Raw genomic sequence first — 124205 nt, 5'->3', positions numbered from 1 at the left:
GGCCAGGGGCCAGGGATGGTGGGAGTGGTGGTTCAAGGGCATCTGGGCAGCCAAGTACAAGTGTGGAAGGAGGCAGGAGAGGCCCACCCAACATTTTAACATAGGAAGGCCGTCGGTTCGGTTGAGGGCCCTTAAGGCAACAGCTTGTTGTGGTGTTAATTTAGGGGAGGGGGGAGAGGGACCAACCATGAGGTTGTTGTTGTTGTTGTTCAGTCGTTCAGTCGTGTCCGACTCTTCGTGACCCCATGGACCAGAGCACGCCAGGCACGCCTATCCTTCACTGCCTCTCGCAGTTTGGCCAAACTCATGTTAGTAGCTTCGAGAACACTGTCCAACCATCTCATCCTCTGTCGTCCCCTTCTCCTTGTGCCCTCCATCTTTCCCAACATCAGGGTCTTTTCTAGGGAGTCTTCCCTTCTCATGAGGTGGCCAAAGTACTGGCGCCTCAACTTCAGGATCTGTCCTTCTAGTGAGCAATCAGGGCTGATTTCTTTGAGAATGGATAGGTTTGATCTTCTTGCACTCCTCCAGCACCATAATTCAAAAGCATCAATTCTTCAGCGATCAGCGATTAACATAGGAAGGCCCATCTAGTCCAATATTATTTTCTTTGTTCATTAACATAGGAAGGCCCATCTAGTCCAATATTATTTTCTTTGTTCGGTTGAGGGCCCTTAAGGCAACAGCTTGTTGTGGTGTTAATTTAGGGGAGGAGGGGGAGGGGGAGGGGGACCAACCAAGAGGTTAGATATGTAAATAAGAGGAGGGGGAAGGGGAGGTCTTCCAAGTGAAGCTGATTTTCTCTGCTAGTGTTAAATAAACAGCTGCGAGAGGGGCTACTGGCCCTTCCTTTGGGGTGAGAGGCTGGCGTACTTCATTGTAACCATAAGTGGATCGCAAACTTTAGGCCAATGCCTGCCTGGTTCCATAAACTCAAACTCATCCCCAGTGATCCTTCTAAAAAGCGTTATTCAGAAGAGCATTTTGCACAGCCCACTGACGAAGACAATCACACAATAACATTCCAAACAGTAACAATTAATTGCATTTATTCAAAGTCCATTTAAAGCTATTTAGTTTAGTTAACGAAATGGGAGAACTTGATTAATACCAGCTTTTCAAAGTCTGCATGTTATTTACCCACCCTTAGCATCTGCCTAGATAACCCCATCACCACCTATTTTGGGAACCACTGATCTAACCTTTTACTAGACTGGTGACTGGGAGTGGCCGCCGGGACCACATAACACCAGTCCTGAGAGATCTGCATTGGCTCCCAGTACGTTTCCGAGCACAATTCAAAGTGTTGGTGTTGACCTTTAAAGCCCTAAACGGCCTCGGTCCTGTATACCTGAAGGAGCGTCTCCACCCCCATCGTTCAGCCCGGACACTGAGATCCAGCGCCAAGGGCCTTCTGGCTTGGTTCCCTCACTGCGAGAAGCAAAGCTACAGGGAACCAGGCAGAGGGCCTTCTCAGTAGTGGTGCCTGCCCTGTGGAACGCCCTCCCATCAGGGGTCAGAGAGATAAACAACTACCTGTCATTTAGAAAATACCTGAAGGCAGCCCTGTTTAGGGAAGTTTTTAATTTGTGACTTTGTATTGTATTTTAATGTTTGTTGGAGGCAGCCCAGAGTGGCTGGGGAGACCCAGCCAGATGGGCGGGGTATAAATAATAAATTTATTATTATTACTACTTGTATTATTTTAATCAAAAGTTAGATGTGTGGGTATGTATGTGTGTGTATATACACATACACACACACCTATGTATACACACACAAACAAAAATTATAGACTTATTGGGCATGATATATTGGGAGTCCAACTCCCATTAGCCCCAGCCAGTATGGCCATTGGTCAGGGATTTGTAGTCGATTGAGGGCCACAGCGCCCCCACACCTGTACATTAAATCATCCAAGGCAGGCTCCAGAACACCTCAGATTTTTTTGTCCTATGTTTGTTTGGCTCTCCTGGGTGCTTAACACTGAATAGTGGCCTGTGATGAGAGCCACAATCTGATATAAAGTCTTGGGTGTCTTATATAATCTGTGAGAGCCTAACTTCTTGATGTTGAATTCTACCCCTTCCTTAAACTATTGTTTCTAGAATACTGTGGGGTGGGGGTGGGGAGAAACATGTACATGGGCGTAGCCAAGGGGGAGCAGAGGGGGGCAGCTGCCTCTCCTAGATCAAGTAAAACAACTGACCAATCACATTGGTTCTGCCCCCCCCCCCAACAAAAATCCTGGCTATGCCCATGTACATATAGTTGTATATGTTTAAGATGCCCAAAGCAAAGCTTTTTGATTCTCGCAACATTCCTCTCAGATCAGCATCAAGTGCATTTTTTTATTATTGCAGCGGCAGAAATATACTGTCCTGCCCAAGCTCACATTCAAAATTTATAGCTCAGGTGAGATTTTAGGTTAAAATATTTTGGTTGGAGCCCTGTCTTCATCGTCACAGTTCTTTCCACACACGTTAATATGATGCTTCTGCGCTACCGTTTTAAAGGTGAGTGCACTTAGTCAAAAGGTGCAGGTGATGTAAGCCTCTGTCAGGGTGAATAATGCAATAATACCCATAGCAGCATGACAAAACACAGCTCGTGCTTCGCTGCATTTTGAATACTCTTACAATGACCACACTGGTTCCCAAGATCACACTGAAATCCCTGTAGTACTGCAAAGCTCCCATTGTGTGTGGTGGTATTGTGCACTGCAGCCTTGGACTGTTCCCTGCAGCACTGGCAAATGCAGAGTATTGAAGAATTTCTAATCATATTGCTCATGCCTTTGCAGGGTCCCTTCTTCACACTAGTTGCCCACCAGTGCAATGCCTGCAGCTCTTCATAGTCAAATCATGTATTTTATAGTTCTTTTATTCATAGGGAACAAGTCCCACAGGACTGTTGTGAGGACAAACAATATTAACTTTGCACATTAAAGTGAATTGTCACCATCACTTCATACACACTCTGTCCAACTACTGCCTGGGCTGCTGGGCTGTCATGGAATGTTCACAAATGGTCTAAGTTCTCAGGGGTAAGATATTAGCAATACAACGTTGGTGAAGAGTGCAGTTTCTGAGAGTGAGGTGAAAGGCTCATTTTGACCATGAGAAAAAAAGCTTAAGGACCAGGAAGATTTTTGATATTCTAATAGAAATACAGGAAGGAGGACAGGATGCCTGGAGCAACTCAGAGGCTGACAGGTGCAAGATGAGGGGGAAGAATGGAAAGAGAGAAGTGCTTTGAGGCTGAGGGACTATAAATCAGGAAGACAAAAGGGAATGCAACAAAAAAGGGGGGGGGAGTCAGGAGAGAGCGCTGGGACTGAACTTAACAGGTTGATTTGAAGACATATTTTGAGCCACTAATCATATCGTATCACTCAGCATTTTTTTCATCTTTTGTTGACTTGGCTTGTAACGCTGCACGTTCTCAGGGTATGGACGCCGCCACTTTAGTCCCCGTACATTCCAGGAGTTCCCGAGCTTTGTGTTGCTTGTCAAATGACACACACGCAAAAGTCTGACTCAGTGTCTCTCAGGAAGCAAGTGGAAAATTAAAGGTTTCCTGTCCCGCTGCACGTGAACTGGGGCCCATCATCTCGTGGGCGTGCAGGTGCCTCAGGGAACAAGAAAGGAAGCGGCAGGTGCCTTCTCCAGTTCTACCTAGCGGCAGCTGCCCTCAGGGCTGAAATGGTCGTCTGTAGGGCATATTGTCTTTTTGCCAGGTAGGTGTGAAGGAAGTTTTCTGTTTCTCAGTAATGTGATGGAGTGGTTGACTTGATTAGAGAGAGAAAACATATTCATATTCCTGCCTAGCTATGCAGTTTTATAAAGCAGACCTTGGCTCAGCCGTTCTCTCTCACGCTAACCCAATCTCACACGGCTATTGTGATGAGCTCTTTGGGGGAGATACAAGATTGTGATGTGATATGTATGAGGTCTGTATCAATCAAGGGTCACCACCCTTTTTGGGGTGATGGGTACATTTGTGAATTGTACTAACTTGTGGGCAACACACACACATACCACAACCCATTCTCTTGGCTACAGTTTCTTTCATGCCTTATTTTGGAGGAGGGCCCTGTGTGTACCTGGGAAGGCCTCTTGTGTGCCAGTGGGCTCCATGTTGGCAACTCCAAATCATCTTCAGGAGGAACAAGTCCTCCATTGAAAAGTTGATTCAAAACTTTTTTTTTTCTATCCCGGCAGGGCTGCTGTAGCTGCAATCACGTCATGAAAGGGAAAAATTCAACAGGTGAAGCTTTTATCCCACCACTTTCTTACCTGGATAAAAAAGCAGCACCTGGTGAAGGTCTGCCTGTCACACAGCAGCTCAGATACAATGTGATGGTGGTGGGGAACACGTTGACTGTGTGTATCTTTTTTGTAATATATAGTTACTGACTCACACTTAACTCTAGCCTGAAATTGAGCCCTAATGACAAAAGTGCCTTGGAGCACATGCAGAGTGTCTTTGCTTCACCGTGACAGATTACTCAGTCTCTTCAGAAATTAGGGAGAAAGACTTCCCTGTCCAATAAGGTAATGAATAAGGCATAAATAAAACATTTGAAAAGTAACAGTGCCAGGATAATTTATAGGTCTGCTGCACCAGCCTTGCTCCTGTACCTGGTACATATTTATCTAGTGGAGCTTTTCTAACTTCTCTAAGCCAAGGAAACCTCCTTAATTTCTGTGCTTCAGGCTGATGTTCGAGACACGGCAGTGGAGCAAGTTTAAAGGGAAAAAGGAAATGCCATTGCCAAAAACCCTGTGTAGCAGATCTGCATCTGTAGTTATCTCCAAATGCCACCTGACTTAAGCACTGGCCATGAAGGCTACTTCCATTAGACAGGGAACTGGGAACAGATAGGACTGGCTCCTGCAATTGTGGCAATCTTAAAATTACCCTTTTGTGTCGTAAGTGGGAGTGAGTACAGGGAATTGAGAGTCCCTGGAGGGGTCTATAAGCCTTTATGTTTTGAACCCTTCATTTCAGCTTGAGGGCCGCATGCCCTGATGGGCAGCTTCCCAAGGGCCACATGGCAGCCGGAAGCAGGTGGGGCAATGGTATGTTACTTTTATGCTGTTTCTATACACGTTCAGACAACAGGACATTATCCAGAGTTCAAGGACGCAATCCAGCCAAGCAAAAACAGTGTGAAGCAGGACCCAGAGGCATGGCCTAGGGAGGTGGGGCATAGTTAAGGAGTCTTGAGATCCAGATAAGAGTCATGGGGGGGGGCTGCATTCAACCCATGGAGCCTGATTCTCACCCCACAGGCTCCTCTAAAGCTTCACTTCACCACTCTTCTTCCTCCATCAATGCTAGTCTTCTTCCTTGCCTCTGTCCTGCCTCTCTTATTTAACAAGGAAGGTCCACCTGCTACAAATGGGCTGCAATACCCTGTGCTCTGTGCCTCCTGTCTAGTAGCCAGTCCATATATGGGACTGCAGAGAGGAAAGTATTGTTAGGATACGCATCGGTTTCTAAATTTTCCAACCCGCAGCAGTGAGGCAACGTTTTATGAAGTTGACTTTTCCTTGTTCCCTGTGTGAGACGTCATATAACTGCAGGCCCCAAATCACTGAGAGATGATAAATTCTCCCTTCAGGAGGGAGCGAGCCTCCCACCCCATGGGTTTTAAATTTTTGTATGTGGTTTGTTTGAGATTTGTATGATAAAGTGGAGGAGACTTTTTTCTGAGGGCAAATAAGGGCACTTCACCAATTAGGAAGTGAGAATTGGGTTACGCCAACACAATCAAAGAGATGCGGGTAAATGCAAGGGCATTCATTGATGGGAGGAGTCTCCCTCTTCAAAGAACCATAATCAAATTATTTTATTTAAATTAAAGCTGGGAAAATTTCTAGCATTTGTGGAATCTGACCTATGGGGCACAGAAGCTATTTTTCTCCTTTTTGGGGGCGAGAAGCTATTCTCCCTCCCTTTTCAGTTTTTCACTTTGCTACCCCTCCCCCCAAAAAAAACTTCCCATGGGTGTCAAGTGTCAAGAAGATGAGATTTTAAAATTGGGGATCTCCTATGTGCCACCTATAGGCTGGGACTACCAAGCCTCACCCCAGATTGAAGTGTCATATCCCATTCTCCAGAGCCAGCATGTGCAATAGTTAACAGAGTGCGAAAACACATTTGTATCATGCACCCATCCAAAAAAGTATGTCACCAACTTGAAAAGTTTGGAAAGCTCCAATTTAGCCAGTGTCCTTCGATGCAATGCTGTATTACCCAGAACTTATTTAAGGAAAGGTGATATATAAATGTAATAAATAAGTCTTGGGATGGATTGTGGTTATATCATGTTTGGACAAGTATTAACATAAAAGGTGCTGTAGCTCAAACATTCCTGGGAATCTCTCCCATTGCGGGTGGCCATTCTGCTAATACTCAATAGGATGTGAAATGCAGTCTCCCACCTCACCTTATCTCCGTTTTACATCTCCAGGACTGAAGTCTGGCTTTCAGGGCTGAACTTTGCTGGGCCCAAGTTCCCACAGTTGTTTTCAGTGCTCAAAAGACTCTCCCAAGAGGCCTTTACTCAAAATTACAGGTGGCACACATCTGGGGGGAAGGACTCAAATCGATTGCATTATTTCAGCCAAAGTTCATTGTGGCTTAATTTAAGAACAGAGAGTTCTGCTGGATCTAGTCGAAGGCAGTTCAACGTCTTGTTCTCAGAGGCCTATGGGAAGCCTGCAAGCAAAACACAAACGCAGCAGCTTTCTCCCCCCCCCCCCGCAACGCAGGAATCCTGCCCACAGCCTTCACTGGGTGGGTTTGACTTTGCCTAATTCTCTTTTAAAACAATCAAAGTTGGATTTGAGCCCAAGCAGCCTCGGAACATATGTAATTATAATACATGGGAGAGTACCTTCAAACATGCAGAGCATCACCACCCACCCTTACAAGAGCAACATCTGGGATTAGGATGGTGTTTTCGGGTCTAAGGTCCTTACCTTCAAAGGCAGCTGCATCCCTATAAAGATGATCCTTGTGTCTACCTCCCCACCACCTTTTCCAAATGAAAGCCAGGAACCCACACAAGGTACAAGTGGCAAATCCAGTTCTTCAGCACAAAACATACCTCTCCCCTTCACCCCAGGACTAGTGTGCTTATCTCCATTCTTGGTCTTGGCCAAGAATAACATTTTTCCAGGAGCCACTAGAAACTGGTTTTACAAGCCTGGATGCACAAAGACCGCATGCCAGTTGAATGAATGTACCTTAAGGGAGAATAACTTTGGGTAATGATTACAAAAGCTGCCAAGTTTCTTCTGACACTTTGCTTAGTAAAGGTTTTATATACATGCCCACAGTGAGCATAAGATAGAAATGAAGAAAACCAGAACTTCTGTGTGTTGTAAAAGGAGTTTTCAGCCGAGCAAGATAATTTGTCCCAAAGAGAACTTAGTTGTATTACAGTCAAATTCTGTCTTGCCCTGCAAAAGATTGGTCCTTTTAAAAGTCACACTGTGGGGCCACTTTCTTATCCCTCCTACAACCATGAGTTGCGTATCACTGGTTCTAACTTTGATCTCTTAAAATGTAGTAGCTAGAATGTTGGGCCAATTCCAAAATTAAAGAGCATTGTGTATGACGCCTGATGTTCTGCCTTTCTTCAAAAAAGTCTGCTAGCTTAGGCTGAAGGTGCTTCAGCTGACCCTCACTCAGAGGTTCATGGCCAAGCAGGTATGTGAACCCAGCTATCTGATCTAAAGCCCACAATCTGTTGTTACATCAGTGATCATTGCCACAACAACCTGCTCCTGTTGTTTTGAGTCTACTTAATCCTCAAAAGATCCACCTTACCAAAATCCCCCTTACTCTGCCCTTAGTCACAAAGGGTGTTGGTGGAATGCAGAGGGTTAACATGACAAGTGACATCACCACTGTTGTTACATAATGTCCAAAGGCAGACCGCACAGCAGATTGGATTCCCCGACAGCCGGAAACGGGCTATTATAGAACATCGTGGCCTCCAGTAATTGAATAGTTAATTTACACGGCATCACTATTAACATCTTCCCATCTTGGAAGACGGAAGCAATTAATTGTACAGATCTGTTCCCAGGCAGATGCAGCTGTCTCTAGGCTAAGAGGTGGCGGCTTTTACAGAAGGCTGGATGCTCTGCCCAAAGCTAACCACCTCCGGGGAGGAATGACCAGGCAACAGCTGAACACAGAGAAAGTCTTATCATAAAACTGAGGTTATCACTTGCATCCAGATTGAAACAATGGGGAGGGGGTCAGTTTCCCTCAACAGATCTACTGTTGTATTCATATGGTCCATGCTGAACCTGCTAGGCCACTGATGTGCCATGTAAAAAGACAAAACATTTTAAGCATAGTACTGTAACTTGCGCAGGGTTTCAGAAACATGTCAGAATTTGAGATTTCTTACATGCTCCAGTAGGGATGGTGGAATGGCACAGGCACACTAGCTTATGTAACACACCAACACCAGAGAATCATTGATCTGAAAGAATCTCCAGGCCTTTGGGCTGTGTGTGTATGTATATATGTATGTACACACACGTTCTTAAGTACAAGCTGGACACTCTTAATTTGGGATGGCAGGGTAGAACTTGTTCGGAAGCGCAACAGTTGGGAATGATTTTAATACAACAGGGCCTAGTTGAGGGTAATGAAACCACAAACCACAAAGGACCACTGAAGACTGATACAGGTAAAGGAAATTTTTGAGGAAAAGCTGTACTTGGGATGTTGTACTATTTCAGTTGACAGGTTGAGACTTGCATGATTGTTCAACCCAACACCAAACCCTGCCTACAAGGAGCATGCCAGAGAGGAATTTCAGCAAAGCCTTTTCCCTGCCATGTCAGTATACAACAAGCAGCACAAAAACGGCGCACACAAATCTACCAAACCATTCCACGTATTGAATTCTATATTGGTAGTCCAATCAAAAAGAGAGCAATGCAAAAAGTCAAACAAAGAAGCCACAAACAGAAAACTCATTCAAGTAAGTACAACAGGACAATTTCAGTCTTTAAATGTCTTTAGCCAGGCTCCTGTAGATAGTGATGAAAATAGGTCCAGTCTGATGATACGCACAGATGTTAATAGATGAAAGCAAGTCCAATCAGATGGAATATTGAAGATGTGACACACAAAAATTAAACAGGGTGCCGGCGTTTGTCCCCTGGACCTATTTTCATCACTATCTACAGGAGCCTGGCTAAAGACATTTAAAGACTGAAATTGTCCTGTTGTACTTACTTGAATGAGTTTTCTGTTTGTGGCTTCTTTGTTTGACTTTTTGCATTGCTCTCTTTTTGATTGGACTACCAATATAGAATTCAATACGTAGAATGGTTTGGTAGATTTGTGTGCGCAGTTTTTGTGCTGCTTGTTGTATACTGATTTACGACGAGTATTGGCAGCATAGGTTTATTTTTTCAGCTTTTCCCTGGCATGAGCATCATTACTGCTTTTTGTATGGAAGATAATTTAGCAACGCGAGCCTTCATAGTCAAGGCCAGATTACAAATTTATCCAAGTCAAGGAGTGCCCAAAGTACCTGTAAAGAGCCCACTCACGATGTTATTAAAACCAAGAATCAAGTAAAATGAAAATACAAGGACTGGTTTGTGACTTAAAAGGTTTGGCTTTAGGCATCAAGCTTCATTGCTTGTTCATTTGAGTCAGTCACAAAGGTCAAAGTACACAGTACACTACTATGCAATGCAAAGCGTTAATGAACTGTACTAGCTGCACACAAATGTTAAAAGGAATTCAAATTAACTTTGCACTCTTCTAAATCCAGTCTTTGCTGTCACTGCTGCTTTAAGACTACAAAACAGCTGTTTAACACAGAGGATGTAAAAAGGCTTTAGCCTCAATACCCAAGTTTCTGACAGTCAAGTGCAATTGTAATTGGGACTATGACATTTATATGTATTTTTTCTTTAAAGAAACCCAACCAGCAATTCCAGGATAGGATAACAAGAGTATTTTAAAGAAAATATAATAAAACTAAACAGCAAAAGAATTGCCTTCCCCCACCCCCATGCTTTTGAGGCTTTTGTATGCAAATAACTTATGAATAGCGTGCATTCCATGGAGATTTCAGCAGCAGCAGTGTATACATTGAGTCAGCTCCATCAGTTAACAGTGTAGCTAGACTTGCGCTTATTTATGTATGAAATTAGGCTTCAGCCATAGGTATGTGAACCTCATAATGGCAAGGGAGGGACTCTTAAGAACGCCACATTGAAGAATTTTGACTGCATTCTTAAAAATGAGAAGTATCTTAAAGGAAGTGAAACATTTCCACCCACCATATAACAGCCACTGACTTGGTATGCAAAAATACTTAATAGCAAAGGCTTATGTATTGAGATTTACCAAATCACATTAAAAGAAGCACTCACATGCTCTTATCAATTCAGACATTACTGGTCTTGAGTAGTAAGTAGCATGGACAGCTATACAACCCTCCTTTCATAAACACTACCAGATGATTCAAGAGTGAGTTGTTGAACATCACATGCCTACCATTAAACAGATTGTGCTTTTAGCTATTGCTTGCTAAATCAAAACTAATGAAAGAGTCAAAAAGTGAGTTTTTCAGTTGAATGTAAACCTCCTCCCATACTACAACAGTTGAGATACTGTGCAGATTTGTTTTATAGCAATTCACATTTTCAAAATTATGTTTTAAAGTTGGAAAATTTATACAAATACAAAAGCTTTTCAAACAATGCTTTTTAAACAGTCTTGTTACTTTTACAAAGTCAAATAAAACAATGTTATTTTCAGAATTGACTGAAAAAATCTTTATTATTTGAGTGCCCTATCCCACCCCGCCCAGCAGTTATACATGCATGACTAAAACATTTTGGCTTTTAAATGTATAGGATAACTTCCAAATACAGTCAACATAAAATAGAAGGGAATACAAAGTTTGTACACAAACGCAGCAAGGAATACACAGGTTTGCAACGAAGTTGGACATCATACAAAATAAAAAAAGTTTATAAATTCACATGGTCTGGGATCCTATGCAGGCTCAATAGGGTCTCTCACGCCGGTCCTGCCTGTGGTCCCCTCTGCAAAGGAAACAGGAAAGAGTACACATTTTAAATTTGCATATTTGTATTGTTTGTTATACAATAATTATCAATAGCCCCACGGCTAGGCTGCAACCCCAGCAAGTGGATCCAACAGTCACAACAAGGGTAGGCAAACTAAGGCCCCGGTGTTGGATCTGGCCCAATCACCATCTAAATCTGGTCTGTGGACGGTCCAGGAATCAGCGTGTTTTTACGTGAGTAGAATGTGTGCTTTTATTTAAAATGCATCTATGGGTTATTTGAGGGGCATAGGAATTTGTTCACCCCCCCAAAAAAATATAGTCCAGCCCCACACAAAGTCTGAGGGACAGTGGACTGGCCCCCTGCTGAGAAAGTTTGCTGACCCCCTGAGTCACAACCTCAGCCTCCCTCTTTCACTCCTCAGAAACAGAATCCCTATATTCCTATTCCTGAGCTTTTACAACATCCACCATTGAAGTAACCTTTACCTCGAATCCATTTTTCCTGGTCCAAAGCTGCCTCTGTCTCCGCCTCTTCCACCTCTGAATCCTCCCCGGTCTCCGCCCCTGCCTCCCCGGAAGCCACCTCTGTCAAAGCCTCCTCGGCCCCCGCGTCGTTCTTCACCAAATCCACCTCCTGGGGGAAAAGCAGATTTGTATTATACAACTATTCTGAAATGAGAAAAAAGCTTTCTTCACTGATGCTGTTGTGCCAAATAGGCAAACTTTGTATCTCACACGGACGAACAGAATGAATCCACCAGCAAGGGAACAGGATATAATTTGTTTCACACAGAGAGAAAAGTAAAACCTTCAACTCACCCATGTGTGGTCCTCCAGGCCCATCGGGCTTTGGTGCCTTGCACTGGTTGCATTCATTACGCCATGAAAAGTTCATATTTTCACATGTCCTAAAAACACATTTGGGGAAGACAGGTGATTTAGAGTTACAAATAGTCATTAACCCCATTTCTACCTTCGTATCTAAACAACTAAGCAGACTGCTTACGGGTTGGGGCATTTCCAGTCTCCTGCACGTTGCTGACCACCTCCGCCGCTGGGGAAGCCCCCCCTGCTGCCCCCGCTGGAACCACTGCTGCTGCCACCACCTCCGCCACCACCAAATCCACCACGGCCCATGGGTCCTAAAGGAAAGAGGCATGTAAAAACCAGTGGCAGCAGCCAAGTGAAAAGGGTTTTTTGCAGAATGTTTCCTTGCTGATAAACATCTCATATTAGGTTACCTTTCTTCCCTACACAGACTGCAGTTGTCTCCAAAAAAGTTTACACATCACTTGGGAAGACAGGCAAACTAATATCAGCGTAATGGAAGAAGCAAAGATCAGTGTTGAAGCAATGATTCTTCAACATCAACTTTATTGGACTGGTCATGTGTGTATTCCTGTTGATTGTCTTCCAAAGCAACTACTATTCCAAACTTAAAAATGGAAAGCGTAATGCTGGTGGTCAACAAAAGAGGTTTAAAGACTGACTCAAGGCAAATCTAAAAAAATGTAGTACAAACACTGACAACTGGGAAACACTGGCCTCCAAGCGCTCCAGTTGGAGAACAGCCTTTACCAAAGGTGTCATGAGCTTTGAAGACACTCGAACTCAGGACGCAAGGTAGAAACGTACTAAGAGGAAGGCACGCTTGGCAAATCCACACCATGATCAACTTCTGCCCGGAAACCAATGTCCCCCCTGTGGAAGGACGTGTGGATCCACAATTGGCCTCCACAGTCACTTACAGACTCATTGTTAAAACCGTGTTTATGGAAGACAATCTTACTCGGCTACGAGTGATCGCCAAAGACCATACCTAAACTCCCCTATTTCAGAATGGCTGCACAACACAAGTTGGTCCTCCTCCCCCTCCCTTGCTGAAACTCAAATACAGGTTTAACAAGAGCCAATACTGCTACAAGCAACATACTTCACTACTTTATCAACCACAGCACTAACATGGCATATACCTCCTCTGCCGCCACGGCCTCTTCCTCCACGGCCATTGCCGCCACCGCCACCTCTGTTGAAGTCTGCCCTCCGGGTAGCAAATGATACTTTGATAGGGTTGCCTGAGAATTCTTTTCCTGGTTAAGAGAAGAGCAGGGGAAAGGATTACATTTTCCCGATATAAAGTTAGAAGGCTATTATTTCACTATTGGCATCTCTCCTCTACTGCACTTCTATTTCTCTTTCAATATTTATTCATCAATTTATATCTCATCCTTCCCCCCCCCCCAGAAGCCTAGTAGTGGAGACAAAAGGAAGCCTTCCAAGTACAAGTATAGGAACTCTTTCAAAATCCACCTCAGCAGCCAAAAAGTAATTCAAAGACAGCACCATACCATCAAACCAGTCAATTGCTGCCTTTGCAGATGGGGGATCGTCAAAGGAAACAGTGGCCTCTCCTTTCAATTTTCCTGTCTCGCGATCGGTGTACAGGTTGATCATAGGCTGTCCTGTTTTCTTGTTTGTCTGTTTACAAAAAAAATGTACAAGATCAATCTACTGGAAAGATCTAATCCAATGTTCTTTCAGCTAATTTTCAATACATTCACAGGTGCAGACTACAACTGTTTAGGGAGCTGCAATTGATGTGCAATACTACTGCATGGAAATTACCTTTAAATGTGAAAGGTAACTTGCTTTAGCTGCTGAACATTTGTCTATACAGCCCTGAAAATAATTAAAAGGTTAATGAATGTGCTCATGAGGTTCTGGGCAGATTACTGCTGCCATCATGAATTCTCCCTTGGAATGTAAAGACAGCCCATGAAAGGTTTGTCTACCCATTACGTCTCTGGTTTGTTAACTGATGTGGTTAAGAGATTTTGAAAAAACCACCTGAGCACACATGAAAAACTTAAAACAAATCCTTATTTCCTGATTATAGCCTTTGGACTATAATGTAACTTAAATAGAAAACCATCTTTAGAACGATTTTTCCTCCAAAAGCATTTTATTTTAAAAATGCAATTTAAATAAAAAATAATCCTTGATGCATCCTACCTAATGCAGGCTTTTTGCAGCTCAGACCATTCAGTGTTTTGTGATTCTACTTGCCAACAGCAATTCCACTAGCAGCTGCTTTTTTTCTAGCCAGCTCAGTCTCTCAACCAGCCCTTCATGCTACCAGCCCACTACTACACTGCACACTTTACAACCAGAGTATAGTGCAACCTACAAAATGCAGCCTTATTGATAATGGGATCATCTCACAGGCATAACTAGCACAATTTACCTTAATGATGCCAATCTGTTTGAAGTAATCTGCTACCGACTCAATGGTTACATTTTCACCAAGTCCCTGAACAAAGATGGTGTTGTTGTCTGAATTATCCTGCTCGCCAGCTGCAAAGAATGAGAATTAGCTCTATCTTCCATCATAATTTCGGCTTCCCAATGAAGTTCTTCCTACAGCTTCTAAATGAAAAGTTCCAAACTTGTACTCCAATGAATACTGAACCACATGAAGCAGTTTTCCAAAATGAGACAAAATTGTGGTTACACTGTCCAAAGACCTCAGTTGAACAGAACTCAAATCCGCAAATATCTTGCACATTTCATATATTTTGCAGTTTACAAAGTTTGTGGGTTTTTAAAAGGCAACTTGCTTACATGAAACTCTGTGCTGTTCACAATACCCCCCCCAAAAAAGGTTTTAAGTGTAGAATAGCATTCTAAGGACACCATAGGTTTCTCTGGTTTTCTTTTGACATTTGTACCCCTTTCTTCAAAGTGGAAGCCTGGAAATACTTTCCCACTGGCTTCACATTCAGGTTTGCAGCCACTTACCAGAATCATGGCGTGATCCTTGATCCCGTGGTCCTTTTGCACATGAAAATAAGGAAGGAGAGATTCAGTTAACGAGTGAGAACTTCCAACCTGTTTTCTCATATCAGCACCACCATCACGACCACATCAGAAACAGGCCAGTGTTGGAACATGTGCTGTTCCAAGGTGAGTTTTAGTGCAAAAGAAACACTCCCATTCAGTCAGAAGTGATCCACGTCTTAATTACAAGACTGCTTACTGCAAAACCAGTTTACAACTCTTTCCTCCAGGTCATACTAGACCTATTTTTTGCAGCTCTGCAGGGAGGAGCATGGCCTCCAGACACACACCCAGAACACCATTGGAGAACCACTATTTTGACATTTTTTATAGCATACATTAGCAACTGCTACCCAGAGTCTTCTACTGACCCTTGTTCAGTCTTTTAAGTGTCCAGCACCATTGCAATCTATTCTGGATTTGGTTCATGAGACGAGACACTTTAACTTATGCACAGAGAACAAACCATCTTACACCATAGTACACATTTTGAATAAGCCCTTTAGAAATGAGAGCTTTATGTTCTTAGAAACCATCTGTTTACTTGCATCACCACTCTACTATTAACATATTCTACACATATATATTTTTACCATTTTGACACCTTTTATTGCACCCAATCTTAAATTTTTGAAAGCATATGCCCAACACTGGTCTCAAATGCATTAACAATCCTATATAAGTGTGTTTTACTGTTCATGCCAAGCCTTTTTCAGCAAACCCTATGGGAACGTTCCTTAAAAACAATTCTTTTGATTTGGTACAATCATGTTCAAAATGACCATTTGTGAAACTTCGTAATGTTAAAACCAAACTCTCTTAAAATAGAAGCCCATGAAACCACTTATTTGTGAAAGAGCTCTTAAGAGTTTCATACAAACAAAGTTACACTTCCAAGTTTGAAGGGAGCGGTCCCTCCCTTGATTCCTGTACCAGTAACTTTTTAAGCAAGGTACCATAAACCTTTGTTTTACCATGTTTCCTCAGGACTGCATGCACTTCCATTAACACGCTTGAACCCAACGTTCTCATGTGTTTTTTAAAGGAGAGACAACAAACAAAACCAACACTTACGAAGTGATTTTCTCTCTCACATTCTCCCACAAAACACGTCTTTGGATTATTGATTTTCTCCCATCTTGTTGCAAAACATACAACCAAAATGTACTGTATTGGCACCAAGAACTTGGCTGAGTAGAAAGCCCCATAATGTGGAAGTCAACACCACAGATATAACCAACCATTTTGGCATATGTGCCACAACAGGGGGTGCTCCCATAGGTTTTTATCTGATAAACGGTGGCTTTTCAAACCCTTTGGCATACAAACATCAGTCTCTCCGAAAAATAATATATAGAAATACACTTTTGCGGTTCAAGTTTTTGAACTCTTTGGACTTACCACCAAATTTATTGAAGCCACCACCTCGCTCACCACCGCTGAGGAGATAAGTTAGAAGATAATGATGCTTTTTTTCCACGACTAAAAAGTTTTGTTGCTAGAAACTACACCAGATCCATTAAGATGCTGGCCAACACTTTTGTTTGGTTCTTCCTGAAGATCTAAAGACAACCTGCTCCACCTTTTCCTTGCCCTCAGCATTGTTTTTTGTTTTTTTTTAAAATGGATCAATACACCCTTGAGAAGGTTTGCAAATGAAACAGCTCTAGTGTTTGTCATTCTTGCTTCCGATCTTGAAAGGTTACATGAGGCGTCGTGATGCAGCTTTCGAGACAATGTTGGTTTCCTTGTTGCCGTCTTATTCTTGGCATGATTGGTGAACCAAGCTCGTTTTTAAAATATTGTACACCGTGCACGCTGTTAATTCCACTTCACCCTTCTCAAGTTTGCGCCTTGTATTTTTGCAAAGCTTTTGTTGTTTACAACCCTAAATGCAGATAACTGCTTTGAAAGCACGTAAAAACCCATTCCCTCATCATAGCATATTCGTAATAGTATGTTATTTCAGCTCTAAAGACTGCATTATCTGCCTGACATAAGATCTCTCTCCCTTCCTCAGACCCTTAACTAACATGTGGAAGGTGGAGATTTGATTAAAGTTCATTGACTTTCACACCTGTGGCACACAAAATGCAGAATTTGTTAACAGAGCAGGTATTGTTAACAGATCAACAACTTTTCATAAGCAAACAACACTTCAACTGCCCCCACCTATACTCACCTCTCTACTATTTCATTTCTCCTAGTCAACAGGAGACCAGAGCCAACGTTGCTTAGCAACCATTGGCTCGTCAAGTACCAATTTTAACCACCCCTTCACCGAGGCATAACGCATACCCAACAGCATTAAGGATACTGCTTTGCAACACATAAACCACAAGTATGGAAAGTTCAGCTGCTATGTGGGAAAACCAAAACACATCCTTTTAGCCTACACTGGCACCCATTACATGGCTAGACCACAGCATTATGAGCCCAATGAAAGCTGTGTTTACAACCTGCATAGAAACTTTGTCTTGCAAAATCTCTCACTTATGAGATTCATATAACCTTCGATTTATCAGCATATACAAACCAGGCCCCCTCAGTGCACCTCATCAGGTTAACACTGGGGGGTTGAAGGATAACCCTAGTGCCTAGATACCGATTTTACCCCATAAGAAGTACTAAAGTTCTTGTATATATTGTATGGAACTGCAACATTGCTCAAAGAGGACCGTAATTCACCTCTGAGGAACAGTAATTATGTTCATATCAAGTGCGCCTTTTGAGGTTGTAAACAGATCCAAGCTGAATTACAAGATGAAAATACGATGTTTTGCCCCATGCACAGACTTGTTACGGCAATGGTTGATTTTCAGAAATAAGAGTTTTTAACTCCTTCACATGCAGACAAGGAACAAAAACCATTTTGACATCCATTTAGATTCACCCCATAGAGAAAAACACACTGACCCCTTAGTAGCATACATGGTGGTAGCCCACCCTTGATTACCAACAATTCTATATATTTCAGCTGTTCACACACTGCACCCTCCCTGAAGAGGTTAGCTTTTATGGCAAGTACTAGGAGAGATGCTAATTAAAGAAACCCACTCCCTCTCCCACAACTATAGACTGGACACCTACCCCATGCCTCCACGACCACCTCTGTTGCCACCTCTTCCACCACTCCGATCAAAGCCACCTCTACCGTATCCGCCACCGCCACCTCCTCCACTGCCTCTTCCACGGTTGCGGTCTTGCTGGCCGCCATATCCTCCTTGATCCTGGCTGCCATAGCCTCCTCCGCTACCACCTCCACTCATGGAAGACTGATCCTGTCCATAGCCACCAGCTGGAGAAAGTTTAAAAATGGGGGGTTAGCAATAGCTCTTAGTTTCTGCTAGCGAAGAGGCCTGAGTTTTGGGGGGGTGGGGGAAAAGAATGAAGATTCTACAGATGCCCTTGCTTCTCACTGGGGGGCAGCCATTGGCTTCTACAGGCTGCACTGCACAAAATTTGGCTCATATTACTCATGTTTGGCTTTTGGAGGTGAAAGGAAAGGAAAAAGTACTCACATCCACTACCACCGCCACCTCCTCCACTGCTACTGCCACTGCCATACTGACTCTGCTGGCCGTAGCTTTGGGGTGGGTTGTAAGAAGGCTGCTGCCCATAGCTGCTCTGCTGTTGGCTGCCATAGCTGGATTGCTGACCATAGCCTCCACTCTGGGGTTGTCCGTAGGTAGAGGTCTGAGAGCTGGTACCGTAACTGCTGATTTCAAGGTGGCACAAACAAAGGACAAAGAGTTCAATACACAGACCATCCTACAATACCGCTTAAGAATTCAGGCTGACTGTATGACTAAAGAGCAGAGTACGCCTGGGGTTTGATCAGACAAATTTCAGCAGGAGATTTAATGGGGGGAAAGTACCGCCTAAAGCCTATGATGAAGATTTACAGCACTATCCCTGCTCTGAGATGTTGTTGTTTGGAATTTCTCAACAGTTACCTTCCAGTGGTGGAACTGGCTGGCTGTTGTGAGTAGCTGGGATAGGATGACTGCTGTCCATAGGACGTTTGAGAAGTCTGACTGCTGCCATATCCTGTTGATGAGCCGTAGGCCTGTGGTGTTGACTGGGTGCCATAGCCAGCTGTTCAGAAAAAACAATTCACTCTTGTTAATCTCAAATGGCATGCAATTTGTGTAGCAATAACTAATCAGTTCTTCAATCATAATATGCAACCACACTGATGCACCCAGAAATGTGACCATAGAACAACAAATTAAACAGTGCTGAGATGAGAGCATGTTAGATTCGAATCCCTGCTTGTGTCACCGTTCTGCTACTTAAGTGCCTCACAGGATTGCAAAATGAAAAGGCTGCACATTACAGCGTCCGGAAAGGACACTTAAAGTAACTGTGTTTTCCTTCCAGTCTCCTAGCTCCAGAGATGTGCTTCACAGCTTAGCCAATTTCCTCTCATATTTTCCTATACAGTCATGAGGACAAAAGACAAGATAAGCTAAAATACTCACAGCTTTGAGTCTGGCCATAAGAAGAACTGTAACTACTTTGACCATATCCAGAAGTATCTGCTGACTGTCCATAACCACCATAGCTCTGCTGCCCATAGGGCTGGCTGGTTTGCTGAGAATAACCTTGTGTGGGTGGAGTTGGGTAGGCCCCATAACTAAGGAAAAGCAAGAAAAAAATTTTTAGCAAAGAAACATATAACTAAACTGTAAACTGAATTCACAATCTTGTATTCCCAACCAGAATCAAGCTCGTCACTACCATTGTCACCTATCTTTTCAAATCCAGTGTGCTATGTCAAGTTGTAGGCATCTGACTTAACTCCTACTTCTGCGAGTGTTTCAATTAAGTCTGAACAACCACAAATGGGTAAGGAAAATTACAAGGAATGTTAAGACTAATTACAGTGGTACCCCGCAAGACGAATGCCTCGCACAACGAAAAACTCGCAAAACGAAAGGGTTTTGCGAGTTTTTAGTTGACTCGCGAGACGAATTCGTCTATGGCTCTTTTTCGCAAGACGAATTCGTCTGGCGAGGTACCACTGTAAGCACCGGAGCCTCGCTGCCCGCGTTTTAAAGCTGCAGGGAGCGAACAGCAATGCTTCTGTTCGCTCCTTGCAGCTTTAAAACGCGGTGCAACGCGGCTCCAGTGCGCGGGGGGGCGGAGAGGGATCGCGCACGGCCATCCAAAATGGCGGCGCGATCCCACTCCGCCCCCCCGCACACCAGAGCCTTGCCGTGCCGTGTTTTAAAGCTGCAGGGAGCGAACAGAAGCATTGCTGTTCGCTCCCTGCAGCTTTAAAACGCGGTGCCGCGCCATTACAGGGACCTGCAAAGGCTTACCTTTTTCTCCAGTCAGGAGGTGTGTTGTGCATTGCATCCATCTGGGATCGACTGTGCATGTCTGCGACTCCCAACTGGAGAAAAAGGTAAGCCTTTGCAGCTCCCTGTAATGGCGCGGCGCCGCGTTTTAAAGCTGCAGGGAGCGAACAGCAATGCTTCTGTTCGCTCCCTGCAGCTTTAAAACACGGCACGGCAAGGCTCCGGTGCGCGGGGGGGCGGAGTGGGATCGCGCCGCCATTTTGGATGGCCGTGCGCGATCCGACGCCGCCCCCCGCGCACCGGAGCCTCGTCGCCCGCGTTTTAAAGCTGCAAGGAGCGAACAGCAGTGCTGCTGTTCGCTCCCTGCAGCTTTAAAACGCGGGCGACGAGGCTTCGGTGCCGGTCGGAAGGGGCCCCCGGACTTTCCCCCCCATAGGAACGCATTAATTAAATTTTAATGCGTTCCTATGGGAAACGGTGCCTCGCAAGATGAAATTTCCGCAAGACGAAAAGCCTTGCGGAACGAATTAATTTCTTCTTGCTAGGCACCACTGTAATTGGTTCATTGTGGCATGAAGATACACACACCAACAATTCACTTTGTTCAAAAGACTAATGGCCAGAAATAAATTCCAATGCTGATTCTATTCAGAGTAGGCCCACTGAAGTTAATAAACCTGACTTAGGTTCATGTATTTCAGTGGGTCAAGTATAGGATTTGTTGACAATAAACCACAAGTTTTTTAAACTGGCCTACTTTTTTAGGTCCGACAAAAGGCAAGTAAAAGGTATGTGATTGAAGTTTATAAAGTTATGAATGACATGAAGAGAGTGGAGGAAAAATTTTCTCCTCTTGAAACCAGAACTTGTGGACAGCCAAGGAAGCTGTATGTTGAAAGATTCAGGACAGATAAATGAAAGCATTTCTTCTCTTCCACAAAAGGCAACAATGACCACAAGTTTGGATGTCTTTAAAAGCGGATTGGACAAATTCCTGGAGAAGGCTATCAATGGCTACTAGCCATGATGGCAATGGCAAATTAAGATTAAACAAACCACAGGTCTGATCTTGTCTATCTATTCCTTTGGGAACAGCTCACGGCACCCTAACATCCTTCATGTTTTTACAGAGGTGACTAGCATGACCTACTTCAAGATTACAGAGACAAGAAAAGCACTACTCGCATATGGCTAACACTGTAGTTATGTGAGAAGAGTAGCACAAGCAAAAAGCCTGTAAACATGCAATACATGGAGGATGAATTATACAAGGGTTTATTTACCTTTGTGTCGCTGACTGGCTATAATCTGCAAGGGGACAAAACAAAAATGTTTGAGCTATTTTAAGAGCAGGATTCCACACAAGTTAGCTAACTGCCACAGAGAGTAGAAATGATTCATATGGGATGGTGGATAAGGCACATTTGTCAAAATTGACATACAGGGATGCTTACTTCAGGCATCTACGCACTATGTGCATGCACAGAAGCCCCATTCAAATCAAAAGTCAAAGTGTGGGGGGGCATGTGCACCACTGCCTCCCTACACACTTTTAACTTTCAAGAATTCAGGCAAATACTAAGGAGAGAGTTCAGAATCCCATTGTAACACATGTTCACCTATCCAATGGGTACTGCACAAAATATACGTATGTATGGAACACTCTTGCTAGCTTCATTGCGGGCAAGAGAAACTATTTTAAAAAGCAAGGCTGTGAGGCATGAACTTTGAAAGAAGAGATCAGGAATGAATAGCAACTCTGAACGTTGACACTTCTCATGTGAAGCACTTATTACTTAGTTACATTTATGCTACTGTTGCCTTATTTTCAGGACTGTTCACAATAATCAAAACCAGCAGCGAAGAAAAACCCAAAAATTAATAAACAAAACCCAATAATGTGGGCAGGAGGAAGTTGTGGTGTCATCAGAAAAAATGTGTATTTATATATTCCCCTTCCCCCAGGGTTTCTCAAGCCATAAATAATGTTCCCCCATTCAAAAAACCGGTTTATGTGATTGTTAAGAGTCATAGAATCATAGAGTTGGAAGAGACCACAAGGGCCGCCTGCCAAGCAGGAAACACCATCAAAGCATTCCTGATAGATGGCTGTCAAGCCTCTGCTTAAAGACCTCCAAAGGAGGAGACTCCACCACACTCTTTGGCAGCAAATTCCACTGTCAAACAGCTCTTACTGTCAGAAAGTTCTTCCTAATGTTTAGGTGGAATCTTCTTTCTTTTAGTTTGAATCCATTGCCCCGTGTCCGCTTCTCTGGAGCAGCAGAAAACAACCTTTCTCCCTCCTCTATATGACACCCTTTTATATATTTGAACATGGCTATCACATCACCCCTTAACCTTCTCTTCTCCAGGCTAAACAACATACCCAGCTCCCTAAGCCGTTTCTCATAAGGCATCTTTTCCAGGCCTTTGACCATTTTGGCTGCCCTCCTCTGGACACGTTCCAGCTTGTCAGTATCCTTCTTGAACCGTGGTGCCCAGAACTGGACACAGTATTCCACGTGAGGTCTGACCAGAGCGGAATACAGTGGTACTATTACTTCCCTTGATCTAGATGCTATACTCCTATTGATGCAGCCCATCCTCAGTATGGAGGGAAAGAAAAATAAAAATCTGCGTTTTCAAGGGGTGCAAGAGAGGATAGTTACCCACCCAAGGAACTAAGACATAGAGGAACAGACTTTAATTAAACTCACATTAAGTTTGTTACGGTGCCGGGTTGTTACAAATAGAGCAGCCTAGTCCTTTTAGGACCTAAACCCGAGATTTTAAGGGGAGGAGGGCGCTCCGTGGGCGAGCGAGTGGCAGTGGAGTACGCGGGCGACTGACGTTTGAACTAACGAATGATAGGTGCAGGCGGCGGGGAAGGGGGTAGGGGAAGCACCCGGATGTAACACTGCGACAAAGGCAAGCCTCACACGCAAGCGCAACAACATACGCGTTTCTCGCCTGGGCAGAAAAGCGCATGCGTGATAGCATTTTTTTTACCGCCTCCACCTCCAATAAACCTTGCTACGCCGACCATCACGTCAGTATTTTTTTCACTGCCCATACGGCCCCCCTCGTCCCGCTAGCAGCTCCGGGGGCGACCGCGCGCATGCGCAGCTACATAACGGCCTAAACGCTCCGTGCCCCTGGAGTCTGACTAGGAAACCCCGTCCGCCTCTTCCCCTGCTCCCTAGTTCTCACGCTATCACAAAATGGCGGCAAACTGCGCAGTTATAGAGATTGCGGCGCAGGGTGGATGAAAGAAAGAGGCCCTTCCTACTCTCTAAAAGGCGGGACCGTTTTTCATCCGGCACTAATTCTACAATAACGTCCACCTTTTGCCCTCGACTTTATCGCCACCCCGCTATTTTTGGAACGAAAACCACGAAGCCTCCATTTTAAAAGGGTCTTCTAGAATATTTGTCCAAAGCAGACGGGGGAGGTCGGAGAACCCTCCGCCCACCATTCCTACCCCACTAACGGAAGAGGGAAGACAGGCAGCTTTCGCCTCCTACCCTGGAACTGCAAGAATAAAAAACCCACGCAAAAGCCTCGTTCCCCTTCACCTGCCACGTGCAGTGATTTCCCTATCGAAGATTTAGCCTGAAACCCACCCAAGCCCCTAGGAAGGAAGCCCCGAGTCTCCGTCAGGAGGCGAAAATAACCCAAGACAAAAACGTAACTCCTCCTTCGGTTTCCATTTCGCACTTAACAGGCCAGAACCAAGCATTAAGTCTGCCCCCCCCCCACATTACCCTTCCCTTTTTAACCCTCAGGTTAAACCCTTTTTGACATAAATCGACCTCCCGTTCCTCATCGTCTACACAGCCACGAGGCCCAAAAACTTAGCTCCCGTGGAGGAAAGAAAGCAAAGGCTGCGAGGGGTGTGTGTGTTTCCCGTTCTCCCCTGTTGTGACCCCGGTTGAAACGCGCCCAACGTCCTCCGCTGCGAACTCCCTTCCCGCGCGGCCCTTCTTCTCACCGTTGGATGCCATGGCTGCAGCCCCCTAAGCTTCACTCCTCGAACGGGCTACGTAACAGCAGCCTCTCCGCCCGCCTCGCAGCTTCGTCTCTCTTTCCCGCCCCCACCCTTTGCCCCAAATATACCCTCCCCCTCCCGTTCCTCTGGGCTGCACCATGTCACATCGCATGGGGGGAGAGAGAAAGGAGAACAGGCGTTTCTTTTATATATATAAAAGGCAGGACGCCTACGCTTCTCGTCGTAACCATGCCTTCGACTACCGAAGTGTCTTTCACATTTAGGATATGTTTGAGCCCGTCTGTTTAGGAATTAAGGGACGGCGGTTGCAATGAAACGGACTTCCAAAGGAATGTCGTTGGGGTCCCGGCTCATATGTACCACTGGCCTCCCCTGCTGCCCAAGAATGGTACAGTCCAGACTGCAGAGTGGGCGTGAGATTACGGAGCGAGCCTGGAAGCAACCAAATTAACAAACGAGGGGAGAGGAGAGGGGGATTCAGGAAAGAATAAATGCATTTTATTGAGCCATCTGTTCCAGCTAAAAAAAAAAAGTGGGGGAAGAGTATTGTGGCATCTTAAAGCCTAGAGATTTACTGTAACCATAATCCTTTCATGAACTAGATCCCACACTTAGATCTGGTGATGAGGACTCTATTCCACAAAGGCTTGTGTCACTCACTATAATTGTAAAATTAAAAAATTGTCCAGAGCACCTTAGAGACCAACTAAGTTTAAAAAGGGGCTTTCAAAAGGGGCTACCTACCTCACTATAATTCTGTTAGGTTCTGCCATAGGACTCTTTCCTTTGTTTTGCTGTAACAGACCAACATGTTTGCCAATCAGGATTACTTTTACGGAGTTAACGGGTCTTTACAACAGACATGCAGTACTTCCAACGGGCAAGGCTTTGCAGTCTATTTTGTCACAATAAAATACCACTATTGCTATTTTACAACTCTTTTACACTGTGATTGCTACTCTTCATATTTCACAGGTGGGGATCTGAGAAAGTTTGGCTTGCCAATTAAGTTTAGCATAACTGATCAAAGCAAATGAAATTTATAAAATGCAACAGAACCATTCATGACTTCACACTTTCAAAAAACAAAGAGACCATCAAGCCAAAGCAAGTACCGGTAGCTGGTGGGATCCCTCACTTGGTTCTCTCTCACAAAATCACAGAATTTGAAGAACCCCAAGGGTCTTGGAGTCCAACTGCCTGCAATTCACGAATCACAGCTGAGATGGACCCAAAAGCCTTTCCTCCAGATCTAAGATGGTTCATTGTGGTTACCATATCCTCCAACATTTCTCCGATGAAAATAGGGATGTCTCATTCCATAATGATAATTTTACTATTTATACCCCACACATCTTACTGGGTTGCCCCAGCGACTCTGGGCAGCTTCCAACATATATAATAACATAAAAAAAACATTAAACATTTTTTTTTAAAAAAAAACCTTCCCTATACAGGATTGCTTTCAGACGGCTTGGGGCTCGGATAACTCCATACCCTCCAACATTTCTCCAATGAAAATAGGGACATCTTAGGGGAAAGCAGGACATTCCGGGATCTAATCAGAAGTCAGGACGGCTTCTCTAAATCAGGGACATCCCTGGAAAATAGGGACACTTGGAGGGTCTGTCATAACTTCTCGCTTCTCCGGCAGCATGGCACCACCCCTTGGAATTTGCTACCCAAGGCAGCTGTCTCAGTCCGCCTCATGGAGGGGCCGGCTCTAGGCATCTTGCTTCAGACAGGGTACAGAGAACGCAGAAATTCTGGCTAGAAGCCTCAGACGGCCTCATGCGCCATGAATTTCTTGTATGATCCTACTAGGGTATGGTCACATAAATCTACCAAGCTGTTGGATCTCTTAAACACCTGTTTATGAGTTGGGGAAGCTATATCTGTCATGGGTGCTTTAATTGAGATTCCTGCATTGCAGTGGGTTGGACTAGATCCTTCCAACTCTACAATTCTATGATTATTTTTTTTAAAAAAATTATTACCAGTGACATTTATGCTACTGAAAATTTTTCCTAAATATTATTGTAGCAGTGGCCCAAATGCCCAATGCAACATTATCATTTTTAAATTTTAAAATTTTTATTATCAGCAGCCGCTTTACTCATCAAAAATCTGATTTCTCTGTTGCAAAATCTGTCATCTCTCTTCGCTCCCTTTTGACATTAGAAAACTTGTACAGTATAATATTCGCAAAGGATTCAGACTTGAAGGCTGCTTCCTTTCCACCTCACCCCCCCCCATTCTACTGCTGCGAAATGGTTCCTCCCGCTGAACTGCCGCTTTCTCTCTGTCTGCGTCCTTGAAACCGGTTCGATCTAGTTTAGAGGCCCGGCCTGTCGGCTTTTGAATGGCCTTCGGGCGTTGGCATGGTAACCGTGGAAATTAGGTCAGTGGCTCAGACAGAGAACATGGCTTCTTCGCCTTGCATGGCCATGGCATGAGTCAGACGAAATGAATCTGCCACAAACGCAGGATATTTTTCTCCCCCCCAGCCCCGCCCCACGTATTGTGCAGTAATTAATAAGAAATTAACGACCTGATCCGGCAGAAATGAACAGAAAGCTTCTTCCCAGCGAGGAAATGCAGTGCTAAGGAGAAAGATTTGCCAGTTATGCTTCTATTCCAGACACTGGGTTTCTGTTCCTGAAGGTGGCAAACCACCTATAAAATTTTGTTTCACCTCTTAACAGGCATTTCAAAAGTGAAAATAAAACACAACGATGTTACAGTTTTTTGTGGCTGTTTTTGTTTTTAAAAATAACATGACTGATGGGCATAATAACTTATTTGCAAGGCCCACTGAGTATTTATTGAATTTATGTCCTGCTGCCTTTCCTCTGGAGGGAGAAAGCATATCCACAATTCAAAAACCAAACAACTCCATTCTGAAACAGTTAAAACACCCCCAAAATGCTTAGATTAGACTTGCAAGTAAGTGTGCTCAGGGCTCCACTCTATGCTGAAAAGCTGCAGTACATTTCTGTGGTTAATGTTTATCAGAAAAGTAAGAAATACAGATCTCTTGTTGTGACTTTAAGTTCTGACTTGGGAAAGGAATAGGGCTTACTTTAAATGTATGGCAGGGAGAGCAAAGAAATGGGGGTTCTGGATTTACTTTCCTGTTGTTGAAAGTTGCCCCTGGGAACCAGAAGTGAAGGAAGAAAGGATCAAGTATAGTAGCATCATAGAATTGTAGAGATGGAAGGGACCACAAAGGCAGACTATCCAATGTCCTGCAATGCAGGAATCACAGCTAAAAATCCCTGACTACCCCAACCTCTGTTTAAAAACCTCCAGTAAAGGAGAGTTAACCATATCCTTAGGCAGTCTATTTCACTGAATGGATAAAAGGGAGAGAACAAAATAATAAATAAATAAATAAATAAATAAATATTTATACCCCGTCTATCTGGCTGGGTTTCTCCAGCCACTGGGCAGCTTCCAACAAAATATTAAAATACAATAATCTGTCAAACATTAAAAACTTCCCTAAACAGGGCTGCCTTCAGGTGTCTTCTAAAAGTCTGGTAGTTGTTTTTCTCTTTTGACATCTGGTGGGATGTCAAAATAAGCAAATTACCACTGAAATCGATAGTTCTCCTTAACTGATACATAATATTTGGACTGGTCATTACTTCCATTTATATACAGGTTTCATATTGGTTATTCAACTGTTATTCTATTGCTATATAGTTTTGGACTATACTATGTATTATTTAAGTGATGCATTTGTATTGTTTATTCCTCCCTCAACTGACACTTAATATTTGGACTGCTTTATTACATCTGTTTATATAAAGATTTTACATTGGTTGTTTATTTCACTGAGAAATAGTTTTGTACTTTCTTATTGAAATTTATATATATGTATTACATTACCAATTTATTATTATTCTCATTCATTGGCTTATGATTTCATTTTTCTGCATTTTTTTTTAATTCAGGGCTCTCCTCCCCTGCTTTATTATTCTGAGTAGAATCACCCAGCATGCAGAATAATGCACCAGGGAAGTACAGGAAAGGTTTCTGTCTCTTGGAAGGCTGAGCAAAAGCCATGACTGCACTGAGCATGCCCACCAATGAAATTTGGGTGGAATTTCCTGCTGTGTTCCGCAAGGGGGGACAGCTACCTACCCCACATGCTCAGTGCTGAAAGCTATTGGTTGGCACATGTGGCTCTGATTCTTCCAGGTCCTTCCATATTACTTCTTTTTTTCAGTGCTATTTTTCTAGAAAAAGAGGTGCTGGAAATCATCCTCAGCTGCTGAGAGAGGTTTGCAAGTTTTTGGTAGCCTCTTTCCATCATCGAAGACGCGGGTGGCGCTGTGGTCTAAACCACAGAGCCTAGGGCTTGCCGATCAGAAGGTCGGCGGTTTGAATTCCTGCAACGGGGTGAGCTCCTGTTGCTTGGTCCCTGCTCCTGCCCACCTAGCAGTTCAAAAGCATGTCAAAGTGCAAGTAGATAAATAGGTACCGCTCCGGCAGGAAGGTAAACGGTGTTTCCGTGCGCTGCTCTGGTTCGCCAGAAGCAGCTTAGTCATGCTGGCCACATGACCCGGAAGCTGTACGCCGGCTCCCTTGGCCAGTAAAGTGAGATGAGCGCCACAACCCGAGTTGTCCGCGACTGGACCTAATGGTCAGGGGTCCCTTTACCTTTACCTTTTCCATCATCAAAGCCAGACTGAGGCAGGTAAGCAGCTACTAATGAGTGGAGCAAAAAAAGTATTAGCAGTTTACTGTTCAGCGAAGACCAGGCTCAGATTTTGCAGGGCTCTTGGCCAAGGGTGGGAACCTTAGGCCTGGGGAACCGAATCATGCTGCCCTCCAGACCTTTTTGTCTGGCCCTTAGGTTTCCCCCGTTATAAGAATTCTAAAGTCCCAAATATAAAATAAACGTTCATAAATGTACAAGGCAAACACATACGTAAGTATATAAACCACATGTCTGAATAGTACAGGAGAGCAATGCTGAAGCCATGTTGACTCTCCCAAACCATATTCTGTTTAGGGGTACTCTCATTTTGATGCAAGAAAATAACCATTTTATATCTTCAATCGGGGAAAATATAGTGCTGTATATTCTGGCGTATAAGACCACTTTTAAATCCAGGAAAATCTTCTCAAAAGTCGGGGGTCGTCTTATACACCAGGTGGAGAATCTGCGGTTGAGTATATCTCAAACTCTATATTTTAACTGGAAAAGTTGGGGGTCGTCTTATACGCCCAGTCTTATACGCCAGAAAATACGGTAAATGGACCAAAAGTACAAAGAATATACATTATCTCATATAACACAGCTGACAGCTCACAGTAACTTCCACATTGCCACAAGGTTGTGTGCTTAACATTTTCCTGATTCCTCTGCATGCTGTTGGTGTCCATCAGTGGTGGTAACAACGAAACTGACCAATCAGTGTGCTAGATTCCAACTCCTACTTCACACATTAAACGCTCACTTCCATCTGAGACTCAGGATAAACTGTGACAGGAAATGAGGCTGCCATCGGAGGTAGCAACGGAACTGACAATTATTATTTTTCCCGTTTCTTCTCCTGTTAGATTCACAAAATGTTTAGGGGTATGTGTACCCCGATAAAAAAAAAGCACTGGACATGACCAAGCTAATATAGACATCGCTGAGACAGGAGTGCAAACATGCTGGGAATGTGGGTTTGGGAGAGCATATGATGCCCAAAATCTTCCTGACACAGCAAGAAAGATATCATTCAGGGATTTGGAGGCAGGGGTAGATAACTTGGTGCCTTCCAGATATAGAAGTCCAATGCCCATCAACCCCAGACAGTTCCTCATCCCTGCTGTAGTGAGTATTCTGTTAGAGCCCTTACAACAGATACAGGTAGATACCCAATATTTTCTCAAAAGGCATCAACCTCGCCACATCTGTTAATAAGTTCCATTCTTCATTTAACCCTTCCTACAGGCACCTGTAACCCCCATCTGCTTAAATGATTCGTGGTGTTGAAATGTCACCTTGATAGAATGGATACAAAAACTTATGAAATATGCAGAAATGGAGAAACTTACCAGAAGAATAAGAAATCAAGATAACAAACTCTTTATAAAAAAAATGGAAATGGTTTATTAAATATTAAATATTTAAATTGTAAACAGATTAAAACATTAGCAGGATTATTATAATAACCTGCAGATTTATAAGAGTATATATATTTACAGTAGATAATTAAATGAGTAAATTAAAATGAATTTGGATATGTAGAAGATAGGAAAAAAATAAATGTAAGGAACCACAGAAAGAGTTGAAAGGAAGTCAAATTCTGAAATGTTAAATGGATTGTAAAACTAATGAAACGTAGAAATTTGAGAAGAATAAAAAACTAAAAAGAAAGAAAAAAATGCCACCTTGATAATGCTTTATGCTGACCTTCCTTTGATATCAGGTAGAAGAGATACAGCATACGGTGGTACCTCAGTTTATGAACTTAATCCGTTACGGAAGTCTGTTCTTAAACCAAAGAGTTCTTAAACCAAGGTGTGCTTTCCCATAGAAAGTAATGGGAAATGGATTAATCCTTTCCAGGTGATGAAAAACAACCCCTAAAACAGCAATTTAACATGAATTTTACTATCTAACGAGACCACTGATCCATAAAATGAAGGCAATAATCAATGTACTGTACTATAAAATAAATAAGACAGTATTGTAGCTGATAAAAATAAAAATTATTATTTTTTCCTTACGTGCACCGATGATGATAGTCATTGTTTCATCCATTTCTGCAGCCATACAATCAACCAGTAGCTGAACTGGGTTCCACACAGTCACAAAAACAAGTCACAAAAATGAAGTAACAATCCACAGTTAACAAAATGAAAAAGCCACACAAACAAAAACACAAAAAAAGCAAAAATCAAAGCTCCAAATATCACCGCTGTGTTGCATGGGTGCTCGGGACTCAACAGCTGACAGACTCAACAGGAAGCCTCTGATTAGCAGCAGGGGAACTCAATTTACAGTAGGAACACACTCAACAGGAAACGGAACATGTTCAGCTTCCAAGGCAAAGTTCATAAACCAAAACACCTACTTCCGGTTACAGGTAGGTAGCCGTGTTGGTCTGCCATAGTCAAAACAAAACACTGTAAAATTAAAAATTCCTTCCAGTAGCACCTTAGAGACCAACTAAGTTTGTTCTTGGTATGAGCTTTCGTGTGCATGCACACTTCTTCAGATACTTCCGGGTTTGCAGCGTTCTTAATCCAAGTTATTCATAAACTAAGCTGTTCTTAAACCAAGGTACCACCGTATTTCAATTTCTCTGTCTCTTCCAACACACCACATTTGTATGTTCTTTTTCCTCATTTAAAGTTAGTACAGTAATAGCATGTTCTTGAGAGAGTTCTTCTTAAACCAGGTTCCAGTAAGAGTTGTTATAAAAGGGATGTTGATTTTGTTGCAGTTTCTCCCTCAACATAATGCTTAACCTGAAAATATTGAAAGGCAGATCGTTTGTGTGGGTTGATTTAATGGTAGATCTATACACTGAGTACTGTTTTAACTTAATGAGATTGATGGACCTGTGCAAAGGAGAAGAACTTCACAGCAGCCAAGGATTGCCAGGCAGGGCAATTCATTTAGCAGTTATGCCTAATAAAGGTTATTGAATTCATTTAGCATTCATTACCAAATTTACCTCACAGTAACATGAAAATATGCAGAATTCATCATGCGAAAGGCTGGGCTGGATGAATCCCATACCGGAATTAAGATTGCTGGAAAAAATATCAACAACCTCAGATATGCTGATGATACAACCTTAATGGCAGAAAGTGAGGAGGAATTAAAGAACCTTTTAATGAGGGTGAAAGAGGAAAGCGCAAAATATGGTCTGAAGCTCAACATCAAAAAAACTAAGATCGTGGCCACTGGTCCCATCACCTCCTGGCAAATAGAAGGGGAAGAAATGGAGGCGGTGAGAGATTTCACTTTCTTGGGTTCCATGATCACTGCAGATGGTGATAGCAGTCACGAAATTAGAAGACGCCTGCTTCTTGGGAGAAAAGCAATGACAAACCTAGACAGCATCTTAAAAAGCAAAGACATCACCTTGCCGACAAAGGTCCTTATAGTTAAAGCTATGGTTTTCCCAGTAGTAATGTACGGAAGTGAGAGCTGGACCATCAAGAAGGCTGATCGCCGAAGAATTGATGCTTTTGAATTATGGTGCTGGAGGAGACTCTTGAGAGTCCCATGGACTGCAAGAAGATCAAACCTATCTATTCTCAAGGAAATCAGCCCCGAGCGCTCACTAGGACAGATCCTGAAGCTGAGGCTCCAGTACTTTGGCCACCTCATGAGAAGAGAAGACTCCCTGGAAAAGACCCTGATGTTGGGAAAGATGGAGGGCACAAGGATGGAGGGCACAAGGACGACAGAGGATGAGATGGTTGGACAGTGTTCTCGAAGCTACTAACATGAGTTTGGCCAAACTGCGAGAGGCAGTGAAGGATAGGCGTGCCTGGCGTGCTCTGGTCCATGGGTCACGAAGAGTCGGGCACGACTGAACAACTGAACAACAACAAACATGAAAATATCACGTAATAAAAAATATTAAGAATTTAAAGTAAGAATCTATCTGGAAAGATTAAGGAACAGCAATAGCATTATTATTTTTTTTGGAAAGCTTCTTTCGAACAGCCAAGAGAGCGACACAAAAAGTTGAATTAGTTTAAAGGGACAGGTAGGTAGCCGTGTTGGTCTGCCATAGTAGCAACAGCAAAATGTGAAAATGCTATTGCGACTAGAAAATTCTTAGCCATCAGGCAAAAGTTACCTGCGATATTACTAGGTGCTTCCTGGCCTCTGGTGAGCAGATCTGGTTTGGCTTGAGGGAGGGAACCTTCACCCCCCATGGGAATTCCATTGTCTTGGCAACCAGCAAAGGGACTTTCAGTTGTCATGGCAACAAAGTAGTCCCAAGTCCTAGCAACTGTCCCCACCCTCCAATCTGGTAATAATAGCTTTTAAAACCACCACAGGTGTTGTCTGGATGTGGAGGAAACTGGATGTGAAGGCAATCTGGGATGCTAGGAATCTTGATCTTGCAAATCATTTAACATAGGTATGTATGTTCACGTAGGAACCAGTTTAGTTTGGGACCAGTGCGCTGAAGGAAGCAAGACTGATGTAAAATTGTGGTGATTTGTTCCCAGTTCTGGAAGGCAGAAAACAGTGAATGCGTAAAACCATTGTCTTCTCTGTCCTGTTTCCTGATAAGGCATGAATTAGGCTCCCCTGGTTACATTTGCTTCCCGTCTCTCTTACACTCACAACCTCCTTTCAGCCATGGCATCTCCTTAAGTGTTGGTGTTGACCTTTAGAGCCCTAAACGGCTTCAGTCCTGTATACCTGAAGAAGCATCTCCACTCCCATCGTTCAGCCCAGACACTGAGGTCCAGCTCTGAGGGTCTTCTGGCGGTTCCCTCACTGCAAGAACGAAGTTACAGGGAACCAAGCAGAGGGCCTTCTTGGTAGTGGCGTCCACCCTGTGGAACGCCCTCCCATCAGATGTCAAGGAAACAAACAAGTACCTGACGTTTAGAAGACATCTGAAGGCAGCCCTCTTTAGGGAAGTTTTTAATGACTGATGTTTTAATGTATTTTTAATCTTTGTTGAAAGCCGCCCAGAGTGGCTGGGGAAACTCAGCCAGATGGGCGGGGTATAAATTATTATTATTATTATTATTATTATTATTATTATTATTATTATTATTAAAGAATTTGATCCATTTTGAACTTTGTTGTGGGAAGGAAGGAAAATATCATTAATTCAAATTAGGTTATACTAACTCCTCACCAAGAAAATTACTCCAGGCAAAATAGTAAATGCCTCTGATCCAATTAGTGAAGTAATTTATTTCCCTTTTGTAATTACTCTCAGTGTAATATTTCTTTATTGCATTTTATTTATTTATTATGTTAACCTTTTACAAAAACACTCGGCACCAACACCCTCTGTGTTCCCAGCCTGTTGTGCGAGAATTGGCAGACCATCCCTTTTCCTTAACCCCTCACAGGTACACTCCCCAGTCCTAGGTGGGAGAGCGTTCCAGAGGGAATGCTACCACCAGGTGGCCTTCCACAACTCAGGCACCATCAGTGTGCTGGGCCCGGGGGTAATCCGAGGAACAAGGTCCAGGTCCGGTTCAGCAAGGAGTCAGTCCGACAGCCAAGGCAGAACACTGGGCAGGAAACCAGGCAGGATCTAGCTTGCAGCAATGTTGCTCCCACAACCTGGGGCGGGGTCCGAAAGCCTTTTACAGTATCTTTGTTGGGTCAACGGCCGGTCCTGCTCCCCCGGCGACTCACCTCCCTGTTTCGCCCGAAGGCGAGCACTCCTCCTGCGAGTTCTCAGGTCTCTCCATCTCTCAGACCTGAGTCTCTGCAGCTCGGGAGACGCCGGAGGGTTACTGGACCCAGGGGCAGCCTCAGCCTCCCCTGACCCAACCATTAGTGGAACAGCTGTAAGTAATGGCCCAGCTGAAGGCAACGAGGTAATCTCCGCATCTGGAGCCAGGACTCAGGCCCCTGACTCGACCCAGCTGGTGTTTGCTGCAGGGGAATCTGTGCAGACTGAGACTCTTCAGGATCAGGCCCCAGACTTGGTTCAGATGATGTCTGAGGCAGAGGATCCGGTGCAGACAGAGACTCCTCTGGTCCAAGCCCGAGTCCCAGGCCATCACAATCAGCAAGGCCTCCTCTGACAATCTCAGGGATCTGCTGGATGCATATAGAGAAAGGGTGGGGAATCTCACCCATGCAGTCAACCTTAGGGCACTTAGCAATGATGGGAGGAGCCAGATGCAGGAAGTGAGGGGTGTCAGAGAAGCAAAAAGGAAGTACTTTAATGGATACCATTTTCACATGTTTACTGTGAGCAGGGTCGGATTTAGGTTTGATGAGACCCTAAGCTACTGAAGGTAATGGGGCCCTTTATATGTCCAGCTGTCCTTTGTCAACAACAAATTGTCGCCGTTTTTGTGTGTTTTAATATATGCTATATGGTAATTTATGGACCTGACCTGATAGGTATCTAAAGCCATTTGCTGTATGTAGATTTTATTTTATTTGTTTTTTATCTTATATTTTGGAAATGTACATCCAGGGTTTTTCCCTTTAAATTTTTTTGGGGGCCCCAAGAGAGTGGGGCCCTAAACTATTAGCTTGCTTAGCTGTAAGCTGCATTCCAGCAACATGAAAACCAATGGCCCATGCACAAGCACAGCCCTTCATCCATGCAAGCAAGAGAGATCACTGCAGTCGAAGGCCTGGCAAAAGCAGTCGAAGGCCTGGCAAAAGCCACTGAGGAAGGGGTGGTGGAGGGTCAGTGAGGGGTCCAGGAGGGAGGGCAGCCTGGGGACAGGAGGGCCCGAGGTCCCCCATGCCTGATATAGTAGAAGGCAATCCTTTAGGTAAACTGGTTCTAATTTTCCTAATTTCCTCCCCAGAAACTTTCCTTGGTTTCCTACCAGCTGTGTGAGCCAGTGCCAAGGTGTAGAGGTTGCCCTCGGCTGTTGTGGTGGCCGCAATCCTTGTACGAAAGAATAGCTGATAACCAGTTCCACACCTTGATAACCAAGGCTTCCTCCTGTCCCGTTGCATCATGGATTCCGCCTCTTTCCAGTCTGAACAATCATTACATTCTCCTGATCAGCTCCCATCCAGAGGTGCAGATCCCAGGGAGCTGCCTCAGGTCCACCCAGAAGATGCAACCAAAAGACTTGGGAAGGAGCCAGACAAAAATAGCCAAGAACCACAGGGCCTGATGAGGCTCCGCCACCCCCTGAGAGCACTGGCCAAGGTAAGAGCAGATGTCTACTGTCAGTGTCTGGATCCTTTTGCCCCCCCAGTCGAACCGTGCTATTATCAAGTCAACTGGCCACAAGGAGTGCTACAGAGGTGGGCAAAGGAGAAGGAGGACAGGGAGAGAAATCTTTGCCTGGATGACTACCAAGACGCAGCCGTCAGGAGAAGCAACACATTGGACGAAGCCCCTGGGGAACAGCCGTCAGGGTATGGGGAGTTGGAGGCTAAGAAAAGCGACCCCTGGAGTACCAACCACTGAAATGAAATTCCGACACAGGTGCTTGGACAAGAAACAATCGTGATAATATTGCCTGGTGTGGCGAGTACATAGTAAAAAAAATTCTGGTTTCTGTATTGGCTCGTTCTAGTTTAGTCTTCTGGGATTCAGGGCAGACCTGTCAGAGTGGCTGGGTGTAGTGGGGTCTCAACAGAGAAATGCACAACCAGATACTGGACATGCCAGGCTAATCTCAAGTTTGATTGAGTTCCTTTGTTCTAAACATGTTTACACTGCACAGAATCTGCTTGAAAGCAGGCCTGGTGACATCTCAGAACCAGAAGAGGCTTAGCAGGATTTGGTGCCAGTGTCAGGCCTCAGGGCTCTGCGTGGCCCCTGCCTCATCCCTTTGTATAATCATGAAACTGATTCAGTCGGGTAAGTTGTGCAATTAAAGTTGCTTTGCAACTCTTGCACAACAAACACACTCTCCCCACCAAAAAATCTCAGGCTTTTTCTGATAAGTGAAATGTTTGTGATTAGGAGAAGGAAATGCAATGGAAAGAGTGGGACAGCATTTGCTTGATGCAACGTCCTGTAACTGCCCCACAGTCAAGTCAGAGTTGTTATAAGAATTCTAAGGTCCCAAATATAAAATAAATGTTCATAAATGTACAAGGCAAACACATACGTAATCACATGTCAGAAGTACAGGAGAGCAATCCTGAAGCCATTTTGACTCTCCCAAATTGACCTCAAATATTTCTCTGCAAGGAGGAAGGAAATGGGAAAGCCTTCCCATTGTCTTTTGCTTACCTGTCTTAAGTGCATATTTGTGCAGGAATACGGTGAGCCTGTGACGTGGTTTCAGGAATTAAAGTATTTGCACAACTTACCTGACTGAATCCATCAAAAAAGCAACAGGACAATCAGAAATGCTGTGCTCACATTCATAACAACTTGTCTTCAGTTGTGAGGAGACTAGCTTAGCTTCCAGATCTGCTTATCAGCCATTCATCCTGGTTTGTTTGCAGACAGGTTAGCCAACACTGGGTATCGAATGAGCACTCATCCATATTTATTTGTGAGGAGGTTAGATGGATTGTGAGGCTAGCAAATGTTTATCTCTCACTTTCTGGGGCATTTCCCCATCACTGCAAGAAATCTGATCTTTTGAGGGATTGGGTTTGTTCTACAAGAGGGGTCATTCCATATTAAATGATCCAATTTTCAGATAAGATTCAGTCACATGCCAGCAAATTCAGGCTGTGCAATTAAAGCTGAATCTCACCTGAAAATAGTCACAGGCTAGAAGTGCCCTGGGACGCGGGTGGCACTGTGGGTTAAACCACAGAGCCTAGGGCTTGACGATCAGAAGGTCGGCGGTTTGAATCCCCGCGACGGGGTGAGCTCCCATTGCTCAGTCCCTGCTCCTGCCAACCTAGCTGTTCAAAAGCACGTCAAAGTGCAAGTAGATAAATAGGTACCACTCTGGTGGGAAGGTAAATGGTGTTTCTGTGCGCTGCTCTGGTTCACAAGAAGCCGCTTAGTCATGCTGGCCACATGACCTGGAAGTTGCATGCCGGCTCCCTCGGCCAATAAGGCGAGATGAGCGCCGCAACCCCAGAGTTGTCTGCGACTAGACCTAATGGTCAGGGGTCCCTTTACCTTTAGAAGTGCCCTAGACTTCTCTCACCTCTCTCAGTGAAAGCTGGAGTTTTTAGGGGCCTCATAGATGCACCAAGGTCTGCACCAGAAACCAAATGCCACAATGTGCATCAGGAAATGCAACCAAGCAGAAGGCAGTGTCCCCACCCACATGGAATCAAGCATCCAAACATACAGCCAATGAAATTATAAAACACTTTTTCTTTATTAGTGCTGCTGGAAAAGGCAAACCCCCTGAGGACATTGGCTGAGGTGAGCCTTCGCTTTTCAGGGAATCCTCTTAAGGGATTCTGACATTGGACTTTTGGCTCTCAGAGCTCCATGGTGAATGTCAGGGTAGTATCAGCCATCTTTCTTTGGTAGTCTTCATTGAACCACTCATTCTGAGCCACCGTGAAGTGATTCTTCCAGTCCCCAACTGTCCCTATAAAAGAAACACAATCCACTCAGCGTAATGGGTAGAAGTTTTCAGCAGCACTGTCTGCTATTATGCCCCATAAATTACCAGGGTGGGTATATTCACAGCACTCAATGTCGTTAGGATGTAGCAGTAATCCCTCAATGAGAGATTTTGCAAGGGTGCGGGGGGATGTTAGAAGAAAGAGTCTCTATATGTTGGGGACTTGGATATCCTTCTTGCGTTTTCATGATTTGTGGTCACATGAGATACCACTTTCAATGCTGTGTGCCCCCGCAAACATTTTGCAGCGGTCACACTGCTTCATTTTCCACAACTGAAATCCTGCAACTTTTTATACCACAAATGTTCTGGTTCATTTTTGTTCCAGTTTTGCCTCACTATACCCCTCCAGACAGCAAACACGGCGTAGCATCACAGAACAATGAATAAATCCACCACCAATGAACATTAAAACACCAGTCTGGAGGGCCCTCTAAGGCAATGCCCATTTCCTTCAGGTGGCGTGACTTGTGGGATTTCAACGTTCTGCCTGTTGAGCATAGTTGGCACCATCCAAAATAAAGACGTTGAGGGAGAAGCCATACCTTTCCTCATGAATGGGGAAATGGACAGGTCCATGACCGAGAGGGGCACACCAGCCCGGTTAGCCATGGGGTTGTCCTTCATGACTTCGAAGGAAGTATGGCGGACAATCTTGTCCACCGTCGCCTCATCCAGTTGCTTCCCTATGAATTGCATCACCTTCTGGATCTCACGCTTTGGGTCCTGTGTGGAGATGGAGAAAGTGTGGCAGGGATTGGCCTGAGAAAAAGGATGCTGGGAAGGGGGTAGGGTGGCGCTGAGAACAGGAATGTTTAGGAGAAGTGCCTTGGTGTCCCAAGCAGACAGATCTGCTTGTAAATCTTTCGCAATCTGCCCATTTTTTTCAAACTGGCCAACATGGAGACCTCCCTCATAATAGTGTAAAAGCCAGAAGGAAACCACGTTAACAGCTTTTATTCCTTGTTCGCAGGGCTTATTGCTGTGGTCACTGTATTGTCCTCCCTCAAATGCAGTCCCCCTCAACTGTATTCTTGTCCTCCCTCAAATGCAGTCCCCCTCAACCTTGAGTCTTCCCATCACCCCTGGCCATAGGCCACACCGGCTGGTGGTGAAGGGGGACGGGTTATAGGCCACGGTGAAGGCTGCTGCAATGTCAAAGGGTACCTGGGACATGTGAGCAGTGTCTGCAGGATCAGGCCCAGAATCGCTAACATAGAAGGAGGAGGAGGAGGCAGGCAGACAAGATGGGAAACCAGGGTTGGAGACACAACACAGGATCTGTTAAAAACTTACAACAGGCACAGGCAAGCTCGGCCCTCCAGATGTTTTAAGACTACAATCCCCATCATCCCTGACCACTGGTCCTGTTAGCTAGGGATGATGGGAGTTGTAGTCCCAAAACATCTGGAGGGCTGAGTTTGCCTATGCCGGGCTTACAAAGTGGCAAATGAAAGTGGGGAAAGAGGACCAAGGATAGGCAGGCAAATATGTTTGTGGAGCTGTCCCACCCCCAACTTATTAGCAGCCTCTTCCTGCTTCCTTTTGGCAAAGAGATGAAGGAGAGGCGATGACAGAGCCGCCATCTGATTCTCACCAGCAATTCATTCTGAGTGTGGCGGATGGGACAGGCTTTTTGACACTTTCTCCCCTTTGCAGATTCACTCCACACCATCCCTGCACTATTGCCAGGGTGCAGAGCAGAGTCTGATCTCAGCAAGGGATGCTGCCCAGAAGGCCCCACCGCCTTCCTGATCTGCTCACCTTTTTTATGTCTTCATAGAAGAGGTAGAGCACACGGTGCGTGTCTTTTGCCTTCCACCAGCCTTTCACGTGATCGTACCACGGGCCCCAGCCCACTGGAAGACACAGAGTGGGGGCGATGAGGGGCACAGTGACAAATCCCCCAGCAGGAGCAAAAAACCACAATGCTACTGCTGCTAATATCACTAAAAGGTAAAGGTAAAGGGACCCCTGACCATCAGGTCCAGTCGTGTCCGACTCTGGGGTTGCGGCGCTCATCTCGCTTTATAGGCCAAGGGAGCCGGCGTTTGTCTGCAGACAGCTTCCGGGTCATGTGGCCAGCATGACTAAGCCGCTTCTGGCGAACCAGAGCAGCGCACGGAAACGCCGTTTACCTTCCCGCTGGAGCGGTCCCTATTTATCTACTTGCACTTTTGATGTGCTTTCGAACTGCTAGGTGGGCAGGAGCTGGGACCGAGCAACGGGAGCTCACCCCGTGGCAGGGATTCGAACCGCTGACCTTCTGATCAGCAAGCCCTAGACTCTGTGGTTTAACCCACAGCGCCACCTGGGTCCCCGCTAATATCACTACCAAATGCAATTTACAAACACTGTCACCAACTGCATCTGACCTTTTCCTTATTCTAACTTTCTCACACATGCAAAGTGTTGTCACTGCTAGAATAAAAAAGATTAGGAGGGAAGGGTGCGTTGTTTTTCATAGAATCATAGAGTTGGAAGAGACCACAAGGGCCATCCAGTCCAACCCCCTGCCAAGCAGGAAACGCCATCAAAGCATTCCTGACAGATGGCTGTCAAGCCTCCGCTTAAAGACCTCCAAAGAAGGAGACTCCACCACACTCCTTGGCAGCAAATTCCACTGCCGAACAGCTCTTACTGTCAGGAAGTTCTTCCTAATGTTTAGGTGGAATCTTCTTTCTTGTAGTTTGAATCCATTGCTCCGTGTCCGCTTCTCTGGAGCAGCAGAAAACAACCTTTCTCCCTCCTCTATATGACATCCTTTTATATATTTGAACATGGCGGCTATCATATCACCCCTTAACCTTCTCTTCTCCAGGCTAAACATACCCAGCTCCCTAAGCCATTCCTCATAAGGCATCGTTTCCAGGCCTTTGACCATTTTGGTTGCCCTCCTCTGGACACGTTCCAGCTTGTCAGTATCCTTCTTGAACTGTGATGCCCAGAACTGGACACGGTACTCCAGGTGAGGTCTGACCAGAGCGGAATAGCACTCACCTTTGCCTGCCATGAAAGTCTCAAAATATTCCTGCCATGTTCCGGGGGCAGGTACCACCTTGCTCATCCTTTGGAAATGGAAATAGGACACCATGCAGTCCTTGGCATTCCTTGCCACGTAAAGGAACTGATTGGGGAAGACAAACGGGAGACATTAATGCATTTAACTAGGAGATTCAGTCATTAACCAGCTTTTGCTCCAGGAAGCTCCAAGAAGACAGATCTAGGACACACCAGAGTATCCACTTTCAGCATCTCTACCCTTTCTCTCCTTCCCTTTGGTTGCACAAAGTTTAGACAAGACATTAGACAAGGGGTGCTTCCAAACTGAACGCCATCCAAAAATAACGACAGCCGTGTAAAGAAATATTCAGGTTGCATGATTATAGTTGTCTTGGAGGCAACACACTTTCCACAGACTTAAAGCAGCTCCCTAAAACTTGCCAAGAACTCAGGGAAGCGTTGTAACTTTTCCTAAACACGACCCCAGACTCCTCAGCTGGACACAGCGGCAAATAAAAGCCCTCCAAATGCTACGGGTTGCTTGCAGCTGTGATCAGTCTGCATCCCCGCAACTGTTTGATTTTTTGCAATAAGGAAAGTGAAGGGGAAATGTACTGGAAAGTGTGGGCTAGCACTTGCTTTGATGCAACATCATCTAACCTCCACAACAAGTCAGGATGAATGATTACTAAATCTATGTCTGCTAAGCCCGCCACAAAACTAATCAGGATGAATGGTCAATAAACAGGTCATCTGGAAGCACCAACATTCCGGTCTTCACAAATCATTTGTTCTGATTTGTTTGCAGGGAGTTTATACAACAGTGGCATCCATCCTGTTTTGTTTGCATGGTGGTTATACATTTCCCTGCTGATCATTCATTCATCCCAAACTTTGCAGTGTATATCCCCATCACTTTGCAAACTGCAAAAAGCACTTCAATCTATTTTAACTGCTGTCAGGGACTGGGCAGAGGAGGAGTGGGGGAAGGCCACCTCCCCATCCTGAACCTTCCAGGGAGGAGGAAGAGGAAGACAGTATAGATTTAACAACAGGGGGTTGAGGGAGGTTGCAGCTCAGAGGCAGATGGGGAGGGGGGAAAGTTGGGAAATCATGGAAGAGCCAGAGCAACACCTGGTTGACATGTAGTCGTTAGAAAGCATTCCAGACCCTCCATCACCCAGAACCGGGCGAGCCTTAAAAGTAGGAGAGCAAAGAGCTCAAAGACAGAGGGCACATCGCAGCACCCACAGAAGTGACGAATGAGGAAGTGGGAGAGACGGGGGTGGGCGGGGTGGAGATTCACTCGGGACAACGCCTTTATCCAAGAGGCTGGGTTCTATAGCCTCTCTCTGTAAAGACTGAAATGAAAAAGAAAACTCTTCCTTGTCTTTATACTTTCCTGGGCAACCAGCCAGGATCTGCTGACAGCACCCTGACAACTGCAGAGATCTAATGTTCTGGTATGTGTCTGAATCCCTCAAGCAGAATACAGACAGTCTGGAGCTGACCTTGCCTAGCAATGCAACAGCATCATATATCCTTGGACCATTCTCTTGCAAAGGTCACAAGAGGCTGAGATGCACCCCATGGAGTCCAGACACCTGTTTGCCACGTGGTGGCCGCTGAACCACATAGGACATGTGCAACTGTCCCACAACAAAAAGACTTTCATCGCATCCAGACAAACATCTGGAAATGGGAAGTAGCTGCTCTGGCAGTTGGGTTGAATCTGGTTTACAAGCCAAGTGGTAGAGAGTTGCCTAAGGGCCAAATTCGGGAAAAGGGAAACCTGTGCCCCCCCCAAGATGTTATCAGATCCCAACTCCCATCAGCCCCAGCCAATGTAGCCAACCATCAGGGATAATGGGAGTTGTAGTTCAACAACATCTGGAAGGCCCCAGATGTTGAAATTAATTATGCGAATGCAATTAATATGCACATTTTTTTAAAAAATGTAAAGAACAGGTGCTGAGGGTGCTGGAACCACAGGGGGTGGAAAGGGAGAGTTTAGCTCTCCATCCTTCACCATGGTCCCAATTAACATTGCCTCTGCAAAGCTATTTGCATCAGAAAGACATTTTTGTTGCAACATTGCAATGGAGAGGAGGAGGAGTCCTGCTTAGGGTTATCTCACAGCAGTTACTGATATTTTTATATTTTTAAAAGCATACATGCTGATTGCCTTCCTGAAATTAGCGTGGCACCTAGTTTAGCCTAGGATCTACCTCTCAGAATGAAGCAAAAGGTTGTCTCTTCCCAAAGTGTGAGGCCCCCTTTTCCATCCCTTACCTTGCAGTTCTGCTCCCAAAAGGACCGAGGGAGCAACTGCACGGGGAGATGGGTTTTCAGAGTCCGTGGAGAAGGCATCGCGTTTGCTTGATCAACCCCTGGTCAAAGAAGAATGAGGCATTAGTGGCGGAACAGGGATGGGAGATCATCTTGTCCCATTTTGGAGGGCAAAACACAGCGAAAAATGAATCCATTTCAAAATCCAAATCAAGTTACATGATTGGCCTTTCAGGGAGACATGGGGAAGGTAGGTTATGCTGAGAAACCCATTTTATGATGTTATAGGATTGAAGGGTTGGTTTGGAGGAAACCTATGGGTTCCAACGCAGCCTGTGGTTTTGTATCTACAATATGGCAGCCTTTTATAAGAGGGAACCTGCTGAACTGGTCAGAACGGTCTCTTTTTCAAAATAAGGGCCCTGGCCAAGTCTGTTAAGCATCCTATCTGCACATGCCTAGAGGTTGGCAAAGACCAGGTGTGTTGCCATAGAAACAACTGGAGATGCTTCTGGGAGGAGAAGAGTGGGCCTTTCCCCATCTCACCTGGCTGGATACCATGTCATCTTAGAAAGGAGGGGAGGGGAGGCCAGGGGGGCTAGTCTGGGGTGAGTTTTGCCTGGGCTGGAAGCTAGAGAAAGAAAGGGATAGAGGTTCCTTGGAAACCTAAAGGGGAGGCCAAGATCTGTTGGAGTGTTCCTGCTGTGAGCCTATGCTCAGGTTGCACACCTGTGGAAGTAAAGCCATATATCCTAAAGATGCCACAGTCTCGTGACCTTCATTCCAATGAAACTAAGTAAAAGCAGGCACTCCAGAAATCTCTCCCCGCCCAGAGATTGGGTTGGGCACCACAGGAATATGGATGGTGCGGTATTTGTCACCTGAGGGCTGGGGTGGCCGTGCCCACTCAATGAATGGGTGGCGATGATGCACAGGGGCCCGCTGGCATTTCTCCAGGTCACCTTCTTGTTGGATCATATCCACTATCTCTTGTATCCAGGTGGTACCTGGCATAATGCACAAAGAGAGAGAGAGAGAAGGAAAATCAGCACTCATATATTCAGGCCCAGTCTTTTGCCCAGGACCTCAGCTCTCTTGCCCTGTCTGCTATTTGAAACTTAAAATCCCCTTTCCCGTTTGGCTTACAGGGCTCCTGTGCATGCCGTATACAGCTCAGCACCTGTGTGACTTCAGCCACTAATGCATATCACTTTCCATCTATCACTATGAACTAGCAGGTGCAACGTTGTGGTTGTGGATCTGTGCCCAGAAAGTTTACAGTAATCAGTAGCGCAGCAAGCTAACTATTCTGCATATTTGCATATTTACCACTATGTGCCAACTTTGCACACTTTACAGTCATACCTCGGATTATGGCCGCTTCAGGTTGTGCGTTTTCGGGTTGCGCACCACGCCAAACCTGGAAGTACCGGAATGGGTTACTTCTGGGTTTCAGCGCTTGCGCAGAAGCACTAAATCACACTTTGTGCATGCACAGAAGCGCCAAGTTGCGACCCGCACATGCGCAAACGCAGCGCTGCGGGTTGCGAATGCTGCAGGTTGCAAACATGCCTCCCGCACGGATCACGTTTACAACCGAGCGTCCACTATATACTGCTTTTGCTAGCTGTAAGAAAGGGAGATACAGAGACCTTTAAATCCCTCTTTGCACACATGGTTTTAAGCACAGCATTCAAACTCACTAGGACTAAGAACTTGTTTTTTTTAATAATAATAAAAAAACACAAAAATGATGAACCTAGAGATTCTGAAAATAAAAAGAACAAACATTATTGCATGGACTGATCACCACCCGCAGAGCTGAATGTAATAATTGCCTACCTAGCAGAACCGAATATAGGACTTTGCTGGACTCATCCTGAGTTTTGTGCTCCTGAAACTCCCAAACTGGGTGCAGCTTTGTCCCTGAATTCTTACCTGCTTTGGGATATGTACAAATGAGCAGGTCATCTGGCTTTGCCTGGAAGTTCTGGATCCGGCCCCATTCCTGACAAGTAGCCTTTGCCAGGGGAATCCCGTCCACTTCGCCCAGCTCTGGGCGGCCCTCTGGTTGGGCATCCTTCCCTTGTCCTGTAGGCATTGCTCTCTGCTGGGGAAACAAGACGCAAGGAAAATACAGCGCCCTGCATTATTATGCGTCTCTGTCTTTGAGGGAACAGACCTTCCATGGTTGCCAACGTATGCGTTCGGTTTACGGTTGCCACCTCTCTCTTTGTTATATATATATCAGGACTCTTGAGCCTTTAACAACAACAGGCATGTACAACACAGCTGGATGTGGGTTTCCTCAGAAGGGCTTCAACACCTTTTTAATTTCTGCTTGCCAAAAGGTACAAGAGCCCTGCCAGAGAAAAAGGAAGGCAGGAAGGGAGGAGGATAATCACAGGCTCTGTGTACCCCCATTGGACCCACAGCCCCCCCCCCCAGATAGCCCTGCTCCCTCCACAACCTATTCCCCACCTTGGCCTTTCCCCACCTTTCCATCCACCAGGGTGCTGGGTATTATAGCTCTTTGAGGGGTAAACTACAGTTCCCAGTTTTCTTTTTTGGGTGGGTGTATTAAATGTGTGGTGTGTGTTGGAATGCCATGCATAGTAGGAGAGGATATATTGATTAAATATGATCCTTTCTCGCTCACACTTGTGAGTTAGTAGCAGAGTACATTCCCCAGAATATTGCAGGAAGCTAGTTGATAGATCCGTTGGACTCTCTTTACTTAAGCAATCCAATGTGGCTTGTCCAGATTGGGTTTGATCCTGGTAAATTCCCCCTTTATCCCCCCTAAAAAGAATAAAGACACAACAGTCTTCTTTTAAAAGTATAACTGGAAGTTTACTTACATTCAGTTCACAGTAGGTTCCCTGAAGGCAGGCTTTACCTTGAAGTTACAGAAAACAGAGTGGGTTCGTCCCATGTAGGGATATAAGCCCATGTCCTGCAGGCTGAGAGCCAGCAGACAGCAAAATACATCAGTATCGGAAGAAAGCAGCAAAAGAAAGGGAAGATGGCTGCATGACCAGCCCTTTTACAGGGTCTCACATGGTCACGCCCATCTACCTGGTCACATGCAGGGGGAGGATGCTCCAGACCAGGTGTGATAGGAAGTCCTCCTGGCTGCAGTAACATCCTGTGTCCGCTCAGGGCAAACAGGAAGTGTTGTACTTGACTGTTTATGTTACATCCCACAGCGTGTCTGCAGAAGAATCACTGTCTGTTGCATCTAGGTAGGCAGAGGCTGTGCATCACACAAATGGCTAGATCATATATTGTGCTCCCTCCCCCCCCCCAAAAAAAAACTTAAAATGTTATAGGTGCAGAAAAATGTAAAATGAACGGGGCGGGGAAGAAGGCTCAGGTGTGAGTTTGAAACACCCTAAAATCCCTCGCCCAAGCAGAGAGTGGACACCCATTTGGTGTTTAGCAGGAACCTCTTGAGACAGACCACTTACATTTAGATTGTACATCATGAGGTTTATATACTGCTTGATTGTAATGAAGCCCCAAAGCGGTTTGCAAAAAGAATTATAAGACAATCAAATCATCAGTAAAAAAAAACAACCAACCAATTCAGTTAAAAACAGTATTTTAAACATCCAACAATTAATTCAAACTGTAAGCTAAAAGCCAGCACATGTCTGGGTCATAGCTGTCAACCTTTCCCCCCCTTTTTTGTGGGAAATTCCCTTATTATAGCAGCGGGGAACAGCAGGGAGGGTTGACAGCTATGGTAGGTTTGCCTAAACAGAAATATTTTCACCGGGCACCAAAAAGAGTACAGGGAAACCAGGGAGCATTTCAAAGTGTGGCAGTGCTGCCACTGTAAAGTACCAACTCATTGCCAATTTTTTTACCTTTCGTCCTTGCAGAGTTGATGTTGAGCTTCAGAGACTTCCCTGTTAGCTCTTTCCCTGCAGCAGCCACAACTGGAAAGGAAACCGGGTCTGATTGGTTCGTAGTTGAAAAGCTTGGAAGGTCCCTCCCAGAAGAGGTGGATTATAAAAGCTTCTCCCTTCAAAGCTTTGTAGCGTGAAAGCTGCACAGTTAAACTTCCTAAGTCCTTTTGGGTTGTTTTCTTAACAATTTAACCAGGCGGTTAGCTGCCGTCTGACTCCAGCCTTGACAAAAGGGATTCTGCTCCTCAGAATTAAATAGGACCACTGCAGGTGACATCAGTTTTGCATTCCTGGAACTGTGAAGGATCACTGAGCTGGACTTATGCGGAGCACTGCCAGTAAGTTTGCTCTTCAAACCTTGGAGGAAGGGAGTTTGAATAGCTACATAAAGAAGCAAAAATGCTTCCCGTCCTCCAAGGGGGTGATGGAGGAAACTTGAGGAGGAAGTGGGAAAAGCTATTTTGGGAGGGAGGTTTGTTTGTTTTTTGGAGGGGAGGGGTATTTTCAGAGGAAAATGATTACGGTCTTTCCCACACCATGCCAGTCTTTTGCTGGAGATCACAGGGTGTTTTGGGGAGGGGGGTGTCTTTTGAGAGATCTCCTAGCAAGTAAGTACCATATATAGTTTGGTCTCAGGGGGACTAGAAGCACCCAAATTTCTCTTAAAACCAATGCATGATTTTTAGAATGCAAAATTCTTCCCCATATTGCCTGCTACTCTGGAAGGCTTGCTGTTCCTTTTTTGTTTGGAAGGTCTGGATCTGGCGCCAGTTCAACAGCAGTGGACTTAAGATGGGGAATTGGCGAGCGTTGGGGGGGTGGCACGGCGATGTCACCCGCCCTCACGGCTGACACCCGGTGCGGATCACACACCCGGCACCCGCCTTCCTCCACCAGTGCTCACAACTGCCTCATAGAGGCAATTTCTGCTGGGATGAGTGGCTGTGCTCACTCACTAGGCCTGGCCTCCTGAGCTGACTGTGCTTTATTGAATAAAGAGTTAATTTCATAGATGCTGAGTGATTTATTGCTGACCTGCTCCTGGCACCCGCTTCCGACAGCCACCAGCTCAGAAACGATTACAGCATGATTTTTGAACTGGATCATTTCAAAATGTTGAAACCCGCACCCCCACCCATCCCTGATGAACTGGCGCCTCTGCTGTGAGGTAGGTTAAGCTGAGAGAGATAACTAGGCCCAAGGTCACCCAGTGAGCTTCATGGCTGAAAGCAGGCATTTGAACCCGGGACTCCTCAGTCCTGGTCCAACGCTCTACCGCTGCACCGCCCTGGCTCTCTTGTTCTCACAGTGGCCAACCAGATGCCTAGAGGAAGCCCACAAGCAGGACATGAACACAACAGCGCTCTCTTAATCCTTGGCAATTCCCTGCATACTGCCTCCAACAGCAGAGGTGGACCCAGCTATCGTGGAAGTTGGAAAATGAGCTGTTTCCACCTCTGCAGCTCGACAGCACCCATCGCACACTTGGCGCCTTGAAGGGAAACATGTCTCTTGCTTACGCACAACAGAGGACTAGAGAGACTCAGTGATCTGAAGTGACAGGCCAGCATCAGGCAACACTGCGTTTACAGGCACAAAACCGCTTCAGAAATTTTTCAGAAGAAGCCCTGGTGAACTCATTGGGAGCTGCGGTCACACCCAGACTTGCCTGGTTCCTGTTAATTCCAGTGAAACTTGCCTGAAGAGCACTGAGTCCACAGGTCTGGTCTCTCTCTCTTTCTCTCTCTCTTTCCTTTCTCCCTCTTGCCCCCCCCCCTCCAAGCTTAAGCAGAAAATTCACATCATGGTAGGTCTCTGCCTCTGGGTGGAATTATTTGCCTCCTAAGACACCCTTTTCTTAATTTGCAGCCTATCACACACAAAATTTAGCGTCGCATACTCCTGTAACATCAGACTTGCTCAGTTCAGTCTGCCAACACCATTTAACAGAGATTTTAAAAGAGAAGGTGGCAAAAAGTCTCCCAGACGTAGCTACTTACATGGATCTGTCCAACAGCCAAGCGCTCTGGGGCTCCTGGAAATGGCAAGTGTGGCCTCAGCGGCTAATCCTTTTTACACTGAAACATACTGTAGGTCATATGATTGGCAGAACCCCAACCCAATCACCATTGCTAGCATCCAAGAGACTTCTCTTTCCACAACCTGTTTGAGCTTAATCCCGGTTCCAAAGTCCATCTGCTTAGTTTGATCAGTGATATGGTTATGAATTGTATCAAGAACCCCCTCTTGTTTGTTGCTGGGCAAACCTGCCTAGATCACCAATGATTTATAGCCATCTCTTTGCCTTTGACGCCTTTCTGCATTCAAACTGCACCTGCTGTTTCATCTAAAGCGGGGTGTTGTAGTTCTGTAGAAAGGCAGAGAAAGTTCTGTATGTAGGGGAAGGGGCAGAATCTCAAGATGGGCACCAGTGATTTTGCTGCTGCAAAAACACACACCACAGTCTGTTTCTGACTCTCTCATATGGAAATAAGCCCTGCTGGACCAGGCCAAAGGCCCATCTAGTCCAGCATCCTGTTCTCACTGTGACCAACCAAGGGAACAAAAAGGAACCAAGCCTGACAGTGCTTTCCACATTTGTATTCCCCAGCAGCAGGTATTCGGAGGCATACTGGCCTCCGGCAGTAGAGCTAGAATTGTTAAAAAGGGGTCAGGGGTCCCTTTACCTTTTTATGACAACATTTAAAACTTCCCTATACAGAATTTAGGGACATTTGGGGAAAATACAACACTCCCCACCCCCAAATAACAAACTTAACTTAGCCCAAGTTAAAATACTTTACCAACACTCTTTGTCCCCCAGAAGAGATGTTGCTCAAGGCACCTGTCAGGAAAGTGCAAACTTTTCTTTAAAAAAATAACAATTTTTATTAAAGATAGTTTAGTTTACACAAGTGCGTGCATTGTCTCTTTTTTTCAGGTCGTCAAGTCTTTTCTGTAGATCAGTAACATTCCATGTGCGATATTAGTCCTGTATATAGCATAACATTAGGGGAGAGAGGGGTGGGGTGGGGTGGTAAAACCAGGAAAGTGCAAACTGAAAAGATGAATGAAAAGGGACAGAGAAACAAATATAAAATAGTCTCCTGAGAAAGGTTCATGCCAACCTTGATTTTATATTTGACTGGCATTTTATCCAATCTTAACTGCTCAGTTTGGTTGGCAACTGTATCCATTTCTTATGCATCCATTACTTTAGAAGTAATGTTTTCTTTAAAAAATGGAAAGCTTATACATACCTAGACAGGAACACTAAATAGATCATTGTTTAATTCTAATTTCAAATCTTCTTTAAGGAACTTCCCCCATTCTCTCGACTGCGTTCAATACTAATATACTTTCTTATGTTGTTTTAATGTGTTTGCTGTGTTTTTTGTTTTTTGTCAATTGTTTTTGGTTATTTGTTTGATGTATTTGTTGTTTATTGTAGAAAATAATAAATTTTTTATAAAAAAAATAATAATGGAAAGCTTTCCACATAGGGAGTAAAAAAGATAGCAGCAGAAAATTGTGTGCTTTGGATTCTTTCTCCCTGACTTCAATGGGCTCTTTTAAAAAAGAGCAATCGGTGCATAAGCCACCATTTTCTAAATATTCAGAAATAGGCAGATCTTTCCAAGCTCAGAGCCTTAGCTTTTCCAGACAGTAGAGGAATAAGTCATGCATGAATTCTATTTTTTCCAGCACCGTGTTGACCAGGCTCTCCACAAACTCCTGTGCATCATTCATCTGACTCAGGCATAAACACTCGCCCTTTGTGAGAAGACCGTCCTCTTCTGCTATATTCAGGAATGCCTCTCGGTCTCTTTGAAGAGCAAAATCTTCCCTTAACTTCGCTTTAGACTTCTTTATACGATCAGCAGGCTTTTCACCAGGAGGCAGAGATTCCAAACAAATGGAGCTGAGAATCAAGAGGAAGCAACATTACAACACACACACAATCTGTTTCCAGGGCCTCCCACCTGTCAATCACCTGAAATCACAGTAAGATCATCTTACTGCCCTTTCAGCAGCCTCTATCAATCAAACCACACAGGCAAAGACACAGAGGTGTTGCTTTTGGCAGGTGGCTGCATCTTGACCTGCCCCACACCTGATGTCAAGCACAACGTTACAGGCGAGGGGGGAGCACGTAGGGCAAATGGGTTTGGCTTGGCCAAAATGACCTCATGGGCCAAATAGAGAGGCCTAATTAGGTCCCCAACTGCTGCCATAAATCTAATAATAATCTAAACAGCGATAAAATCCAAGGATCCATAGTACAAAATCTCCAACCACCCATTAAAAGCCAATAAAAAATGGGAGGTCTTCAATCCCTCTTAAACACTTCAAGGAACGAGGCCTGTGTGGGATGTAATCCATTGGAGCACTCAAATACAACATTCCTTGTTTCCCTAGAGTGGACACAGACGGGGGGGATGTTACACCAGGCAGTATAACTACCTGTTACACCAGGTAGGTGGGGGGGTGACCCTTGCAGACCCCACAAAAGGTCCAGTCATGCAGCCATCTTTCTCTCTTTTGATTCTCTTGGACTGCACTGCTGGCTCTCAGCCAGCAGCACATGGGATCAATCCCCATATGGGATGAATCCACACCTTTCTCTGTAACTGTAACTACAAGCTAAAGCCTGTCTTCAGGGATCATGCTGTGAACTGAATGTAAGTAAACTTCTTGTTACTTTTAAGGAAATACTGTTGTGTCTTTATTCTTTTGAGAGGGATCAAAAGGGGACTTACCAGGAATAAATCCAATCTGGGCATGCCAGACTGGATTGCTTAACTAAAGAGATTCAAATGACTCTGCAAACTAGCTTCCTGCTGTATTGAGGGGAATGTGCTCTGCTACATGACTCACTGGCGTGAGTGAGGAAGGATAACATTTAATCAATATATCCTCTCCTACTATCTACAACATTCCCACAGCCTGCTACACAGCCCTTTTCTCTCTCTCACTCTTTCCTCCTTATGCTGCTGGTGGGGAGACCAGATTACTCCTGCTAGCTTAGAGATGGCAACAGGTCACCTCCTACCCACCCTAAACCTCATTTCTGTCCGGTAAATCCTCTCCACCCTCTTCCAACTATCAAGTGTCTACAGCCACCCCAACTGCCTTTAAATGTTCCTTTCAACTCCCCCCCCCCACTGCCCCGGCCTGGCCCACTTACTGTGGCATCTCATACTCTCCTCTCCACTTCAGGTGTGTGCCCCAGACACAGTTCCTTACAACATCATTCCAACCCATCCCAAATGTTTAACTCAGCTTCTGAAAACCATCCAGTAGCCCCACATTTACCATAACAACACCAATGCATTCCACATGAGGCCTCAACCATCCATCTCAACAACACCACTTCCTTGCTGAGGATAACAGCCCTGTCCCAATCAAACAAGTCTTTGCCCGAAACTGACCTGTATTTCAGTCCCCCACATCCTTACTACTGTCTGCCCCTGGGACACAGCCACGGCAAATGAGAGAGAGAACAGAAGAAGAAGGTGGACGTCCAGTCCTGGTGTAAACATGGTCCTTAGCGGGGTCCTCCAGCAAAAACTGCACGATACTGGGCAATGCCTCAGCTCATCACTTGAGCACAGAAATTACCCTTTGGTAGCTGTTCTTGAAGAAGCGCCTCTCTCTGAATCCTCTTTTGTCTCCACGGTACAGGGCATGGCACAGTCCACTTCTGACCAAGGCCGCTTTATTCTACTCTGATGTCTGGCCTGGTCCTCAGCAACTCTTAAAGGGAGGGCTTTTGCTAGAAAACAAACACAGAGAAAGAGCTTTATTTAATCAACCCAATGGCATATCTGCCGTGGGGAAAATGGCCAATTACATGCTCACCAGCAACAGCTGTTTATGAGGAGAGTGGCTTCCCCGCTCTCTGAACCAACAGCAAAAGCCATGGTGGTTGTTAAGAGATTGATTCAAAATGCTGGTTATTAGTTGGGACCTAATAGCGAGGTCCCGACTAAAGAAGAAGAATGGCAACTTAAACTGATGGAATATGCGCAGCTTGCGGACCTAACATACAGAATAAGAGAACAAGAAGAACATACGTTTAAAGAAGATTGGAAAATCTTTACTGGATATATGGGGTGCACTTGAAAACACTGGCAGCATTAAGATAAATTCAACAGTGTAAATAAGTTTTGATGGATGGAATAGTGGAATACTGAATGGTCTGGTTTATATAAAATATGCAGGGATTTATGTTATGCAAAATTTACCATGGAAAGAGAAGAAGGGAAAGTTTTTGATATTTTAAGGTTGCTTAAATGAATATTCTAAATTGTAAAACAGAAAATCTAATAAAAATAACATATATGATTAAAAAAATTTATATATAGACACACACACACAGAGAGAGAGAGAGAGAGAGAGAGAGAGTATATATATACGTAGTTGGTTATTACTCCCTAGCTCAACTCATTTGGCTCCTTCACTGTTGACATCTAGTTAACATCGTCCTGCTCAAATGTGCTTTTGGTACACAGAACTGAGATTGGTATTATTATTATTATTATTATTATTATTATTATTATTATTACTGAACCAAGGAGCTCAAGGTGTGTTTCTCCTCCTCCCCATTTTATCCTCAAAACAACCCTATGAAGTAGGTTAGGCTGTGACTGGCCCAAGCTCACCCTGTGAGCTTCATGGCTAAGTAGGGATTTGAACCCAGGTCTCCTAGGTCCGCGTCTAACACTCTAACTATTATACCACAACGGTCTGTTGTCCCTATTTATCCTGAGCTTCTTTTGTTGCCTTATTTTCTGCTGCAGTAATCTTTTTTTAAAAAATTGTTCCATTAAAAAAAAAATATTGCCAGGCACCTCTGGCCTACACTTTGAGGAACAGAAAGGCGTGATAAATTTATTGGTACATTACTGCTACCTAGTGGATGGTTGAGAATGCAAAACTGATATATAACATGGTTTTACTACCTTTTGCCAAACGATCCTGGACCTCACAGACAGCAGTCTCAATGTGCGGCATGTAGCAGGAATAGATTTCCTCCATCTCTTGGCTGCAGACTGAGCAAAGTTGAAAAGTAAATAAAAAAGAACGACACACTTTTCCTGCACAGCTCTGACAGGGTTTTCTATGCATTCAAAATGGCACTAGGGTCAGTCCCAAAGCACTTAAAAATTCACTCGCGGAGTCACGTTTGTGTGCTTTGACTTCTGACATTAAGTCAGGGTCACCAGGGCTCAGCCCCAAAATCTGTTTTCAGTGCCTGGGTTTATCTAATGAACAAGAGGACCTTTGAAAACGTGTCATCTGCCGCAACACTTTCCCCTCCAGAAGTGCATTTCCTTTGTCTCACAACTTCTAGGGTTAAAGAAGGGCTTCTGAATCAGAAGACTCAACTTTTGAAGAGGCTTGAGGTCTAGCACCTTTAAAATAGTAAGGGGCAGAGGAGAGGAGAGGTGACGTTTACCCTTGAAGGATGGTCTCTGGGCCTTGTCTTTCTGCCAGCACCTTTTCATTAGGCTGATCAGATTTTCCAGTTTCTCCACCTCGTGTATCTTCCCCTCCAGCTCCCCGGTGTTTGGCCGTTGATTCTCTTGGATTTGCATTCTGAAGATGGAGTTGTCTCTCTGAGGGTTGGCTGAGCAGGGATGGATACATATAGAGGCATTCGGCAGAACGTTTCCAAGACATATCGCTTGACGCAGTCGTAAGCAGGGGTGGGGAAACCTTTGCCACACCAGGCCTCCCTATTTGGCCCACCGCCCTATAGGTGATGCAGCAAAGGGGGGTTGCAGCCACCAACTGGCTAATTGCCGGAGCCTGCCTGTTGCCATGCACAGTGCTTTGAATGCTCCAACCATCAGCTGATCACATGGGCAAAAATGGGCCACCAGAACACAGGTGATTGACAGGCCAGCAGCCCCACCCACTTGTTTCACTTGGGCCATGGGGGTGGGGGTAAGAGATGAGAATCCAGCACACCAGCCAGATCCAGTTCCCCTCCCCTGGCCTCAAGGCAGCTTTAATTGCACAAGCCACCTTTTCCCAGTATGTGCTTGACTCCCTGCCACAAGATGCTGTAGACGCCGTCGTAAGGGTGCCCATTTTGCTCTTGTGTTGGCTTCCCAGGGCACAACTGCATTGAATATATATTCTCTGTAATAATTCAGACAGGCAGAAATAAGCCATAGGCAGAAAGAGCACAACTCACATGGATAAGGTTCCTTGCCGGTTAGCACTGAGAACATGAGGATCCCATAGCTGGAAAGAAAAAAGCAAGTCGATTAAAAGCCCCTCCCAACTTCAACTGAGATCCTTCCTCTTCCTGTGGGACAGCAATATCTCCTGGACTTCTACATTATCCTGTACTATAGGTTAGTCAGCAGAAGGAAGGCGGCAAGAGAGAGGTTCAGCAATGGCAGACTCACTGCCTTCATTCACACACACAAGAAGCAGCCTTAGCAATCTGGTGCCCTCCAGATGTTTTGGAGTACAAATGCTGCAAGCTCCAGCTGGGGCTGATGGGAACTGTAGTCCCAACGGCATCAGGTTGTGCAAGAGTATCCGACCCACAATGTGCTCCTAAGAAAGGGAAGTAAGGAGAGCCAATGGCCCATCTAGTTGAGCATCTGGTTCCCACAGTGCCCGACCAGATGCCTATAGGAAAACCAAACGCAGGGCCCAAGCACAAGACTGCTCTCTTCTCCTGCAGTTTCCAGCAACCGGCATTCAGAAGCGCTACTGCCTCGGGCTGCTCCCGCGAGGAACTGAGCTGCGTGTCATGCTAACCTTTTCCTAATTCTATAGTGCTCGTGTAATTGCGCCAACCCCCTTGTGCCCCACAGCAGACGCTTCTGTCCACCTGTAGATATCCGTGGCTGGGTCTGGCTTATAGGAATCGGCAAAGGCTTCGGGGGGCATGTATTCGAGGGTCCCGCCAGATACTTCTGCGCTTTCAGAGGGGAGAGGGGAGCGCTGAGCCGTCCCAAACTTGGACAAGCCAAAATCGGCCACCTGAATGGGGGAGACAAGGCAAAACAGTTAAGAGAACTCCCAACTGGGACAACCTAGGAAGCTGCCTCCTGCCAAGTCAGACTATTGGCCCACCTGGCTCAGTCATGTTCACACTGACTGACAGGCAGCAGGAGCTCTCCAGAACTTCAGAAAGGGGACATTCCCAATCCTACCTGGAGATGCTGGCGACTGAACTGCAGGTGCTCTGCCTCTGAGCCACAGCTCCTTCCCAAGGTATTGAGTTACCTGTGCTTTGTCCTCTTTAGGATCACTAACCACGCTGATGCTCCACAAGCAACTGGGTTTTGCACCACTGCTCTGCACAGCAGGCAGACTCTCATCCCTGGGGGGGAAGGCAGCTTTCTTCGAGTGCAGCATCCCCTCTTCTGGTCTCCAAGCAGAAGACACTCGTAAAGAAACTTTATATTACAGAATTGAAAAGTATCAGAAGACTAATAGTAGGGTGGGAGATTGGCTGATGCTATGACTGACCCTGCAGTGGCACAGTTTTTAATGGGACTTATATTTGTTATGCCAGAAACATTCAAATGAGTGTTTAATTCTTCCAATGTATGAGGGCTACGTTACAATGGCGAAGAATCTTGCCATTTTTTTGCTGAATATTGCAAGCTTCCAACAATTGTAAGGAATTTGCATCCCTTGTACGATGGATGTGGTCATTTGCAACAGCACCATGGACGTGCAAACTGCAAGAGCACATGGTCTGGTGTGGACTTGCTTCAGGAGGAGTTAGCAGGAAGCTCGAGAGGCCTGCCTACACCCAAGAACAGATTTCAGAATCTCAGCAACTTACAAATGCTCCATGACATGGTTGCCTGGAGTCACTCAGCCAAAAGAGAAAAACTTTCCCAGAAGCAGAAAGTTACAGGTAGGTAGCCGTGTTGGTCTGCCATAGTCAAAACAAAATAAAATAAAAAATTCCTTCCAGTAGCACCTTAGAGACCAACTAAGTTTGTTCTTGGTATGAGCTTTCGTGTGCATGCACACTTCTTCAGATACACTGAAACGGAAGTCAACAGACCCTTAAATATAGTGAGGGAGTGGGGACGGGTATTACTCAGAAGGGTGGTGGGAATGGCTGATCAGCTGATAGGTGTGGCTGCAATTGGTCTAGCAGGGAAAGGCAAGGGGTGAGATGGCTAAAGATAGTTTTGTCATGTATAATGAGATAAGAATCCAATGTCTTTGTTCAGACCAGGTTTCTCCATGGTTTTAAGTTTGACTATATTTAAGGGTCTGGTGACTTCCGTTTCAGTGTATCTGAAGAAGTGTGCATGCACACGAAAGCTCATACCAAGAACAAACTTAGTTGGTCTCTAAGGTGCTACTGGAAGGAATTTTTTTATTTTATTTTGTTTTGGCCAGAAGCAGAAAGGGAGCACTGACCTTGACTGGTCTCAACTAGAGAGAGAGAGAGAGAGAGAGAGTATGGCTCACTTTCACATTCAGAGCTTCATCCAGCAGGATGTTGCTGGGCTTGAGATCCAGGTGGAACCGCGGAGGATGGAGGCAGTGCAGGAAGTCTATCCCCAGGGCTACCTGGTAGAGGATGCGGATTCGCAGGGGCCAGGGCAAGGCACTGGACAGCAAGCCAGACAAGTTGCCGTTCTCCACATACTCCATCACCAGGCCCACTTCATTTCCCTTCTCGTAGAGACCATAAAGACGAGGGATGGGGGCAAAAGATGCCTCATCCATGAAGCGGGCTTCATTCAGGGCTTGCTGTCGGATGCAGGACACATTTGTGCTGGGTGCATTGGTGCTGGAGGGTGAAAAAGAGTCCATGGTGAGAGTCGAAGGGAAAGTTACAAAATACTGTTGAGACAGGGACTGATTGAATGATGACCTCAAGATGGGGTTGCCTGCTCAGAAGGTCTCAAGAGCTCCTGAGTAGGTTGGGAGGAGATATGGAAAGCTGTCTCACATCAAGTCAGATCAATGGTCCACCTAACTCAGTACAATTGAGACAAGCCTTCACCAACCCATTTCCCACCAGATTTGTTGGACTATAACTCTTATCAGCCGCAGCCAACATCTGGAGGGAACAAGTTTTTGTGAAGGCCAGTCTACACTGACTAGCAGTGGCTCTTCCAAGGTCTCAGGTAGGGCTCTCTCCTGGCCTGACCTAGAGAGGCAGCTCTTCCCCCATGAACTCCATGAGTAAAAAGCATTAGCTACTAAACTCTGAACATGGAACAAGAGAGTCTAAATTGGCCTGCCCTTGGGGTTTCCTATGAAGGATCCAGGAAACAACCTGGCACCATCCAAAGAAGTCACAACATACATTCCCAAGCCCTTAAAATTGCTGAGGGCAGGGGGCCTGGGATTTGGGACCTTGTGGGTGCAAGGCCGAGGCTCTGCCATATCTGTATAGCCAATTCCACCCGCAACCACACACCCAACCACCAGCTTTACCGGTGGAACATCTTCAACGCCACAGTCCCCTTTTCTTTGTGCTGAGCTCGGAAGACGGTACCAAAGCCCCCTCTGCCGACGTGTTGCAAGTTCTCCAAGCAGTTCTGGGGGATCCACTCGTGGAACAGCTCCAGACCAGGCGTCCTTTTCGAAGGAGCATGTGCCCCTAGCGAGGTCTCTCCATTCTGACTTGTGCACAAAGCAGATCTTAAGGAGGGAGGAGGAGAGGAGAGAAGACCATTTACATATGTTAAGATATAGCAGGGATCAGCAACCTTTTTCAGCTGTGGGCAGTCCACTGTCCCTCAGACCATGCGGTGGGCCGGACTATATTTTGAAGGGGGGGAAAATGAACGAATTCCTATGCCCCACAAATAACCCAGCGATGCATTTTAAATAAAATGACACATTCTACTCATGTAAAAACACCAGGCAGGCCCCACAAATAACCCAGAGATGCATTTTAAAGAAAAGGACACATTCTACTCATGTAAAAACACGCTGATTCCTGGACCATTCGTGGTCCGAATTGAGAAGGCGATTGGGCCAAATCCGGCCCATGGGCCTTAGGTAGCCTACCCGTGAGATATAGTATGAAAACAAGTGTGTGATGTGCCGGATAGACTAGTGAGTTGGAGCAGGGGAAACCTGAGTTCAAATCCCTCCTCAATTTGGCAACTTGACAAGCCAAAGAGGTGTACCATCTTGTTGCCTATAGTAGCCAACCAAATGCCACCAGGAAGCTCTAGCAGCGCACAAAGAAGATGCACTTTCACAGCATTGTTCCTTGGTATTTGGCGATATGCTGTCACCACACGGCTAAACCATCATGGCTAGCAACTTGTTGCAAATGAATGAGCCTAATCCCATTGGATGGCCATCATCATAATGTTCAGATAAGCTAATGGCCTTTGCCACATTCTGTGACAGTGAGCTCCACAAATCAGTTATCTGAAGATGTCCTTTTATCTCCTGAATCTACCAACACTCACATTTCCCTGAGTTGTTGTAACGGATCTGCCCTTAGGCAGGGTATGGTCAGGAGCCCCAGCGTGTTAGGAGTTAACATACACTCTATGTGACTGGCAGCTCACTCGCAGGAGGCGGGACTTTTCGCCCTTTAAAAGGAGGGAGCGGCAGTTGGTCAGGAGGGAGAAAGAGGGAGGGAGTGGTGACTGAGGGAGAGAGGGTTAGAGACCAGGATAGTGGTGGGTAGGTTAGGCTAGGTCGAGGGTTTAGTATGTTATACTGAATAGAAAACCTTTTATGCCGTTATGAAACTACGTTTAAACATTTGATTCTCTGAAACCATTATGCTCTAAAAAGAAAATAAAGACTAGTTTTGTTGCTATAAGTCAGGCGTCGTCAATTTTTGGGTCCAGCGGGTTATAAACTGCTCATGAAGAGGTGAACCCAGGGAAGAGTCCAAACTGTCCTGCGGGGTGTTAGTTTGTGTCTTAGGGGTTTCACTCAGAAGGGGCTAGCGGGCTGAAACATTGTGAATGCCACTGAGTTGCTAAAAGGGTTTAGCAGACTGATACAGTGAGGGATCTAGACTAGAGAGAGACCCTGGGGCTGTAGGCAATAAGGTGTTTAACCCCTGAAGCCCAGGGCAAGGATTATAAACGGCCGCGGCAGCTGGACAAAGAAACTCCAGTTACTAAGATACATCTATTTTATAACTACAAGGGAGTTAACTTCATTGACGGACCTCCGAGGGACAGGTGGGGTGGCTAATTAGTCTGACCCAGAACACCTGAGCAAATAAAAATAAAAATAAATAAACTTAGTAACAAGGGAGGGGAGTGTGAAAGGGAGGTTTGTTGCAGTTGCCCCTTCAAATCCCACCTGAAAAATCTACCTTTCCCACAAAGATTATGGCAGTCGGCATACCCTGCTGTAAATAACCCTAAGAATGTTTAAATGAAATCGATGCACATTCTTATTCCGTACTCTCCCATCCCAGCTATGCCACATGTATCAAATTATAGATTGCAAGCCCCTCTTGGCCTCCATAAATTATCATGCGTACCGAGGGTGCTATACAAGCCCAAATTAAGAACCACATTTTGTCTCTCCACTTTCTCCACCATGCAAAAGCACCAGGAGAGAGAACGGCAGACGCCTAAGCTAAAGCTCTGTTGTAGGCATAGTCTTCAACAAGTTGTGATGATTGGCAACACTTTAACTCATTGCTTAAGCACAGAGATCACCTTTCGGTGGCTCCTCCTGATGAAACTTCTCTCCCCAGATCCTCCCCTTCAGTTACAGATACATCTCCTGCTAGTGCGTGGGAGAACTCATTTCTTACATTCTGGAAATTTGCAGCTGCCTCTGGAAATCTCATGATTACAGGAGACCCTGCTGAGAGAAATTGAGAGAGCGCAGAAATAAACCAGACTTACAGTGCCATCTTAACCGGTCTACTCATAAGTAGGTCCCACTGAATTCAATGGGCCTCCCACTAAAGTTAGAGGAGTTAGGATTGCAGCCTTACTTGAATGATGGCCTATCTCTCCATACATCATGTGTGTGCTAGAGTAAGCTGGTTAATATGTTTCGGATATATGCTTAGTACACTCAAGTCTCCCTATGTGCTTTTGACTAAGCACATGTTGTAAACTTTTATGCTGTAGTGTAGACTTTTATAGACTTGAGTCTGTAGGGCTGTGAAGTTGATGAGGTTTCACCTCTTCATTGCTTTACACAGCCCCCAAAATATGTACAGCTAGGAGCACTCGGGTGGTGCTGTGGTCTAAACCACAGAGCCTAGGGCTTGCTGATCAGAAGGTCGGTGGTTTGAATCCCTGCAACGGGGTGAGCTCCTGTTGCTTGGTCCCTGCTCCTGCCCACCTAGCAGTTCGAAAGCACGTAAAAGTGAAAGTAGATAAATAGGTACCGCTCTGGCGGGAATGTAAACGGCGTTTCCGTGCGCTGCTCTGGTTCACCTGAAGCGGCTTAGTCATGCTGGCCACACGACCCGGAAGCTGTACACCGGCTCCCTCGGCCAGTAACGCGAGATGAGCGCGACAACCCCAGAGTCGGACACGACTGGACTTAATGGTCAGGGGTCCCTTTACCTTTTTTAGGAGCACAACTGAGCACTGCCCACTCTCTATCCCCAAAATACACTTCTTCTTTTTTAAGTTTTGCTTTTCATTTTCATACATTGGGTCTGCAATGAACACTTCTGACAAAGGCATGCACTGAATAACCGGCTATTTAAAAGTAGAACTGTGTCTTACCAGTTATAGCCAAAGGGTTTAACTCGTCAATGTCTTCAACTTCTTCATTCTCTTGTCCGTTCTCAATCATTCTCTTTCTGATGCGTTTTCTGCCGCCAACCATTTCGGTTGAAGTGGATACACACTTGAAATCTCCCGCCCCAAGAGCATCAAACGATACAGAGAGCGCGAGAGAGAATGAAATAAGACCCCCTTGTCTCAAATAGCGAAGGGAAGTAAAATCCCTCCCAAAGGAAGGAAATCTACAGGAGGCGACAAAGGACCCACTTCCATCTCCGTTTCTGTTTCCACACTGCCATTGTCCATGACCACAGCAGCCATCAAGGTGGCCTGGGGAAACAACAAAAATCATAATGAAAATGCTCTCCATAGATGTCAATAACCTGGGCCTTAAAAAAAAAAATCCTTCCTAAATTAGGATTTATTTTCTACACTGGTACTATGAAACAGAATCAAGGGGGAGGTGAGGGCAAAACAAATATGGAAGTATGGAATCAGAGGCTGTTGGTGTAAGAGCTCTTCTCCCTCCACTGTCTATTGTAATAAATCTGTCAGGAATGCTTTGATGGTGTTTCCTGCTTGGCAGGGGGTTGGACTGGATGGCCCTTGTGGTCTCTTCCAACTCTATGATTCTATGATTCTAAAGAGTTCTGATGCACCTGGCCCAGGTAAAATACAAAAACGCCTCCTTTCTCCGAAACTCTGAAAGATCCTATTTCAAGGTGAGATGCTCTGGACTACCAAGAACAGTTTCCCTTCACCTCTCAGACTCCCCTCACCCAGCTCAATGTGCACCCGGGACTCCTCTCTCCTTACCGCCGTTCTCTGTGATTTGCAGGAGATTCCTCTCCAGATCTCTTCGGTTGACGGATTTCAACAACATGAGGACCACCTCCACAGCGTAATGCTCGTTGTAGTAGCCAAGCAGCAGGTGGGTCAGGTCAATGGGATCTGCCTTCTCCAATCGCCCTCTGGGGATGTTGCTGTAGCCCTCCTTGACTGAGAGCGAGTTGAGACGCCACCTGAATTCCTTCAAACTGTATTCTGCCAAGTTCTCCAGGGTGTCCAAAAGGCGGCTGCGGATGGTCTTTGCCACTGTACTCCTTCTGCAAGAAAATGGCAAAGCAGAAAAAAATGTCAAAGTTAGGCAGGATGGGGAACAGCCTCAGTCTGCTGCAAAACCAACAACTGTGTGTGATGCTGGCTGGAGGGAAAGGACACGAGGTCTGCATGAAACCTACACTTTCTCAAGCTTTCTGTCCCCAGGGATATGCCAACAACAAAATAGTGGCAGACTGAGGCAGAATTCACTGTAATCAGCTGGCAGTTACTGGCATTATATCTATTCCAGCTTCGAAAATGACTAAATTATTTGCTGCTGCATTTTCCTTGCGGCTCAGTTTCCACCAGACTAAGTGCAGGTATCTGCTCTGGAAGTATTGTGACAGCGTCCCCATTTTAGGCAGAATTTGCAGATCCTGGGGGTTATTATAGCCAACGCTAGTCTCAATGGGTCAAAACAGGTCCATAGAAACTGATGGATATAATTAGTTTAGGTTTGGAAATTACAATAGGTTTACTCTGAGCAGAACTTATTTGAATACAGACCAGTAGTTCTAAGTGAAGAGAGCTCTTCTTTTATATTTTCTTTCCCTTCTCACCTCCACGTGCCTCTCAAAGTACTTTTACCCACCTCCTATAATTTCTTCTCCAATTCTCATTACACATGGCTTCCACCTTATTCTACTTAATACAAAACACCAACGGAGAGGGACGGTGTTGTAGCAGTAGCCGAGGTGTAAGTGTGGCATGGAACAAGGAGCGCAATAAAGTTGTGTGGTTCATGGTAACAGTTCCGTCCATCGCTTAAGTACTGAGAATACCTCCTGGTGTTTGTTCCTGATGAAACCTTTCCTGCCATATCGTCTTTCGCTTCTACCAAATGAGATAACTCTCCATCCAGCACTTCAGTAACCTTGATTTTTAAGTTCTTGCAATTGGCAATGGTCTCTGTCTCTCCAATGGTTGCAGATGATCCTGTTGATAAAAAAAAAAATGAAAGAGGAAAAACTCAAGAGTTTTCCTGTGCAGGTAGATCCTCACAGAAAACAAATTCAGAGCCCACTCAAGATTACTTTTCATCTGCAATCATGTAAAATAAAAAGAGAGTGTAAACCCCCCCCCCCGGCGCCCTATTCGGATAATCACAGCAGGTGGAAATCTTAATCCCCCGGCAATTAAGGTGAAAACCAGTATCATTAGTGCCAATGAGCTGTTTATAAGCACTTTACCTTAGCAGCCATTCCAAAATGTTGCAATGGAATGCTCAAACTGGCGTTCATTCAACATTTATGTTAAACATCTGCATTTAATAAACTAATTTAAAAGGAGAAACCACTTCTTACCATTTATAGCTAAAGTATTTGATTGGTCGACTTCAACATCTACTCTTTCTTGTCCATTTTCAACCATTCTCCTTCTAGTAATGCTTTTGCCACCGACTATCTCAGTTCTAGTAGATGCAAACCTGAAGTCTCTCATCCCACAGCTGTCAAATGAAGTGAAGAGCCACAGAGAGAACAAAGGATCTCTCAAAGAACGAAGTGAAGCAACATCTCTCTCAAAAGGAGGAAATCCACAGCAGGCGACGGAGGACCCTCTTCCACCAATGTTTCTGTTTCCTCCCTGCCATTGCCCCTGACCAAAGCAGCCGTCAAGCCAGTCTGGGGGGGGGGGGAGGGCAGGGGAACATTAGAAGAAAAGATCACACTGAAAAGGGTCTCTGATTAAAAAACCAAACAGCAGCACAGAATTCCCCCTGTAGGAACCGGCGGATTATAATCCATAAGGGAAAAAAAACCCTCGAACAAATCATTAATGAATGAAAATGAAAATGCAGAGATTATAGAACAAAATTAATCTGGTAGGTGAAGTGAAAGAAAGGTTAAGTTCTAAGCAGGTCTGCTGACTTAGGGGTTTTCATCCACATCCACCTGCAGCAAGGAAGAGTGATGCACCTAGGCCAGGTAAAAACCCCAAACTCTCCTGCTTTAGCCACTTTCAAACGAGATGATTTGGACTCACGGAGAGCAGTTTCCCCCACCACCCATGGGCGTACCGAAGGGGGGGAAGGAGGGGGCAGCTGCCCCCCCAGAAGCAAATAATAATAATAATTAAATGGTTATCGGCAGCCTAAAAGGGAAAAAAAGCTCTCCTAAAAAGCTCAACTACCGGTCTTTCTCCCCCTCCCAAAATCTAAATAACAATTGAGCTCTGCCGGCCACTGCATGTGTGTGTTGCGCCAGCTGATTGTTGCAAAGGAGCTTTGGAAACAGTAGGAAACTGAATTTTTCAGCCATTTGGGGCTTTCTGTTTGGGGGGGGGAAGTTTTTCTGTTTTTTGAAGCTGTTTTTGTTTGCTGTTTACATAATATGGTCAGTAATCTAAAAACGAACTGAACCCATAAAAAACGGGGCATTCCTCATCCCCCAGAAAGGTCAACAACTTTGAGCTGAACCCCCCAAAACGGACGTAGATCACTGCTGAAAGTAGATCACAGTCTCTTGGGAGTTGGCCACCCCTGGTATAAGACATGTAACTAGAATAAAAATAAAAATAAAAATCAAGCAAATAATTGTAATAACTACTGTAATAAAGCACTGCTATAGTTATATATAATTTTCCTAAAATGTTGGTTTCATTCGCCTTTCCGTGCTGAAATGTCACAACCTGAACGACCATGGCTTGCCCCCCCCCCCAGTTTTGATCCTGGGTACGCCCCTGCCACCACCACCACCACCACTAAGACCCCCCCCCACGACCCCTCCACCCGCCTCAGTGTGCTTCTGCGACACCACCCCCGCCCCTCTCCTTACCACCACCGCCTTTGACTTGGAGGAGCTTCTCCCGCAGGTCTCTCCGGTTGATGCATGCCAGCAGCTTGAGGGTCACCTCCATAGCGCCATCCTCGGCGTAGTAGCCGAGCAGCAGGTGGCACAGGTCCAAGCGATCCGCCTTCTGCAGCCGCCCCTTGGGGATGCTACTATAGCCCTCCTCGGCCGGGAGCGCGTTCAGATGGAACTTGAACTGCTTCAGATCGTACTCCTTCAAGTCCTCCAAGGCGTCCGCAAGGCGGTCGCGGACGGTCCTCTTCTCCTCCTCCGCCATCGCGCTCTCTTCCTTCCTCGTGGAAAGAAATGGCGAGGAGAAAGGGAAGTCCGACTCCCCTGCAAAACTTCTTCCCCCCCGACGGCTGCGGGGGGAAGAAGGCAGCAGCTTGAAACCCCGTCGTGGGCCAAAGGCAGCGGGTGGGGCGCCGTCTGTTAAAAGGCAAAAGCACCAGAGATCCACTTTCGCTTTCAGATCTCTCCTCCCTCCTCCCTTTATCCCGGAAGGACAAAAGTGAAGCGGGCTGGCAGTGTAAACAGAGGAAGAAATTGGGCCCCGGGCAAGCCGGTGCAGCAAGAAGCGGAGCGCCGGATTTGGGCAGTGAGGGGGCGAGTTCAAGGAAACGGGTTTTCTTTTTGTTGCAGCCTGGAAATCCAAAGCAGGCTTAGCCCCCAGCGCCTAACGCCGGTATAAACCACGGACTACATTGCAGGGTTGTCGTACTTTCCCATGCCCTCCGACATTTCTCTGATGGAAATAGAGACATCCTAAGGAAATGCGGGACATTCCCGGATCAAATCAGGAACTGGGACGGGCTTCTGTAAATCTGGGACTGTCCCTGGAAAACAGGGACACTTGCAGGGTCTGCTTTCTTCTCATTGTCCACCCAGTTGCTGGACACTGGGCTGAGCTGCAGGACTGTCATTGCTAGTTTGTTTCTATATCCATAGGCAGGGAAAAAATTTTAATGGTAAAACAGGAAACATTACTTACATTGACACTTAAAGCACACAACTTCCTCCAAAGAAGCCTGAGAGCTTTCCTTGGTTTGATTTTGGTTGTGGCTGATGGAAGTTGTGGTCCAACACATCTCATCTGGATGGCACCAAGTTGACAAAGGCTGGTCTGGAACCTATGTACTTGGGAGACTGTGTCTCCCAGTGTTTGTGTTGGGGGTTAAGCAACAGCACTTGCAATGTTACCTGAACCAGTGGAGGGCGACCAGACAGAAAGGCAACCTTGTGGAAGTACCATGAGGAATGCAAATGCCAAGGCTACAAAAAGCACTGATTTTATCATAATTCAGAGAACTAGGTGGGTCAAGAGCTTTAGACAAACCCCTTGCGATCTTTTGCAAATTTATCAGTTCTGTGCAGATTGAGAAGATTGCACGTTGTGCAAAATCATGCTCTCCAGCTGCTTTGAGGGTGTGGCAGTGCTCAGAATTGTGTGGGGAAATTACCTGTTCCTGAGAACAGGTCGGAAGTTGTATGCTTTAAATCCCCGCTTCTCAAACTTTCCCCCCTCACAGACCATTTAAAAATTGCTGGTGTTCTTGGTGAATCACTTGGGTCCCCTGCCTGTTGCAGCAGTTGTGATGTGCTAGATGCTGTAAACGGCGTTTCCGTGTGCTCTGGTTTCCATCAAGGTGTCCCGTTGCGCCAGAAGTGGTTTCATCATGCTGGCCACATGACCTGGGAAGCTGTCTGTGGACAAATGCCGGCTACCTCAGCCTGAAGCAAGATGAGCACCGCAACCCCATAGTCACCTTTGATTGGACTTAACCGTCCAGGGGTCCTTTACCTTTTTCCTAGATGCTGTATGTGCTGAGAACCATTGTGGTATTGTGGGAATACGTTTTTGTGGACTTCCCGCACTTTGCCGCAGCACAAAAACCTTCCACGCTATGCACGGAAGGCAAAGAGATCCGGCAAAGGTTTGCTGTCTGGATTACTCCGTGCTTGCAAGAAAGCGCCAGAAAAGCCTCTAGTAACGGTCGGAAGGCAGTTTCCCGCCTGGAAACACAGCCAAATGCAATGTTGTGATTGGTTTATGTAAATGCTATGACGTTGTTCAGTTCATCAATAAATGGCCCCTGCTCTCTGTAGCGGTGTGTAGAGTGCGCGAGACAAGCCAAGAGAGAACAAGCGTGCGAGACAAGCAAGAGAGAAAGTGAAAGAGAAACCAAGCCGCACAGAGTAGTAGTCGGGAGAGCGCAACTCCACCATTGACTGCAGTCTCTTAGTTTCTTATTTCTTTATTTTATTTGGCCGCCTTCTTATTTTTGGCCGCACTTTCTGCTGTTCTTTTCACTGCCTATCCTTTCCTCTTTGGAACCTTAAAAGCCTTCGTAACGACCTTCCAAACTCCAAACAACTTCTCATGACCTTCAGCTTCATAACCACCGGACCTAATCATAACCAGTGGGAGCAGGCACTCCAGAATTACTGGCTTATCCCAGAAGTTGGTTGTCCCCACATGGTATAAGGGTTAGAGCATTGGAATGGTGCATAGGAGACCAAGACTCAACTCCCTACTCAGTCATGAGGCTCACTGGGTGCCCCTGGGCCAGTCACTGTCCCTCCGCCTAACCTACCTCACAGGGTTGTTGTGAGGATAAAATGGGAAGGGGGACACCCATGTATGTCACCTTGAACTTCTTGGAGGAAACATCAGTATATAAATAGCTAATATTTTAGTTTTATTGTTTCTCTTATTATATTGTACTTTATCGTATTACCCATTTGAATTCCATAGAATTCAGATTGCGAGTGGTCTTCCAGGATGAAGCTCACCAACCACAGTTTGCAAACCCCACGTCTAAACAACTGCTGTGCACCATTTCAGCAAAAAGCTTGCCCTAAAAGTTGCCCGCAGATGTGTGTTACAATGGGCATGTCTGAACCCACGTTTGTCCAGCATGGACCTAAAACAGGAATGTAACTTTTGGCACAGAGTCAGGGTGTGCACTCATTAAAATGCATTAATACCGTCAACCCTTATACCCAATAAATAATTTGTCACACCAGGTAAGAGTTGAAGATTGATTTATTACACTTGAAAAAGAAAGACAAAGAATATATGTGCTGCTTTAGGCTGTGAATTACAAAATATGGGGGCAGCAAATAATCATGGATACAACCACACACCTGAATGCTATAGAGTAAAAAAGTCCCTCACTACCCCAAAAGGTATGCGGTATATCAAATAATTAAGCGGTTATAGATAACTAGAAATGCATATCGCTACTGACTAGGACTACTTTAGCACAAGGCATTTACACTTTTACCATAATCTGAAAAATGAAAACACATCATTGTTTTACTTATTTCAACATGCAACCTTGTCATATTATGCGCAGAGTCACATTATGTTTGGTAGTTGTGCATAACATCTGAGATTTTCATACAAAAACGGCATACATTTAATTAAAAAAGGATGCAATCTGTGAATGCAAAAACTTTTTTGAAACCACTTTTGTTTCCAGGTCTTTACGGCAAGCATTCTAATGGTAGTTTTGGTTACAACTTGTATCTATCTTTTAAGGCCTGAAGTGCCTGTTCTTTGGTTATATTTCCCCAGTCCTCTGGCAGATCAGCTGGTTTAGCATTGTACTCTCTGGCAAAGTCATCATTGAACATTTTGAAAATGTACTTCCAGTAATCAGAAGCTTTGATACTGGGATCAGGTTGGATACGCCAGTCTGGATAATACGCACGATAATCTTTGTATGGATGCCATTCCATATTTGTGTCCTGATTTCGGAACACTCGATTGGTGGACACATCGGTGGAGCACAGAGAACATATCAGCTTTTCTGAATCTATATATCTGAATCTTCCAAATCCTTGAGGTCGATGGATTGTTGCGAAATGCTCCCGATGAGCGCTCCCTCCAGCTTCACAGGGAGTGTAGCAGAAGGGGCACTGCTTCCCACAGCCAAACATTTGCTTGAAGATTTCGTCTTGGGGCTTCACAGGCAGTTTGGAGAGTTTGGATTTGATATCCAAGTCTCTAAATCTGTGTAATACTTGTTCTTCCAAATTGGGAAGGAAGCTTTCAACAAAAGCAAAAAAGTCGCCAGGATCAAATGCTTGTTTCATGTGTGTCCCCACTAGTCTATCCTTAGGAATGACTAACTCCTTCTGCATTTCTTGGGAAAAATTCTCCACGAATTCTGAGATTGTTGCAGCACCTTGATGCTTCAGCTTGTTCAATGTTTTTCTAATTCTGTCTAGTATTGCAGATAAAATCTTTTCCTCCAGATTCTTCAGATCCTCATTTTTTTTATAGTAATCCACAATTCTTTTCCATATCCAACTCTTGACAAACTTTTCATAGGTTGTGATGTATTCAACATATTGGTCAAAATCCCACTCATTCAACAGATCCTTCAGGATAGTAAACTGGAAGAAACTCCGAGAGCCAAAGTCAATGGACTGCTCACTGTTGTGAAAGTTGTCCATGATTTCCACCCCAAGTCTATTGTTGACATAATTCACTATAGCAGGATAGAGGCACATTTCACAGAAATCTTTAGCTTGGATCTGATGGGCATCTTTTTCCTGATAAAGATCTCTGAAAACTGCAAAATAGTAGGGCTTCAGTTTTCCCAGGCGCATGTGAGGATCATTTTCCTTAACAAATTCTTCGTGTCTCCTTTGAAATGCATGAGCTGCTTCTCCCAAGACGTGGAGCTTAAGGTCCACTTCAAAGCCAGGGGTTGTATGAAGATTTTGAACATCAGGCTGTTGAAGCTCCTCCTTGATCATACACAAAAGGTCAATGCAGTAGGTTTCATCATAATCTCCTTTAGAATTGAGCTTTTCATCAATATATGAAGTGCATTTGGACAACAAGGAGTTAGCAAAATCTGTTAATACAAGCAAACACTCCTTTTGAGAATCGGACTGAAATATACGTTTCCAAAATGGTGATTGTACTTGTACATGGTCATTTTTAGTTTCAAAAGTGTGTATTCTGTAACTTAACAATCCTCTTTTTCCTGCTAATTTTTGTGTGTATAGTTTCAAATGAGAGCAGAAATTCTTTCTCAGATATGACTCAACTTCTGCATATATTTCACGTTTCTCTAAGGAAATGGGTGGTATTTCCAACAATGTTTCTCTCCACATTTTTTCAAACTCTCTTTTTAATTCTTTTTCTTTTAATTTCCGCTTTTCGCCTCTGCATTTTTCAAGCAGCCTGTCAACCTTTCCTTCAGTTGTTTTCTTGTATTCTGCTTGAAGAGCATCAATTTTGTGCAGACCCTTTCTAATCTGAATGGCATCTCGCAGTTTGTTAGAAGAATAATTTTCAAGTTCACGCTTGAGGCTGTTGGCACTCCTGACAAAATCTTCCTTGTACTTTTCTACCAGATGCAGATTTGCTGCTTTGCTCCCGAAGTATTTATTCAAACTCTCCAAAATTTGCTCTTCCCCACATGATAGTTTCTTTTGAAGTTCACATTTCAAATTACTGAAAGCAATTTTATCAGGTGACACATTCTGAATCAGAGTTTCCTGCTCAGATACCCAGAGGTGCACCTCTCTGCGGAAATCCCTGTCCCATTCAGAATATTTAATGGAGAGGTTGTTGTATGCTTCAGCTATAAGACTATTTTGGAAGCTAAAGATGAAGTTCTCATGTTTCACAGCTTTCCACAGGCTCCTCATCCATTCAATGAAATCAAGAATATTCTTGGAAGCCCTGTCATGTGCATGGTCTCTTAGGAATTCAAAAAGGCACTTCTTTAAATCAAAGACCTTTTCGCTATACCCCCTATTGACTGGGGCCATGGGTGGGACTCCATGCCAAAGACCAGGGATATACCAATTATTCATTTCCGGGTCATAGTCCATGATGTCTGAGAACTTGATATCCCTCCCAACATTTTCCATTTTTGCTGCAGCCTGGGTCATTTCATTCAGCTGTTCCAAAAGGTGCTTCCTGTCCCTCATGTTTTGGTCATGTGCAGAAACGTCACTGACGTTCTGATGAACAAACTGGCAGCTAGGGCTTTGCCCAATCTCTTCCATCCTGAGGAAGGCATGGGTCACAATTTGCAGGATGTCCTTCATTTCGGTGGCATTCTCCATGGCCATGTTGACAATGGTGATGTCGCTCAGCCCAATCACTAGAGTGGCCAACTCGTTGTCATGCTGATAGCTGTCTTCCAGTTTGGCCAGTTCAGGGGCTTTCAAGCCCTCTGTGTCTATCACCAGGATGAAGTCACAGCCAAGATCCTGAGCCAAATTCTCTCTGACATTAAGAAGCGTCATGAAGGCACCTCGGGTGCACCGCCCACTGCTGACAGCAAACTGCAGGCCAAACATGGTGTTCAGAAGGGTCGATTTCCCAGTGCTCTGCACCCCCAGAACGGTTATCACCTTCATTTTGGATCGTCCTCTTAGTTTCTTATGAAGCTCGGTCAGAACATCACTTACCCACTTCAGGGGGATGTTGGATGCATCTCCATCCATCAGTTCAAGAGGAAACCCTTCTAGCATTAGGTCAGCTGCAATGCTTGGGAAATGAACAAACTGCCTTTTGTGTTTTGCTGTTTTGCCCTCATTAACCATTGAGCATTCTGCCTCATAAAACTGCCCCAGCTCACGCATGAAGTGCTCAACTCCCAAGGAAGAGGAAGATATCAGTCGGTCAATTTCTGCAGTCTTCTGGGTATCATCTCCTGAAGTTTTGTATTTCTCTTTGTACTCAGCCCTTAACTTGGAAAGCTTCTCTCTAGCAATATGATCCAGGTTGAACTTCATCCATTTCAGGAAGTAGTGCTTCTCCGCAGACTTCAAATGACTGATGGCATCAACAAATTTCATCAAGCCAGTGGTGAGTTCACATTGACTCTGCTGTTTACGCAGTTCCACCCATTTGGCATTCAGTTCAGACCTGTATTTTTCTGAAGGCTTGTCCCCCTGTCTTTTCATTCTGCACAGTTCTTTCTCCACTTTGGCCAGGTCTTTCCAGGGATCGCCCTGGAGTCTCAGCATTTCTTGCTTGTACCTTGCTACATCTTTTATTTCTGCGGTGATTCCTTCAGCACATTGGAGGGCATTCTGACATTCTTGGCCATCCACGTCTGCCTGAATCGCAAGTTCACAGGCCACAGCACACATCCCTTGTACACTCATACACGTTGGATGAGAATTAAGTATTCCTCTCACAGTTGACCGTAACTTTCTCACAAACTCTGCCTTATTTCTCTTTGCAGATTGCACTAGTATGTTTGAATTACAGAGGTTAAGTATTGGAGCCAATTTATCTAAAAAACCCAAAGCTTCACGGCATTTGTTGCTGTCACGGTCCAGGATGAAATAGAACTGAGTTGATGTTACCTTCAGTGAGGACAAGAGCTCATGTTGTCTTTCATCAATGGCTTCAGCAAATATGAACACGGCAGAGGAGACCTGTGTTAAAAAGCTAAACTGCACCCAGTTTGATTCAATGTCTCCACGGAGATTTGCAACTGCAATAGGCTCTTGAAAGAGATCTGAGCTTTTCTGCCCACCTGGGAAATACCAGGCAATCTCCACAAGCCCACCAGCAATTTCTCGTGGGATGTCTCCGCACTCCATATCTCGGTGGAAGAAGAAATCATGGTGCTGTTGGACAGGGCTGAGGAACTCACTGAGCAGTTTGGACTTGGAGAAGCTCAAGCTCCCCATCCTCACAAAGGAAATGGTTGGCATGGATGTCAACACCAGGCTCTCCTCCCTGAAGCCTCTGCTTTCAACCAAGGAATGGGGCCTCCATATTTTCACGATGTCCCTCATGGCCCAGAGCATGAGGGTGCATTTGGGAGTTTCCAAAGGAGGGAGGAGCAGAGGCAGAGCAAACTGACACATGGACATTTTGAAGAAGATCTCCTGTTGGAGGAAACTGTCAGAGCAAAGCAGAACAGCACAAAGGACATCAAGGGGGTTGACAGAATGACTCTCACCCATTTCATGAGTAAAGAAAATGTCCTTATCAATCCTCTCACCCCCTTCATTTCTTCTAAGTACTTGATCATCAGAAACAACCTCCTCGAAGCTGGTGCTCCTGGCTGTTACATTCAAAGCCAATATCTTCCTCAGAAAATGCCAAGGCAAATCTTCCTGGGTTTGAGGTGTGAATTCCTTCAAGCTCTCCAAACTAATTTTCAGGACTTCTTGGAGGGAGAGAACCTTGCTTTTCTGCTTTTCTAGATTTAATTTGCGCAGAATATCCATAACTGCCTTTCTTCTCTCTGTAGAAAATGAGAAACGTATTTACTAATGTATTAAAATTAATAATAACATACAATAATAACAAACAAACAAAAAATTGCCCCCTCACCCCCGTTTAAAAGGCCATGGATTGTTTAATTAGCAAAAGGACTGAGAGAAGAAAAATGTTTTTGCCCGGAGCCTAAAGATATGTAACAAAGGCACCAGGCAAACCTCCCTAGGGAGAGCATTCCACAAGTGGGGAGCCACAGCAGAAAAGGCCCGTTCTCATGTTGCCTCCATCCAGACCTCTCATGAAGGAGGCACAAGAAGATGGTGATTGCAGGATCTCTGTTGCTTTATATGGGGAGAGGTATTGTGGTCCTGAACTGTTTCAGGATGGTCCTACTCGGTGGTTTCATGTAGATGTTAAACAGCAAAGGAGATAAAATTGAACCCTGAGGAACTCCACATTGATGGTTCCATGGAGCTGAAGAGCACCCCCTAACATCACTGCAAAACAGTGCCACCCACTCCTAGCTTGGACAGCTCCAGAAAGATACTATGGTAGATGGTATTGAAAGGTTGAGAAGAATTTACAAGAACACATTTCCCCAGTCTCCTTCCTGACAGATGTCATCATACAGGACAGGCAACCCCAAACTAAGGTCCACAGGCCGGATGCGGCCTGCCAGGGTCCTGGACCCGGACCTCCTGGGGCCAGGAGGGGATTGCGGAGGAGACAGGCACCCTGTGCGCCCTGGACCCCGTGCGCCCACCTGCTTGTGTGCCGCCTGGGCAACCTGGGCCTCTCCCCGTCCGGAGGCTGGCGGTGCGTAGTTGGCAGCCACACCTGCCTGCCTGCCTGCCTCGGCCGCCTCTGCCTCCCTGGGCACCCGCTGGACGGCTAAGTGTATGTGATTTATTGTAGTCTATTTTTTGTGGGGGAATGTTTGTTTAAAGGTGGTTGAGGGTAGAAGTAAATATAATGCAGTTTTAATGTGGTTGGAGCAATCACCATTCTACTTAATTCTGCTACGAGAGCTTAAGATCTCTCTTCCAAAACTCTCTCTCTCCAACACACCCTGCATTCCCTTTCCACTGTGATGATGATTAGAAGGGATTACCTGTGGTGGGATGTTGATTCTCTTCCTCAAATTCTTCCTGAACATAATCTTCTTTCTCTTGACTTGGACAACCTAGAAACAAAAGCTCACATTAGCACAACCATCTAAACCTGCCTTCCCCAATGTGGCAACCTATTTATATATTTCTTGGTTTAACAACAAAAGCTACATGCTGGGATAAAAATCACCACTTAAAAGCCATGTTCTTATTAAGGGACAAACAATAGGATAGACCTTGCTGCAGGCTTGACCAATCTTCATAACAGCACCTGAGACCACACTGCAGCAGCGAGGAGCAGCAAAGGTGTACTAGTAAATTCTGTACTTCAGGAGCTCTTCAGCTACCCATGTACTTCTCCAGCAGATCATGTCATTGCTCCTGCTCTGGAAAAAAATATCGCTGAACTGCAACCCCTCACTTTTATTACACCATTGATTAGGTGGGAATACCAATTTCAAGATCCATCTTCTCTTCCTCTGGGGGTTTCTGAATTTCACCTTCCTCTTCACCAACTGAGCAATCTAGATACAAACAAGTTGAAATAACAAAATTGGGTAAACATTCTGAACATTTGCTATTGTACAGTATGCTAGATCAGGCAACGGGAAACCTGTGGACACGCCCTCCCAAGGTTCAACAACTTCCATCATTCTTGACCACTGGCCATGCTGCTTGGGGGTGATGGGAGATGGGAGGACCACAGGTTCCCCACTCCTGGAAAGAGATGCCAAGGCTTTGCTGCGGGGATTAGACAGACTCTTCTTTAATGTGATACAGCTCAGTAATTTCCTTCCTTCCCAGATCTTTGTGCTTTTTGGTCCCTTCGGTATTGACTTTTTAGATGCACTCTTGCTTTACGAAAGTAAGTACCTTTGAAAACGTCTTCATTGGCATCCAGCAGTGTTCCTGGGCTGTCATCTTTCTCCTTGGGGAGTGAATGCTCTAGGAAGGAACACAGAAATATGCTCCTGGTGAAGGTGTAACTTCTGCATATATTCCAGTGAAAGCAAACCCAGGAAAGCCACCTGCCAATGTGACGCCATGGCATGGCCAATCAGTGCCCTCTGCGCCACATGCAGGTAAGATCTCTGTCGGCAAAGGCCAGGCTCTCCACTTGAAATGTCGCCTCTGCTGGCCAAACACTTGTGAGCAGGTTTGCTTTGCAGAATCGAGGTGAGCAGAACAGAGAGCCAGTGTGAACACAGTGCTTTTCAGTGATCCCCCAAGGGGGAAGAAGCAGCGCTGGTCCAAGATACTTTGCTGCCTGAGGAAAAGGGCAAGATAGTGCTACACACCCTGTATCCTGACTGGACTGACTGTTGAATCTGACATTCCCACTGGTGGCAGGACAGTGTCCTTTACTGTACATGGGGCCAACAAGTCACCTGGGTGGGTGTAGGGCAGGCTGGGGGGCCCAGACAGTTCTTTCCCTTCAGCCTCTTGTCGTCACTCTCCAGCCCATGACACCTGAGGTACCTGCCTCACCCTGCCTCATAGCAAGGCCAGCCTGGGGAAGGAGGGTTACACCTACTCACAGAAACTGCAGTCCCTCCTTCAAAAACATCAGCTTCCAGGTTCAAGGTCTATGGGCACCAGCTGCTCACTATTGCTCATGTCTGCTCTTGTGGCTTCCAAGACCTCACAACTACATTCCCCATGTCCTTGGTGTCAACATGCACCCTGGCCACCAACTGCTCCCCAGCACTACCTCCCAGGCTATCCACCAAATGGCTGAGGATGGCAGTCTTCTCCACCAAGCTGCCACTGGCATCAGTGTGTTCTGCCATAACAAAAGGGGCCCCATTTTACATACGCCTTCCTTATTTACCACCACCAAATTATTTCCAATTTCTGCATAGCTTCTAAGAACATTACAAACAGCTTGCTAGATCAGGCCAGTGACCCATCTATTTTTTATTATAAATTCTTATTCTTATTCTTATTATTTGAATTGATATACCACCCTATACCCGGAGGTCTCAGGGCGGTTCACAGAACAAGGGCAGTTCACAGAACCATCCTGTTCTCAGACTGGCCAAATCAGATGCCCGTGGGAAGCCTGCAAGCAGGATCCGATGATGCACAGCTCTGGGCAAAAATGGGTCACCTGACATCATTGGGACATCAGTTGAAGGGCAAGTGGGAGGTTATGCGCAGCACACTCTGCAACAGGCACCCCCAAACTTGGCCCTCCAGCTGTTTTGGGACTACAGTTCCCATCATCCCTGACCACTGGTCCTGTTAGCTAGGGATGATGGGAGTTGCAGTCCTAAAACAGATGGAGGGCCAAGTTTGGGGGTGCCTGCTCTACAAGCTCCTCCCCTTTGGCAGTCTATGAAGAACTTTCCTTTTCAGTTCTCTGAACGCCACATCCCTCAGAGGATGACATGAAGGTAATGTGTAGAAACTAGTCTTTTCACAAAAAATGCATTTGTTGCCCCACCCACTTTTGCCTTTGGCCCCACCCACTACCAGCAGGGAAGGTTGCCCAGAAAGGAATGCAGTCCTGGCCCTGCCTCAAAGAAATAGGTTTTAAAAGGCAAAAGAAACCAATAGCTCCAGCCTTTGCTGGCAAGTTGCAAACTCACCTGGATGGGATTCTGACTTCAGCACTGAGCCAGAACTCTGGAGTGGATTTTGAGTTTCATCTGTAAGGTGATAAGTGGTTTCATAAATCATATGGCTGTTGAGATAAAAAAGAAGAAGGAATATATATCTAAAGGTTTTTAAGGTTTGGGAAGAATGGTGAGACTCACTGTGTTTTTGAACTTGCAGGGCATGTTTTGAAGCAGGACATGTGACTTCTAACCATTCCAAGAACTGGTGACAGGTGGCTTCCCCTTTTTCTTGTATCAGAATAAGCAATTCTCTACTTTTTTCCTTTGAGTCTTCGATTTTCTCCAGGCCCTCATATTCTTCTTTTGTGATGACAGTTTCTAATCGTAGCTCATCTAAAACACAGTCTATTTCCTTCTGAAGTATATCAATTAATTGCTTTCTCCCTTTGCGCATAATTTCATAGCTGGACATAATCTCTGAAAGCAGCAATTTGTGAAAGAAACATTTTATTTAAAGAATAACCGGGGGGGGGGGAGAATTAGAACCTGTTCAGCTTTCAAAAGTTGTCTTATACCAAATCGGATTTTTGTTTTTCTACTTCAGCTGCAAACTGTGGGTGGTTCCAGACGTGCTATTTTAGGGTGGGATTCAGTCGCTTACCAGCAAATTTAATTTGCGCAATTTGATTTTTAGCACTTGCACCACAAACCCCCTCCCCTCCTCTGGCAGACATTTTTGAGCCCTTGGCAAGGGGCTGTATTGGCGCCTCTGAAGCTGGAATAGACCGTGGACCAGAAACGTTTTCTTTTTGTTGCCTTTCACTCTCTGCCAGTGACTTCCTCCACAGCCACTGGGGTCAGGAGTGCTCTGTTCTGCCTGCCTCCCCTCCTCCATCCATCCATCCATCTATCTGCCTGCCTGCCTGCCTTCCTGCTTCCACTCACTGCTTTCCCCTCTGCCTTCTACCTGCCTCCCTCCCTCTCTTTTCCCTCCTCCTGCAACTCATGCCCACCCTCTCTGCCTTTTTTCATTCTAAGCTGCAGTGCTCACACTGGGTAGGGGCCACCCAGGGCTGCTGAAACAGCCCATGCTGGTTTTCTCCACCAGGGCGCCTGCATGTCTCGTCGCTGCTGCCCCCCCCCCCCAGCAGCAGCAGAGGAGCATCCCGGGCAGTGTACTGACAGTGAGCCACTCTGGGAGTAGCCAGGAGGGCCCCCCAAAAGTTGTTGAGCTTTTTGGGGAGATCGCCCCCCAAAATTTGTTGAGCTGGGAGGACATGCTTCTGCTAGAGGGGCAAAATTGAGTGTTTTTCATGCTTTTCAATAATTTCTGAGGATCTGCAGCTAACAGGAAGTGGTGATTCACTCTGTGCTGTGAAATGCTTCTCTGCCTCTTACTGCGCAGCAAAAACCTCAATAAAAGACGCAGAACACAGCATTTTTTTATGATCAGTTGGCAACCATACTGATTATGCCTACCAATTTTTCATTGCCCTGTATAGGTTTTCAAATAGTAAGAATACACACACACACACATACATATACAGACTGTGTGTGTGTGCGTGCGCGCGCGTGCTACTGAAGGGACCACTGTTTTGGACCCACAGTGCATACTAATATCACCCCAAATGTAGGGCAGGATCTATCACAATTGGAAATTCCATTTAATAAGGAAGAGTTTGTGAAATGCACACAAATTCTAAGCATTCATATAAGATCTGTATGCTTTGCATCTCAGGTAGAAAGGAATAGAACCTACCTTCTTTTCTCTGTAGAAGCAGCGGAAAGACTTCTTGGCTCCAGCTAGCAAACACCTGTGCTTCTATATTTAAAGGGAGAGAGCAGAGGAAGTGAAACGTCAAACTGAAAGCTTCTCTCTCTGAGATGGGTTCTGAGATAATACATGATTTCTGGTAAACTGTTTCTGTTGCACTTCCTGCCCTCCCCAAAAAGGAATGTAGCGTCTGCCTGCATGTTTCCTTTAAGGACTGAGAAAGAGAGGTAACTTGAGTACAGTACAGTGGTACCTTGGGTTAAGTACGCTTCAGGCAGGGGTGGAGCAAGGGGGTGGAGGGGGAGGGCCGCCCCGGGTACTGCCCGGGGGGTGACACTCGGGGTGGTGCCCCCCCCCGCGATTGGCGCTGCTGGCGCACGGCAACGTTTAAGGCTGCCGCGCGTGTGTTCGCGCGCTGCAGCCTTAAAACTTGTCGTGCCGCCGCACGGAAGGGGTGCCGGCCACTCGCAGCCGCCATCTTGGATGGACTGCCATGCACAGTCCACCCAGGATGCTGCGCGCTAGGGGGCGGCATCCCTGCTTTGCCGCCCCGGGCAGCAAAGCAGCTCGCTATGCCCCTGCCTTCAGGTTAAGTATGCTTCAGATTAAGAACTCCGATTAAGAACAGAAATTGATCGTGCTTTGGCAGCGCAGTGGCAGCAGGAGGTCCCATTAGCTAAAGTGGTGCTTCAGGTTAAGTACACTTCAGGTTAAGAATGGACCTCCAGAATGAATTAAGTACTTAACCCGAGGTACCACTGTACTGTACAGCGTTTGGGCTGGGTGGGTTAAGTTGCTCTCCCCTCCATTACAAATACCAGCAGCAAAGAAATGGTGGAAAGGAATTGGCTCACAGCCCTTTGGCGTTGTGGGTTCAGTTTGTCATTTGCAGAAGAAGGCAGGGTCTTATTTTCTTTCATGCAGATATTTTAAGACCGACCTGAAAGGTCAGAAAACTTGCAGGTCTTTTAAACCTCTCAGGTATGCAGGAAGCTCCTTTCTACCAAGCTAGACTCTAGCTCCGCGTTGCTGTCGCTGAGTGACAGAGACTCCAGGATTTCAAGGAAGTCTTTTCCAGCCCTAGGTGGAGACCCCAGGGATTGAACCTGGGACCTTCTGCATGCAAAGCAAATGTCCGAACCACTGAATCAGAGTCTTCCAATGGCTTGCAATAGTATGTTGTGCTGCGTGTCATCAAGGGAGCAATGAGGCTCTTGTGGGAAAGTTGCTGAGCAGCTTCTGAATAGTATGAGAGTGCTATTTTAATTAATCAATCAAAAAGACCACATGTGAAAATTATCTGACGTATCAGGCAGGTGTTGTGATGTGGGTCCCTGTTTCGAAAGACGCAGCATGGAATTCCGGAGCACAGCTTATCCTAAAGACCCAAAACCAAAACTTGGGTTTGTGAGTAAAAATGTCTCCATAACACGCGTGGGGGGGGGGGCTCTTGCTTTGCATCCAGCCTTCAGGAGCGCCGCCAGGAAGGTGAGTACCGGGAGGCCACATCAGACGTTCTCGCCTTCACGCGTCTCCCGCTGGGCGCCCTTTCTGTGTCACGAGACCTTTGGCCTTGACAAGCGGCATCTGCCAAGCTGCAGCGACAGTGCTTTCGGAGGACTGCAGCCCCGCCCGCTTCCTTCCTTCCTCTCTTGCTTGTTTTTCGATGCTGCAGCCTCTGCAGCCTCGCGCCTTTTGCTGGAAGGGGCCAGCAACTAGCTACGGTTTTGCCCCTTCCCGCTGCCCAGTTGCCCTCGGGTGGATTCTGCCCCCTGTGCCCGGCTGCTGAAGACCCTGCCGGGTCTGGGCGAGGGCGACCTGAATAAGTTCGCGGGCAAACTCTGCGGGATCCCTGTCCTGAAAGGTTGTGCCCATATCCCCGAAAAGTAGCTATCCTGGAGGAGGCTGATGCTTGGCGAATTGCAGACCTGTTGATTAGCTACCACATTGCGTCCTGGACGGGATGGCTGACGCACCGAGGAACATCGACGGTGAGGAGGAGGCATGCAGCCTGGTCCTCTCCTTCACCAGGCCAGGTAAACCTGCGTGAGTCCTGATAGTCCCAGGAGTTGAGTCTGCCCTGGCAGCACATCTCTTGGCTGCACTTGCCTTCATATGCAAAGCCTGTTGATAGCAATCAGATACACAGAAGCCACCTCCTAGGGGCCCGAGGAGGTCTTTGGCCATAAGCGTAGCCAGGAGGCTGCAGGAGGGCAGCTGCCCCCACCAAGTCAACTCAATAAATAAAAATACTTAACTGACCAATTGTGTCACAGATAGATAGGTTCTCCCTTCCCCCAACAAAAGTCCTGCCCTCCCCTAACATAAATCCTGGCTACGCCCATGCTTTGCCCTCCCCCAATAAAACCTTTGAGGGGGGCCTTCCCCCAAGTTGATGGGCATTGCCATTCAAATGGTGTGTGTGTGTGTGTGTGTGTGTGTGTGTGTGTGTACAGCATCATGTGCTTGATTATGCAGGGATGGGGCTTACCTGCCCCTCCCCCAATGTTTTATTTAAGTTGGCACCTCTGACTTGAGTAAATTATTCCTTAAAGGTAAGGGTAAAGGGACCCCTGACCATTAGGTCCAGTCGCGTCCGACTCTGGGGTTGCGCCGCTCACCTCGCTTTATTGGCCAAGGGAGCCGGCATACAGCTTCCGAGTCATGTGGCCATCATGACTAAGCCGCTTCTGGCGAACCAGAGCAGCACACGGAAACGCTGTTTACCTTCCCACCGGAGCAGTACCTATTTATCTACTTGCAGTTTGATGTGCTTTCGAACTGCTAGGTTGGCAGGAGCAGGGACCGAGCAACGGGAGCTCACCCCGTCACGGGGATTCGAACCGCCAACCTTCTGATCGGCAAGCCCTAGGCTCTGTGGTTTAACAACAGGCCTATAATAAGTTCAGAAAGCTTGCAGGCCTTCCCCAGACCCTTTGCTCCCATATAGTATCTGAAGTGGTCCATCTAGTTAGTCCAGCATTGAACCTGGGCCTTCTGCATGCAAAGCATGTGGCCTGCCTCTCAGCCACATCCCTTCCCCAGTCAGCCCAGCCTGATGACCTTGAATGAATGACTGCAAAACTGCTAGGTAGGGAAGGGGAAGGGGAAACAGTGGCAATACAATGGTGTGTGTGTGTGTGTGTGTGTGGTGGGGGCGGTGCGATCCCGGTGGCACATCTCCGGGGGTGACAAGGCGGTGCCCCGCCATGGTGGCGTGAGCAGCCATTGTGTCGCCACATCCGCATGTAGAGGATCCTCCGTTTACGGCTGCAGCTGCGAGCAGAGGATCCTGCCCCTCCCAGCCTCCCTCCCAACCCTGGCTCGCTGTGAGCAGGTCCTGCTTTGCCTCTTTACAGTGAGCCAGGGAGGGAGGGGGCCGGATGGGTGTCATGGCTCCCACGAGGGCACAGTTTGCCAGAAGTCTGGCAAAGCGGCGTGGGGGGGTGGTGACAAAAAGTCTGCACCAGGTACCACCTGGGCTTGTTATGCCTCTGAGGGGAAATACTATATTTTATGTTGGTAAATGTGGTGGGCTCACTGGATTCCCCCTCCTCCCCATGAATATTATTTCACAAAACAGTGAGAAGAGCATGGCCTTCATATACTTTTCTACGGAAAACTCTGAAAATATTGTATGAGTCTGAGCTAAAGATGTTCAAGGGCAAACTCTACCATTTCCCCATCAAGAGGCGCTTTGTGAATATTTCAAAGGAGTTGCTGGAGGAAGCAAGTGTTTCAGACCTCAGCCAGCTACTCATCATCTACTATGGCCAGGATTATGCCTTGGAAGTGACGGACAGAATTCTGAAAGCCATCAACTGTGAGCTGCAGCCAGACAGGGAAGGTAAGGAATTTGGGAATAAATAGCCTGACATCAATACCAGGAAAGATTCTAGAGCAGATCATTAAGCAAACGGTCTGTGAGCACCTAGACAGGAACGCTGTGATCACTAAAAGTCAGCATGGGTTTCTGAAAAATAAGTCATGTCAGACCAATCTGATCTCATTTTTTGACAGAATTACAAGCCTGGTAGATGAAGGGAATGCTGTGGATGTAGCCTATCTTGATTTCAGCAAGGCCTTTGACAAGGTGCCCCATGATATTCTCGTAAAGAAGCTGGTAAAATGTGGACTAGACAATGCTACCATTCAGTGGATTTGTAACTGGCTGACTGACCGAACCCAAAGGGTACTCATTAACAGCTCCTCTTCATCCTGGAGAGAAGTGACTAGTGGGGTGCCACAGGGTTCTGTCTTGGGCCCTGTCTTATTCAACATCTTCATCAATGACTTCGATGATGGGCTTGAGGGTATCCTGATCAAGTTTGCAGATGACACCAAATTAGGAGGGGTGGCTAATACCCCAGAGGACAGGATCACACTTCAAAATGACCTTAACAGACTAGAGAACTGGGCCAAAGCAAACAAGATGAATTTTAACAGGGAGAAATGTAAAGTACTACACTTGGGCAAAAAAAATGAAAGACACAAATACAGGATGGGTGACACCTGGCTTGAGAGCAGTACATGTGAAAAGGATCTAGGAGTCTTGGTAGACCATAAACTTGACATGAGTCAACAGTGTGATGCAGCAGCTAAAAAAGCCAATGCAATTCTGGGCTGCATCAATAGGAGTATAGCATCTAGATCAAGGGAAGTAATAGTACCACTATATTCTGCTCTGGTCAGACCTCACCTGGAATACTGTGTACAGTTCTGGGCACCACAGTTCAAGAAGGATACTGACAAGCTGGAACGTGTCCAGAGGAGGGCAACCAAAATGGTCAAAGGCCTGGAAACGATGCCTTATGAGGAACGGCTTAGGGAGCTGGGTATGTTTAGCCTGGAGAAGAGAAGGTTAAGGGGTGATCTGATAGCCATGTTCAAATATATAAAAGGATGTCATATAGAGGAGGGCGAAAGGTTGTTTTCTGCTGCTCCAGAGAAGCGGACACGGGGCAATGGATTCAAACTACAAGAAAGAAGATTCCACCTAAACATTAGGAAGAACTTCCTGACAGTAAGAGCTGTTCGACAGTGGAATTTGCTGCCAAGGAGTGTGGTGGAGTCTCCTTCTTTGGAGGTCTTTAAGCAGAGGCTTGACAGCCATCTGTCAGGCATGCTTTGATGGTGTTGCCTGCTTGGCAGGGGGTTGGACTGGATGGCCCTTGTGGTCTCTTCCAACTCTATGATTCTATGATTCTATGAAATAGCCATCGGTTTTGAACAATGCTCATTGCCAGGGCCGGTGCTAGGGTTTTTTGTGGCCTAGGCGAGATCACCTTCTGGCGCCCCCCGCCCCCCCCCCGGCCAATTGAAGGAAGGAAGGAAGAGAGAGAGAGAAGGAAGGAAGGAAGGAAGGAAGGAAGGAAGGAAGGAAGGAAGGAAGGGAGAGAGAGAGAGAGAGAGAGAAGGAAGGAAGGAAGGAAGGAAGGGAGGGAGAGAGAGAGAGAGAGAGAGAGAGAGAGAAGGAAGGAAGGAAGGAAGGAAGGAAGGAAGGATGAGAGAGAGAGAGGGAGAAGGAAGGAAGGAAGGAAGGAAGGAAGAGAGAGAGGGGGAAGGAAGGAAGGAAGAGAGAGAGAGAGAGAGAAGGAAGGAAGGAAGGAAGGAAGGAAGGAAGGAAGGAAGGAAGGAAGGATGAGAGAGAGAGAGAGAGAGAGAGAGAGAAGGAAGGAAGGAAGGAAGGAAGGAAGGAAGGAAGGGAGAGAGAGAGGGAAGGAAGGAAGGAAGGAAGAGAGAGAGAGAGAGAAGGAAGGAAGGAAGGAAGGAAGGAAGGAAGGAAGGAAGGAACAGGAGAGAGAGAGAGAGAGAGACAAGGAAGGGGTGAAAGGGGGGAGGGGGAGTGAAGAGAGAAGGAAGGGGTGAGAGGGAAAGAAAGAGAGAGGGGGAAGGGGGAGGGGGTGAGAGGGAGAGAGAGAGAGAGAGACAAGGAAGGAAGGGGTGAAAGAGAGGGAGGAGTGTGGGAGGGAGGGAAGAGAGAGAGGGGGGAAGGAAGCCTGCTCTTGCGAGGCAGTGGCAGGATGAGCGCCCCAAAAGAAGCGCTTTCGAGGCGCTGATCGCGTCGCTACCTCCCGTAGGGGCAACCGCATCTCCCTTCTCCCAGGCTCTCTGTGGGGTGGGCAGAGGGAAAGCGGCTCAGATGGAGCCCTCCCTCGCCGCTCGCCCCAAAGCAGTGGGGCTAGGCAGGAGCTAAGTGTCTCCTGCGCAGCCCTGCTGCTCCAAAGCAAACTGCGAGGGAGGTAAACGGAGCCCTCCTTCGAGGCTTTGAAGCAGCGAAGCTGGGCAGGAGCATCTCCTGCTCAGCTCCGCTGCTCCAAAGCAAGCCGGGAGAGAGGGAAACAGAGCCCTCCCTCGCAGTTCGCCCCAAAGCAGCGGTGCTGGGCAGGAGCTAAGCGGCTGCTGCCCAGCCCCGCTGCTCTGCAGCTGGTGGCGGAGGGGGGCGGAGAAGCCCGATTTCGGGCTGCTTGCCACTCTACCGCTGGCGGAGGGGGCGGAGAAGCCTGATTTCAGGCTGCTCCCCCCTCCCCCGCCACTCTGCAGCTTGCAGAGCGGCGGCAGGGTAGGCTGGCCAGCGCCCCCTCCATTTTGGCGCCCTAGGCAGTTGCGCGCCGGCCCTGCTCATTGCTATGTGGTGAATTGAACCCCGCAAGAAGTTTTGGGTCACACCAAATATCCGCAGTCTGTAGAAAAAGAAAGAGCAAGTGAACATGTGTACCCCAAAATAAGCTCAGGGTCACTTCAGATAATATGCTCACTATCCTCTACAAGGTGGCATTCAGTTGTGTCCAGCCCAATGCTTTTGGGGGGCACAAAATGCCGTTAAGGGTGTCTTCCCATGCCAATAATAGCCAAACTATGTGAAAGAAAGGAAGAGGAGGAAGGCAGGAAATAAAACGGTATTTTCCACAAAGATGATTTCCCACAAATTTTCTGTGCAGTGAGTTGAAATACAGTTTCTTCTAGACAATTTACAACCCCCCCCCCAATATTTTTGTAACAGTTTGGGGGCATTGGATGGAGATTAATAACATAAATGGTTTAGCACCAATAAATTTTTTTGGGGGAGGGGCAATTAAACAAATAAGACTTGGGGGGGGGAAATAACCAACTGGTATGGCTCTTTCCCACCCGCAGATGACCTGGTCATGCCCGCTGATGTGGACAGAAAGCAGAGGGAGGTGGGAAAGGAAAAAGTGTGGTAAGTTTATTGCTATTTTGCTTGGCAGTTTACAGAGATAGGGCTAGGACTTGTGTCTGGAAGCATTTCAGGTTAGTTGGCACGAGGCAACATTAGAAATTTGCTTGGGAGGGAGATACAACTAGAAACAAAGATGGGCAAATCTGTTACTGGGATGGACTGTGCTAAGTTTTTGAGTGATAAGTAATAGTTTCCTGGTCAATGTGGGGAGACTCATCCTTGAATAAATCTTGGGTGCGAGGCCAGAGGGCAACCTGTCAGCCAGTTCTAGCTTCTGTATGAATGGCCATTGGTCATGCTTTGCAAGCAGAAGATGTCACTAAGACCAGGCAATGGGCTGCAACCTGGAGAAAGATGCAAAATGGACCACAAAGTAGATATATTCTTGACAGTTATTAAAGTGGTGGCAAATCACATCATAGTTTCTTTTCATTATGGATTATTTAAGCATGTTTTCCAGGCAGCAGATGAGAGTCAGATTGCAGATGGCCAAGAGGGTCGGTGAGGGCAGGAGACCAAGGGTGGGGAACCTCAGGCCCAGCTTGTATCCTAACCAGATTCAATCTAAGGCTTTCTTCCCCTCTCCCGATGACTAAAACAAATTGAACATTTATGCGACAGGCCACTGGAAGGAGTTGCAACCTCTGCTAAGAAGATTATCTGTAAGGGAAGAAAAGAATTAATTGAAATTCTTGGAAGGGACATTTTACTTGTGTTATACTCTCGCTATATAATCACACGGAGAGAATTCTGGGAATTCTGGGAAGCAAAGGAAGACTCCAAGGAGAAAAATAAAAAATTGCTGCATATGATCCAGGAAAGGGGGGAGCAAGCTTGTTGTCGGTTTCTTGAATGTGTAGAAATGGAACATCCGGGTTCCATCCAGAATCTGCTGCTTGCAATACATGGTGAGTTTGGCTTAGAATCCTTTCTAAACTTCAAGGACGACCTGGTTGGAAGCCAGATTCTGTGCCCAGATTTGTAGGCACAGATCATCCTCTAGAATAAAATAGCTTACTAGGGAAAAGCTGAAGTCCCTTCTTGGGGCACCTTCGGATCAATTTTTATGGTAGCCCAAATCTCAGTTGTATGGAGGTATGTATATATTTCAATTTTAACTCATGAGCTATTGTTGCAATTTATTCTAATTGTATATTTTATTTTTATGAATGCTATCACTATTGTGTTATGCGAGCTGGTCTTTGACCATAATAAATTATCAAGAAATTATATTCAAGAACTTCAAGGACAGTGAAACTCCCTCCTTCCACATTGCAACAGTCAATTCAGGTAAAGAATTGTATTTCTTTTACAGGCTTGGGACAAGATCCTGTCCAGACTTCTGGCCACTCAGGGCTACAGTTCGAATCCCCCCCGTTTGCAGAGAAAGGAAGAAGCACGAAGATGGAAAACCCGGCAGGTTCTGGGGAAAGTGACTGGGGTAGCTGGTGCCCCAGTGAGGTAAGAGGATGCAGTTTTAATCATTTGCATTACCAACCCATAGTAATACACTGGCACTTTTAAAGCAGAGGTTCTGAATCTGAATTTCCAGTTCACTGTGTACATTAATTAATGAACTTGCTGTTCAATTTCAAAGGCTGGTAGTAGCAAGGCTGCCTCTAGACAGGTGGCTGCTGGTGCTAAGAAATCGTCACACTTCTGCAGAAATGCCAGCGGCATTGCAGTGGTCTTTCCATGCTGTGATTCCTGTTCAGTGCGCCTCACACCCATTTTACAGAGGGCCCAGGGCCGGTGCGTCCATTTAGGTGAACTAGGCAATCGCCTAGGGCGCCAAAATGGAGGGGGCACTGGCCAGGCTTGGGCGGTGGTGCGGAACAGGCGAGCAGCAGCTTCTACGCTGTAGCGGAGAGGTGCTGCTTGCCCCCTAGACCACCACCCCGGCTCCCGCTAAAGCAGGCTTTGGCGGGGGGCGGTCGATGGGACGGGCGAGCAGCGGCTTCTCTGCTACAGCGGAGAAACCGCTGCTTGCCTCTCCACCACCCCCCGACCTCCCGCCATAGCAGGCTTTGTAGGGGGCCGGGGGCGGCGGCGCCAGAAGATTGGTCTCGCCTAGGGCACCAGAAGCCCTAGCACCAGTCCTGAGAGGGCCCACCTGATGTGGTCGTCATCCACCTGTAATCCTCCTGCAGTTTCCTGTGCTTTAAACATAGGCCATTAATGTGCATTCAGCTTGCATTAGTCTACTTCAGGTGTCAGCCTCTCCACAGGTGCCTCCTGAAGTTAATTCTTTGGGTGCATCTTGGCTCCAAATGCATGGACAGGAGGGTAAACGTTGAGTTTGTGTGAGTTGCAGCAGTCCTATGCAGGCAATTCCCCATTTACGTGGGGGTTATGTTCCAAGGCACCATGCACCTTTGTGAAATGGTGTAAAATTGGAACACCAATTGAAAAAGCCTACAAACACTTAGTTCTACCCCTGCCCCTTTTTGTGATGTTTTTATGGCGTTTCGTTTTAAAATAATTTTCATTAAAGATTTTCTTGGTTTACAAATTACGTGCATTGTCTTTTTTTCTCACTTTGTAAAGTCTTTTCTACATATCTGTTACATTTCTTATGAGACGTTAGTGTTGAGTTTAGTTTAAGGTCGGGGAGAGGAGAGGAAGGGTGGTGTGGTGAAACTTAAATTATTGTTTATAGTGTAGGTATGTGGTTTTTTTTACAGTGTTTCTGAGTCACTTCTGGGTTCGGCATGATGCGTGCATGTACAGTCTCACACATATTGGACAAGCGTAAATGGGGAGTCACAGGGGTGTCAGATACAGACAAGAATGCCCTGTTTTCAGATGGGAAAAAAGATCTGGCATCCACACTAATGGTTACCTTTTTCTTGTAGGAGCTTCCAGAAAAAATCAAACCAGATGTGGTTTGGGACTCAGAAAGGGGTGATGAAGCATACAGGTGAGTGAAATTTCTCTCAGATCTTTTAAGGATTTATCACGTCAGGGAACAGTTTATACTGTGAATTGAATTTTGGGATTCTGACCCTTTGGAATCCTCTCCCATTACACATTGGACAGGTGACGTAGCTCTGAAGACCTTCCTCCAAAGAGAGTTTAGATCTTCATCTCAGTCTTCACCTGTATTAGAAGTACTTTCAAATGCATTTGTATATGGATTTTTAAAATATTTATATAGTTTTTAAAATAAAATAAAATATGTGTGTTTTAACTGTTTTTACACATTTCCTTACCTCATGGTTCTAAATGTTTTGTTTTCATAATTGTACATTTCATTATTGTAACCTGCCCTGGGCCATTACGGAAAAAAGCAAATAAGGAAGCTAAAACAAACAAATATAAATGTTCCCCATCTTCATTCAGTCCTGTTTTTCTCTAGCTCTTGATCCATTCAAATAACAAACAGGAGTGCTGACTGTGGGGCAAACTAGATGCGATGGTGACTGGTCCACTTTTTTACACCTGAGTCTCTCCCAATTACTTTAAAGAAGTTTTTTGGGGGGGCTACGTCCAGTTTTTAGAGCAAAAAGGGGTACATGTTGTAGAATACTGTATTTGCTGTGAGAATTTTCACTGAAATGCTAACAGACACCAAAACACTGGTGAAAACACAGTGAGTAGCTACGATCCAGTTTGCTTTGCACCTACTCAAGCATTTTAAAGTCAGCTTTCCGGTATCAGAAGCAAACATTTTTTATTTATTAGGCTGTCTCTTAGTGAAAGTGTTTCTCTATGGCAAAATGTTTGAATGCAACAGAGCAATGTTTACACAGGCAATTTCTTTCCCTAAACTTTTCGCCTCCTTACTCAGCATATGAAGGGTCTCCTTGCAGAAATGTTGATTAGAACAGCAGAAGAATTTCTCTTCATCCATTTTCAACCCGCTTCCCCTTTCATCTTTCCCTTTGTGCCATTCAGAGTGCGCTCCACAGAGGCTGGCTCCTTCCGTTGTGGAGATACGGATCTTGTATATGAGGTGAGAGAAGCTGTGACGGTAACATACTACTTTGATTCGTGGCTGAAGCTCCTGGAAGAACAGAGCACTGAGGAGTTGCATGTTGCTGGCCCGCTGTTCAACATTCAAGTGGATGTAGTAGAGGCTGTGACAGCCATTCACATCCCTCACTTCTTGTCTCTTTCAGGTATGGTGGAGGGAAGGAAATCTTCCAAGTGTATAACCGTAAGAGGAGATCCTAAACAGGAATAACTTTCATTGACAGGCTAAGAACGCTATGGGGCCAGTGGTATTGGTTCCATGGCTCAATAGTCCTGCCTTTCCTGTGTCTTGTATCATTTTTGTGCTACAGTGGAACCTCGGTTGTCGAACGCTTTGGAAGTTGATCATTTCGGCTTTTGAATGCTGATAACCCGGAAGTGAATGCTTGTTTTCAAACTCACCATGGTAGCCAAACAGCTTCCGAAGCACATTTCTCCATTTTTTCACATTTCTTCCAACCAGCAATTGCGCCTCGGTTGTCAGACGTTTCAGAAGTTGAACAGTCTTCCAGAACAGATTACACTCGACAACTGAAGTTCCACTATATATTTTAACTGTGCTATTCCCATTGTTTTCCGTGGTTTATCATACTTTGTTTGCAAGCTGCCTTGAGAGGATATTGTTCCATAAAATGACATAAACCAACTTTAACTGAGAAGAATGATGATGACAACATAAATACTTGCATGAAGCAGGCAGGTTGAAGTGATGAGTTTTGTCACTCAGTCCAACCATGAGGGAAGGTGAAGCCATTGCCTCAGGGGTGGCAGGCCTGGGACTCTTCCTCCATGCCGCTAACTGCTTTGGCTTCCTCCCCCTGCAGGCCATTTTTAACACCTCCTTTTTCAACCCCTTTTCTTGTCTTTTGTCAGGGGGGAGCAGCAGAGTAGGCAGTGTCGGATGTGGGTTGGGGATGAGGCAGCATGAGGACGGCACTTTCTGTTTTGCCTCAGTGGCACAATGTGCTGGGCCAGCCCTGTTGTCCCCCAGACTCAAGCCAACACTTGTAACACATTTGTCTATGCTTCCTTTGCGCTCCATTTTAGCTGAAGACCATTCCGGGGTCTACATTGCACATTTTGTCAAAGGGGAGATGAAGCTGGAGAAGCCAGACCGAGTGGAGCCTCATCATGCTGTGCTGGAAAACCCCAAGTTCTCTTCCCTTGGAATCATTTTCAAAAAGATGTTTAAGCAAAAGATCAACACCGTGGCACGGCTCTATCAGATACTTCGATTCAAAATGCCAATATTCCACCTATACCTCTTACCCAATGACCCCTCCCTAATAAAGGTAAGCGGGAACCCCCAAGTTTGATTTGCATTCTAGATTGCCTGGATCATTTGCTTGATCATACTAATCATGACACAATAGCAATGCAAAAATCATGCACCAGGATGTGCCATTGTTAGTGAACTGCTTTAGTTGGGCTTCAGCTAATTTACCAAACTTCTTGTTGTTGTTTAGTCGTTTATTTGTGTCCGACTCTTCGTGACCCCATGGACCAGAGCATGCCAGGCACTCCTGTCTTCCACTGCCTCCTGCAGTTTGGTCAAACTCATGTTGGTAGCTTCGAGAACACTGTCCAACCATCTCGTCCTCTGTCGTCCCCTTCTCCTTGTGCCCTCCATCTTTCCCAACATCAGTGTCTTTTCCAGGAAATCTACTCTTCTCACGAGGTGGCCAAAGTATTGGAGCCTCAGCGTCAGGATCTGTCCTTCCAGTGAGCACTCAGGGCTGATTTCCTTAAGAATGGATAGGTTTGATCTTCTTGCAGTCCATGGGACTCTCAAGAGTCTCCTCCAGCACCATAATTCAAAAGCATCAATTCTTCAGCGATCAGCTTTCTTTATGGTCCAGCTCTCACTTATAGCACAAACTTATAGCCGACATGAAAAATGCCACCAGAGGTGAGATTATCAGCTGCCCTTCACAAGGTTACTTTGGTTCCCAACAACAGTGGTGTTTACTAAAAGTTAACTTTCCAATATTGAAATAAACAATTTTCATTTGTTTGGCAGTCTCCTTGCTAACGGCCAAAGGCCTTGCCTAGAGAACCTGTCAGCAGTTGTTGCCAAATTGGGAAAATGGAATATATTTATGCTACACTGAAGCCAGTGGGGCTTCCCTCAGACAAAACACATTTCATGAAGAGCAAATTCCCCTTAGCTCATTTAGGACTAGACTTGGTACAGTGGTACCTTGGTTTACGAACTTAATCCATTCCGGAAGTCCGTTCTTAAACCGAAACTGTTCTTAAACCGAGGCGCGCTTTCCCTAATGTGGCCTCCCGCCGCTGGTGCCCTTCCAGCATTCAGATTCCGTTTTTAGACTGAGGTAAAGTTCTCAAACCGGGACACTACTTCCGGTACTGTTCTTAAACTGAGGTAACACTGTACTTATGAGCTCTTTGAGGAAAACATCCCTCCTGGTTTGCAATGTTGGAGATAAAGCACACTGTTATTTTGCCTTATCAATTTCAACTGCTCCTAGAAATGTTGCCTTATGTTTCATGGTAATATTGAAGTATAATTCCTTCTGTGGGTTACTGCATTGTCTCATCAGGAGACTGACCCAGGGTTGCTGTGTCACAGTTCAAGGTAGCCAATCCAAGAGCCCCAACTTGAGTTTCTCATGCGGCCTATAAATCTCCTGTCCACATTGTAGTTTCTAGTGCCAAAGCAGTTTAGTTTTCCTGTGGATGGAGAACCTGTGTCCTTTCAGATGTTGTTGGGCTACAACATCCATTATCCCTGCCCCATGCTGGCTGGGGCCAAAGGAAGACCAATAACATCGGGATTGCAGCACCCTATCCCTGCCTTATCTACTAACAATGCCAAGAAAGTTGTGGGGCTTCGAGTAAAAGAGCTGAGCTTCTGCTCCAAATGCCCTTCATCCTATTTGAAAGGGACCCAGTATTGTAGGAGTTAGCCACCTTCTTTTGCATGTCTCAAAAGTGTCCTTGTTTGCCCTTCCCAGGCTGTTGATGAGCATGAAGCAAATTGCCATTCACAGAGAATAGAGAAACCCCCTGGGACCCTGATAAGTCTGAAGATTGGCACTTCCGTCTTTGTGCAGACCTTAGACGATGTCACAATCTGGCCTGAGGTGAGACACAAAGATGATGAAATATTCTGTCAATGCAGAGAATGGGAAGGAACTACACCAGGACCCCTGGTCGCCCTTTAATTGGACTCTCTTGGAATCATAGGTGGGGCTAAGCCACATTCACATCTACAAAGGTTTCCCGCTTTCCCGCAGGAAGTGAAGTTTCGATACCAGGATGCCGAGAAGCTGCAGCAGTACGTGGAGCTGTCTGCTGAGCAAATGCAAGAGAAGTTCAGCTTCACGCTGGTGGAGAAGCGGACAAATAAACTCATCTGGAAGGCTGACGTGAAACGAGGTATGTTTTGAGTGAGGGAAGATCACAAGGTTGGACCATAGGTTGGGAAGCAGGATGGCAAAGGGCATCCCAGCCACATTCCCGCTTTGACTGCCTCTTTCCTGTTCTCTTGCAGAAGAGTTGGATCCAGGTCAGACGAATTCCTCTATTCTATGCCCAGTACAAGGTAAGCAAGTTTTATTTCCCTGTAATTATATCCCACCTCCCTCCCAAGGGGGCACAGAGCAACTGGTGACACAGCACTACACACATGGCAGAATAATAATAAAAAGTAACATTTGTAATGTCATGGACGAGCCTTCCTAGACAAGCTGACCCGGCTTCATCATGTTCTTTGGTGCCAGATCAAGATCTTTAAAAACACCTAGGTTTTTAAAGTTTGGCTGAACTCAGCTATCTAGACATGCCACAGGAATCCAGGACATGGGCTCCCAATAACTCATCTCCCATAGCCATCAGTTTCTTATAGTTCCTGCTTGCTTCATTCATATCCTCTTTCTCTCTCTCTCTCTCTTCCAGGTGATTGTGGCTCCTCACTGCCCCATACACCATCCCAGAGAACTGACTCAGGCCGCGGTGCAGAAGGCAGGTGAGGATTAAACCTTTTTCTTGAAGGAGATGGGGAAATATATTAATTCCTGTGACCCATGGGGGGGGGGGCGGGAAATTAACAAGAGGAAAATGGCTGGGTACCTAGATTAAAAAGCTGGGGCTGAACACACACTCAACTAGGAGAGAGCCCCAGTGGCAAAGTAAAGAACAATAATAATAATTTATTACTTTTACCCCACCAATCTGGATGGGTTGCCCCAGCCACTCTGGGCGGCATCCAGCAAAATATAACAGAACCCAAAGAAACATCTCAACCAGACACTTCCTACTTGCAGGGTTACATTTTAAGAAATAAACAAACAAATAAAAACACAAGCAGTAACTGATTTGCGTGGGGGTTACGTTCCGAGACACTGTGCATAATTGGAACACCCATTGCAGAGCTAATGAAGGGAATTCTGCTTCTCAGCTCTCCCAGTGCTAGAATGGTCAGGTAGCAGTATAATGTGGAAATACAGGTCATTTGACTTACTTTATCCCGCTTCAGCTCCATGTAGCAGCTGACCTCTCTCCCTCCCCCTCAGTGTCATTCCTAGTTGTGGAAGTTGGCAGCATCTTCCAATGATCTGCCTCATTCCCAGGTCCATTTGCTGAGCTTCTCTTTTGTTTTGTGCCTGCTTTTCTCTGCTGCTGGGGGTGACATTGCAGAGCAATGGAGAAGACCATCGCAGACTGCCTGATGTCCACACTGGAGAACTTGCAGGAGGACGATCTCAAGAGATTCAAGCTCAAGCTCCACGAGTTCCCCATCAGGGAGGGCTATAACAACATCCCCCTAGGGACACTGGAGAAGGCAGATGTGGTGGACTTAAGCCAGCGCCTTCTGAGTTTCTACCTGGAAGATTATGCTGTGCAGGTGACGGCCGATGTCCTCAGAGCCATCAACTGCAGGAATGAGGCACAGAAGCTCCTTGCCCTCACTGGAAAGGAGTAAGGAAAAAGGAATGCCGTCTCATGGAACTCAACATGAGTTAAGGGGAAAGGACTGTCATTGCGTAGGGGTGTTATTGGGTTGTTGTTTTGATTATATATTTTGTGGTTTTGTGGTTTTATTTTTATTTTGTTCTGTGAACCACCCTGAGACCTCCAGGTATAGGGTGGTATATAAATTCAATAAACAATAATAATAACTGAAGTGATTTAAGATAATTTACAAGAGCCTCCAAAATGAATCAAACTATACTCACTGGTGTTGTCACTGTCTCTTTTGCATTCCCCAGCACGGGAGATGAGGACAACCATGGTTTGGAATGAAACAACTATTAGCAAGTTGCAAATATCCCCTTTTGGGGGGAGGTGGTGGAGAGGGCTGCAGTGGGGCAGCTGCAAGCATTCTTGAAGGATACAGATTACGTAGATCCTTTCCAGGACTGAGAGCTTATCCACATTTTCTTTTCTCCTGCTGCTCTCCCCTGGGGGAAACCTCTTTTTAGCGCTCAAACCGGAGCAAATGGAAATTTGACTTTTCCCTGGATTGCTATTTGTTCTATCGCTACATAAAGGGGGTTTGCCCTCTGGAAGGAGTGCGCCAAGTGGGAAACCACTTGGCTCCATGCCTAGAAAGCGCTGGTCAAGTGGAAAACTGCTTGGACCTGTGCTGTTTAATCATGGCACAAGCAGAAATGTGGATGAGCCCCCAAGTCGGCCTTGGTCACCCTGATGAATGAGCTTTGCGGAGAGTAACACAGCAGAAGTGCTACCTTGCTCCTGCTTCTTGATCTCTTGCTGCCTTTTGATACCATCAACCATGATATCCTCCAGGGGAATGGGAATCGAGGGCACTTTATTCCCATGGTTCCAAGCCTACCCTCAGGACTAAGCCCAGAGAGTAGAATTAGGAGAGGGCCTTTCGACCCCCTGACAGATACGCTATGGGGTGCCACAGGGGCCGCTAACTTATATCTAGTGACATTTAGTATCTACATGAAGCAGCTTGGAGTGGACATTAGGTTTTTCGGGCTGAGGTGCCATCAGTATGCTGAAGGCACTCAGCTTTATTTCTCCATAACATCTGAACCAGAAGAGGCTGCTCAGTCTCTGGGTTACTGCCTGGACACAGTGGTTTAAACGGTTGGGGGGAAACAAGCTGAGCTTGAATCCTGGAAAGACCGAGGCACTGTGAGTAACTCCTGTACCTGAGAAATTGGTTTGCTGCCTACCCTGGATGGGGTTGCACTCACGCTGAAGGAGCAGGTTCACAGTTTGGAGGTGCTTCTTGATGCAGGTCTGAAGCTCAGGTAGCCTCAGTGGCTGGAAATTCCTTTTACCAACTGACTGGTTCCTCAGCTACAGCCATTTCTGGACCGGAAAAACCTTGCCATAGTAGTTCATGCATTGGTTACTTCAAGACTGGGTTACTGCAATGCACTCTACACTCTGCGAGAAGTGAGGTTACAGGGAACCAGGCAGAGGGCCTTCTCGGTAGTGGTGCCTGCCCTGTGGAACGGCCTCCCATCAGGTGTCAAGGAAATAAACAACTATCTGACTTTTAGAAGACACTTTAAGGCAGCCCTGTTTAAGGAAGTTTTTAATGTTTGATGTTTTATCGTGTTTTTAATATTCTGTTGGGAGCCTCCCAGAATGGCTCTGGAAATATGAGTATGTTGTTGTTGTTGTTGTTGATGATGATGATGTATGTGGGGCATCCTTCACGCTTCATCTGGAGGCTGCAGTTAGTGCAGGATGCTGCCACGACTGCTGACAGGAGTGAGGACTTGTCAGCATATACTAACTGAGCCTGGATAGCTCAGTTGGTAAAGAGCATGGTGCAGGTGTGATCCCTGTGTGGGACAGCTGCATAGGTTGGACGAGAGGATCCTCGGTGTCCTTTCCAACTCTACATTCTATGATATGTAGCTCACACTAAAACAAATGGACCTAGACAGTAGAGTGATAAATGGCAGCACAAAAAATGTCACCAGATGCCACCCACCCACTGTGATATTCACAGTCAGGCAACAATTTTATATTTCATACACTTCCCTTACTGGATTTTCCCTGATTTGGGAAGAACAGAATTTACAGTGGAAAAAAATTGTTGGACTGGTAAGACCTCAAGAGGACAACACCCAAAGAACAGAGACACGTCCAGCTTAAAATACACATTAAATGCCCATGTGGTTAAACCCGGTTTGAAAGGGGATAGTTCTCTACATCTGGATGATGTCTGCCTGCATTTCAAAGATCTCTAAACTGATTGCTTCTTTGTCCATTTAAAATTCTGAACTCTCCCATCTGTATTGCAGTTCTGTAGCAGTGAAGATAAATGGCCTTAACTGGGAGACTTAGAAGGATCTGGAGTGGTGCATCAGCAGATCAACTGACCTGAATCTCTTCACACCACCCAACCAATCAAGGCACTCTGAAAATGACTTGTGTGTCTCTGTGAAAACAGTCTATTCTTCCAGAGAGAAGTCAAAGACTAATGGGTTTTTTAAGTGGCAGAATTTTTTAAAAAATATATGTTTATTAATATTGTTTTCATTGCAAGGCAATGCATTACAGAATAATTGCATTTGTGTAGACAAGTACATGAAATTGGACGTGATATACCTTCAGACATCCATTTTACTATCATGTTTATAAATGTCATTGCAAAATAGAAGTGAAAATCAGCATCGGTAGACTCCACCATTCCTAAAGGATAAAGCTTACTAAAGAAATTCTACCAGACAAAAGTTTTCTTCCAAACGTGAGAGTAGATACTAGGTAATTACAATTATCATGATAACAGAGAGAGTAATAATAATAAACAGGAAGGGAATCAAGGTTATCATTTGAAGAACCCCCACTATGAGCGAGCCTGTGTTGGGGGTGAGGTGTACTGCTGCCATCACCTGGTGAATTTCAAATTCCAAGTAAGCAGCAGTATTTTAATACAATGGAGGGGAAGAGGAAAGATTGCTGCTCAGGGTAAATAATATGTTCCGGATTAAGAAAAACGAGATTGGGATAAATGTGCTCCTGAACGGGGAAGATGGACACAGTGATACAGGTAGACACGACTAGCTGAAAACAATCCACTACATGTGGCACAAAACCTAAGGTACACTGAAATAAATGGACATCCAGCCAGGGACTTAGGGCAAATAGGGTTCTGCATTCCTATCTATCAGTGTTAGGGGTCCTTCAAAGAGATCCATTTTAACTTTCAAGGGGCCGTTTCTACGTTATTAAGATTTGCATAATTTGTGGAATACTTTCATGGGAAGAAGAAGCATGTTTCTCTTCTGCCAAGATAAGAATGCTCACTTCATATTATAAATGTCCTTTAAGGCCTTCAGTGCTTGTTCTTCAGTAATGTTTTTCCAGTCCGCTGGCAGATCAGCTGGTTTAGCGTCATACGCTCTGGCAAAATCGTGGTTGTATTTGTTCAAAACAAACTTCCAGTAATCTGAAGCATTGATACTGGGATCTGGTTGGATGCACCAGTCTGGATAATATGCACGATAATCTTTGAATGGATAGAGTTCCCAATTTGTGTCCGGATTTTTGAACTGAGTGTTGGATGCCACGAAAGTTGAACAGATATTATAAACAAGCTTTTCTGACTCTATTTCTCTGTATGTTCCCAGTCCTTGAGGCCGATGGACAGTTGCAAAATGCTCTTGATGAACACTCCCTCCAGCTTCACAGGGGACTTTGCAAAAAGGACACTGCTTCCCACAGCCAAACACCCGCTTGAAGATCTCATCCTGGGGGCTCACATGCAATTTGGAGAGTTTAGACTGGATATCCAGGAAATCATATTTAGATAATATTTGCTGTTGCAAATCGGCAAGGAAGTTTTCAACAAAAGCAGAAAACTGTGCAGGATCAGTTGCATTCTTAAACTGTACCCCTAACAGACTTTCCTTAGAAATGACCAACTCCTTCTGCATTTCTCTGCAAAAACTGTCCAAAAATTCTGAGACGGTCTCAATATCTTGATGCTTTAATTTTTCCAGCGTTTCTACAATTTTCTTTACTATCGCAGAGAGAATCTCTTTCTCCAGTTTCTCCAGACACTCATTCTCTGCATAGTAATCCAAAATTTGTTTCTGAATCCAGTTTTTGACAAACATTTCATAAGCCCCAATGTATTCTACATAACTGTCGACATTGCCCTCTTCAAACAGTTCCTTCAGGAGAGTAAACTGGAAGAAGCTCCGACTGGCGTACCCAATGGACTGTGCACTGTTGAGAATATCATCTACTATTTCTATCCCAAGTCTTTTGTCTATATAACTCACAAGGGCAGGATGGAGACACTGGTCACAAAAATCCTTGGCTCTGATTTGCTGGGCATCTTTTTCCAGATAAAGATCTCTGAAAATTGAGAAATAATGAGGCTTCAGTTTCTCTAAGCGTATATAGGGATCATTTTCCTTAATAAACTCTTCATGCATCTTCTGAAATTCATGAGCTGCTTCCCCCAAAATGTGAAGCTTCAGATCCACCTCAAAGCATGTTGTTAGATGAAGTTTCTGAGCATCAGAATGTTGAACGATTTCATTGATAATCTGTAAAAGTTCACCACAATATGTATCATCATAGTCTGCTTTGGAATCAACCTTTTTACAAATGTACAAACTGCATTTAGCCAGCAAGGAGTGGGCAAGTTCTTCTACCTCATGCAAATGCTCCTTTTTTGCAAACAAGTATTTCATATGGCACCACCATGTTGAATCCATATATTCAGATTTCATTTGAAAAGTATTCATTCTGTAGCTTAACAAAGATTTTGCTCCCTGTACTTTTACATTGACTGAACTTCCTCGATGTGACAATTCCTTTCTCAGATATAACTCAACCTCTTCATATATTTGTCGTTTCTCTAAGGGAGCAGGTGATATTTCTGACAATGTTTCTGTCCACATTCTTTCAAACTCTTTTTCCAGTTCTTGATCTTCAAACCTATCTTCATTTTCCCGGCATTTTTTAAGTAGCCCATCAACCTTGCCTTCAATTACTTTCAAGAATTCAGTTTCTAGAGAGTGAATCTTGTGAAGCCCCTTTTTAATGCGAACAGCTTCCTGACATTTGTTGTAAGAATAACTTTCAAGTTCTTGCTTGAGGCTGTGAGCACTACGGACAAAATCTTCTCTGTACCTTTCTACCAAATGCAGATTTGCTGCTCTGCTTTCAAAGTACTGCTTCAAATTCTCCAGAATCTGCTGTTCTCCAGCCAGCAGCTTCTGGTGAAGCTCACTTTGCAAACTGCGTGTATCAAATTCATCGGGAGAAACATTCTGTATTGATGTTTCCTGTTCAGATACCCAGAGGTGCATCTCTCTGCGAAAATGCCAGTCCCATTCAGAATATTTCATGGAAAGCTGGTTATAAGCTTCTGCTATGAGGCTGTTTCGGAAACTGAAGATGAAGTTCTCGTGTTTCACAGCATTCCACAGACTTTTCACCCATTCAATAAACTGAGGGATGTCCTTGGGAGGTATTTTACATGAGCGGTTCTTTATGAATTCAAATATGTACTTCTTTAATTCAAGGACTTTTTCACTGTATCCCATGTTAACTGGGGCCATGGGTGGGACTCCATGCCAAAGACCTGGGATGTACCAATTGTGCATTTCTGGGTCATAATCCATGATGTCTGAAAACTTGATATCCCTATTGAGTTTTTCCATTTTTGCTGCAGCCTGGGTCATTTCATTCAGCTGTTCCAAAAGGTGCTTCCTGTCCCTCATGTTTTGGTCATGTGCAGAAACATCACTGACGTTTTGATGAACAAACTGGCAGTTGGGTTTTTGCCCAATCCTCTCCATCCTGAGGAAGGCATGGGTCACAATTTGTAGGATGTCCTTCATTTCAGTGGCATTCTCCATGGCCATGTTGACAATGGTGATGTCGCTCAGCCCAATCACTAGAGTGGCCAACTCGTTGTCATGCTGATAGCTATCTTCCAGTTTGGCCAGTTCAGGGGCTTTCAAGCCCTCTGTGTCTATCACTAGGATGAAGTCACAGCCAAGATCCTGAACCAAATTCTCTCTGACATTAAGAAGCATCATGAAGGCACCCCGTGTGCACCGCCCACTGCTGACAGCAAACTGCAGGCCAAACATGGTGTTCAGAAGGGTGGATTTCCCAGTGCTCTGCACCCCCAGAACGGTTATCACCGTCATCTTGGCTTGCCCCCTAAGTTTGTTATTGAGTTTATTCAGAACATCTGTTATCCACTGCAGGGGAATATTGGATGCATCACCATCAATGAGCTCCAGGGGAAACCCTTCCAGCAGTAGTTCAGCTGCAATGCTTGGGAAATGGGCAAACTGCCTTTTGTTTTTAGCTATTTTGCCCTCACTAACCATTGAGCATTCTGCCTCATAAAACTGCCCCAGCTCACGCATGAAATGCTCAACTCCCAAGGATGAGGACGATATCAACTGGTCGACCTCTGCAATCTTCCGCCCATCATCTCCCAATTTCTTGCATTTCTCTTTATAGTCAGCACGTAACTTGGAAAGATTTCCCCTAGCAATATGGTCCAGGTTGAACTTCATCCATTTCAAGAAGTAATTCCTCTCTGCATCCTTCAAATGTTTTATGCCCTTGATGAAATTAATCAAACCAATGGTGAGATCACATTGACTCTGCTGGTTACGCAGTTCCAACCATCTGCCTCTCAATTCTGATCTGTATTTTTCCAAAGGCATGTCCCCTTGTCTTTCCATTCTGCATAGTTCTTTCTCCACTTTGGCCAGGTTTTTCCAGAGATCACCTTGGAGTATCAGTGTTTCTTTCTTGTAAACTGCTACATCTTTTATCTTTCCTGAAATTTCTGTGGCACATCTGAGGGCATCCAGACATTCTTTGTGGTCTTCATCCACCTGGATTGTAAGTTCATGGGCAGTTGTACACATCTTATCAACACTTACACACTTAGGATTTGAGGCCATTATTTTTCCAACTGCAGTTCGAAGGTGTTCTACAAATACAGCTTTATTCGTCGTGGCAGTCTTTACCAATATATGTGATTTGTCAAGTTTAAACACTGGTGCCAGTTTATTTAAGAACTCCAAGGTACAATCAGATTTTCTACTGCGACCTTCCAAGATAAAGTAGAACTGAGTTGACAAGTCCTTCAGTGATGACAAGAGAGTATATTCTCTCTCGCCAATACAATCAGCAAATATGAAGACGGCTGAGGAGACCTGCGTTAAAAAGCTGAACTGCACCCAGTGAGACTCAACATCTCCACGGAGATTTGCAACAGCAACTGGCTCTGGGAAGAGATCTGTGTTCGTCCGTCCTCCAGGGAAATACCAGGCAATCTCTACAAGCCCATCAGCAATTTCCCGAGGGACGTTCCCACCTTCCATATCTCGGTGTAGAAAGAAATCATTATGCTGCTGGGAAGGGCTGAGGAACTCATTGAGGACTTTGGACTTGGATAGGTTACAGTTCCCCATCCGTACGAAGGAAACAGTCGGCATGGATGTCAGTACCAGGCTGTCCTCCCTAAAGCCTCTGCTTTCAGCCAAGGAATGGGGCCTCCATTTTTTCACAATGTCCCTCATGGCCCAGAGCATCAGGGTGCACTTGGGAGTCTCCAAGGGAGGGAGGAGCAGAGGCAGAGCAAACTGACACATGGACATTTTGAAGAAGATCTCCTGTTGGAGGAAACTGTCAGAGCAAAGCAGAACAGCACAAAGGACATCAAGGGGGTTGACAGAATGACTCTCACCCATTTCAAGAGGAAAGAAAATGTCCTTATCAATCCTCTCATTCCCCTCATTTCTTCTAAGTACTTGATCATCAGAAACAACTTGTTTGAAGCTGGTGCTCCTGGCTGTCACATTCAGAGCCAATATCTTCCTCAGAAAATGCCAAGGCAAATCTCCCCGGTTTTGAGGTGTGAATTCCTTCAAGCTCCCTGAACTGATTTTCAGGACTTCTTGGAGGCATAGTGTCTTGCTTTTATGCTTTTCTAGATTTAATTTGCGCAGAATATCCATAACTGCTTTTCTTCTCTCTGTTGAAAATGAGAAACGTATTTACTAATATATTAAAATTGATAATAACATACCATAATAACAAACAAAAAATTGCAAAAGGCCTGAGAGAAGAAAAATGTTTTTGCCCAGAGCCTAAACAAAGGCACCAGGCAAGCCTCTCTAGGGAAAGCATTCCACAAGTGGGGAGCCATAGCAGAAAAGGCCCGTTCTCATGTTGCCTCCCTCCAGACATCTCATGGAAGAGGCACAAGAAGATGATGAATGCAGGATCTTGGTTGCTTTATATGGGGAGAGGTATTGTGGTCCTGAACTGTTTCAGGATGGTCCTACTTGGTGGTTTCATGTAGATGTTAAACAGCAAAGGAGATAAAATTGAACCCTGAGGAACTCCACATTGATGGTTCCATGGAGCTGAAGAGCATCCCCTAACGTCACCGCAAAGCAGTGCTACCCACACCTAGCTTGGACAGCCGCTCCAGAAAGATACTATGGTAGATGGTATTGAAAGATTGAGAAGAATTTGCAAGAACACATTTCCCCTATTTCTCTCTTGACAGAGATCATCATACAGGATGACCAAAGCAGTTTCCATGCCAAACCAGGCTCAAACCCCAATTGAGATGGATCTAGAAAATCAGTTAGCGTCCTTCCTCTGCACAGGACTTCTGTGTCTTGGGGTGATTTCAGGCCGTCATTATTTCTGGGTGGGAATCAACCACCTATCAACAAATTCATCTTGTGCAATTACAAAGCTGATTTGGCACCCCTGTGCAGCAGACCTGCATCTCCTAAGATGAGCACTCTTTCAGAGAAGATGAGTGATGGGACAACAGACATCAACGTGTGACATAATGTTTAGTATCACGGCATTCTTCTGCTATGTTCAATAAGATTTTTTAAGAAGACGCAGCTACATTCCTTTATGGGTTACTTTCCAGAGGCCGCAGGCCAATGGTTTTGTGACAACACAGAGGCAGAAGTGGGCAGAGCCAGGGGCGTAGCAAGCCTCTTGGCTGCTGGGGGGGCAAGCCAAGCGGCACCCCCGGGGGCGGGGCGTCGCTCTGTGCGCATGTACTAGTAAATTCTGTAGTTCAGGAGCTCCTCAACTACACATGTACATCTCCAGCAGATCATGTCATTGCTCCTGCTCTGAAAAAAAGCATCCCAGAGCTTCTCCCCCTCAATTTCTCCCTTCATTGCACTATTGATTAGGTGGGATTACCTCTTTCAAGATCTATCTTTTCTTCCTCTGGGTGTGTCTGAATTTCACCTTCCTCTTCGCTGACTGAGAAACCTAGAAAGAAACAAGTTGGAATAGCAAAATAGGGTAGACTTTCTGAACATTTGCAGTTATACAGTATGCTAGATCGGGATGAGAAACCTGTGGACACGCCTTCCCAAGGTTGTTACACTACAATAGGCATGTTCAACTTCAAAAAGGTTGTGATCTACTACCAGTATAATAAACTGGCAGTGATCTACCACCCTCCGAAGTCATTTAAGTTTATTTATTTATTTAATACCAAACAAACAAACAAATAAAACAGGTCTTTATTTCACAGATACAGTAGTTATGTTTGGATACCTTCGTGACAGATTCAAATTGTTACTAGATGGACAAGTAACTAAAGAAGTGAGAAAAGTCAAACAGATCTGAGAAGATTGTTGGAGTGCGCAGGGCTTCTCTCCACCCCCCCACCCCAAAAGCAGGCCTTTCTCTCTGAGGAGACTGGGTGGTCCTGAACTGTTTCAGGGTAATCCTACTGAATGGTTTCATGTAGATGTTAAACAGAATAGGGGATAAAATTCAACCCTGGGGTACTCCACACTGTTGGTTCCATGGAGCTGAAGAGCATTCTCTAAGCATACAACATTTACTCTGCTATGAGAGCGTAAAATCTCTCTTCCAAAACTCTCTCTCCAACACACCCTACATTCCCTTTCTACTGTGATGATGATTAGGTGGGATTACCTGTGGTGGGGTGTTTATTCTCTTCCTCCAGTTCTTCCTGAACACCATCTTCTTTCTCTTGACTTGGACAACCTAGAGACAGAAGCTTACATTAGCACAACCATCCAAACCTGCTTCCCCAATGTGGCAACCTATTTATATATTTCCCATGAAACATCTCAAAGTGGTTTAACAACAAAAGCTACATGCTGGGATAAGAATCACCACTAAAAAGCCATGTCTCCATAGAGGGACCAACAATGGGATAGAGCTTGCTGCAGCCTTCAGCAATATTCGTAACACCACCTGAAACCACACAGCAGCAGTGATGAGGAACAAAAGTGTACTAGTAAATTCTTTAGTTCAGGAGCTCCTCAACTACACATGAACTTCTCCAGCAGAGGATGTCATTGCTCCTGCTTTGAAAAAAGAACCCCAGAGCTTCTCCCCCTCAATTTCTCCCTTCATTGCACCATTGATTAGGTGGGATTACCTCTTTCAAGGTCTATCTTTTCTTCCTCTGGGTGTTTCTGAATTTCCCCTTCCACTTCACCGACTGAGCAACCTAGAAACAAACAAGTTGGAATAGCAAAATGGGGTAGACTTTCTGAACATTTGCAGTTATACAGTATGCTAGATTGGGATGAGAAACCTGTGGACACGCCTTCCCAAGGTTGTTAGACTACAATAGGCATGTCCAACTTCAAAAAGGTTGTGATCTACTACCAGTATAATAAACTGGCAGTGATCAACCACCCTCCAAAGTCATTTAAGTTTATTTATTTATTTATTTATTTATTTATTACCAAATAAATAAATAAAATGGATCTTTATTTCACAGATACAGTAGTTATGTATGGATATCTTCATGACAAATTCAAACTGTTACTAGATGGACAAGTAACTAAAGAAGTGAGAAAAGTCAAACAGATCTGAAGACACTGTCGGAGCGCGCAGGGCTTCTCTCCACCCACCCACCCCTGCCCCCAAAGCAGGCCTTTCTCTCTGAGGAGACAGTGGGTGGTCCTGAACTGTTTCAGGATGATCCTACTGAATGGTTTCATGTAGATGTTAAATAGAATAGGGGATAAAATTGAACCCTGAGGTACTCCACACTGATGGTTCCATGGAGCTGAAGAACATTCCCTAAGCATACAACATTTACTCTGCTATGAGAGTGTAAGATCTCTCTTTCAAAACTCTCTCTCCAACACACCCTACATTCACTTTCTACTGTGGTGATAATTAGGAGGGATTACTTGTGGTGGGATGTTTATTCTCTTCCTCCAATTCTTCCTGAACACCATCTTCTTTCTCTTGACTTGGACAACCTAGAGACAGAAGCTTACATTAGCACAACCATCCAAACCTGCTTCCCCAATGTGGCAACCTATTTATATATTTCCCATGAAACATCTCAAAGTGGTTTAACAACAAAAGCTACATGCTGGGATAAGAATCACCACTAAAAAGCTATGTCCCCATTAAGGGACCAACAATGGGATAGAGTTTGCTGCTGCCTTCAGCAATATTCGTAACAGCACCTGAAACCACACAGCAGCAGCGATGAGGAACAAAAGTGAACAGTGGTGCCTTGCAAGACAAAATTTAATCGTTCTGCAAGTCGTTTCATATTGCGAAAATTTCGTCTTCCGAGGCACCACTGTACTGTAGTCATAAAGTAAGCCATACAGTACAGTAACAGGTTTTTTCCACATTTGCGAGAAATACCGGTAAGCCATAGTGATAGGAGCAAAGGAGAGTTCCTGCGTCCTCTCTTTCTCTCCCCGCACTCACTGAAGAATGCGCTCCTCTCCTCCTGCCGATCAGCTGTGAGGCGCAGAACAGGCAATTCACCCATTGTCGCCTTAGCGGCCCCTTCTCCCACTTGTCTGATTGCTGTCTCCTTGCTTTTACCGAAGGCATAAAGTAGCCTTTTAAAACCCCTGCTGCAGTGAGGGCTTTTTCCTTCTCGCTGTTTGCTTCCTTCTCACTGTTTAACATTTTGTGGGTAAAGGACGGAGTTTACGTATCACACCCCGCTTTCCTGCTGGCTCAATTGCTCCTTAATTGCTACCATTTACAAAGTCAGCAATCTTCTTTGTTTTCTATCTCTTAGCATTTTCTGCCTTCATTTTCGTCTTGCGAAGCACAACCACAGACAAATTTGTCTTGCGAGTCACCTAAACAATCGTAAAACCCTTTTGTCTAGCGAGTTTTTCGTTGCGCGAGGCATTCGTCTTGCGAGATACCACTGTACTGTAGTAGTAAATTCTGTAGTTCAGGAGCTCCTCAACTACACATGTACATCTCCAGCAGATCATGTCATTGCTCCTGCTCTGAAAAAAGAATCCCAGAGTTTCTCCCCCTCACTTTCTCCCTTCATTGCACCATTGATTAGGTGGGATTACCTCTTTCAAGATCTATCTTTTCTTCCTCTGGGTGTGTCTGAATTTCACCTTCCTCTTCGCCGACTGAGCAACCTAGAAACAAACAAGTTGGAATAGCAAAATGGGGTAGACATTCTGAACATTGGCATATACAGTATGCTAGATTGGGATGAGAAACCTATGGACACGCCTTCCCAAGGTTGTTAGACTACAATAGGCATGTCCAACTTCAAATTGGTTGTGATCTACTACCTGTATAACAAACTGGCAGTGATCTGCCAGCCTCCGAAGTCATTTAAGTTTATTTATTGATTTTATACCAAACAAACAAACAAATAAAACGGATCTTTATTTCACAGATACAGTAGTTATGTTTGGATATCTTCGTGACAGATTCAAATTGTTACTAGATGGACAAGTAACTAAAGAAGTGAGAAAAGTTAAAGAGATCTGAGAAGATTGTCGGAGCCCCCACCCCAAAAGCAGACCTTTCTCTCTGAGGAGACTGGGTGGTCCTGAACTGTTTCAGGGTAATCCTACTCAGTGGTTTCATGTAGATGTTAAACAGCATAGTGGATCAAATTGAACCCTGAGGTACTCCACACTGATGGTTCCATGGAGCTGAAGAGCATTCCCTAAGCATACAACATTTACACTGCTACGAGAGCGTAAGATTAGGAGGGACCATCAACGGCTGTGGTGAGGACTGCAAGGCCTGCTCCCTTCCAAGGCCTTTTCCAGCTGGCCTAGGGGGCGGGGCCCAAACCTCACACTCTCAGCCATAAAAATGACACTCTAGTGCTTAGAGAGTGGGGCTAGGAAATGTCCTCAAACTGTTGATGGCATTTCTATTCTTTCCCTCCTCTTTTTTCTTTTTGGGTTGTTGGGGGGGGGCGGCTGGGTGGGGTGGATATTTTGTTGGGGATTAATTTTAGTATAATTGTTCTGTTTTTGTTTTATTGGTTGTTGTATAGTTTTGTTTTGTTTTAAGGGGTGGGATCAGGGCTGCCTGGGAGTGGGCCCCAGCCAACAGAATGGCTGGGGCAAGTTCCACAGGGGGGGGGGATGCACTGGTACACCCGATCTCAGTGATCATGGGCAGGAGGAGGAGTCATGCTAAAACCAGACCATGTCATTACCGAGGAGGCAGGCTTAGTCGTTGTTTGAGGACTATCCGTGCGTCCAGGTCTGGTCCTGACTGGACTGATACTGGAATCAACAAGGGATACCCACATGACCTCAAAGTGTTGCTGTGTAATGCCAGGTCAATGATGAACAAAACTACTGCCATCCACGACCTGATTGTGGATGGAGGATTTGACCTGGCATGTGTAACAGAGACTTGGTTGGATGAAGCAGATGGGCCTGTCCTTGCCGCTGCTTGTCCACCAGGTTTCTCTTATGCACAGCAACCCAGGCCATCTAGGTGGGGAGGGGGGCTTGGAGTGATTTTTAGGAAGTCATTAGTTTGCACCAGGCGTCCTATTGGAAAGACCGAGTTTTCTGAGTGCATGCTCTGGAAGTTGGGCAATAGGGGCAGTACAGGATTCCTTTTGGTGTACCGACCTCCCTGCTGCACCAAGGATTCCCTGCCCGAGCTGCTTCAGGTCGTGGCGGATGTGCTCCTGGAGACACCTAGCTTGGTTGTCTTAGGGGACTTTAACATCCATGCCGACATGACCTTACAAGGGGCCGCTCGGGACTTCATGGAAAGCATGGCCTCCATGGGGCTGTCCCTGAATAAGTTTGGCCCAACTCATAGCCGCGGACATGCTTTAGACCTGGTATTCACCTCTATGGATGTTGGTGATCTGACATTAAGTAAAAGCGAAACAAAAGAAGTGCCATGGTCAAATCACTTCCTGGTGCAACTGGACTTCTCCGTGACCCTTCCCCTCTGCCGGGAGGAAGGACCAATTAGGATGGTCTGCCCCCACTACTTAATGGATCCAATTGGCTTCCAGAGAGTGGTGGAGGATGTTTTATCCCATGTTGATGGCCTTTCAGCTGATTCCCTGGTAACCCGCTGGAATGTGGAGTTAACCAGGGCTATTGACTGTCTGGCTCCGAAGCGCCCTCTCCGATTGCATGGAGCCCGGACAGCCCCATGGTTTTCCCCAGAGCTGAGGGCGATGAAACAGTCGCTGAGACGGCTAGAGCGCTGGTGGTGGAAAACTCATTCTGAATCAGACCGGACACAGGCTAGAGCTCAACTTTGAGCCTACCAAGTGGCAATGGCAACGGCGAAGAGGACCTTCTTCACTGTTTCTATTGCATCTGCAGAAAACAGCAGCAGGAGACTCTTCCAGGTGGTTCACAATCTAGCAGAACCACCTTCGTCATCGGGGCCTGGTAGGGACCCCAAGATCTCCTGCAATGCTTGGACGAGTGAAACCGACCACCTGTCTCCTTGATCCTTGCCCATCCTGGCTAATAAAAGCGAGCCGGGAAGGACTGGGCGATGGGCTCCGCGGGGTGGTGAATGCTTCCCTCTGCGAGGGAGTCTTCCCATACCCGCTGAAAGAGGCGGTCATTAAACCACTTCTTTAAAAAAAAAATTTAGATCCGGCCAATATGGCCAACTATCGCCCAGTCTCAAATCTACCATTCCTGGGCAAGGTGATTGAGCGGGTGGTTGCAGAACAACTCCAGGCACGCCTGGAGGATGCGGACCATTTGGATCCCTTCCAATCGGGATTCAGGCTTCATCATGGGACTGAAACTGCCTTGGTTGATCTGGTTGATGATCTCCGGCGGGCTAGGGACAAAGGTGAGAGCTGTTTCCTAGTTCTGCTGGATTTCTCAGCGGCCTTTGACACCATCAACCATAACATCCTTCTGGACCGGCTAGAGGGGTTGGGAGCTGGGGGCACTGTTATACAGTGGTTCCGCTCCTTCCTCCTGGGCCGTGTTCAGAAAGTGGTGGTGCGGGATGAGTGTTCAGACCCCTGGGCTCTCACTTGTGAGGTGCCTCAGGGTTCCGTCCTCTCCCCCATGCTTTTTAATATCTATATGAAGCCGCTGGGAGAGATCATCAGGGGGTTTGGGCTGGGTGTTTATCAGTATGCGAATTATACCCAGCTCTACCTCTCTTGCAAATCAGAACCAGTGAGGGTGGTGAAGGTCCTGTGTGAGTGCCTGGAGGCGGTTGGAGGATGGATGGCGGCTAACAGATTGAAGTTGAATCCTGACAAGACAGAAGTACTGTTTTGGGGGGATAGGGGGCGGGTGGGTGTGGGGGACTCCCTGTTTCTGAATGGGGTAACTGTGCCCCTGAAGGACCAGGTGCACAGCCTGGGAGTCATTTTGGACTCACAGCTGTCCATGGAGGCACAGGTTAATTCTGTGTCCAGGGTGGCTGTCTACCAGCTCCATCTGGTACGCAGGCTGAGACCCTACCTGCCTGCAGACTGTCTCGCTAGAGTGGTACTTGCTCTGGTTATCTCCCGCTTGGACTACTGCAATGCGCTCTATGTGGGGCTACCTTTGAAGGTGACCTGGAAACTGCAATTAATCCAGAACGCGGCAGCTAGACTGGTGACTGGGAGTGGCCGCCAGGACCACATAACACCGGTCCTGAGAGATCTACATTGGCTCCCAGTACATTTCCGAGCACAATTCAAAGTGTTGGTGCTGACCTTTAAAACCCTAAATGGCCTCGGTCCTGTATACCTGAAGGAGCGTCTCCACCCCCATCATTCAGCCCGGACACTGAGATTCAGCGCCAAGGGACTTATGTCGGTTCCCTCACTGCGAGAAGCAAAGCTACAGGGAACCAGGCAGAGGACCTTTTCGGTAGTGGCGCCCGCCCAGTGGAACACCCTCCCATCAGAGGTCAAGGGAATAAACAACTACCTGACATTCAGAAAATACCTGAAGGCAGCCCTGTTTAGGGAAGTTTTTAAACTGTGATATTTTAAATGTATTTTAATATTTGATGGAAGCCGCCTTGAGTGGCTGGGGAGACCCAGCCAGATGGGCGGGGTACAAATAAATTATTATTATTATTATTATTACTACTACTACTACTACTATTACCTGTGGTGGGGTGTTTATTCTCTTCCTCCAGTTCTTCCTGAACACCATCTTCTTTCTCTTGACTTGGACAACCTAGAGAAAGAAGCCCACATTATCTAAACCTGCCTTCTCCAATGTGGCAAGCTATTTATATATTTCCCATGAAACATCTCTTTTTTATTAAAAATTTATAGGGTTTTTACAATTTAATTCACAAAACATTACATGGTTAAATTTTTTCATACTCCCCCTTCTCCCTCCAAGGGGAGCAAATAACCAAGCCCCCCTCTGACTGGAGCACTTACAAAATCTTTTCAAATTTAACCAATTAACTTGTATAAATCATTGCTTAAGCCTGGCCCTTTCCGTGGGCCAGAAATTCTTACTTTCCTTAAATTCATCATCAATTGACTTCCTCAGATCCCCCCCTGTTGAATTCCAAATCAAACCTAATTCCCAGTTTTCCAATTCATCCTCCATTCTACTTTACACACTATAACATTCCTCCTTAACACTTTTAAACATATTTATTCATCCGACAATTACTTATAATTTTAGCTTAACCTCGGCCTCTTAGTACTTCTGAACTCTTCTAAAACCTTAATTAAATTTTCAATATTCAAACAAATTTTATTTAACTAAATTTTCCTTCCCCCCCCCACCTCTTTCCCTCCCTCCGGTCTCAAAAATTTTGGCTAATAATTCTTAACATTTTCCATTACCACAATATCCATATCCACCTGTCAAAACCATGAAAAGAGAAAAGTATCCTTAAACATGTCCAATTTTTTTTTACCCACTCCAACCCTCTCAAAACCCTGAACCCAAAAGTCAAAGCAAACTGGCTTCTGTTTCGGTCTTGCCTCTTGTAACATTGTAGCATTGTCATGACAATATACATCCCTCAATGGTTGCACCTTTATTCCTTTCTTCTGCAGTAGAATTTTCCCATTGTCCATTCCATTTTTCAAGCCGACTGGTTGGTTTTTTGTCTTGGATCTTCTCTTCTTTTGTATGCACTTGTGCCAGCAGCCGCTACTTCTCGCTGCAGGGGTAGTGATTAATCCACAGCACCCACGCCTTCTACCCCGCTCGCTCACGGTATCCCTTACTAGGACTTACCGGAGAGTAGGGGAGGTGCCCTGGGGTACCCGCCGGATCCCACGTATCCAGGACAATCTTCCTGGAGTTTTCCTGGGGGGGGGGTCACAGCGCAGTTGCGACTCTTCCTTCCCCCACAGCGACAGAGAAACCTCAGAGCTGAGGTTTCTCCCGACTGAACACAATGGCGCCCAACCGGAAGTCCTCTTCCCATGAAACTTCTCAAAATGGTTTAACAACAAAAGCTACATTCTGGGATAAGAATCACCACTAAAAAGCCATGTCCCCATTAAGGGACCAACAATGGGACAGAGCTTGCTGCAGCCTTCAGCAATATTCGTAACAGCACATGAAACCACACAGCACCAGCGATGATGAACAAAAGTGTACTAGTAAATTCTTTAGTTCAGGAGCTCCTCAACTACACATGTACTTCTCCAGCAGATCATGTCATTGCTCCTACTCTGAAAAAAGAATCCCAGAGCCAGGGGCGTCGCTATGGGGGGCGGCACGCCCCCAGTTCCACCCCTGGGGAGGGTGACACCGTGGCTGGCCCCACCCCCGCCGTGATCCGTGAGCCCAATGTGCAACCGGTGGCTAGCTTTATATCAGCCGGCGCCTGCTGCTCCCTCAGCCTCTCTCAGGCTCCCAGCCGGCTCAGCTAGCTTTCCCCTGGGAGGGGGGGTGACACTCTCGGAGCTGGCCCCACCCCCGCGATCAGTGACGCAGCCAGAGCCAGCTCAAAACCTTGCTCAGCCTCAGCTTTTTGCTCTCAGGCAAATCGAGGGCACCTCAAAAGCTGAGGCCAAAATCTCGCTTGGCTCGCCCCCGCCCCTCGTCCAGCGCGCCTGCAGCTTTCTTTTGTATTTTTTTCTTCTTCCGACGCTGCGAGGAATAAAATGAAACCGACCAGGAAAAGTAAATCTGGGAAGATGCTGGGGTGCATATGTCCTCACCCCCCAACCTCTCTTTCTTTTTGCTCGGGGGTTTGGTTTTTTCTTTTGCAAAACTGCCGTCTGTTTTCTCAAAGGCAGAGCGCAGGCAGGAGAGGGGGGCGGCGGTGGTGGAGGAGGAGGAGGAAAGTTTTCGTGGGCGAACAGAGAATGGAGTGCCCTCGTGAAGAACCGGGTGGTTTGTGTGTGTGTGTGTGTTCGTGTGCATGGAGAGTATCCGATCCGTGTTTGCAGAGAGTCTTCAACTTTGGGGAAAAAAGTCTACTGGGGAGTGGGAGGGGGGAGAGAAGAGGGACAAAAAAAGCATGAGAAATGCCTTCCAGGCACTCAGCTATGCAAAAGCGAGCAAGAGGCGAGGGAGTCAGGGAAGAGGATCTTTTGTTCGGTAACATTCTGTGCAACATTGCGAGAGAGATCCAACTTCTTTCCTGCCTTTTCTCTCTGAATGGAGGTCCTTCTGTTGCCTCCCTCTTCCCCCCCCCCCCCCCCCGTACGGCTTTCATTAAAGGAAACACACAGAAACCTTTCTTTAAAAAAAAAAGATTTCTAAGGTTTCTCCTCCCAAAGCTGCTGTCTTTTTACTTTTACATGCTTCTGTTCCCCCTTGATCCCCAAATGGCAACTTTCCCAATGTTCCCTTTTGCAAACTCCTCCCCACATCTGCCTCCCACCCCACAAAGAAAAAACCCCTGGCGATTTAAGAGGTTTCTCTTAAAAAAACGAAAACAAAACCTGATTTCAGGTGCTTGTAAAATGACAACTTTTGGGGGAAGGGGGTGGATTTGTTTGGAGCAAAGCCAGGGTAACGCGTGCTGGGGGGGGGGCAGTTCCTGTCACTCAGTGAAAGAGACACAATAGAAACTTTTTTTGCGAGAGCATTTCAATTCTTCCGATTGCTTTCAGCCCTTGGGTGCTGGGGACCCCTCTTTTTTCAGGGGGTGGGGAGGAGAGGAGGTCCCTGCTTATTTCGACCTTGCCTCTTGGTCACCCCCTTGGAAGGGATTCTCAGCTGGGAGAAAGAGGCAGCCGGCTGCAAAATACAGAGATCCTTTCCTTGAATTAGAGATTTTTTCTTTCCTGAGTTAGAGGTCTCAAACCGGCTCTGCAGCAAAAGTCTCCTTCCACAATACTTTCTTTTTTCATCGCGTTCAGCTTGCCTCCTCCTGCGGTTTGCCTTATTAATGTTATAGCTATCAATTAAACCAGGAGGAAAAGTGCTGCCTTAATCTCTCGCTCCCACCCCCAATTTAGGGTATGCATGAGTGACAGTTCACTCATTCCGAAAGATCAACTGTCTCCCTCCCACAGTTGTGCAGCCTCTCTCTCTCTCCCCCCCCCCACCCGCTTCAGCAGCCCCCGCAAAAGACACAAGCAACAACACGGATCAAGCAAAGGAGCCAGAAGGCTCAGGTTGCAGCAAACGATGTGGAGCGGGGGAGGGAGATGGATTGACAACACCTTCTGCAGGGCAATGCAGACAACCTATGGCTAAGTTTCAAGTTATAGTTTGCTTACAAAAGATTACAGGTTTTTTTTTGCTTTTTAAAAGTAGAAAGGAAAACAGCTGAATAGGCTGTTCTGAAGGGAAATGTGCTGCGTTGCCTTTTCTAACAGCAAGAAATCCACACAGTAAGGTGTGTTTCCGACTTGCTGAAATGGATGTGAGCATTTCAGGTCGCAATCGTACTAGCCCAATCCAGTTCAGTAAATGGTCAAAATCAACATATGGAGATGCCACGGGGAGTGGGTGGGTGACAAAAAAATTTTTTTGCCCCCGGGTACCAATTTACCTTGCTACGCCCCTGGACGTATAGTTAGCAGAGTAAAAACTTAAACACGTTGCAGGATTCCCAAAAAATAGACCAGAGGCAATTATATTTCATCCAGCAAAGTTTTACTGCTACTGAAGGCAAATGTGCATAATGGTAACAAATCCCATACATTCAGGATTTGCACTGTCCATAAGAAATCTAGTTGCAGCAGACTTAACTTAAACATACGGTAACTTATAATAAGACTAAACCTTAACACTATCTATTTCGTGAATAGCAAGTGGGATTTCATGTGCAGCACACTCTACAAGCTCCTCCCCTTCATCAGGCTATGAAGAACTTTCCTTTTCAGTTCTCTAATGCCAAATCTCTCAGAGGTCCTGCATAACATGAAGCTATATGTAGAAACTAGTAAGTTTACAAAAAAAAAATATGGATTTGTTGCCCCACCCACTTTTGACTTTGGCCCCACCCACTACCAGCAGGGAAGGTTGCCCAGAAAGGAATGCAGCCCTCAGGCAGAGAAATATTTCCCCGGACCTGCCTCATAGGTTTAAAAAGGCAAAAACAAACCAATAGCTCCAGCCTTTGCTGCTAAACTGCAAACTCACCTGGATGGGATTCTGACATCAGTACTGAGCAGCCAGAACTCTGGAGCGGATTTTGAGTCTCATCTGTAAAGTGATAAGTGGTTTCTTAACTCAAATGGCTGTTGTGATAACAGGGAAGAAGGAATATATATCGAAACATTTTTAAGGTTTGGGAAGAATGTTGAGACTCACCGTGTTTTTGAACTTGCAGGGCATGATTTGAACCAGGACATGCAACTTCTAAGCATTCCAGGAACTGGTGACAGGTGGCTTCCCCTTTTTCTTGTATCAGTATAAGCAATTCTCTACTTTTTTTCTTTGAGTCTTCGATTTTCTCCAGGGTGTCATATTCTTCTTTTGTGATGACAGTTTCTAAGCGCAATTCATCTAAAACAAAGTCTATTTCCTTCTGAAGTATATCAATTAATTGCTTTCTCCTTTTGCGTATAATTTCATAGCTGGACATCATCTCTGAAAGCAGCAATTAGTGAAAGAAACATTTTATTTAAAGAATAATTGGAGGGGGGGGAGAGAATTAGAACCTGTTCAGCTTTCAAACATTGTCTTATACCAAATCAGATTTTTGTTTTTCTACTTCAGCTGCAAACTGTGGGTGGTTCCAGGCGTGCTATTTTAGGGTGGGAATGAGTCGCTTACCAGCAAATTTAATTTGCGCAATTTGATTTTTAGCACTTGCACCACAAACCCCCTCCCCTCCTCTGGCAGACATTTTTGAGCCCTTGGCAAGGGGCTGTATTGGCGCCTCTGAAGCTGGAATAGACCATGGACCAGAAACGTTTTCTTTTTGTTGCCTTTCACTCTCTGCCAGTGACGGCCACTGGGGTCAGGTGTGCTCTGTTCTGCCTGCCTCCCCTCCTTCATCCATCTATCTGCCTGCCTGCCTGCCCCCACTCACTGCTTTCCCTTCTGCCTTCTACCTGCCTCCCTCCCTCCCTTTTTCCTCCTCCTGCAACTCATGCCCACCCTCTCTGCCTTTTTTCATTCCAAGCTGCTCACACTGGGTAGGGGCCACACAGGGCTGCTGAAACAGCCCATGCTGGTTTTCTCCATCAGGGCGCCTGCATGTCTCGGTGCTGCCCCCCCCCCCAGCAGCAGAGGAGCATCCCAGGCAGTGTACTGACAGCCAGCCACTCTGAGCCACTCTGGGAGTAGCCAGGATTCTTTTGGGGGGGGGGGTGTCCAAAAAGTTGTTGAGCTTCTTGGGGGAGATCGCCCCCCAAAAAAGTTGTTGAGCTGGGGGAACATGTTTCTGCTAGAGGGGCAGAATTAATTGAGTGTTTTTAACGCTTTTCAATAATTTCTGAGGATCTGCAGCTAACAGGAAGTTGTGATTCACTCTGAGCTGTGAAATGCCTCTCTGCCTCTTCCTGCACAGCAAAAACCTCAATAAAAGATGCAGAACACAGCATTTTTTTATGATCAGTTGGCAACCATACTGATTATGCCTACCAATTTTTCATTGCCCTGTATAGGTTTTCAAATAGTAAGAACACAATGCAACCAAATTCATATATATATATATATATGTGCGCTACTGAAGCGACCACTGATTTGGACACACAGTGGATACTAATATCACCCCAAATGTAGGGCGGGATCTATCACAATTGCAAATTCCATTTAATAAGGAAGAGTTTGTGAAATATACTCTAAGCATTCACGAAAGATCTGTATGCTTTGCATCTCAGGTAGAAAGGAATAGAACCTACCTTCTTTTCTCTATTGGAGCAGCAGAAAGACTTCTCATCTCCAGCTAGCAAACACCTGTGCCTCTCCTATATTTATAGACAGATGGCAGAGAAAGTGAAACTGAAAGTTTCGCTCTCCATGACATGGGTTCTGAGATAACACATGATTTCCAGTAAACGGTTTCTTCCTCCCCTTCCCAAAAAAGAACGTAGGGTCTGCCAGGGCTGAATAAGAGAGGGAACTTGAGTACAGTACTGTACAGCATTTGGGCTGGGTGGGTTAAGTTGCTCTCTCCTCCATTACAAATACCAGCAGCAAAGAAATGGTAGAAAGGAATTGGCTCACAGCCCTTTGGAGTTGGGGGTTCAGTTTGTCCTTTGCAGAAGAAGGCAGGGTCTTTTTTTTCTTTTGTGCAGATATTTTAAAACGGTATGCCAACCACACAAAAATCATAACCGGCTTATAAAGTAGTCTCAATTTTGCATCATTTTTACATATAAACAGATATAATATAGAACTAGAACATAATTATACATAGGTACAAATATTCAACCGAAAATTCTATGACATCAAATGTCAATACGTATCATGAGAACCACATAGTACTGATAAAGGTCCCAAGGCACACAAAAGTTAAGCATAAATGTGATTAATATAGTCTTGCAAGTCTGCAACATGAGAGTTGCCACAGAGGGTATGATAGATGTTGTGGAGCATGACAAATGTTGTAGAGGCTGGCGATGGCATTGTAATCTCACCACTCCAAAAGATACAGGTGAAGTTGCCACGAAGAAACAACGCAAACCAAAGAAGGACAAGGTTATCCGGATTACAGTCCTTGTTTCGCCAAATTGGCTTCATCAGCAACAAGTATACTATATGTTATAAAGAGGTACAAAATCAGTTTTATAACCCAAATACATGTTTTCAACCAGCAAGATAAATACTGTATATACATACCACTCGAAGAGAATGTACAAACACAGACCATCAGGAGTATAGAGGGTAAAACAGACATACCATGTGAAGATAGCTATATATAGGTATTCCCATCAAGAGTCACAGGTGTTGCCAATTTAGATCTCTCTGGAAAACCCTTAAGGGGACTAACGAAAATACTGTTAGTGAAATTGAAAGAGGAATAAACGTAAATATGTTTCAGACTCAAAGATAAAGAATGTACATTAAATATATGTCAGAGAAAAGAAAAACGTATACAAAGTATTTACATTTGCATGCTTATTCAAGCATGGGCTTGGTTTTTCTTAGCTGAAGATTACAGCTTCTTCCTCAAACATTCAAACAAACTGTGTCTTTCTCCCAGTCAGGCCATGCAGTTCCTTCTGAGAGGTTTCCACTTTCTCCTTCCAGCAGAACTTCTCCTTACTGCTTCTTTGGGAGAACTTCAACTTCTATACATACAGTGGTACCTCAGGTTACAGATGCTTCAGGTTCCAGACTCCGCTAACCCAGAAATAGTACCTCGGGTTAAGAACTTTGCTTCAGGATAAGAACAGAAATTGTGTGGCAGCAGCGCAGTGGCAGCAGGAGGCCCCATTAGCTAAAGTGGTGCTTCAGGTTAAGAACAGTTTCAGGTTAAGAATGGACCTCCAGAACGAATTAAGTTCTCAACCCGAGGTACCACTGTACTTCTTTCTGTCGCATACCGTATTGGCCTGAATATAAGCCTCACTTTCCCCCCAAATTCCAACTGAAAAGTTAACGTGCAGCTTATATTCGCGACCCTACGGTATGCAGCCAGGAGCGCAGGGCAAACAGCACCAAAAGGGAGAGAGCGAGGGAGGGGAAAGGCCACCAGCAGCGCAATGCGGCTCCCCCCCCCCCCCCCGCAGCTGCTGATGCCCCAATATGCAACCAGGAGCAGTGAGGAATGGAGCGGCTTATATTTGGGTATTTTTTTTCTCCCCCCCTCCAATTTTAAAGTTGTGGCTTATATTCAGGCCAATAGGGTACATTCACAGAGAAACAGTAGCTCTCCTCTACTGCATTTAGAGAGTTCTCCAACCCGGTCTCTTCTTCAGTGTTCATGGAGATGCAGCCATTGCAGTCACACACCAAACAAAATGGAGAGCGTAATAAGATGCCTCCTATGTGACCAAAGTTGACTAATTACACATGCTAAAGCTATTTTTGGTCATACTATCCCTTGCTTTTTCCTGTAGGACTGTTGTCCCCCAGACTCAAGTCCACACTTGTAACACATTTGTCTATTATTCCTTTGCGCTCCATTTTAGCTGAAGACCATTCCAGGGTCTACACTGCACATTTTGTCAAAGGGGAGATGAAGCTGGAGAAGCCAGACCGAGTGGAGCCTCATCAAGCTGTCCTGGAAAACCCCAAGTTCTCTTCCCCTGGAATCATTTTCAGAAAGATGTTTAAGCAAAAGATGAACACCATGGCAAGGCTCTATCAGATACTTCGATTCAAAATGCCAATATTCTACCTATACCTCTTACCCAATGACCCCTCCCTAATAAAGGTAAGCGGGAACCCCCAAGTTTGATTCACATTCCAGATTGCCTGGATCATTTGCTTGATCATACTAATCCTGACACAATAGCAATAAAAAAATCATGCACCAGGATGTGCCATTGTTAGTGAACTGCTTTAGTTGGGCTTCAGCTAATTTACCAAACTTGTTGTTGTTTAGTTGTTTGTGTCCGACTCTTCGTGACCCCATGGACCAGAGCACACCAGGCACTCCTGTCTTCCACTGCCTCCCGCAGTTTGGTCAAACTCATGTTGGTAGCTTCGAGAACACTGTCCAACCATCTCATCCTCTGTCGTCCCCTTCTCCTTGTGCCCTCCATCTTTCCCAACATCAGGGTCTTTTCCAGGGAGTCTTGTCTTCTCATGAGGTGGCCAAAGTATTGGAGCCTCAGCTTCAGCATCTGTCCTTCCAGTGAGCACTCAGGGCTGATTTCCTTTAGAATGGATAGGTTTGATCTTGCAGTCCATGGGACTCTCAAGAGTCTCCTCCAGCACCATAATTCAAAAGCATCAATTCTTCAGCAATCAGCTTTCTTTATGGTCCAGCTCTCACTTATAGCACAAACTTATAGCCGACATGAAAAATGCCACCAGAGGTGAGATTATCAGCTGTCCTTCACAAGGTTACTTTGGTTCCCAACAACAGTGGTGTTTACTAAAAGTGAACTTTTCAATATTGAAATAAACAATTTTCATTTGTTTGGCAGTCTCCTTGCTAACGGCCAAAGGCCTTGCCTAGAGAACTAGTCAGCAGTTGTTGCCAAATTGGTAAAATGGAATATATTTATGCTACACTGAAGCCAGTGGGGCTTCCCTCAGAGAAAACATATTTCATGAAGAGCAAATTCCCCTTAGCTCATTTAGGAATAGACTTGGTACAGTGGTATCTCGGTTTACGAACTTCATCTGTTCCGGAAGTCCGTTCTTAAACCGAAACCATTCTTAAACCGAGGCGCTCTTTCCCTAATGAGGCCTCCCGCCGCCAGTGCCCTTCTACCATTCGGATTCTGTTCTTAGACCGAGGTAAAGTTCTCAAACCGGGACACTACTTCCGGTACTGTTCTTAAACCGAGGTACCACTGTACTTATGAGCTCTTTGAGGAAAACATCCCTCCTGGTTTGCAATGTTGGAGATAAAGCACACTGTTATTTTGCCTTATCAATTTCAACTGCTCCTAGAAATGTTGCCTTATGTTTCATGGTAATATTGAAGTATAATTCCTTCTGTGGGTTCCTGCATTGTCTCATCAGGAGACTGACCCAGGGTTGCTTTGTCACAGTTCAAGGTAGCCAATCCAAAAGCCCCAACTTGAGTTTCTCATGCGGCCAATAAATCTCCTGTCCACATTGCAGTTTCTAGTGCCAAAGAAGTTTAGTTTTCCTTGCCCTGTGGATGGAGAACCTGTGTCCTTTCAGATGTTGTTGGACTACAACATCCATCATCCCTGCCCCATGCTGGCTGGGGCCAAAGGAAGGCCAACAGCATCTGGAAGGCAGCAGATTCCCTATCCCTGCCTCATCTACTGTAACAATGCCAAGAAAGTTGTGGGGCTTCGAGTAAAAGAGCTGAGCTTCTGCTCCAAGTGCCCTTCATCCTATTTGAAAGGGACCCAGTATTGTAGGAGTTCGCCGCCTCCTTTGCATGTCTCAAAAGTGACCTTGTTTGCCTTTCCCAGGCTGTTGATGAGCATGAAGCAAATTCACAGAGAATAGAGAAACCCCCTGGGACCCTGAAAAGTCTGAAGATTGGCACTCCCGTCTTTGTGCAGACCTTAGACGACGTCACAATCTGGCCTGAGGTGAGACAAAAAGATGATGAAATATTCTGTCAATGCAGAGCCAAGCTATGACGCATGAGAATGGGAAGGAACTAAACCAGGACCCCTGGTCGCCCTTTAATTTGACTCTCTTGGAATCATGGGTGGGGCTAAGCCACATTCACGTCTACAGAGGTTTCCCGCTTTCCCGCAGGAAGTGAAGTTTCAATACCTGGATGCCGAGAAGCTGCAGCAGTACGTGGAGCTGTCTGCTGAGCAAATGCAAGAGAAGTTCAGCTTCACGCTGGTGGAGAAGCGCACAAATAAACTCATCTGGAAGGCTGACGTGAAACGAGGTGTGTTTTGAGTGAGGGAACATCACAAGGTTGGACCGTAGGTTGGGAGGCAGGGTGGCAAAGGGCATCCCAGTCACATTCCCACTTTGACTGCCTCTTTCCTTTTCTCTTGCAGGAGAAGAAGTGTGCATGCACACGAAAGCTCATACCAGGAACAAACTCAGTTGGTCTCTAAGGTGCTACTAGAAAGAATTTTCGATTTTGTTTTGACTATGGCAGACCAACACGGCTACTCACCTGTATCTTGCAGGAGAGTTATATGTAGGTCAGATGAATTCCTCTATTCTATGCCCAGTACAAAGTAAGCAAGTTTTCCCTGTACAGTAATTATATCCCACCTCCCTCCCAAGGGGGCACAGAGCAACTGGTGATACAGCACTACACACATGGCAGAATAATAATAAAAAGTAACATTTGTAATGTCATGGATGAGCCTTCCTAGACAAGCTGACCCGGCTTCATCATGTTCTTTGGTGCCAGATCAAGATCTTTAAAAACACCTAGGTTTTTAAAGTTTGGCTGAACTCAGCTATCTAGACATGCCACAGGAATCCAGGGCATGGGCTCCCAATAACTCATCTCCCATAGCCATTAGTTTCTTATAGTTCCTGCTTGCTTCATTCATATCCTCTTTCTCTCTCTCCCTTCCAGGTGATTGTGGCTCCTCGCTGACCCATACACCATTCCAGGGAACTGACTTAGGCCATGGTGCGGAGGGCAGGTAAGGATTAAGCCTTTTTCTTGAAGGAGACGGGGAAATATACTAATTCCTATGACCCATGTGTGTGTGTGGGGGGGGTAATTAACAAGAGGGAAATGGCTGGGTGCCTAGATTAAAAAGCTGGGGCAGAACACACTTCAATAGGAGAGAGCCCCAGTGACAAAGTAAAGACCAATAATAATAATTTATTACTTTTGCTCCACCAATCTGGATGGGTTGCCCCAGCCACTCTGGGTAGCATCCAGCAAAACATAACAGAACCCAGAAAAACATCTGACATTAAAAACCAGAAACTTCCTACTTGCAGAGTTACATTCTAAGAAACAAACAAACAA

The 124205-nt window shown here is 45.6% G+C and overlaps 6 protein-coding genes and 2 long non-coding RNA genes across 15 annotated transcripts; 2 read left to right on the top strand and 6 right to left on the bottom strand.

The window, feature by feature from the left end:
• Positions 1–10605: 10605 nt before the first annotated feature.
• On the bottom strand, positions 10606–24314 carry FUS (FUS RNA binding protein). Of its 2 annotated transcripts, none has more exons than XM_033170924.1 (15): positions 24230–24314; positions 21522–21546; positions 19417–19571; positions 18889–19030; positions 18454–18650; positions 18023–18230; positions 16334–16371; positions 14894–14926; positions 14340–14449; positions 13444–13573; positions 13069–13185; positions 12102–12237; positions 11915–12003; positions 11582–11729; positions 10606–11108 (listed from the first exon to the last, which is right to left on the bottom strand). In XM_033170924.1, the coding sequence occupies exons 1-15, from the start codon at positions 24240–24242 to the stop codon at positions 11069–11071; spliced, it is 1581 nt and encodes a 526-aa protein (XP_033026815.1). In that variant the 5' UTR covers positions 24243–24314; the 3' UTR covers positions 10606–11068. The 2 variants fall into 2 exon arrangements, with proteins under 2 accessions (XP_033026815.1, XP_033026816.1); XM_033170925.1 differs by having other exon boundaries at positions 18454–18647.
• An 8952-nt stretch (positions 24315–33266) lies between these two features.
• Positions 33267–36461, top strand: LOC117058758. Its single transcript, XR_004427877.1, has 2 exons — positions 33267–33363; positions 35774–36461. It is a non-coding gene; the product is annotated as an uncharacterized LOC117058758 (long non-coding RNA).
• Positions 36462–38173: 1712 nt separating this feature from the next.
• On the bottom strand, positions 38174–49746 carry LOC117058993 (sulfotransferase 1C2-like). Of its 5 annotated transcripts, XM_033170428.1 has the most exons (9): positions 49659–49675; positions 47617–47688; positions 45683–45854; positions 44626–44751; positions 43748–43845; positions 41453–41579; positions 40217–40311; positions 38998–39178; positions 38174–38416 (listed from the first exon to the last, which is right to left on the bottom strand). In XM_033170428.1, the coding sequence occupies exons 3-9, from the start codon at positions 45843–45845 to the stop codon at positions 38304–38306; spliced, it is 903 nt and encodes a 300-aa protein (XP_033026319.1). In that variant the 5' UTR covers positions 45846–45854; positions 47617–47688; positions 49659–49675; the 3' UTR covers positions 38174–38303. The 5 variants fall into 5 exon arrangements, with proteins under 5 accessions (XP_033026319.1, XP_033026320.1, XP_033026323.1 ...); XM_033170429.1 differs by lacking the exon at positions 47617–47688 and having other exon boundaries at positions 49659–49746; XM_033170432.1 differs by lacking the exon at positions 47617–47688 and having other exon boundaries at positions 45683–45851; positions 49659–49725.
• A 1613-nt stretch (positions 49747–51359) lies between these two features.
• On the bottom strand, positions 51360–53401 carry LOC117059170. Its single transcript, XR_004427896.1, has 2 exons — positions 53281–53401; positions 51360–51580 (listed from the first exon to the last, which is right to left on the bottom strand). It is a non-coding gene; the product is annotated as an uncharacterized LOC117059170 (long non-coding RNA).
• Positions 53400–59358, bottom strand: LOC117059169 (receptor-interacting serine/threonine-protein kinase 2-like). Its single transcript, XM_033170721.1, has 7 exons — positions 59104–59358; positions 58126–58450; positions 56443–56667; positions 55865–55914; positions 55121–55291; positions 54624–54713; positions 53400–53434 (listed from the first exon to the last, which is right to left on the bottom strand). The coding sequence occupies exons 1-3, from the start codon at positions 59112–59114 to the stop codon at positions 56455–56457; spliced, it is 549 nt and encodes a 182-aa protein (XP_033026612.1). The 5' UTR covers positions 59115–59358; the 3' UTR covers positions 53400–53434; positions 54624–54713; positions 55121–55291; positions 55865–55914; positions 56443–56454.
• A 3418-nt stretch (positions 59359–62776) lies between these two features.
• On the bottom strand, positions 62777–66664 carry LOC117057515. The gene is made up of 5 exons (XM_033168364.1): positions 66224–66664; positions 64754–65071; positions 64232–64385; positions 63165–63451; positions 62777–62787 (listed from the first exon to the last, which is right to left on the bottom strand). The coding sequence occupies exons 1-5, from the start codon at positions 66513–66515 to the stop codon at positions 62777–62779; spliced, it is 1062 nt and encodes a 353-aa protein (XP_033024255.1). The 5' UTR covers positions 66516–66664.
• A 2801-nt stretch (positions 66665–69465) lies between these two features.
• LOC117057514 (interferon-induced very large GTPase 1-like) lies at positions 69466–78611 on the bottom strand. The gene is made up of 7 exons (XM_033168363.1): positions 78325–78611; positions 78157–78216; positions 77277–77348; positions 76439–76510; positions 76018–76089; positions 75568–75639; positions 69466–74481 (listed from the first exon to the last, which is right to left on the bottom strand). The coding sequence occupies exons 1-7, from the start codon at positions 78596–78598 to the stop codon at positions 69758–69760; spliced, it is 5346 nt and encodes a 1781-aa protein (XP_033024254.1). The 5' UTR covers positions 78599–78611; the 3' UTR covers positions 69466–69757.
• Positions 78612–91054: 12443 nt separating this feature from the next.
• Positions 91055–123181, top strand: LOC117058682 (caspase recruitment domain-containing protein 8-like). 3 transcript variants are annotated; one of them, XM_033170010.1, is made up of 4 exons: positions 91055–91222; positions 92124–92368; positions 94055–94183; positions 123008–123181. In XM_033170010.1, the coding sequence occupies exons 2-4, from the start codon at positions 92171–92173 to the stop codon at positions 123158–123160; spliced, it is 480 nt and encodes a 159-aa protein (XP_033025901.1). In that variant the 5' UTR covers positions 91055–91222; positions 92124–92170; the 3' UTR covers positions 123161–123181. The 3 variants fall into 3 exon arrangements, with proteins under 3 accessions (XP_033025901.1, XP_033025900.1, XP_033025902.1); XM_033170009.1 differs by lacking the exon at positions 91055–91222 and having other exon boundaries at positions 91965–92368; XM_033170011.1 differs by lacking the exons at positions 91055–91222; positions 92124–92368; positions 94055–94183 and adding exons at positions 120781–121025; positions 122713–122835.
• The last annotated feature ends 1024 nt before the right edge of the window (positions 123182–124205 follow it).

Source organism: Lacerta agilis, chromosome 14, assembly GCF_009819535.1.
Source record: "Lacerta agilis isolate rLacAgi1 chromosome 14, rLacAgi1.pri, whole genome shotgun sequence".
Taxonomy (NCBI): Eukaryota; Metazoa; Chordata; class Lepidosauria; order Squamata; family Lacertidae; genus Lacerta; species Lacerta agilis.
This window is presented reverse-complemented; position numbering and strand designations above follow the sequence as displayed.

Excerpts from the sequence above, each read along its gene's own strand:
- FUS (XM_033170924.1), bottom strand. Across the intron at positions 16,372-18,022 it reads GGTGGTCGTGGAGGCATGGG|CGGTGGTGAGCGAGGTGGTG; the intron begins GTAGGTGTCCAG and ends TTATCTCCTCAG. Across the intron at positions 13,574-14,339 it reads AACAGATTGGCATCATTAAG|ACAAACAAGAAAACAGGACA; the intron begins GTAAATTGTGCT and ends TTTTGTAAACAG.
- LOC117058682 (XM_033170009.1), top strand. The coding sequence starts at position 91,991 with ATGAGGCAGCATGAGGACGGCACTTTCTGTTTTGCCTCAGTGGCACAA. Across the intron at positions 92,369-94,054 it reads ATGACCCCTCCCTAATAAAG|GCTGTTGATGAGCATGAAGC; the intron begins GTAAGCGGGAAC and ends TGCCCTTCCCAG. Across the intron at positions 94,184-123,007 it reads ATGTCACAATCTGGCCTGAG|GAAGTGAAGTTTCAATACCT; the intron begins GTGAGACACAAA and ends GCTTTCCCGCAG.
- LOC117057514 (XM_033168363.1), bottom strand. The coding sequence starts at position 78,598 with ATGTCCAGCTATGAAATTATGCGCAAAGGGAGAAAGCAATTAATTGAT. Across the intron at positions 76,511-77,276 it reads TTTGGTGGATAGCCTGGGAG|AGCATTCACTCCCCAAGGAG; the intron begins GTAGTGCTGGGG and ends GTTCCTTCCTAG. Across the intron at positions 76,090-76,438 it reads CAATGAAGACGTTTTCAAAG|ATTGCTCAGTTGGTGAAGAG; the intron begins GTACTTACTTTC and ends GTTTGTATCTAG.
- LOC117058993 (XM_033170429.1), bottom strand. The coding sequence starts at position 45,845 with ATGCCTACAGGACAAGGGAAGGATGCCCAACCAGAGGGCCGCCCAGAG. Across the intron at positions 43,846-44,625 it reads ACGGCCACCCCAGCCCTCAG|GGGTTGATCAAGCAAACGCG; the intron begins GTGACAAATACC and ends TTCTTTGACCAG. Across the intron at positions 38,417-38,997 it reads TTCCCCATTCATGAGGAAAG|GGACAGTTGGGGACTGGAAG; the intron begins GTATGGCTTCTC and ends TTTCTTTTATAG.
- LOC117059169 (XM_033170721.1), bottom strand. Across the intron at positions 56,668-58,125 it reads ATGAAGCTCTGAATGTGAAA|GTGGCCGATTTTGGCTTGTC; the intron begins GTGAGCCATACT and ends TCCCCCATTCAG.
- LOC117057515 (XM_033168364.1), bottom strand. The coding sequence starts at position 66,515 with ATGGCGGAGGAGGAGAAGAGGACCGTCCGCGACCGCCTTGCGGACGCC. Across the intron at positions 65,072-66,223 it reads CCAAGTCAAAGGCGGTGGTG|ACTGGCTTGACGGCTGCTTT; the intron begins GTAAGGAGAGGG and ends CCCCCCCCCCAG. Across the intron at positions 64,386-64,753 it reads AAATACTTTAGCTATAAATG|GATCATCTGCAACCATTGGA; the intron begins GTAAGAAGTGGT and ends TTTTATCAACAG.